At 41.8% G+C, this 116105-nt stretch overlaps 1 long non-coding RNA gene and 2 pseudogenes across 1 annotated transcript; 1 reads left to right on the top strand and 2 right to left on the bottom strand.

Annotated features, from left to right (window-relative positions):
• Positions 1 to 4897: 4897 nt before the first annotated feature.
• On the bottom strand, positions 4898 to 5653 carry Gm51474. The gene is made up of 2 exons (XR_003946732.1): positions 5566 to 5653; positions 4898 to 5119 (listed from the first exon to the last, which is right to left on the bottom strand). It is a non-coding gene; the product is annotated as a predicted gene, 51474 (long non-coding RNA).
• Cyp2b27-ps (cytochrome P450, family 2, subfamily b, polypeptide 27, pseudogene) lies at positions 32163 to 56452 on the top strand (annotated as a pseudogene).
• Positions 72605 to 110834, bottom strand: Cyp2b28-ps (cytochrome P450, family 2, subfamily b, polypeptide 28, pseudogene; annotated as a pseudogene).

Below are 116105 nucleotides of genomic sequence, written 5' to 3'. Positions count from 1 at the left end.
GTGTGTGTGTGTCTGTGTGTGTCTGTGTGTGTCTGTGTGTGTACTAGGCTCTTAGTACTGGAATTACACAGGCATACCACCTCATCTGGCACATTTCATTCATTAAACTACATGTTTGGAAGCCAGCTATTGATCTCCTCAACATAGTTGAAATCCACTATGTGACTATAGTTAATTTACTCAACCCCTCTGTATTTCTGTTTACCAATAGGGGAAGGCAACAGACCTCCCCAAAGTATGAACACTATGTTAGATACTGCATGGAACCCACTAGATATCTTGGGCCAAAATGATGACCCAAGTTCAAAGCCAGATAACCCAGGTTTGCAGGAGCAAAATCCTGGTGTCATTTAAGTCCTTGATGGCACTGTGTCAAGATCAGGAAAGTACTGGTAAGGTGACTGAAAATCACCGTGTCTTTCTTTTCTTCCTCCTTGGTAACCAGATTTTAATCCTGATGTTGAGGTTATGTCCTGGAAAAGACAGGCATTGGCTGAATTTTGCAAGAATGGTGCTGCCTCCACTTTTAGGCATAATGTTTTGTACACTTTATAAAGTTTAATGTTAGGTTATTCAAATGCTTGTTTCTCTGCCTTCATTTCTTGTTCTGATGTGGGCACAGCATTGTAATGTTTATACCAAGAATCTCCTGTCTCAAACTTGTGTAACCAAATTGTACCATTAATTCTCTGCCTTGTGAATAAATGCTGATTACCCAGTGGCTGAGCAGAATAGACAATAGGGTGAGCAGTGCTTTGCTCCCTGGAATGTCAACCATCTGACCCTACCTGCCTTTGGGGGTTAGAGATTAGATGGAACAGAATCAACAGTTCATACTCCAGGAGAAGGTGAGAAGGCCACAAAAGCCTCTTAAGAACTCCACTACAGCGGTTCCTCAGAAAATTGGACATAGTACTACCGGAGGATCCAGCAATACCTCTCCTGGGCATATATCCAGAAGATCCCCCAACTGGTAAGAAGGACACATGCTCCACTATGTTCATAGCAGCCTTATTTATAATAGCCAGAAGCTGGAAAGAACCCAGATGCCCCTCAACAGAGGAATGGATACAGAAAATGTGGTACATCTACACAATGGAGTACTACTCAGCTATTAAAAAGAATGAATTTATGAAATTCCTAGCCAAATGGATGGACCTGGAGGGCATCATCCTGAGTGAGGTAACACATTCACAAAGGAACTCACACAATATGTACTCACTGATAAGTGGATATTAGCCCAAAACCTAGGATACCCAAGATATAAGATACAATTTCCTGAACACATGAAACTCAAGAAAAATGAAGACTGAAGTGTGGACACCATGCCCCTCCTAGAAGTGGGAACAAAACACCCTTGGAAGGAGTTACAGAGACAAAGTTTGGAGCTGAGATGAAAGGATGGACCATGTAGAGACTGCCTTATCCAGGGATCCACCCCATAATCAGCATCCAAACGCTGACACCATTGCATACACTAGCAAGATTTTATGGAAAGGACCCAGATGTAGCTGTCTCTTGTGAGACTATGCTGGGGCCTAGCAAACACAGAAGTGGATGCCCACAGTCAGCTAATGGATGGATCACAGGGCTCCCAATGGAGGAGCTAGAGAAAGTACCCAAGGAGCTAAAGGGATCTGCAACCCTATAGGTGGAACAACATTATGAACTAACCAGTACCCCGGAGCTCTTGACTCTAGCTGCATATGTATCAAAAGATGGCCTAGTCGGCCATCACTGGAAAGAGAGGCCCATTGGACACGCAAGCTTTATATGCCCCAGTACAGGGGAACGCCAGGGCCAAAAAGGGGGAGTGGGTGGGTAGTGGAGTGGGGGGTGGGTGGGTATGGGGGACTTTTGGTATAGCATTGGAAATGTAAATGAGCTAAATACCTAATAAAAATGGAAAAAAAAAACCACAGCAGACATTTCTGAGGAATGACACTTGAGGCTGGCCTCTGTTCTGTTTCACACAGGTGTGCACCAGCACACATATGGACACTTACACATACACACTAAATTTTACAAACACATATTTTAACATCTTCCCTTTAAGGATAATTATTTGCAGCTCTTATTCACTGCAAAATCCCAAATGGTAACAGGCACCCTGAGTCTCAGACTGTGGTCTCTAAACACCATTTCCCAGTATAAAAGGTAGGGTGTGGGTATAGGGTAAGAAATATACAAGGCAAACTGGAAAACCTTAAGCCAGGAAGAAGGTGTGAAAGGCTGATGAGGCCTCACACACCCAATGGCCACCACCAGACATGTCTATTCAACAGGGTGAGAACGTTTTAGTAATGACAAATAATGGGATAGGGCTGAGCAGATGGCTCTGTCATGCAAGTTCAAGGACCTGAGATAGAGGGCCCTTAGACCGTACATAAAAATGTCAAGCATGGTGATGTGTGTTTGTGATCCCAGTGCTGGACAGGTGGATACATGTGGATCCTTGGGGGCCCACTGGGCAGCCAGCCTTTCGATTGGTGACCTCCAGGTAAAAGTGAAAAGTAAGCAAGATGGAGGATGAGTGAGGAAGACACAAAGGTGACATCTGACCTCCACACACATGTGCATGAGCACCCACACACACACATGCATGTCCTACCACCCCCCAGATGCCCTGTCTCAGAAATATTGATGTGCAATGAATCTCCCAAACCCACCATCGTCGGTGTGAGGTCAGATGTACCCACTCGTGGAGGAATGTTGCATGTGCAGTATTGACTGGGATGCATTCTTACCTGAAAGAGTTAGATCCAGAGTCTCATCAAGAGTCTAGACCAGTGGTTCTCAGCCTTCCTGATGCTGTGACCCTTTAATACAGTTCCTCATGTCGCCATGACCCACAACCATCAAATTATTTAAAAAAAAAAAAAAGAACTCCACTACAAGTTCACTCATTAACCCTTGGGAGGGTGAGGGCATGATTTATAACCTCCACCCACATCTCATTGGTCCCAAGTAGGCATCTCTTTCAAGTAGCAGTTCCCAATTAGCTGGCATTGTCTGAGTCACCAATCTTTGAACTCTTGATCCATCTTCAGTTAGGTCCTCATGCAGGAGTTGCCTCCAAGACTGCACAGCCTCCAATGTTTAGGTGTAAGCAGCCACCACCCTTCTTCCTATATTTCTACCCTTTTGTTTTCAGATTTTGGAAGCCTACTGGGAGCCAGAGTGCCATTGCCTCAACATTGTTGACCCATCTCAGAGGATTCCCAGTATACTGGACTGTACTTGTTTTTAGATGTTCTGTCTTCCAGGATGTTACCCTTCATTGACTACCAGCCCTCAAAGAGAAATTACTCCAGAGGCATGTCACACAAGCGGGAAATGAGGGACAGCCTACATGGTAGTCTCATGAATCTCTGAAATCCAGGCTTTGATCACTTCCTTGGGGTTTGTGGGGGCACAATCAAGAAGGTTGACTTATTTACAGAGTGCTACCTAGAAATATTCTGTGCAAGACACTTAGACAGAATAATTTTTAGTATAACAATTCCTCCCATCATAGGATAATTGGCTATCCATGAGGTGTCAAACAACCTCTTAATATTTTTCTATCTTTTACCAAGAACCCGGCATCCAGGGAGAGCACAAATTCCCTCATTACACTGAAGATGGCTATGTTCTCCATTACCAGCACAGAATAGTTAAGGAATTTGTCTGACTAGGTACCTTTAAGATATCGAGTCAACTGTTGTCATGCTTCAGTGACATTTTGTATGTAGAAAGGGTTTAGGCAGAGTTAGTGAAACCTCGGGTGTCAGGCCAATAAAGATATGTCTCTACCAAGGGTCAACTCTTCTGTCAGTAACTCAATCTGATGTTTTAAAATGTTGATTGATTGATAAAGATGTTGAGTTAGTATCTCCTGGGCCTGACTCAGAGATTACAGCCTTGACAGTCTCCACTCTTGTGGCTCTCTGAGTCAAGGCTACAGCAGCTGTTGTCACCCAGGCAATGCCTGAAAAGATGGCCACAATAATGGCAGCTATAATTCCAAAATCCCTCTTTTCTCCAATGTTTGGCTTTTAAGTGAGTCTGGGCCATCAGAGAGACAGCATAGAAGTGAGTGGTATTTACCACAGGCACCCATATGGTGGCTGATTTCCTTATCAAGATGGCCTTTGTAATATATCTTATCAGCACACCGTCAGGAGAAACTTTTTCAGTAAAGTAGTTAAGACTCTCCTGATAATGGAGGTATGGGTGACTAGACAGATAATTTGAGGTCAGACACATACTAGGGTGGCTTTCCAGCCAATGTGGCAGCCAATCACCAGGGTTTTCCCAGTCCACATTTTCATTGATCACTTTACATGTAAAAAAACAATCCCTTTAAGAAGACAGCCATATTTTATGAGTGAGTGGCTATAAATCAAGATCAGTACAGGGGTCATATAAATCCCAATTGCTCATGATGAGTCATATCAGAATCAAATTGGATCCATGTTAACATAGGGAGTAATGTTGGAAGGATCATGTGAGGTAAACCTCCACAAGCCAAGTGTAACTTTAGATAACAATATTGGGTAGTGCCTAGTGACTCTGAAACCTAGTAGAGGCTGGCAGTGTTTATTCCCAGGGATAGGAAGTTCCACAATTCTGGGCACATGAGAGACCCTTGTACAGTGAGGCAGGAGTGGATGTGATATGCTTGGGGGATCCCTCGGAAATTTGTAATCAGTAAGGTGGATGTGAATTTCCAAGCCTAACATGGTGGCATAGGTTGGATTTCCATGAAAGCCCCCTGTAGTCATATTGTGTGGTTGGATACAAGGGCCAACAGAGAACACATTGGTGATAAAGCAGAGACTTTCCTCCTTGTACCACATACCTTCGAGTCATCTTGCTAATGACTAAGTCGAAGAAGAGTAAACCAAAACTCTCATTGGAAAAGAAAAGAACAATGTAGGCTGGGGGTTAAATGACACAGGCAAAGGAAGGGAGCAGGGGTACCAAAACCCAGAGCTTATCGGCTGTCACAGGCTGAAGAAAAATAACCACAGAAAGTTCATTACATCTACAGGTCCTCTCTTGACTCATTCATCACCCACTCGTCCATAGCCAGATGAATATTTCTACAGGGCACTCATATTGGTGCAGTTGCATCCTGGGAGAAAACAAAAACATAACTTTACCCCCTTGTCAAAAGTGGAGAGGGCTGATACTATTGAGAATTTATTGGGTCCCACCATCTGACCAATAGGAGGAAAATGTCCCTCAGCAAAAATGCCCAATGATTGTAAACAGGGCTCAGATCTTTCTCATTGAAGGAGGGAGAATTCACATGAAACAGGACTTCCAACAATGGTAGGTATGGATCTCTTTAGGATTCCAGGGAACACACCAAAGGAGTGACTGATCCTCCATGTGTATAAGAAGGTCCTGAACTGCTGAAATAAGTAGGCAGGTTCATTGTCAGTCTTCAGTGCCCAGGGCACTCCCATTAATAGTATAGCTGATTACATGGCCTTGATAGTATGAGAGGCCTTTTCACCTTCCATGCCCACAGCATATAAAAAGGTCAAGCAAATATCTACCACAACATGTACATACCTAAGATTACCAAAGGCTAGGTAATGGGTGACATCCATTTGCCAGATTGCATTACGAAGCAGACCTGTAGGGTTAATTCCGGATCAGCCAAGAGGCCCCAATGGCAAAAGAGGTGCCCACATTGCACAAGAGCATGCAACATGTTTACATTGCAACACAGGCAGTTCAGCCAGGAACTTACGTAAATTTTGAGGGGAAAGGTGAAATTGTTGGTATAACATTCTGGCTTATTCTAGCAACTCCATATCTACAGCCATAATCAGGGCATCAGTTCTCTCATTACCTTCTGCTAATATGCCAGGCAGTTTAGATTATGATCTAATGTGTGAGATGAACCATTGATATGCCCTATTCTCAAGAGCCTTCTGAATAGATCACATGCATACATGCACAGGGCTATCTTGATTTTTAATATAGAAGGACAAGGTACAACAGCCTGTATTGCATATTGACTGACTGAAAAAATATTGACTGGCTCCTGTTGGCAACACTGAAAAGTTTTCAGGATACTAAATTATTAACCTAGTTGCACTGAGCCAGGATTCGGGAGAATGTGAGTTGTGTCTTCCCTCCACCCATGTCTTTAGATAATAACTCCATATGTGGCTATATTAACATCAGAAAGAACCATATTTAACTTGGGAATGGGGTGAGAGTTATGTATGCTATGGGGTTTAACTGTTATTGGCAGCTGAGAGAGAGCAGAAAGATGCTTGTCTGGTGGCAGGTGATTATCCAACGAGCTTGAGAACCCCACCAGTATTTGAAAACTGATGGAATCTTCCCCTAATGATTAAGAATATTGAAGGGTGAATAGTAGGATTATTTTGTTTGGTTCCCTATTATAAGTTCTTCATTCTAAGCCTCTCACCTTAAGGAAAAGGTAGAAGACAATCTCAAACATGAGGAGACCTTAAGTAAATCAGAGTGGGCCGGGTCAAGCACATGAGGGGCACATTCTGCCATACCACATTAAGACCCTCTCAAGGGACAAGAATTATAGGCTGGAGGGGTTTCTTTGGATCAGGCCTTTACAGAGCTGATAAAAAAGGAGTGCTATAACTTTGGTTGAGGGTTGCTAGCCTGAGATGTTAGTTTAACCATGGTGTCGAGGATGCTAGGCCCCTCCAAGGTAGAAAAGAGGTGCCTCATCTCCTGGTCTGGAAGAGACAGGAAAGGTTTGAGCCAGTTTAACAGCTGCACAAAATCCCTGTAACTTCATAAGGGAGTAGGATACATTTGTCAAGACGGAGAGAGCCAGAACCTAAATCCTTCTAGAAATAGAAAACCCCAGGAAGACATTTAGAGGGACTCTGAATATTTTCAGTAGAAATCTTCAAGCTGAGTTTTCTATGTTAAGTAACAATTGAGAGGACATCCTTTCAAGATCTGGCAGGCTAGAATGTGTATGCATATCATCCCTGTAACGGACTACAAGGACATCCCTGGAGACTACCTATATGACTCCAAACGCCTATAGCTGACAAATGGTCAGGTTATGCATGCTCTGAGGCAGGGCTATCCACAGATATCTTTTGGCTGGTTATTTATATTAGTTTCTCATACTGTGAGGGCAAAATGGCATCTATTCAGGGAACCAGAGGGATCTAGAAAAAAGCAATCCTATATCTCCAAATCATCACATGGTACTTGGGCGGGATAGCACTAGGAAGAGACATTTCCACTTGAGTGGTCTCTATTATTCCATATGTTCATGAATGGATCACAGGTCCTGTAGAATCCTATATTTCCCTGAATTCTTTTTAATGACAAAAGTAGGAGTATGATGTCTGCTGGTTGAGGGCTCCAAATAACCCAAAGCTAATTGTTCCAAGACCAGTTCCTTGAGAGCAGAATTCTTAGATTCCAAAATGGGCCCTGGTCCACACATATATTGGCTTCAGACAGCCAGGAAAATGATATGGAGTCAAGTACCTTGATGCCAAATGGTGCTGGGTATACAGTAGCCATAAGAATTTGGGGCAATCCTCAATTTCAGCACTTGTGAGGCCTAGTTGGTCATGTTTTTCAACATCATCAAAAAAAGGTGTGATTGTCCATAATGTCTTCTAATGTCTTCCCCAGAGGTTATGGGGAACATAAGACACAACAGATATAAAATATCCCTGACTGCTCTCCAAGGCCTGCCAACAGACAGGTCAAGTAGTCATTTTGGTGGTCTGTTAGCCTCCATTACTCATAATGGAAGGACAAGGCCAGAATCTCCAATAGGGGAACCTCTTTAATTCATCTTTGATATTATGGTGGCATATGCCCATGGCCACCAACCATTTAATGGGTATACTGTCTAAATGTACAATCATCATCAGGGAGTGAGAAAGCACAGGCAAGGTCCAAAAGACTCCTGTCCAATTAGGGCTTCCACTTACTAACAGGGCTGAGGATTGCCCCTTTTGGGGTTCAAATTGTCTTCCTGATTTTGAGAATGGCAATACCTACCCTAATGAAAACCTTTGTTACAAAAGTCCTTTGTTACAAAAGTCCTGGGCCTAGCTAAGTGGCAGTCCGATCTAAAGTGACCAGGTTTACCACAGCCCCAACAGGTGCTATCATGCTGCCCTTCAGGAGGAGAACACATCCTTTATATATACTCTATGACCAAGGCATTGATGGATTCTAGGAGGACTTCAATGGGGCCCAAACCAGGGTCAAAATCATGAGTGACAACAACCCATTTATGGATATCTTCATTCCTGTGGTTGTCACAACATCTCAAAAGAGGCCATTAAAGCCTTCCCATGTGAATTGCATGATTCACATGTCTCTGTGGTAGGGCAAGTATCAGCCTCTCTTTCCACTGCCTCAGTCAAACAGGACATGATGTCCATGAAGGACTCCTCAGGCTCTGAACAAGATTAAGAAAGTAAGAAGAGGGGTCTAGGGGGATACAGGCCTTAAGGGCCTTAAAGGCAAGGTCAGCCACTTGGTTAAAATCAGCATGCAATCTGATACTGGTCTGAATGACTGGGATAATGTATGCCTTGTGGCCAGTAAGCACGTCAAGACTAATGTTAAAATTAGATTCCAGGTTAATTCTATCTTGAATCTCAGACAAATTATGTCATGTGGACCTCCATTTAAGAAACAAGGTTGGGTTGATCACTGCCTTAAGGAAATTATACCAATCATAATTGATCTAGAGTTGCATGGCTCATTGCTTTAGTACTTGTTCAAAATCACGGGAATCTGGTCCAGAATCATTGGCAGATTTTGTGATTAGTTCCAAGTCTGTCAGATGAGTGGGAATACAGGGCCTATCTCTGTATCAAGGCCAAGTTTGATAGAGAAAGCCTCATGCTATACCTGAGGAGGATGAGGCCTGTTGGGGTGAGGAAATCCATCATGATGGTCAGGCATCACAGAAACGGCAGCTGAAAGGCAAAGTCCCCCTTGATCATGCAAGGGGTAAGCTGGGGGTACCGCCAATGGGACAGGAGTGAAAGGGCTAGCGAGCAAGCAGTCTGGGACAGCAGGTCCAGAGGATAGTTTGAAGCTTGACAACTTTGGGTGGGGGAGCTAGAGCAGAGGTGCCTTTGTCCTTATCACTGAGATCATCCTGTTTACCCTGAGAAAGGGAGACAGAGTCAATAATAGAAAGGTGTATATTAGCCTAATCTTTTTTAAGGCATTTATTATTAAATATTTTCTTCATTTACATTTCAAATGCTATCCCCTAATCCCCCTATACCCTCCCCTCACCCTGCACCCCAACATACCTAACCCTGCTTCCTAGGCCAGGCATTCCCCTGTACTGGGGCATATGATCTTTGCAATATCAAGGGCCTCTCCTCCCACTGATGGCTGACTAGGCCATCCTCTGCTACATATGCAAATAGAGACCCAGCTCTGGGGGTTACTACTTAGTTCATATTGTTGTTCCTCTTATACGGTTGCAGACCCCTTTAGTTCCTTGGGTACTTTCTCTAGCTCCTTCATTTAGGACCCTGTGTTCCATCCAAAGATGACCTTGAGCATCCACTTCTATATTTGCCAGGCACTGGCATAGCCTCATAAGCAAGAGTGTCAGGGTCCTGTCAGCAAAATCTTGATGGCATATGAAATAGTGTCTGCATTTGGTGGTTGTATATGGGATGGATCCCCGGGAGAGGCAGTCTCTGGATGGTCTTTCCTTCTCTCTCAGCTCTGAAATTTGTAACTCCTTCCATGGGTATTTTGTTCCCGATTCTAAGAAGAGGCGAAGAATCGACATTTTGGTCTTCCTTCTTCTTGAGTTTCATGTGTTTTTCAAATTCTATCTTCGATATTCTAAGTTTCTAGACTAATATCTGCTTATCAGTGAGGGCATATCATGTGTATTCTTCTGTGATTCGGTTACCTCACTCAGGATAGTATCCTACAGGTCCATCCATTTGCCTAAGAAGTTCATGAATTCATTGTTTTTAATTGATGAGTAGTACTCCATTGTGTAAATGTACCACATTTTCTGTATCCATTTCTCTGTTGAGGGACATCTGGGTTCTTTCCAGCTTCTGGCTATTATAAATAAGGCTGTTGGCCAGCGGAGTCACCCGACACCTGCAAGGGCCCACACAGGATTCCCCACGGGATCCTAAGACCTCTGGTGACTGGAACACAGCGCCTGCCCCAATCCAATCGCGCAGAACCTGAGACTGCTGTAAATAGGGAAGCAGACTACCCAGGCCTGACCTGGGGCACAAGCCCCTTCCGCTCCACTCGAGCACAGGGGTACCTTGCCAATGGAGTCGCCCGACACCCGCAAGGGCCCACACAGGATTCCACACGGGATCCTAAGACCTCTAGTGAGTGGAACACAAGTTCTGCCAGGAGGCCGGTTCGAACACCAGATATCTGGGTACCTTCCCTGCAAGAAGAGAGCTTGCCTGCGGAGAATACTCTGCCCACTGAAACTAAGGAGAGAGCTACCCTCCCAGGTCTGCTTATAGAGGCTAACAGAGTCACCTGAAGAACAAGCTCTTAACAGAGACAACTATAACAGCTAGCTTCAGAGATTACCAGATGGCAAAAGGCAAATGTAAGAATCCTACTAACAGAAATCAAGACCACTCACCATCATCAGAACTCAGCACTCCCAACCCACCTAGTCCTGGGCACCCCAACACAACCGAAAATTTAGACCCAGATTTAAAAACATTTCTCATGATGATGATAGAGGACATCAAGAAGGACTTTCATAAGTCACTTAAAAAATTACAGGAGAGCACTGCTAAAGAGTTACAGGCCCATAAAGAAAAGCAGGAAAACACAACCAAACAGGTAGAAGTCCTTAAAGAAAAACAGGAAAACATATCCAAACAGGTGATGGAAATGAACAAAACGATACTAGAACTAAAAAGGGAAGTAGACACAATAAAGAAAACCCAAAGCAAGGCAACGCTGGAGATAGAAACCCTAGGAAAGAGATCTGGAACCATAGATGCGAGCATCAGCAACAGAATACAAGAAATGGGAGAGAGAATCTCAGGTGCAGAAGATTCCATAGAGAACATCGAAACAACAGTCAAAGAAAATACAAAATGCAAAAGGATCATAACTCAAAACATCCAGGAAATCCAGGACACAATGAGAAGACCAAACCTACGGATAATAGGAATTGATGAGAATGAAGATTTTCAACTTAAAGGGCCAGCTAATATCTTCAACAAAATAATAGAAAAAAACTTCCCAAACATAAAGAAAGAGATGCCCATGATCATACAAGAAGCCTACAGAACTCCAAATAGACTGGACCAGAAAAGAAATTCCTCCAGACACATAATAATCAGAACAAAAAATGCACTAAATAAAGATAGAATATTAAGAGCAGTAAGGGAGAAAGGTCAAGTAACATATAAAGGAAGGCCTATCAGAATTACACCAGTCTTTTCACCAGAGACTATGAAAGCCAGAAGAGCCTGGACAGATGTTATACAGACACTAAGAGAACACAAATGCCAGCCCAGGCTACTATACCCAGCCAAACTCTCAATTACCATAGATGGAGAAACCAAAGTATTTCACGACAAAACCAAATTCACACAATATCTTTCCACAAATCCAGCCCTTCAAAGGATAATAACAGAAAAGAAGCAATACAAGGACGGAAATCACGCCCTAGAACAAGTAAGATAGTAATCCCTCAACAAACCAAAAAGAAGACAGCCACAAGAACAGAATGTCAACTCTAACAACAAAAATAAAAGGAAGCAACAATTACTTTTCCTTAATATCTCTTAATATCAATGGATTCAATTCCCCAATAAAAAGACATAGACTAACAGACTGGCTACACAAACAGGACCCAACATTCTGCTGCTTACAGAAAACCCATCTCAGGGAAAAAGACAGACACTACCTCAGAATGAAAGGCTGGAAAACAATTTTCCAAGCAAATGGTATGAAGAAACAAGCTGGAGTAGCCATTCTAATATCGGAAAAATCGACTTAAAACCCAAAGTTATCATAAAAGACAAGGAGGGACACTTCATACTCATCAAAGGTAAAATCCTCCAAGAGGAACTCTCAATTCTGAAAATCTACGCTCCGAATGCAAGGGCAGCCACATTCATTAAAGACACTTTAGTAAAGCTCAAAGCACACATTGCACCTCACACAATAATAGTGGGAGACTTCAACACACCACTTTCATCAATGGACAGATCGTGGAAACAGAAAATAAACAGGGACACACTGAAACTAACAGAAGTTATGAAACAAATGGACCTGACAGATATCTACAGAACATTTTATCCTAAAACAAAAGGATATACCTTCTTCTCAGCAATTCACGGGACCTTCTCCAAAATTGACCATATAATTGGTCACAAAACAGGCCTCAACAGATACAAAAATATTGAAATTGTCCCATGTATCCTATCAGACCACCATGGCCTAAGAATGATCTTCAATAACAACATAAATAATGGAAAGCCAACATTCAGGTGGAAACTGAACAACACTCTTCTCAATGATACCTTGGTCAAGGAAGGAATAAAGAAAGAAATTAAAGACTTTTTAGAGTTTAATGAAAATGAAGCCACAACGTACCCAAACCTATGGGACACAATGAAAGCATTTCTAAGAGGGAAACTCATAGCTCTGAGTGCCTCCAAGAAGAAACAGGAGAGAGCACATACTAGCAGCTTGACAACACATCTAAAAGCTCTAGAAAAAAAGGAAGCAAATTCACCCAAGAGGAGTAGACGGCAGGAAATAATCAAACTCAGGGGTGAAATCAACCAAGTGGAAACAAGAACTATTCAAAGAATTAACCAAACGAGGAGTTGGTTCTTTGAGAAAATCAACAAGATAGATAAACCCTTAGCTAGAATCACTAGAGGGCACATGGACAAAATCCTAATTAACAAAATCAGAAATGAAAAGGGAGACATAACAACAGATCCTGAAGAAATCCAAACACCATCAGATTTTTCTACAAAAGGCTATACTCAACAAAACTGGAAAACCTGGATGAAATGGACAAATTTCTGGACAGATACAAGGTACCAAAGTTGAATCAGGATCAAGTTGACCATCTAAACAGTCCCATATCCCCTAAAGAAATAGAAGCAGTTATTAATAGTCTCCCAGCCAAAAAAAGCCCAGGACCAGACAGGTTTAGTGCAGAGTTCTATCAGACCTTCAAAGAAGATCTAATTCCAGTTCTTCACAAACTATTTCACAAAATAGAAGTAGAAGGTACTCTACCCAACTCATTTTATGAAGCCACTATTACTCTGATACCTAAACCACAGAAAGATCCAACAAAGATAGAGAACTTCAGACCAATTTCTCTTATGAATATCGATGCAAAAATCCTCAATAAAATTCTCGCTAACGGAATCCAAAAACACATTAAAGCAATCATCCATCTTGACCAAGTAGGTTTTATTGCAGGGATGCAGGGATGGTTTAATATACAAAAATCCATCAATGTAATCCAGTATATAAACAAACTCAAAGACAAAAACCACATGATCATCTCGTTAGATGCAGAAAAAGCATTTGACAAGATCCAACACCCATTCATGATAAAAGTCTTGGAAAGATCAGGAATTCAAGGCCCATACCTAAACATGATAAAAGCAATCTACAGCAAACCAGTAGTCAACATCAAAGTAAATGGAGAGAAGCTGGAAGCAATCCCACTAAAATTAGGGACTAGACAAGGCTGCCCACTTTCTCCCTACATTTTCAACATAGTACTTGAAGTATTAGCCAGAGCAATTCGACAACAAAAGGAGATCAAGGGGATACAAATTGGAAAAGAGGAAGTCAAAATATCACTTTTTGCAGATGATATGATAGTATATATAAGTGACCCTAAAAATTCCACCAGAGAACTCCTAAACCTGATAAACAGCTTCGGTGAAGTAGCTGGATATAAAATAAACTCAAACAAGTCAATGGCCTTTCTCTACAGAAAGAATAAACAGGCTGAGAAAGAAATTAGGGAAACAACACCCTTCTCAATAGTCACAAATAGTATAAAATATCTCTGGAACAACAATATGAACTAACCAGTACCCCGGAGCTCTTGTCTCTAGCTGCATATGTATCAAAAGATGGCCTAATCAGCCATCACTGGAAAGAGAGGCCCTTTGGACTTACAAACTTTATATGCCCGAGTACAGGGGAACGCCAGGGCCAAAAAGGGGGAGTGGGAGGGTAGGGGATGGGGGGGGTGAGTATGGGGGACTTTTGGTATAGCATTGGAAATGTAAACGAGGAAATTACCTAATTAAAAAAAATAAATTAAAAAAAATAAATTCAGCCAGCTGGGAAGAAGTCACAGGAAAAAAAAAATCTCGGCGTGACTCTAACTAAGGAAGTGAAAGATCTGTATGATAAAAACTTCAAGTCTCTGAAGAAAGAAAATAAAGAAGATCTCAGAAGATGGAAAGATCTCCCATGCTCATGGATTGGCAGGATCAACATTGTAAAAATGGCTATCTTGTCAAAAGCAATCTACAGATTCAATGCAATCCCCATCAAAATTCCAACTCAATTCTTCAACGAATTAGAAAGGGCAATCGGCAGATTCATCTGGAATAACAAAAAACCTAGGATAGCAAAAACTCTTCTCAAGAATAAAAGAACCTCTGGTGGAATCACCATGCCTGACCTAAAGCTTTACTACAGAGCAATTGTGATAAAAACTGCATGGTACTGGTATAGAGACAGACAAGTAGACCAATGGAATAGAATTAAAGACCCAGAAATGAACCCACACACCTATGGTCACTTGATCTTCCACAAGGGAGCTAAAACCATCCAGTGGAAGAAAGACACCATTTTCAACAATTGGTGCTGGCACAACTGGTTGTTATCATGTAAAAGAATGCGAATTGATCCATACTTATCTCCTTGTACTAAGGTCAAATCTAAGTGGATCAAGGAACTTCACATAAAACCAGAGACACTGAAACTTATAGAGGAGAAAGTGGGGAAAAGCCTTGAAGATATGGGCACAGGGGAAAAATTCCTGAACAGAACAGCAATGGCTTGTGCTGTAAGATCGAGAATTGACAAATGGGACCTAATGAAACTCCAAAGTTTCTGCAAGGCAAAAGACACCGTCAATAAGACAAAAAGACCACCAACAGATTGGGAAAGGATCTTTACCTATCCTAAATCAGATAGGGGACTAATATCCAACATATATAAAGAACACAAGAAGGTGGACTTCAGAAAATCAAATAACCCCATTAAAAAATGGGGCTCAGAACTGAACAAAGAATTCTCACCTGAGGAATACCGAATGGCAGAGAAGCACCTGAAAAAATGTTCAACATCCTTAATCATCAGGGAAATGCAAATCAAAACAACCCTGAGATTCCACCTCACACCAGTCAGAATGGCTAAGATCAAAAATTCAGATGACAGTAGATGCTGGCATGGATGTGGAGAAAGAGGAACACTCCTCCATTGTTGGTGGGATTGCAGGCTTGTACAACCACTCTGGAAATCAGTCTGGCGGTTCCTCAGAAAATTGGACATAGTTCTACCGGAGGATCCAGCAATACCTCTCCTGGGCATATATCCAGAAGATGCCCCAACTGGTAGGAAGGACACATGCTCCACTATGTTCATAGCAGCCTTATTTATAATAGCCAGAAGCTGGAAAGAACCGAGATGCCCCTCAACAGAAGAATGGATACAGAAAATGTGGTACATCTACACAATGGAGTACTACTCAGCTATTAAAAAGAATGAGTTTATGAAATTCCTAGCCGAATGGATGGACCTGGAGGGCATCATCCTGAGTGAGGTAACACATTCACAAAGGAACTCACACAATATGTACTCACTGATAAGTGGATATTAGCCCAAAACCTAGGATACCCAAGATATAAGATACAATTTCCTGAACACATGAAACTCAAGAAAAATGAAGACTGAAGTGTGGACACTATGCCCCTCCTTAGAAGTGGGAACAAAACACCCTTGGAAGGAGTTACAGAGACAAAGTTTGGAGCTGAGATGAAAGGATGGACCATGTAGAGACTGCCATATCCAGGGATCCACCCCATAATCAGCATCCAAACGCTGACTCCATTGCATACACTAGCAAGATTTTATCGAAAGGACCCAGATGTAGCTGTCTCTTGTGAGACTATGCCAGGGCCTAGCAAACACAGAAGTGGATGCTCACAGTCAGCTAATGGATGGATCACAGGGCTCCCAATGGAGGAGCTAGAGAAAGTACCCAAGGAGCTAAAGGGATCTGCAACCCTATAGGTGGAACAACATTATGAACTAACCAGTACCCCGGAGCTCTTGACTCTAGCTGCATATGTATCAAAAGATGGCCTAGTCGGCCATCACTGGAAAGAGAGGCCCATTGGACCCGCAAACTTTATATGCCCCAGTACAGGGGAACTCCAGGGCCAAAAAGGGGGAGTGGGTGGGCAGGGGAGTGGGGGTGGGTGGCTATGGGGGACTTTTGGTATAGCATTGGAAATGTAAATTAGCTAAATACCTAATAAAAAATGGAAAATAAATAAATAAATAAATAAGGCTGTTATGAACAGAGTGGAGCATGTGTCCTTATTACAAGTTGGAACATCTTCTGAGAATATGCCCAGGAGAGGTATTGGTGGATCTTCTGGAAGTACTATGTCCAGTTTTCTGAGGAACCATCAGACTGGTTTCCAGAGTGGTTGTACCAGCTTGCAATCCCATCAACAATGGAGGAGTATCCCTCTTTCTCCACATCCTCACCAGCATCTTCTGTCACTTGAATTTTTGATCTTAGCCATTTTGATTGGTGTGAGGTGGAATCTCATTTTGTTTTGATTTGCATTACCCTGATGATTAAGGATGTTGAACATTTTTTCAGGTGCTTCTTAGCCATTCGGTATGCCTCAGTTGAGAATTCTTTGTTTAGCTCTGTACTCCATTTTTTAATAGGGTTACTTGATTTTTGGGAGTCCATCTTTTTGAGTTCTTTATATATATTGTATACTAGTCTCCTATCAGATTTTGGATTGGTAAAGATCCTTTCCAATATGTTGGTGGCCTCAGTATTTTTTTATAGGCAGCCACCACTTCACCTGGGGAAAACTTTTTAAGAATAGTGATGACTATAAGTAGGATGAGGACAAAGAATAAGGAAGGGGTAATCCTAGACTGTGCCCAGTGTTGGCAGGCAAGGAAGAGAACATGCATCTAGTGGTCAGAGTCCCCAAGATATTCTGAGGGCCAAATTAGCAGCCCCCCCCCTTATATTGGTCCATATCAAGAGATTTAACATTGAGACCTCATGTCACCAGAATGGTTTTCAGTGCACTACTCTGGCGTCCTTTGTTGGAGAAAAGAGAGATAACCACAAACAGAAGGAACAATGAACAGATAGATATAAGAGATGAGGTGTCAAAAGTCCCAATCTAAGCAGGGGATTCTCTCAGGTATTACTTCAAGGATGTACAGGCCATATGCCTGCATGATTCCTTGGGAAGTAAAAGGCATTAGGGAGCTGGTCCCCAGTACTCCTAACTGGTAGACTAGCACTTATTCGAGGAACCAGGACCAATCCAAACCAAAAGTGACAGTGAATGGCTCACAGAGACAAGTGGACAAAGACAAAGTTGACACTGAGCTCACCCTCTAACTGTAATAGAAAGTGAAAGTGTGTCCATTTCCAGGGCAAGCTGAGAAAGTCAAAGGAAGAAGAAAGTAAAGATGTCCCCTATTCACACTCTAACCAAAACTGAAAGTGAAAGTGAGAAGGTCACCAGGACTAACATACAAAAAAAGACAAAGAGGGCTGCATGCTCACCTTCATGGAACCCACAACATAAAAATACCAAGGGGGCAATGCACCAAAGAAGCAAATGATAGGAGCTTGACAGCAGTGCCTTGAGAAGAACAGATCAGGTCAAACCATGGGCACAGTCTTTGTGGCAACAGACAAACAAAAACAAAAACAAAAACAAAAACAAAAAAAAAAAACAAAAATGAACCCCCCAAAAGCAGGTTAGGAAGCAGCCACAAAGAACAAACAAGGAAGTAGTCAGTAGACCACATTGGGAAACAGATACTGCTTTGCCCCCTGGACCACCCACCGTCTGACCTACCTTCCTTTGAGGGTTGGAGATAAGGTGACTCATAATCAACTGCTCAGTCTCCAGGAGCAGGTAAGAAAGCCAGTGCTAGCTCATAAAAAGACAACCACAGGCTCATTGTATAATCCATGGGGGTGCCCTGTATACCAACTGTCTGAGTCCCATTGGTCCCAAGTAAGCATCTCTTCTAAGTAGCAGTTCCCAGTTGGCTGGCATTTACTGTATCACCAATCTTTAGGCTCTCAGGAAGTCTTTGATTAGGTCCTCATGCAGGAGTTGCCTCCACAGCTTTTCAGCCCCATCGTTTATGTAGAGACAGACAAAGCCATTCATCCTACAAGTGGCACACCCACAACAAAAGGAAGAAGACAAGAAGATGGAGAGGAGCCAGGATGATGAAGGGAATTTGAGCAATGAATAATGGGTCTGAAGAGCCAGATAAATAATAACATGTAAGTATCATGGGATAGGCCTGGGAGGTAGCCAGGTTAGCAAAGAAGTTTAAGGTACATCAATTAAATGCTCAGATATTGAGGTACAGTTTTAAATAAATCTTAGTTTCCTTGTAAAATTATTGGAGATTAACATAAGTTAAATAAATAAATACAGCTGCCAGATTAATTTACTAGTTACATTTATTTTTTTATTAGATATTTTCTTTAATTACATTTTAAATGCTATCCCCTTCCTTATTTTCCCCTCCAAAAACCCCCTATTGCATCCCTCCTCCCCCTGCTCACCAACCCACTACTCCTTCTAACTGGTCCTGGCATTCCTCTACAGTAGGACATTGGACCTTCACAGGACCAAGGGCTTCTCCAACCATTCAAGACTGACAAGGCCTTCCTCTGCTGCATATGCAGCTGGAGCCATGGGTCCCTTCATGTGTACTCTTTGGTTGGTGGTTTAGTCCTTGGGAGCTCCCTAGGGGAGGGGGTACTAGTTGGTTCCTATTGCTGTTCCTCCTATGGGACTGCAACCCCCTTCAGCTCCTTGGGTCCTTTCTCTAGCTCCTCTATTGAGGACCCCATGCTCAGTCCAATGTTCACTGAATCTTCCACCTATGTATTTGTCAGGCACTGATAGAACCTCTCAGGAGACAGCTATATCAGGCTCCTGTCAGCAAGCATTTGTTGGCATCCACAATATTTTCTGCATTTGGTGACTGTATATGGGAAGGATTCCCTGGTGGGACAGTCTCTAAATGGCCTTTCCTTCAGTCTCTGCTCCACACTTTATCTCTGTATCTCTTCCCATGGGTATTTTGTTCCCCATTCTAAAAAGGACAGAGGTATCCACACTTTGGTCTTCCTTCTTCTTGAGCTTCACATGGTCTGTGAATTGTATCTTGGGTATTCTGAGCATCTGGGCTAATATCCACTTATCAGTGAGTGCATCCCATGTGTGTTCTTTTGTGGTTGGGTTACCTCACACAGGAAAATATTTTCAAGTTCCATCCATTTGCCTAAAAATGTCATAAATTAATTGTTTTTAATAGCTGAGTAGTACTCCATTGTATAAGTGTGCCATATTTTTTGTATCCATTCCTCTGTTGAGGTATATCTGGTTTCTTTCCAGCTTCTGGCTATTATAAATAAGGCTGCTATGAACATAGTGGAGCAGGAGTCCTTATGACATGTTGGAGCATCTTCTTGGTATATGCCCAAGAAGTGGTATAACTGGATCCCCAGGTAGTACTATGTGCAATTTTCTGAGGAAGTACCAGACTGGTTTCCAGAGTGATTGTACCAGCTTGCCATCCTGCCAGCAATGTTCATCTTCTCCACATCCTTGCCAGCATCTGCTGTCACCTGAGATTTTTATCTTATCCATTCTGACTTGTGTGAGGTAGAATCTCAGAGTTGTTTTGATTTTCATTTCTCTGATGACTAAAGATGTTAAACGTTTTTTCAGGTACTTCTCAGCCATTCAGTATTCTTCAGATGAGAATTCTTTGTATAGCTATGTACCCCATTTTTAATAGGGCTATTTGGTTCTCTGGAGTCTAACTTCTTGAGTTTTTTGTATATATTGGATATGAGCCCTCTATCAGATGTAGGGTTGATAAAGAACTTTTCCCTATCTCTTGGTTACAATTTTGTCCTATGGACAATGTCCTTTGACTTACAGAAGCTTTGCAATTTTATGAGGTGCCATTCTGTTCAGGTTCTCCAGTGGTGGCTGTGTGACCGACCCAAAAGCTTGAACGCAGTTCTGAGGCAAAAAGTTTAGCAGAAACTTAGTCTCTTGGAGCCTTGGGACCCTGTAAAAACAAATGCTCCACACCTGTACTTGTGTTAGTCAGTGAATGGATCTGTGTACTCTCTTTCAATATTGTTTTATTATAAGTGCCTCTAAGGAATGATTTTTGACATATAGCTAAGTTAGATTAGCCTCCAGAAGTGTTTCAATATCCTAGGAAATCGTTGAGCCAAACTTGGGCTTTAGTTTTTGTAAGAATGTTACTCATTCAGATGAAAAGCCTCCAGTGTTGACAGAAAGAAAGTAAGAGAAATCAGGCATTACAATTTACCGGAGTAGAGCTACAAATCTCAGGGCTAGTATCCAAAGTACACTTAGAGCAATAGACACGTCACTACCATACACAGGAATTTACAATGGCCTAGGAAGAAGGAAGGTTGTGGTCTAAAAAGGAACTAGAGTAAATACTTAGAACAATTGCTGAGTTGCGCCCATACACAGAAATTTACAATGGCCTAAGGAGAAGGTGGATCATACAATAGACTAGAATTGGAACTATCACAAGGCCTTAAAGCCCTTGCCCCTGCCTTCTAAGAATAAGCTAACCTTAGGTGGGGCTGATTTTGATCCCAGTTGTTAACATTAATTTTTACCCAGTTAGTTCCTATTAGCTCTTATATATGCATTTCTCTGTTTTGTGTAAATCATTTTACATTGGGTAACTTAAATGTGCCTTGTTGGATGACCTTAATATATGGCTGATGCTTGCTTTGAGAAATTACATTCAGATACAGCACTCTCTGTGGTGACCCTGTCTGTCATCCCTCTGACTCCTTGCCTACCTGAATACAGGGACCCAGATTCCCCACGAGTTGAGGGACCCATGGAGTCCAGTCCGCAGCATTCAGGAAATATTCCCCATTGCACATGCCCTCGAGGCTCTTCCTCACACTATTACTTTCAGTGCATCTGGTTTTATGTCGAGGATCTTTATCCACTTGAACTTGAGCTTTGTAAAAGAAGATAAGAATGGATTGATTTTCATTCTCCTGCATGTTAACCTCCAGTTGAAACAGCCCCATTTGTTGAAAATGCTGTCTTTTTTTCCACTGGATGGTTTTAGCTTCTTTGTCAAAGATCAAGTGATCATAGGTTTGCAGGTTCACTTCTGGGTCTTCAATTGTATTCCATTGATCTACCTGCCTGTCACTGTACCAGTACCATGTAGGTTTTTATCACAATTACTCTGTAGTAGAGCTTGAGGTCAGGAAAGATGATTCCCCAGAAGTTCGTTGTTAAAAGTAGTTTTTGCTATCCTGGGTTTTTTGTTCTTCCAAATGAGTTTGGGAATTGCTTTTTCTTTTTTTTTTTTTTTTTTTCCTCTCTCTTTGTTTTAATTAGGTATTTTCCTCGTTTACATTTCCAATGCTATCCCAAAAGTCCCCCATACCCACCCCCCCAATCCCCTACCCACCCACTCCCCCTTTTTGGCCCTGGCGTTCCCCTGTACTGGAACATATAAAGTTTGCAAGTCCAAAGGGCCTCTCTTTGCAGTGATGGCCGACTAGGCCATCTTTTGAAACATATGCAGCTAGAGGCAAGAGCTCCAGGGTACTGGTTAGTTCATATTGTTCTTCCACTTATAAGGTTGCAGTTCCCTTTAGCTCCTAGGGTACTTTCTCTAGCTCCTCCATTGGGGGCCGTGTGACCCATCCAATAGCTGACTGTGAGCATCCACTTCTGTGTTTGCTAGGCCCTGGCATAGTCTCACAAGAGACAGCTATATCTGGGTCCTTTCGATAAAATCTTGCTAGTGTATGCAATGGTGTCAGCGTTTGGAAGCTGATTGTGGGATGGATCCCTGGATATGGCAATCACTAGATGGTCCATCCTTTCGTCACAGCTCCAAATTTTGTCTCTGTAACTCCTTCCATGGGTGCTTTGTTCCCACTTCTAAGAAGGGGCAAAGTATCCACACTTTGGTCTTCGTTCTTCTTGAGTTTCATGTGTTTTGCAAATTGTATCTTATATCTTGGGTATCCTAAGTTTCTGGGCTAATATCCACTTATCAGTGAGTACAAATTGTGCGAGTTCCTTTGTGATTGGATTACCTCACTCAGGATGATGCCCTCCAGGTCCATCCATTTGCTTAGGAATTTCATAAATTCATAGCCATTTTTCCTATACTAATCCTTCCACTCAATGAGCATGGGAGATCTTTCCATCTTCTGAGATCTTCTTTGATTTCTTTCTTCAGAGACTTGAAGTTTTTTCCATACAGAACTTTCATTTCCTTAGGTAGAGTCACCTTAAGGTATTTTATATTATTTGTAACTATTGTGAAGGGTGTTGTTCCCCTAATTTCTTTCTCAGCCAGTTTATCCTTTGAGTAGAGGAAGGCCACTGGTTTGTGTGAGTTAATTTTATAGCCAGCAATTTTCCTGAAGTTATCAGATTTGAGAGTTCTCTGGTGGAATTTTTAGAGTCACTTAAGTATGCTATTATATCTTCTGCAAATAGTGATAGTTTGACTTCTTCCTTTCCAGTTTGTCTCCCTTTGACGTCATTCTCTTGTCTAATTGCTGTAGCTAGGACACCAAGTACTATATGGAATAGGTAGAGAGAGAGAGTGGTCAGCCTTGTCTAGTCCCTGATTTTAGTAGGATTGCTTCAAGATTCTCTCCATTTACTTTGACTTTGGCTACTAGTTTGATGTACATTGCTTTTACTATGTTTAAACATAGTATGGCCCTTGTATTTCTGATCTTTCCAAGGCTTTTGCCATGGAAGGGTGTTCAATTTTGTCAAATATTTTCTCAGCATCTAATGAAATAATCATGTGGATATTTTTTCTTTCAGTTTGTGTATATAGTGGATTACATTGATGGATTTCTGTATATTGAACCATCCCTGCATCCCTGGAAAGAAGCCTACTTGATCATGATGGATGATTGTTTTGATGTGTTCTTGGATTCAGTTTGCAAGAGTTTAATTGACAATTTTTGTATCAATATTCATAAGGGAAATTGGTCTGAAGTTCTCTTTCTTTGTTGAGGCTTTGTGTGTTTTAGGTATCAAAATAATTGTGGCTTTATAGAATGAATTGTGTAGTGTTCCTTCTGTTTCTATTTTGTCGACTAGTTTGAAGAGTATTGGTAACAGGTCTTCTTTGAAGGTCTTATAGTACTCTGCACTAAACCTATCTGGTCCTGGGCATTTTTTGGTTGTGTGACTTTAATGACTGCTTCTATTACTTTAGGGAATATGGGACTGTTTGGGCCATTTATCTGATCCTGATTTAACTTTGGTATGTGGTGTATGCCTAGAAAATTTTTCATTTCATCCAGATTTTCCAGTATTGTTGAGTATAAGCTTTTGGAGTAGGGTCTGATAATGGATTTCCTTGGTTTCTGTTGTTGTCTCCCTTTTCATTTCTGATTTCGTTAATTTGCATATTTTCTCTGTGCCCTCTGCTCAGTCTGGCTAAGGGTTTATCTATATTGTTGATTTTCTCAAAGAACCAGCTCCTGGTTTTGTTGATTCTTTGAATAGTTCTTTTTGTGTGTATTTGGTTGAATTCAGCCCTGAATTTGATTATTTCCTGCAGTCTACTCCTCTTCTGTGTATATGCTTCTTTTTGTTCTAGAGCTCTCAGGTATGCTTTCACGCTGCTACTGTATTCCCTCGTCAGTTTATTTTTGGAGGAACTCAGAGCTATGAGTTTTCCACTTAGCAGTGCTTTCATTGTGTCCCATAAGTTTGGGTATTGTACTGACTAGTTTTGTGTCAACTTGACACAGCTGGAGTTATCACAGAGAAAGGAGCTTCAGTTGAGGAAATGCCTCCATGAGATATACCTGAAAGGAATTTTCTCAATTAGTGATCAAGGGGGAAAGGCCCCTTGTGGGTGGGACCATCTCTGGACTGTAATCTTCATTCTATAAGAGAGCAGGCTGAGCAAGCCAGGGGAAGCAAGCCAGTAAAGAACATTTCTCCATGGCTTCTGCATCAGCTCCTGCTTTCTGGCCTGCTTGAGTTCCAGTCCTGACTTCCTTGGTGATGAACAGCAGTATGGAAGTGTAAGCTGAATAAACCCCTTCCTCCCCAACTTGCTTCTTGGTCATGATGTTTGTGCAGGAATAGAAACCCTGACTAAGACAGGTATGTTGTGGCTTCATTTTCATTAAACTCTGAAAAGTCTTTAATTTCTTTATTTCTTCTTTGAACAAATTATCATTGAGTATAGTGTTTTCTAGCTTTCATATGTACGTGGGCTTTCTATTGTTTATGTTGTTACTGATGAGCAGCCTTAGACCATGGTGATCTGATAGGATGCATGGGATTATTTCATTCTTTTGTCTCTGTTGAGGCCTGTTTTGTGACTGATTATCTAGTCAGTTTTGGAGAAGGTATAGTGAGGTACTGAGGAAAAGGTGTATTTTGTTTTGTTTTAGGATAAAATGTTCTATAGATAGCTGTTGAATCCATTTGGCTCATCCTCTGTTAGTTTCACTGTGTCTCTGTTTAGTTTCTGTTTCTATGATCTGTCCATTGATGAGAGTGTGGTGTTGAAGTCTCCCACTATTATTGTGTAAAGTGGAACTTGTGTTTTGAGCTTTAGTAACTTTTTTTTAATGAATGTGGGTGTCCTTGCATTAGGAGCATAAATATTCGGAATTGAGCATTCTTCTTGGTAGATTTTTTTCTTTGATGAGTATGAAATGTCCTTCCTCATGGTTTTTGGTAACTTTAGATTGAAAGTCGATTTTATTCCATATTAAAATGGCTACTGAAGCTTGTTTCTTGAGACCATTTGCTTGGAAAATTGTTTTCCAGACTTTTACTCTTAGGTAGTGTCTGTCTTTGTCATTGATTGGTTTTCCTTTATATAGCAACATGGTGTGTCCTGTTTATGTATCCAATCTGTTAGTCTTTGTATTTTTATTGTGTAATTGAGTCCATTAATATAAGATATATAAAGGTAAAGTGAAATTGTTGTTTCCTGTTATTTTTGTTGTTAGGGGTGGAATTATGTTAATGTAGCTATTTTCTTTTTGGTTTGTTAAAAGAAGATTAATTTCTTGCTGTTTCTAGGGTGTATTTTTACTCCTGTGTTGGAGTTTTCTACTCATTATCCTTTGAAGGACTGAATTTGTGGAAAGATATCGTGGAATACATTGGTTTCTCCATCTGTGGTGATTGAGAGTTTTGCTGGGTATAGTAGCCTGGGCTGGCATTTGTGTTCCCTTATGGTCTGTATTACGTCTGCCCAGGATCTTCTGGCTTTCGTAGTTTCTGGGAAGAAGTCAGGTGTAATTCTGATAGGTGTAATTCTGTTATTCAGGTGTAATTTTGTAATTCTGCCTTTATATTTGACCTTTTCCCCTTACTGATTTTAATATTCTTTCTTTGTTTTGTGCATTTGGTATTTTGATTATCATGTGATAAGAGGAATTTCTTTTCTGGTCCAGTCCATTTGGAGTTCTCTAGACTTCTTGTATGTTTATGAGCATCTTTTTCTTTATGTTATAAAAGTGTTCTTCCATAATTATTTTGAAGATATATACTGACCATTTAAGTTAGGAATCTTCACTCTTTTGTATACCTATTATCCTTAGGTTTGGTCTTCTCATTATGTCCTGGATTTCATGGATGTTTTGGGGTTAGGAGCTTTTGCTTTTTACATTTTCTTTGACTGATGTGTGAATATTTTCTGTAGTATCTTCTGCATCTGAGATTCTCCCATTCTATCTCTTCTATTCAGTTGAAGATGCTTTCGTCTATGATTCCCGATCTCTTTCCTAGGTTTTCTATCTCCGGGATTCTCTCCCTTTGTGATTTCTTTATCTTTTTCTGTTTCCATTTTTAGATCCTGGAATATTTTATTTAATTCCTTAACCTCTTTGGTTGTGTTTTCCTGTAATTCTTTATGGGATTTTTCTGTTTCCTCTTTAACGGCTTCTACCTATTTACCTGTGTTCTCCTGTACTTTTTAGGGGAGTTATTTGTGTCCTTCTTAAAGTCTTCTATCATCATGAGATGTGATTTTAAATCTGAGTATTGCCTTTCTAGTGTGTTGGGGTATCAGGTCTTGCATTGGTGGCAGAACTGATTTCTGATGTTGCCAAGTAGCCTTGGTTTCTGTTGCTTATGTTCTTGCACTTGCCTCTTCCCATCTGGTTATCTCTGGTGATAGGTTGTCTTGCTGTCTCTGACTGTGGCTTGTCTCCGCTACAAGCATGTTTCTCAGTACTTCTGGGTGATCAGCTCTCTCCCAGTGGTATTTGGGTATGGAGTGCTGTGTCATGGAATCAACTCCTGAAACAGATGGAAGCTGGATGGATCTTATCCCAGGATGCTCCTCAGTTCTTTTGTCCTGACGACTCATGGCTGGTCCCTCTGAACAGAAGTGGTGGTCTTAAGTGAGCTCACAGGCATGTCAGCAATCCTGGGAGACCAGCTCTCTCCTGGTGGTATTTGGGTCTGGGGTGATGTAGCACAGGATCAGCTCTGGGTGCAGACAGACACCGGAATGGTATGTACAATTTTTTAAAGACTCTAACTATAACTTTTAAAACATGCTTATTTATGAGTATTATGTATGTATTTGTATATGTATGTATGCATATATGTGTGAATATATTTCAAATTGGGCACACACATCTGTTAATTAGGCAGAGGCCAGAGGAGGGCACAATGTGTCCTCTTCTATTAATCTCCCTAGTCCTTTGAAGCAGAGTGCCTCCCTGAATCTGGTTCAGGAAGTCAGCAACTCTGAGAAATCTTCCATATTAAACCTCCAATAATATAATCCAGCATCGGAGGCACATATGTACCACATGGCTTGTTATATTCGTGCTAAGATCCAAACTCCAGTCATGATTGTGCAACAAGTGCTCTTAACTGCTGATCCCCAACTATAATATCAAAAATTTTATATATATATATATATATATATATATATATATATATATAACCATTTATTTATAATTATCTAACATCTATCAACCATCTATTATCTATTTATCTAATTATCTCTATTTCTGTTTTTCTATCATCTATATATTTATTCATCCATTCATTAACATCTATTATTTATGCATGCATGTAACTATATATCTGTCAAGTATTTCAATTTATCTGTCTATTATCTATGTATGTATTCATCCATCTAGCTGTCATCTCTCCCCCTCCGCTCATATATCATCATAATTGTGTGTGTGTGTTTGTATATAAGTGCACAAATGCATCTTGGTTTCTGAAGAAGCCAAATGAGTACCTCAAATCCTATGAATCTGGCATTACAGGCAGTCACTAGCTGTGTGACATAGGAGGCAGTCTATGCTCAGGTGCCCTGCACAACCAGCAGTGCCCCCTAGCCACTGAGGCACCTCTTCAGCCCCAACTATAAGTTTTGAGGGAAGACATTGTTGAAGTGGATCACTACCCAAAAAAAGCACACTTCAGTGAATCTTCAGAAAGATCATAGGCTTATCATCCAGGTGCAGATAACTTGTCATCAAGACTGGTTCCTATCTCACAGCCTTGTAGTCAATACATTCCCTCCATTCCAACAAGTTCAACAAATGTCCCTGTATTTGAAAGTCACTTTAATGCAGCAGATGTAAACAAAACCTGCTTCCCTGTTAACATTTTGTCAGCGACTTTCTTTCGTAACATTGATCTGAACTGTTGATTTTTATACATTGTTGCATATAATTCGAAGGAGTAACCCATCTGAAACCATAAATACATCTAAATCCAACATGTGTATAGTTTTGTATTCTATAGAATTATTCCCTAAAGAACACAGTTGCTGTCCATCTCAATAGCATCTAATTTCTACTAGGTACACAGAAATCTAAACTGAGCTAAAGGTCTCAAGAGGATGATGGTGGATTATTTGTAAACATGCACCATTCTATTCAATGACTTTCAGCACTAGAAGATTTTGGTATTCCTAGGACCAATCCCCTGGAGATGCCCAGAGATGGTTGTACTGACAGGTAGTTTCCTAACAGTCTGTACTGTAGACATGACTGACAGTCAGGACCACCACCAGGAATCATCTGTTTCCCCTCCCAAGTAACCAAGTGGATGGGTCAGGTTCGTTTTGTGTACCTCTTGCCAGGGGTATTAATCAGGTGGAAGATGGTTCACAGGAAGAATCATCTTAGATAATATGCCAGGAACACCTGGCCAGATGGAAGGGCATATGCATTGGTGTGTGTGTGTGTGTGTGTGTGTGTGTGTGTGTGTGTGTGTAGGACCTTAGGCTTGCTCCCCTACACTACAATACTGGTGCACTTATTAGGACATCCTATCAATCAATATAAACTCATTGGTGAAATAACCCTTCTACTCTTAGATCCTCAGAAGGGGAAGGGTGGCCAGGGAAAGAGGTGGCTATTTACCAATCTGTTACTCAGTGTTTTCACAGTTCAATAATAATTTTGTGCTGGCTAATCACAGAAACATAATGGTTTGGTTTTGCTAGCAAGAGATTAGCCTGCATTGGTCCCTGAGAAAGGGTCAGAGAGGCAGGGCAGAAGTTGAGGTGAGTAGGTAGGTAGGTGGGTAGAGCTAATCAGTTATAAATACTATGCACCATCCAAGCAGCTGATCCTAGCGAAGTTTTTACCAGTCTTTACAAGTCGGATTCCATATGTCATTACCATGTGTTCATTAATATCATTGAGTATCTATGGCCCTACTTCCCATTGAAAAAGCTGTTAGAGTGGCAATAATCCCAGCTTCCTGCTATCCATTGGTTTGTAAAAGATCAGCTACCTGGATCAATGATGTATATTCAATATTTTAAAATTTGTTTTTGAGGCAACATCACCCGACTTTTCCCAGGTTAATAATCTACCTGTATTAACATCTTGTGTTTTAGAATGACAAATGTGTAGAACATATGGCCATAATAATTCACCTAACTTAATATCTCATGTCCTAGAATAACAGATGTGTGGTACTTCTGGCAATAATGTTTAAACATGTGCATATCCTGACAAAGGGGAGCAGGGTTAATACCAATATTTATCTGTTATCCCGAGCTTTTGTCCCCACCGGCAAGAACATGCTCAGGACAACTGGAATCTTCTGCGGCAAAGCTTTTATTGCTTACTTATCAGGAGGGAAGACCCCAAACCGGGAAAATGGCGCTGCTTATATAGCCCGCAGCATGACATTTCAGCACCTGATGTGGCGTGACAGCTCCTGATTCTTTGCTCGTCCATCACCCCATTACTACGCCGTGAGATGGGCAGTGACTAGGAGTGAGTTCACTCTTGCACTTGCGCATAAGGTTTGTTTACTAGTTAGGCACAGTGGAAGCCAGCGCCATCTTGTAATGGCGATTGCTCGTGGCATGGCTCTCCACATCCTGTCTGTTAAATGTCAGAGATATGGAGGATTGTGCTGAGTTTCAAGTCTTCCTGAAATTGCTTTCCTCTTCTGGTGACAGCTAGGATGCATGGCTCCTAAGGGTGTGACAATTGTTGTCTATTAAATAACACCTGCCTTGATCGACACATTCACTCAACCTCCAACTCACTGATTAGTTCTTTGTCTCCTGTGTCCTGGAGAACATTCGAAGTGTGGCATCTTAGAGGCTTAAACGGTCACCATGTCAATAAAACCTGGGCATGACAGACACATGCAAGCAGATAGGAAGGGCAGTGAATAAAATAAGCAGTATGCTACTTTAGAATATGGAGGGATTTGGGGACAGAGAATCTGAGAGATATAGCTGGTATTACTGGAGAGAGGCAGTGTTGCTGAAAGAACCTGAAGAGTAGCAAGGTCAGGGAGCAACATGGGGTTACTGTCAATGATGAACACTTGAGAAATGGAGCAGCAGGAAGACTGATATGGTCAGGTCAGGTAGGGCTGTGTGGACCATGGTAGAGATGTTGATCTTATTTTGAGCAAAATGGATACACTGTGGAGCTTGGAATCCTTAGGGTTCATGGAGGCTTGAATATGCATGGCTTGGGGAGTGGCATTATTAGGAGGTATGGCCTTGTTGTGGAAGGTGTGGACACATTGGAGTAAGTGTATCACTGTGGGCATGGGCTTAATAACCCTCCTCCTAGCTGCTTAGAAGATAGCATTCTGCTGGCTGCCTTTTTATCAAGATATATAATTTTAGGCTCCTCCTCCAGTACCATGTCACCTGGATGCTTAAATCCTTCCTGCCATGATAACAATGGACTGAAACATATCTCCCTTTAACTCTCCTAACTGGTAGTGCAGAAAACAGATGAGTATCTGAAACTAAGTAAGGTGGTAACTGATTGCAACTGCTGTACCAGATGTAATAGTGTGCTTACTTGAGAAAATTAATACATCTCCTGGTACCTGGTGTGCAGCTATTGATCTAGCCAATACCTTCTCAATACATCCCCACAAGGACCACCAGAAGCAATTTGCTTTCAGTTGGCAAAGCCAGGAGTACACATTTACAATTTTGCCTCAAGGATACATTAAATCTCTTGCTCTGTGCCATGACTTAATTAGAAGGATGTTGATCAATTCAGCCACTGAACCACCTCTCCAGCCCCAACTATAAGTTTTGAGGGAAAACATGGTCGAAGTGGGTCATCACCCAAAAAGGCACAGCTCAGTGTATCTTCAGAATGAGCACAGGATTATCTTCCAGGTGCTGATCAGCTATCATCAAGACTGGTTCCTGTCTTATACCCTTGTAGTCACTACCTTCCCACCATTCAGACAAGTGCAGTGAGTGTACCTGTGTTTGAAAGACATTGAGATGCAGCAGATGTAAACAAATCCTGCTTCCATGTTAACATTTAGTCAGAATGTTTCATCCATATTACTGATCTGACCTGAGGATTGTTTGCTCACAGTCACATGAGATTTGATTGTATGGCCACATCTGAAACCATAAAGGCATCTAAACCAAGCATATGTATAGTTTTGTCTGTCATTAAATTATTCCCTAAAGAACATAGGTTCTGACTATTTCCATAGCATCTAATTTCTATTAGTTGCATGGAAATCTAGAGTGAGCAAAAGGTCATGAGAGGTTGAAGGTGGGTTTTTTGCAAGCATGCACCATTCTATTCAAGGGATTTCAGCACTGGAAAGTTTGCATATTCCTGGGACCAAATCTCTGGAGATATCCAGAGATGGTTGTACTGCCAAGTAGTTTCCTAACGGTCTGTGCTGTAGACATAATTGACAGCCAGCACCATCACCAGGGATCATCCATTTCCCCTCCCAAGTAACCCAGTGGATGGGTCAGGTTCATTTTGTGTACATGTTGCCAAAGGTATTGACCAGGTTGAAGGTGTGTCACAGGAAAGATGGTTTCTAGATAAGATGCTATGAACTGAAGTCTAGACTGAAGGGCGTGGGTATGAATTTTTATGTGTATTTACTACACTTATATCTATATATATTTATATTTATATTTATACCTATATCTACCTATGTATCTATGTATCTGTCAATTTATATATTTTTTAGATAGGGTCACATGTATCCCAGGCTGTCCTTCAACTAGATGTGTAGCCAGGCATGATTACTGATTTTCTGGCCTCTACATCCACAGTGCCAGAATTATATGGATATGTTTCTCCCTTACTCTACAGTACTGGTGCACTTATTGCTACAACCTATACATCAAAAAGGGCCCAGTGGTAAAATAACCCATTATCTCTTAGGTCCTCAGATGGCTAAGGGTGGCTAGGGCAGGTGGTGGCTATTTATCAATCTCTTCCTAAGTGGTTTAACAGTTTAATGACAAATTTTGTGTTGGTTAATCAAAAACCCTCGTACCCTTATGCTTGGCAGCTTCAAGAAAAATGTGGAGGTGTGTTCACAGTACACCAGGGACTGATCACACTGTGTGGGACAGACACCATGAGGGATGCTCTGGTGAACCATGCTAAGGCTTTCTCTGGCTGGAGAACAATTGCTGTACTACAGCCCATTATGCAACACTATGGTGAAATATGGGACAAGTGTGCCCTAAAGGAAATGGGCCAGAAATGGGAGATTGAAAGGTGAGGCCCAAGCTCTGGGGAAGAGTCAGGATTCTCTGAAATTCCAATGTAACCTACCCACCTATGCTCCTCCTTCCATCTTAGGTGTGTTCTTTGTCAATGGGGAATGCTGGAAGACCCTTCATTAATTTATACTGGCCACCATGAGAGACTTTGGTATGAGAAATTGGAGTGTGGAGAAGATAAAGGAGGAGGTCCAATGTTTAGTGGAGGAACTGAAGAAATACCAGGGTGAGTACCTTAGAATGGGCATAAGGGAAGACATGAGTGCCCAGCCAAATGCAGAAAGACACACACTCTATGGTAGAAAAACACACACATGCATGCATACAAACACACACAAACACATACAAACATACACACACACACACACACACACACACACACACACACACACACACACAGTGTTGTGATGATGAGATAAGGATAGAGATGGAGACTGAGAAGAATTCCAGGGCAGGGAAAGAAACATGAGATCTACTGGGTTCAAAATAGACTCAAAGTATATCCTGACCATGGAGGTCACTTCTATTCAGGAACATCAATATTTGAATTAATTTTATTTGTCAAGAAGGCATGATTGGTACATACTTGTGAAGGCTGTGATTGTGCTGTTGAGCATCAGGGAGCACAGAGGCTGGTGGGAGCTGCAGTTTGATATAACTCTGAGGCACTACTGGGTCCTTCATGATTCATTATCACAAGGGCATCTCAGTGACTTGGACCTTGATTTGAAGCTCCATTTCTCCATAGCAGGCATTTGCTGTCTTTTATTGACATTTCTTGGGAGAGCTGAGATGATGTTGATGCAGAAGTGAGAGGGGAAGAAAGGTGCAGAGAGTGGGAAGAATGAAGAGAAGTCAGAGAGATCTAAGACCCAGAAGGAAGACAAGTTAAAAGTCTGAGGGAAACTGACTAGCCTCAGGGAAGACTCTACAGGGAATCAGAATCTATAGAAAAGCCATCCCCAAGAGGAGGGCAACAAGGGGTCAAATTGTTGACAGACAACAACCCTTCAATCACCATGGTCAATGACTGAACCTGGCATACTCAGACAGCAGGCTTCTGAAACACCACAGAACCTAGAAGTGTGAGAAAGGATGGAGGAAGACTGGCAGATGGAAAGTGTGTAAAAGTTGTAAATCCACACACACAATCCCTGAAATTTTCTCTTTCCTTTTCTGACACTGGAAGTTAACTATCAGCTCAGAGTCAGAATGGTGACCAGGGAGAAGGTGCAGAGTGGAGACTACCTATACTCTACTTCTGAGACCCAAAATCCTTGTCCCAGTGATGATTAGTTTAGTTACATTAGGGAAGTTAGCCTTCCTGCCTGTGTATATGAATAGCATCACATCTCCTGTACAGCATTGAGGGAAGTTAAATAAAATGGTACATGCATCACTGTGTGTAGGGGCTAGTGCATCATATTTGCCAATGGGGTTGCAGGTATATCTATTCTTTGAGTAGTCTTCCTGCTTCGAATAATCTAATGAAGAGACCCCATCACAAGAGTGTCTAGCATCTTGGGTGTTAGGTGATGCCAGATTCAGTCTAGGTAATACCCAAGAGATGCCCAGGCCCCTGACCTCCTTGATATTTTCTCATGTGGCCTCCTGATAGGTACCTACGGATAGTTCCAGGATGGCACTATGCTGCAAACACCATCACATTCATGACAGGTTAGTGAAAGGAACAACCTGCTGCCTTGTTCACCTTTCCTTTGTGAGATCCTGGGACTACAAGTGCCTGGTGCCATGTGCTTAAAGTAGTGTTAGAAAAAGAATAAACAACTCAGTAAAGGGCAACACCAGCCTAGAAAACTGTCTCTTGGAAGCCATTGGCTATCAGCAGATAGCTCTCAACACAGCTCTGAGAAACTAAATTTTCACCCACTTCACCAAGCTTGGAACCTAGAATCATATAAAAAAAAAAATAGGAAGGGTGGACTCCCAGTATAATCCCAACACTTAGGAGGCAGATTCTTAACATAGGAAAAGATAAATAGCTTAGACAGTGAATTCAGTGAGACCTTGCTGCAGTGAAGTAGAGCACCATCAAGAAAGACACCAAAATTTAACTTCAGCCCTACACACAAAGGTGAATGTGCATGTGCACGTCCACACAAGGTGAGCCCACATACGTTCATAAGTGTTTTAAAATATGTGCTTCCTACATGTTGAAATGTCAAGTTTACATCCTATTTAATTAATTACTTTTTATATTCTCTGAAAATCTAATTCCTTCCTTTCTCATTGTCATGTCTAACGTTTTCCTCTGAAGCCCCTTCCTACTTGGAAACAAGTATAGTTGCTTCAGTCAGTATGCATGTGAGGACTATTTATTAGATCATGAGCAACTTATGAGCAGATGTACCCCTGAAGAAACTGAAACTCTCACCAAGTACTCTAACTGCCCATAGACTCACAGTGAGGGATGACAATACTCTGTCATGATAGTATGACTTCTTGCATTTTTTTCCCTGTAGGGAGTTTGACAGTCTATGTTCAAACAGTACATTTTTCCATATTCTGGAGAGGATCCCTCTAATATATCACAACAATAAGAGAAAATGAAACTCTGTCACATGCAGAAGAGGCTAAATTGTAATACAGCTGTTGGGGTGACTGGATACAGCTGGTATGCCAGACCAGAGGAGGCAGTGCAAAGGATGGAATAGGAAGTCAACATTCCATGATTCCCTTTGGGTTATAGGACACTGCTATACATCAGACTGGAAGGGGAACAGTGTGGGTCTGGGAAAAATGATGTGTTTCCTGGTCTCCTTTCTAGGTACCAGGTGCCACCAGTGTACCACCTAGAGAGATAATCAGAAACATGACTTGTTATGTAGGTTCTGGGATCCAAAGTCTGGTCATCATAAGATGCTAAGCAAGGGCTGTACAGCAAGTCCTCTTAACTGCTGGTCCCCAACTATAATATTTAAAATGATGTGTAACATCGACCTATCATATATTTATCTATCTATCATCTTTTTATATATCATCTATCATTTATCTGTCCATATGTCAATATATGTCTATCATCTATCACCACTATTATCTATTAACAATCTCTATTTCTGTTTTTCTATCATCTATGTATTTATTCATCTATTCATCTGTCATTTATCTATCTATTTATGTTTGTATATAACTACATATCTGGTAAGTACTTCAATTTCCCTGACTATCACCTATATGTTTATCTATCCATCTATTGGCCATCTCTCTCTCACCTCCTTCTCTCATCTATCATCATAATTGTATGTGTAAGCATGTGTATTCATGTATAAGTGCACAAATGCATACCTGGTTTCTGAAGAAGCCAAAACAGAAACTCAATTCCAAGAATTTGGCAATTACACGCAGTCATTAGCTAAATGACATGGGAGGCAGACTAAGTTCAGGTGCCCAGCACAACCATCCATGCCCCAAGCCACTGAACCACCTCTGAAACCCCAATTAAAAGTTTTCAGGGAAGACACTGTTGAAGTGGGTCATCACCCAAAAAAGCATAGCACAGTGAATCCTCAAAAAAGAAGCACAGGCTTATCATCCAAGTGGAGATCAGTTATCATCAAGACTGCTTCCTGTCTTACATCCTTATACTCACTACCTTCTCCCCATTCTGACAAGTGCAGCAAATGTTTTAAAGTCATTTCAATGCAGCAGATGTAAAAAAAAGAACATCAAAACCTCCTTCCCATTAACATTTAGTCAGCAACATTTTTGTATATCATTTATCTGAGCAGTTGATTGTTAATGCATTTTTGCATAAGATTTAGTGGAGTGGCCCCTGTGAAACCATAAATACATCTAAATTCAATATGTATATAGATTTTTTTATAGAATTATTACCTAAAGAACATGGGTGCTGATCATTTTCATAGCATCTAATTTCTATTAGCTGCATGGAAATCTAGAATGAGCTAAAGGTTACAGGAAAATGAGGATGGGTTATTTGCAAACATGCATCATTCTATTCAAGGGTTTTCAACACGGAAGGTTTTGATATTCCTGGAACCAATTCCCTGTAAATGCCCAGAGATGGTTGTACCACAGGTAGTTTCCCAACAGTCTGTAGTGTAGACATGATTGACAGTCAGGACCACCACCAGAGATCATTCATTTCCCCTCCCAGGAAAACCAGTAGATGAATCAGGTTGGTTTTGTGTGCGTGTTGCCAGAAGCATTGATCAGATTGAAGATGGGTCAAATGAAGGATCTTCTTAGAAGAGATGCCTGGAACACCTGGCCGGATGGAAGAGCATAGACATGGGTGGGTGGGTGGGTGTGTGTGTGTGTGTGTGTGTGTGTGTGTGTGTGTGTGTGTGTGTGTGATAGACGTGGGTATTTGTGTGTGTGTGTGTGTGTGTGTGTGTGTGTGTGTGTGTGTGTGTTTGTGTGTGTGTAGATATAGATTTGGGTATGGGTATGGAGATGGAGATGGAGATAGAGATATAGGACCTTAGGTAACCCAGGCTTTCTCCCCTACTCTACAATACTGGTGTACTGATCCTAATCATGACATTCTATCAATCAGTACAGACCCAGTGGCGAAATAATCCTCCAACTCTTAGGTCCTCAGACAGGGAAAAGTGGACAGGGAAGGGAGTGGCTATTTACCAATCTGTTACTAAGTGTTTTAACGGGTTAATAATAAATTTTGTGCTGGCTAATCACAACAATATAAAGAGATTAGCTAATAAATCAAATGAGCCTGTGTTATTCCTGTCCAAAGGAGCAGAGAGGCAGGGCAGGAGGTGAGATGAATAGGAAGGCAGGTGGGTAGGGCTAATCAGTTATAAATACTATACAGGTACCATCCAAGCATCTGATCCTGGCAAAGTATTTCATTATCACTTGTTTATTAACAATCAATAGATATCCATGGCTCTACTTCCTATTGAGAAGCTGATATAGTGGCAATAATCCCAACTTCCTGCTATCTCTTGTTTTGTAAAAGATTAACTACCTGGATCAATGATCTGTTCAATTTTTAAAATTTGTTTTGAGACAGCATAATCCTACTTTTCACAGGTTAATGATCTACCTATCTTAACATCTTGTGTGTTAGAATGACAGATGTGTGGAACATGTGGCCATAATAAGTCACCTAACTTAATATCGCATGTTCTGGAGTAACAGATGTGTGGTACTTCTCGCAACAATATTTTAAACAAGTGCATATCCTGACAAAGGGTAGCAGGGTTAACACCAATATTTCTCCTTCCTTCAAATGTCAGAGTTATGTAAGATTGTGTTGCATTTCAAGTTTAACTGAAATTGCTTTCCTCTTCTGGTGACAGCTAGGATGCATGACTCCAAAGGGTGTGACAGTTGGTGCTTCTTTAATGATACCTGCCTTGATCCGCACAGTCACTCAATCTCCAACTCACTGATCAGTTCTCTGTCTCCTGTGTACTGGAGAGCATTTGAAGTGTGGCATCTTGGAAGTATGTAAGGTCACAATGCCAATGAAACATTAACCTGGCCATGAAAGACACATGCAATCAGATAGAAAGAGTTAGTGAATAAAATGAGCAATATGCTACTTTAGAAAGTGGAGGGAGTTGGGGACAGGACATCTTACTTTGTGTACAGGGACTCTGGGAGATACAGGTGGTGTTACCAGAGAGAGGCAGTGTTGCTGAAAGAACCTGAAGAGTAGCAGGGTCAGGGAACAACATGGGGTTCCTGTCAATGATGAATACTTGAGGAGTGAAGCTACTGGAGGACTGAAAGAGTCAGGTCAGGTAGGGTTGTGTGGACCATGGTGGAAGTGTTGATCTTATTTTTACCAGCATGGGTACACTGCAGATCTTGGGATCCTTAGGGGTCATGGAGGCTTGAATATGCTTGGCTCAGGGAGTGGCATTATTAGGTAGTATGACCTTGTTGTGGTAGGTGTGGACTCATTGGAGGAAGTGTGTCACTGTGGACATGAGCTTAATGATCTTCCTCCTAACAGCTTAGAAGATAGCCTTCTCCTAGCATCCTTTGGATCAAGATGTAGAACTCTTGGCTTCTTCTCCAGCACCATGTCTACCTGGATGCTACTATGCTTCCTGCTATGATAATAATGGACTAAAATATATCTCCCTTTAACTATCCTTACTGGTAGTGCAGAAGACATATGGATCATAGACAATGAGAGTTGACTATCAGAGAGTAAATCAGGTAGTAATTCTGATTGCACCTGCTTTACCAGATGTAGTAGTGTGCTTACTTGAGCAAATTAGCACATCTCCTGCTACCTGGTATGCAGCTATTGATCTAGCAAATCCTTTCTTTGCAGTACCTCTCTACCAGGACCACCAGAAGCAATCTGCTTTTAGTTGGCAAGATCAGCAGTATATCTTTACAGTTTTGCCTCAAGGATATATTAACTCTCATGCCCTGTGTCATAACTTAATTAGAAAGAATTGTGATCATCTCTTTCTTTCACAAAATATCACATTGCTGCATTATATTGATGACATCATGCTAACTGGACCAAGTGAGCAGCAGATAGCAACCACTTGGAACTCACTGTAAACATACATGCATATCAGAGGATGAGAAATAAATCCAACCAAAATTTAAGGACTGTTAACCTCAGTGAAATTCTTAGGAGTCCAATAGTGTCGAGCATGCAGAGATATTTTTTAAGGGGAAAGATATGTTATTGCACCTGGCCCCTACCCCCACAAAGAAAGAATCACAACATTTAATGGGTCTATTTGGATTCTGGAAACATCACATTCCTCACTTGGATGTCTTACTCATGCCCATATACCAAGAGACTCAGAAAGCAGCTAGCCTTTGGGGCCTGAAAAGGAGAAGGTTCTTCATCGGGTCCAGATCACTGTACAGACTGCTGTAGCACTTTGACTGAAAAACAGCTCTTGCCCTACTATTGGACCTTAGTGGAAACTGAAATTTTGACAACAGGACATCAAGTGGGATCTAAACTGCCCAACATGAGCTGGGTGTTATAGGTCTCAAAAAGTCACAAAGTACTATATACATGGCAGATGGAAGTGGAGTGTTCCTAACTTGTGAATCCCTGAACCTTTCTCTTCCCTTTCCTGCCACTGGGAGTTAACTATCTGCTCAAAGTCAGAATGGTGACCAGGGAGGAGGTGCAAAATGGAGACTAACTATACACACTCTAACTCTGAGTCGCAAAATCCTCATCCCAATCATGATTAGTTGAGTTCCATTAGTGAGCTGTGTATATGAATAGCATCATATCTTCTGTACAGCACTGAGGGAAGTTCAATGCAATGGTATGTGCATCACTGACTGGAGGGTCTAGTGCATCATATGTGCCAATGGGGCAGCAGGTGTTCCTATTCTTTGAGTAGTGAAAGGGGAACCCTACAGAGATAGAGATGATGACTAATATTCCCCAGTTCCTTGTCCTCATGTCTCCTATCCTGCTTCCTCATCCTCCAGGAGCCCCCTGGACCCCACCTTCCTCTTTCAGTGCATCACAGCCAACATCATCTGCTCCATTGTCTTTGTAGAGCACTATGACTACACAGACCATCAGTTCCTTCACCAGCTGGACTTGTTGTATAGGACCTTTTCACTCATAAGCTCTTTCTCTGGCCAGATGAGTGGATGAAAAGAGAACAGAGAAAGCAAGAAACCACTTTGGGGGTAAAGAAAAAGTTTCTTAGGACTGAAAGAAAGTCAGGGACACCATGGAGAGGCAAGGAAGTTAAGAACTGGAGGCACAGCAGAAGGGATGATGAGCAAGGTGGAGTGAACTGAATGTAGAAATACAGAGCCATACACATACATATGAAATGATGAAGTGGGTGATGTGGGTATAGCCAGAGGGTAGAAAACTTAGTTTTCATGCATGAGTCACAGCTCTTTATATCCTGGGTTAAGAGGTAAAGAACACTGGCAATTCCAGCACAATGAGATGAGAAAGTCAAAGTGATATTTGGAGAGTTGCAGGGAAGTCTGGCAGACATGAGACACTGTGTCCATAAACAAAAACCTCAGAAGTTCAAACAAATGAAGACAATTCACCAAAGTGGATTAGGAGAGAAAGCATAGGGAATGAAAAGGGAGATACAGAGAATGCAAGACAAACAAATGTGAGAGACACAGATTTAGAGCTACAGTTAAATCACATGCATGGGTATAGTGTACATATGTGTGTGTGTGTGTGTGTGTGTGTGTGTGTGTGTGTGTGTGTGTGTGTGCTTTCCTGTGTGTGCATCTCTCTGTGTGTCTTTTGTGTGTTTCATCATGAAATATGAGGACTTATATAAGGGAAGGTGGTCCATTAAAATCACGCACGACACAGCCAGACTCCAAGCTCTTGGCAGAAAGTAGACTTAGTACCCAAGAAAAGCAAGCAGTGGGATAAGTTGCAAATGCAGAAAGTAGTAGTAGCAGCAGCAACAGCAGCAGCCATAGCAGCAGCAGCAGCAGCAGAAACAACAACAAGAAGGAGGCATTACTGCAGGAATGAGGTTTTTAGGGGAAAAGAGGGAGTCTGTGATAGGGTGAATTGGTAAATCTTGACTGCACATGTTGTACAAATAATGAGTTTGATTGTTGGACCTTGATGTTTGTTTCAGGAATGAGTCAGTGGCCAAAGGAGGGAATGGACCTTGCGAAATGGCTTTAGAAATACAATCTAAAGGTTTAGCAAGAGGAGAAGGGTCAAAGGCAAAAGTTGCTGACGACATGTTTGCCATTTTATAATGTTTTCCATGCCCTGACTTGTCAGAGCCCTTTACTCCCATCTCTTGGTTTTATTATTGGGTCATTGGCAAAAGAGTATGCGGGTGGGTGTAATTCTCTCTGCATGTCTCCTGCTGACACCAGGGCAGCATTGTTAGGGAATTTAAAGAAGCTGGCATGGTGGTCAAGGTTGGGATGTGCAGGCTATTTTATTTGCTGTACATGTTTTGTGGGACCATCTGAGGTTAAGGACATGCAGTCTGTGAGGCTGAACCATCTGGAGGTGATGAAGGTGCTGAAGCAGTCTGGAGTTGATTTGCAATCTGTTGGGACAGATAGACCATAGACAGATGTAAAATTAAGGAGTTTAGGGAAATTTTATTTTTTATTTTTATTATTTTTATTTATTACCTTTGGTGTGTATTTGAAACATTTAGGTTTATAGTCCTGGTAGTTGGGGAAGAAGAGTCCTGAGACAAAGGAAATGGAGGGAGCTCCCACCCTCAGGAAAGACAGGTGTGTCCTTGTTGGAGGAAGTGTGTTGCTGGCATGTGCTTTGATGTTTTAGAAGTAAGTTCATGCAAGGCCCAGTGTGCCTCCTTGTTCTCCCTGCCAGCCTGTGTATTAGATGTAAGCCTACAGCCCTCTGTCTGCCTGCCTGCTTCTGTGCTTCCTACCATGATGTTAATGAAGTAAAATGAAACCATAGGTGAACTTCCAATTAAATCCTTTTGTAAGAGTTGCCTTGGTTGTGGGGTCTACAATCATAATAGAGCAGTGGCTAATGTAGGTCACTGTCCACTTCTTGGGACCTGAAAGCTTCAGGTGACCTTCTGGGACCTTCTTTCTAACAAGTGATTGAGCTCTCCTCTGGCTTCTTGAAGTACATTCCTGGTACCCACAGACAAATCTCCAAAAAACCTGTAGGAAATCCTTCACTACACTGATCGTAGTGTGGAGAAGCACAGTGCCAACTTGGACCCCAGTGATCCACAAGACTTCATCAATACCTACTGTCTGCACATGGAGAAGAGTAGTTCAGCATGGATGAGAGAGGGTGTGGGTGACAGGGAAGGATGGGGATGGTGTCAGAAGAAAAGATGGGAGGCGATAGAGGATGGTGAGGAAGAGGTAGAAACGGAGCAGAGGAGATGCAGAACCTCTGGAAAATAAAGAACAGATTAAGGAAGGGGAAATGACATCTGGTGGAGCTAAGGGACATTCCTGGGGAAGAAACACAAGGCAAAGGGCAAAGAGCAGAAAGACCACAGAAGAAGAAAGATCCTGGGAGACGAAACATGATAAACTACCCAAGAGCAAAGTAGAGAGAGAAGATGGAAGCCAAGGGACATTGTCTAAGGCCTAGTAATGTCCAGGGGTCTATTTAGTATGAGACTCAAAAACAGATGAACAGTGTTGAGAGATGACTGCTTATCATTGCAAAGGACCAGCCACTCCTGATCTATCCTTCTCTCTCCCATCTGGAACCAGGAGAAGTCGAAACATTACATGGAGTTCCATCAGAGGACCCTGTGACACTGAGTCCACAAGCACCGCTCTCTGCTATGACTTCCTGCTCAGGCTCAAGTAACCACATGTTAAAGGTGCACAATGTGGGGGTGGGGGGGTTCTAGTACCCTTTGTGTGCAGGGGTTTGTGTGGATGAATGAGACATAGGCTACATACACCTGGAGTTCTGACTATTTGCCTTGGTGTATGAATTAACACTCAGGTAACCACTTTTCTCCTGCTTTATTCTATCACTGAAAGACTGATCCAACCATCTCAGCATATATCCTTCCTTCCATTGTTCCTTCCTTCCTTCTTTTCTTTCATCCATCCATCCATCAAATTTTCTCTTCATTCTTTTCTACCTTCCTTTCTTGCAGCCTTCTTTCTTTACATCTATCCATGCACTCATCTTTCTGTCCTTTAATCTCATAATTCATTTACTAATTCTGTTTATTTACCCACCCATCCATAATCCACTATCCATCTATCCATTTTCTCATCAATCAATCTATAGGCCTATTCACCCACTAGTATCATCTGCTTATCTTTTATTTACCCTTAGATTAGTAATCCTTGATTCTAATATCCACTTCTAAGTGAGTACCAACTGTGCATGTGCTTTTGGGTCTGAGTTACCTCGCTCAGTATGATATTTTCTAGTTCCATTTGTTTGCCTGTTAAATCATGATGTCCTTATTTTTAATGGATAAATAGTATTCCATTATGTAAATCAACTTCGTTTTCTTTATCCATTCTTCAGCTGAGGAATATCTGGGTTGTTTCCAGTTTCTGGTTACTAGGAATAAGGCTGCTGTGAACATAGCTTAACAAGTGTTCTTGTGGGAGGTTGGAACATTTTTGGCTATATGTATAGCTAAGTCTTGAAGTGGAACTATTCCCAATCATCTGAGAAATAGTGAATTAATTTCCAGAGTTGTTGTACAGGCTTGCACTACTACCAGTAGTGGAGGAGTGTTCCCCTTGCTCTACCACCTTACCAGCATACACTGTCCTCTGAGGTTTTACTTTTAGCCTTTCTGTTGGGTGTAAAGGGGAATCTCAGAGTTGTCCTGACTTGCTTTAACCTGATAACTAAGGATGCTGAACATTTCTATAAGTGCTTCTTGACCATTGAAGATTCTTCTGTTAGGAATTCTCTGTTTAGCTCTGTACACCATTTTTGAATTGGTTTATTTGGCTGGTTGGTGTCTAACTTCTTGAGTTCTTTATATATTTTGGATATTAGCCCTCTGTCAGAAGTTGGATTGGTGAAGATCTTTTCCCATTCTGTAGGCTTTTGTTTTTCTATTATTCATTTCTTTTGAGTTTAAAAAGCTCATGAATCTCCATTCACGAGGGTGAAGAGATGGCTCATAAGTTAAGAGCACTGGCTTTCTCCCAGAAGTTCTGAGTTCAATTTCTACCAACTGTATGGTGGTTCATAACTATCTATAATGTGATCTGGTGATTTCTTTTGGTGCACAAAGTTATATGCAGACAGAAAACTGTAGACATAATAAAGAATACATATTTCATTATTTTTTGGTAATTCATGTTCAGGCATATCTGGAGGCAGAATATTGTGTATATACTAAATAACATATATTACATTAACTTATTTGGATTAATCAACTCATAAGTTTTATTCTTTGATCAGGGATAGCTGTGTAGGGAATTTGTCATTGATTCTTTTGTTCATCAAATACAAATATTTTTATTCTTTAATCTTTCCAACTGTCATTTCAATTCACCCTTTATGTGTCCATCCATCCCTCCATGTACCCATATAATAAGTCATTCATTTATCTGTGATTTATTTTTCACTCAACACACCTATCTATTAATGCCAGAACTTACTCACTTATTCTTTCATTAAATCTAGCATTCATTTGACTGCTGGTTAGGTCTGTTCATTTTTTTTGTGTGTGTGTATGAACTATTTCCTGATTCTAATTTGATCAACATAAGTAATAATGGAAAATGTATATCTAGTTTTACTTTTCTCATTTCCTTCACTTATCAATGTTTCCTTTTATTAACTGACTCATCTATTTCTGGGTTAACCTACATGCTCATGTTAAAAATTTTAAAAACAATTTGTAGTTGTTCTGAGTATGCCTGCCACAGCTCATGTGTAGAGATTAGAAGACAACTTTATGTATTCTGTTCTCTCCTTCCTACTAAAAATGGATCTGGCTGCCAAAGTCAGACTGTCAAGCTTGCAGGTCAAGTTTATTTATTGCTTGAGCTATTTCATCTGCAATTTATTCATATTTTCTATGCAGTTATGCATTATAGTCATTTCCTCTCCTTATTTCCTGTGGGCATCAGAACATATTACTAGCATACATTTAAAGTTTTATTTCAATTTAATGTGCATTTGGTGCTTTGGATGCGTATATGTCTGTGTGAAGGTATAGGATCTTCTGGACTTAGAGTTAACAGAGAATGTGAGTTGAAATGTGGAGGCTGGGAATTGAACCTGGGTCCCCTCAAAGAGCAGCCAGTGCTCCCTTAAAGACTGAGTAATCCCTCCAGCCTGCTTCCTGCAAAAGTGTGTGTGTGTGTGTGTGTGTGTGTGTGTGTGTGTGTGTGTAGACTTGTGTATGCAGGAATACAATGGGTAACATTCATTACATTCTTGCCATTTCCCCCTCCAGCCCTCATTCCAGACTAACAGTTGAAATGGCCCTTTGTTGGAGGTTTTCTTTTTAATTCTTACAAGCAAAGTGGTAGCTTGTTGAGAAGAGACTGTAACATGCATAAATGGAGACAGAGGTCCCTGAGAGAAGCACAGGTGTGAACACCCAAGAGGGCACTGTGTCTTTCTCGGCAGAGTCTCCTGGCTCTGAACTGTTCCTGGGTTGTTGAATACCAGAAAACAGGCTCACTGTGCATCACCCCAAGAAGGGGGCACTGTCTATTTTTTCTCTTTTCTGTACAGAGAAAGTCCAAAAGGAGATCAATCAGGTGATTGGCTCATACCAGGTCCCAACCCTCGATGACCACTCCAAAGTACCATACACTGTGACAGTCATCCATAAGATTCAGAGATTTTCTGAAGTTTCCCCAATGGGCTTGCCATGCAGAGTCACAAAAGAAACATTGTTCTGATGGTACATGCTCCCCAAGGTAAAGCCGGTTAGCTGTGATTCCTCATTGATACTCCATTAGCATACTCCACCCTCCTAATCACCAACCTCTGTCTGTGGTTTCCCCGCATTCTGTGCATTATTCTGTTTTCATATAGAATTTGGTATATGTTAACATCTTTATCTCATAACTTATTTTAGAACACAGAGGTGTACCCCATCCTGATTTCAGTTGCCCATGATCCACAGTACACTTGACACCTTTAATCCTGAGCACTTCCTGGATGCCAGTGGGGCACCGAAGAAAAATGAAGCTTTCATGCCCTTCTCCACAGGTGAGACAGTCTTGTGATTCCTTTTCCAGACACCAGAGGGTGGGCTCACCCTCTGGGACACAAACAGCAATAGGTTCCAGGTTACTGAGTCTGTCCCAGCTGCCTTGCCATTAACCCTGGCTATAGCCCCATGAGAAGAGCCTTGAAGCAAAGGGACATCCTGGTCAGGAGGAATTTGGGAAGCTCATGGTGTCTTTAAAGCCAATTCTATGGTTCCTCTGCAAAGTCCTAAAAACAATAGAAGTTAGCATCTTCACTTTAGGAACTGTAATGACCAAAATAACCCATTAATTCTTTTTAGTTGTATCAAAAACAATTGTGCTGCTTAGACTTATGTTCATTTTCCCCTATTATTCCAAATACAATATTTCCCCACACAATATATCCTGGTTGCAGTTTCCCCTCTCTCCATCTCTCCTAGTCACTCCCCACATCTTTTTCATCCATCTGCATACTGTCCATTTCTCTCTCTTATTAGAACAGGCCTCTAAGATGACAATATACCATGGATAGATAGATAGATAGATAGATAGATAGATAGATAGATAGATAGATAGATAGATAGATAGATAGATTATGTTAAGGCAAATCTGATCACACTGAAGTTGAACAGGGCAGCCAACAGAAGTAAAAGATCCAAAAGACAACTCAAGAATGAGGGACCCACACATCCACATATTTGGAAACCCCATAAAAGCACTAAACTGAAATCTGTATTATATATGAAGTGAACCTGGTACAGAACCCGTCCTTGCATCTGTAATTTTATGTGAGCTTTTATCATGTTGCTTTAGAGGCCTTCTCTTTGTGTCCTACCACTCCTACACTTTCAGCCCCCTCTTCCACAGAGTTCTCTAAAATCTGAGGGGAGGGATTTGATGGAGACATCCCTGTTAGCCATATGTGTTCCAAGGTTTCTCTCAGTGTGTAATGTCTGGGTATGGGTCTCTGTATTTGTTCCCCTCAGCTTCAGGAGGAATTCTCCTTTGTGATGACTAAATAGAGCAAAAGCCAATGAGTTTTCCAGCATATCCTCAAGATTCATTTTACTGTTGCTTTATTTCACCATTTCCATTTGTTTTTCTTCCCCATGGGCCTCTGGGCTCTCAAGTCCCTAGTTCAATATCAGGCATTCAAGCCCAGACATGACATGGTTACTCCCACAAGCTTTGTGCCACCATTGAGTGCAGGACAGCACTGTACTCTGTTCATGGCTGGCTGCATGTCTATGATTTCAGTTTCGGTAGCCTGTAGTGTTCCTTTCATATCAAAGATACTAGAGCATAGGGTAGAAATTTTTATGTAGTCACCAGCTTCACCCCTCCATGTTCAGTGGAGTTGTGTGTGTGTGTGTGTGTGTGTGTGTGTGTGTGTGTGTGTGTGTCTGTGTGTGTGTGTCTGTGTGTCTGTGTGTGTGCGTGTTATCTTCAGCATGGGCCCTTGCTGTCATTTGTGGAGAACAATCCATTGTCTTTGCAGCAACCTGGGTTGTTTGGAGATTTCTATGAGAGACCCCTTGGACTGCCAATTCAATTGGATGTTACTTAGTCCTAGTACTAAAAGCTTCATTTAGTAACAAGTGATGTTTATTTGGGACTACCTTTCCCTCATTATTTCGAGACTTCATTAGGATTGCCATCATTTATTTGAGGAAGTTTCCACTGCACTAGGTTTCTCTGCCACCCCCAACTTCCCCTCAATTCTACCTTCCCACATATTATCACACATACTCATTGTAAGCGTTTCTTCTTAGATGGAATGACATCCTGTAACTCAGAAACCAGGAAACACACAGCTTTGAAAGCAAAGTTATCTCAGTGCATTCTGAGACACAGGGGACCAGTGACCTCAGAGCTCTGAGGTAGGATACTTTCCAAATAGAAGGCATGTGAGGAAAAAAAAAAGACAAAAAGAAGTTAACAATCCAGGGGCAAGGACATTAAAACAGATCCCAACAAAGAGAGGCACAAGAGTTAGAGAAAAGATAGCTCCAACAGAAGACATTTTGTAAAAATCAGAAAGTAAACATGAGACAGATGAAAAGTGATGAACCAGAAAGTGGTGAACCAGAGGGGAAAAACAGAAAAGGAACTAGGAGAAGAACACAACTAGAAATAGAGGAGGAACACAGAAGGAATATATGACAAGTTTTTCTTAAACAAAGAAGTGGGGAAAGTTAGGATGGTATCTAGGGAATTTAGAAACACGCCAGTAGAGAGAATAGATCAAAAGAAAATAGAGGTGATTTGTACAGTCAAAGGTTTAGAAAGATAAGATGTGAAGAGAGGGAGGGAGAGGGAAGGAGAGAGAGAGACACACACAGGGAGAGTGAGACAGAAAGACAGAGAGACAGAGGCATAGAGAAACACACAAAAGGCACAGAGAGAAGGAAAAGAAAATGTTGGCGACAAAGAGCATTGAAAAGTGAACATATTATCAGCTTGAGAGATGAGGATATTGTATTAAGTGTGAGATAAGGCATTAAATTGTTCTGGAAAAATTTAAGCGCCAGTTCTAGGAGAACCATCTGAGACAGCTACTTCACAAGTATCTAAGGTAGTCATCTAAATTCTGGTACTTCACAAATTTGTAAAGTTATCCTCTAAATTCTGGAATGGAGAAGTGTTGCGTCCAACTTGACCAGCAAGAAAAAAAACGCAACCACCGGTTCTTCTTAATGCAGTTTACTCAGGCAGCTTCTCTCTTCAACTCCCCCAACCCTCAGGGTACAAGCGTTTTTATGCACTCAAGCCACAACCATGCTCAACCAATCACCACAGGTCACACCACCTCACCAGGCAGGCTTGCTCAGCCAATCAGGGATTAAGGGTGAGCCATCCACCAAATATGGGCTTGTTTACTGCCTGGCACAGATTTCTGTCCGGCTGGCCAGGGAGTCTGGAATGGCTTCCCACAATTCCCCCTTTTATATTCTTTTGAAGCAAGCTCCATGGGTGAAGATAGAGGTCTGATCCCCAGTGTGCAGAAATAGGGGCCATGTACAGGATTGGCTCTTAGGCTCACAGGTTTTTACCCAGAGCAACCCTGACCTGCTCCCGTGCCGTTTTTTCCTGGGGGAAGGACACTAGACACTCAACACTCATGCAATCAGACATACCTCCCAGAGATTGTCAAACAGATTCCAGACTAACCTCGGTGCAGTGCTTAGCTTTACAACCCTATGGAGCGATGACTTCATTGTTCATTCTTCATGGCAGCAAGCCAAATCTGAGGTGACTGCCCTGCTTTCACTGCAGCAAAAGCTTGCACCACCATGGTGGCAGTGCGGACCTGGGCATTCCGCAACTGACATGTACACCATACACACAACATGCATGCCAAAACAAGGGCCACAGCGAGGGCACCTATCCCAGCCCATTATTTCCCAATGCCAAGCCAGGATCCACTCGGGTAGAATTCACAGTGACAATTGCTGAGCGAAGCTCATTCATCTTGCCATCAAAATTTGCAGTCCAATTTCTTAAGAGGAATTTCTTAACAGGAAATATCATGACAAAGAGGCATCTGTCTGGGGAACACTGACAGTATCCACCATCTGGGTTCCGCACCCATCAGGGGCAGACACATGCTTATCACCAGCAAGATCAGCTTCTTCATTTTGACAGCGTCGCACTAGCCGCTTCAGAACCCACACTGGCTCTGCGCAATTCTGTGGAAACATGCAAACAGACCCTCTTGCCCAGGCCAGCATGGGGCCCTGACCATTCCATGATCCTGTAAGCACATCCTTCCATTTAGCATACTCCAGTTTACTGGGGCTGGCATTAGCATGTTGTTCAGCAGCAGAGCAACCTTCCTTATCCAATTGTAAAAAATTTAAGGTAAAAAGAGCTAAGGAGAGTCTTATCTTTGGGGTATGGCCATGGCCTATTTCCCCTTTTTGTTTTATTAATAATTCTTTTAAGGTTCTATGTGTTCGTTCAATGATTCCTTGGCCTTGAGGATTATATGGCAGGCCGTGTTTAACTTGTACTTCCATCTGTTGACAAAAAGACACCAGGGTTTCAGCAATATACAGGGCCATTATCTGTTTTAAGTTGTTGGGGTTTACCCCAAGCTGCCCAGGGCTCTAAACAATGCTGTATAACATGGGAGGCCTTTTGCTCTGACATGGGAGATACATAAACTATTCCTGAACATGTATCAATGGATACATGAACGTATTTCAATTTGCCAAGTTCTGAAAAATGTGTCACATCCATCTGCCACACCTATAGAGGGAGCAATCCTCTAGGATTCACTCCATAAGAAGGTGGATGTTGAAACTCTAGGCAACATCCACAGGTAGTGACTACATCCCGAGCTTGTGCTCTAGAGATTCCAAATTTTCTCTGCAGAGTTTTAGCATTAACATGAAATTTAGAATGAAATTGTGAGGCTAACTCCATAGGGGATGCTAAAAATATGAACTCTATACGAGTACAATTATCCACAATATCATTTCCCCTACTTAAGGGTCCTGGAAGCCCACTATGGGCATGGACATGTCCAATATATAATGGTTGGCATTTTTCCCACAGCAACTTCTGTAATTGTAAGGCCAAGGCTTGGATGGTACTACGAGCTTTTATTTGTCCAGCCACTTCTATGGATAAAACTAAATTAATTACATATTGTGAATCTGAAATTAGATTAAAAGGAAAATCACAATCCTTAATGACCTCAATAACTATTTGTAATACCACCATCTGCAGAGTACATGGATAATACTGCCTGACCACAGGATCTTTCCCCTCTACCATATGTACTCCACATCCTGTTTTTGATCCATCAGTAAACACGTTAACTGCATGTATCTTTAATGGGTGTTTTCCTCACCACTTGAGGAAAAATGACTGGATGCTCCTTAAAACAGGTCATTAAAGGATGTTTGGGATAATGATTATCAAATGGGCCCTCATTAATAGAGACTAAAATAGCCTACTCATCAATATTTGCTGTTAGGACCTTGTGCTGATACCCATCATAAGGGATTACAATAGAGCTGGGTTTTATACCAAAAAATTGTAAACAATGCTGAATTCCCCACAAGGCTAAAGAAGCCACTGTTGTAGGGTAATGATCTAATGTCCTCCCAGCGGATATTTTGGAATGGATCCATAACGATGGGCCTTCTTGCCACAATAATCCTGTGGGTTGCATCTCATTAGGTAATATTATCAAAATGATGGATAACCCTTCTCTACAACGCTGAAGCTGGGCTTTAATCAATTCTTCTTCCACTAGGGTAAGGGCCTTTCTAGCCTCAGGTGTTAATTCCCTTTTGGAACTTAACTCTGAGTCTTCTTCTAAAATTTAAAACAGAGGTTTTAATTTAACATATGGGATCTTCAAATAGGGCCGAATCCAATTGATATCGCCTAACAATTTCTGAAAATCATTTAAAGTATGCAAGGAATCAACCCTCTACTGTATCTTTGAGGCCAAACTGCCGTAGGGGCGATCCTTGCTCCTAAATAGGACACTATTTTATCTTGTTGCACAACTAATTCCTTAGCAGCTTGTAATTTTTCTGAGGATAATGGCCACTGAGGCACCCACACCACCTCCTCAGTTTTCCAGGTTATGGGAATGCATCCCCCAGCGGCCCCTAGGAAAAACCCATTCCTTCCCGAGGCTTTCTTTTAATTGAGAGAATCCGGGACTTCCTTCCTTGCAACCCTTTTCCCAGCCCGAAGGATGGGTGCCATCCCATGTCTTTCATCATCTTATGGAAGGCATCAGAATATTCATTAGTAAGTCTTAATTGTAGATTGTTCAACAAATCCCTACCCCATAAGGTAATGGGCAGCTCAAGCACATATGGTTGAAACATCCCATCATGCCCTTCCTTATCTTTCCAAGGGAGCATCCTGGCACTTATGTCTGGGCTCTTTGCATAGCCCAGGCCTTGGAATATTTGTTCTGATTCCTGAATCACCCATCCTTTTGGCCAGTCCTTCCTTGCAATTATGGACCTATCAGCTCCCATATCTAAAAGCCCCAAGATGGATTTTCCATCCACCTGTAACTCCAGTACCCGGTCACTGATCCATTTGTAATGACAGACAGGTAAGTTGGGTGCCTGAAGACCCAAATCCTTTTCCTCCCCTTTTTAGTGATGCAGCTGGGTATAAGCCATGAAGACTCGGGATGATTAAAAGTTGTGCTATTCTATCCCCTGGAGAAATAGCGACCAGACCTCATGGCAAGGAGACCATGACTTTGATAATTCCTTCATAATCTGGATCGATCACTCCTGGATGGACTATAAGACCTCGCAAGTCCGAGGAGGATCCCCCCAAGAGCAGTCCTACTGTATTCTTGGGTAAGGGTCCTCTAAAATCTGTGTCAATTAATTGGGTTCCCATCTGTGGAGTCAATACGACTCTGGTGGTTGAGGAGAATCCAATCCTGCTGAACCCTCAGTTGCTCTCCTCAGCTTCGAGGAGGATGAAGAAGAGGCCAGGTTGTTTCCCCCTGGCTCTCTACACTCACTGCCCCATATATTTGCAGGCCCTGAGGACAAGGGCCCCACTGGCCATTTTTGGCCGAGCTCCTGAATTAGAGGAGACAAGGGGCTGTCCATTGATGTCCTTTATAGATTGACATTCACTGGCCCAATGGTTTCCTTTCCTACATTTTATGCACAGTCCTGGCTGTCTAGCTCGAGGTCCTTGTGTTGCACTTCTTTCTGGACAATCCTTTTTAACATGTCCCATCCAGCCACAGCGGAAACATGCTTCCGCAGGAGTTCCTCTTTTTCTCCCCTGCAATTGCATCACCACTGCGGCCAGTCCAGCATTGCTCAAAGGCCCTCCAAGCTCTTGGCAAATCTTCATCCAGGCCTCAACTCCCCTATTCTTGTAGAGTGTAATGGCTGTTCTACACTCCTTAGTACACTGCTCAAATACCAGTTGTTTTATTAATGGCATGGCAGTGTCAGAATCTCCAAAGATCCTCCCAGTAGCCTCAACCATTCTAGCCACAAAATCAGCAAAAGGCTCAGTAGCTCCCTGTATAATCTTTGTTAGATTCCCATTCATTTCTCCTCTATTTGGTAAAGACTTCCAGGCTCTAATTCCTATCTGATTAATCTGCTCATAAACTTGCAGTGGGTATCCAGTGTGCTCTTGAGCAAAGCGACCTTGACCAAGTAACATATCTCTATCCCAGACTTGATTCCCCACAGCTGCATTAACAGTGGCCTGCTCATTAGCAAATTCAATCAGGAATGTTCTCCAATCCAGATATTGTCCAGGAGACAAACATGCCTTCACCAACCCTGCTCAATCGCTTGGTGTTAGGCAATAGCGCTGTAGCACTTCTAGCTGAACTGTGGTGAAGGCAGCAGAGACTCCATAGGCTCTGCAAGATTCTGCTAGATTTTTAATAACTTTAAAGTCCAATGGTTCATGGTAACTATTCCCTTGTTGATCTAGGAAAACAGGGAAGCAACCCAAAGAGGATCTAACCCCCTTCCAAGCATCAGGGCAAAACGAGTTGCCAGTAATGCCCAAAACTTGATAGGGCAGGGGAGCTGTAGGGGTCACTTCCTCCCTCCTCCTTTCTCGTTTGTAATCTTTAAGGTCTTCACTAGAGGTTTTGCCTCGATCCCTACTCCTCTGCTCCTCACTTGTCTCCTTCTTTAATCTTGTAAAATCAGGATACAAAGAGCTTCTTCCTAACTCCCATCTAGCTCCTCTATATCCTCCTCTGATCCACTTTCAGAGCTCAATGAGCTCAGCTTTTCAGACTTTAATGATCTCTCTTCCTTCAACTGTTCTAGTGCTTGCTTGCCTGTTTCCACTGCTTGACAACAGCGCTCATCTTCTAAACAGCTATTCACTAGTTTCCACACTGCTCTAGTACATTCTTTAAGGACACCCTGCTCCCAGGAGAAATCTAGGTCTTTTCACAACCTATCGGATCTAGCAGGAGTCAAATGGCCCAACACAGCAAACCAAGGAGCAACCTTGCCACACTCCTCGAGGAAGGCTTGAATGGTATGCTTTTTGAGTTTTGCACCCTTCGCTCTTAGCAGCTCATGGAGCTCTGAAAAAATTGGGTGTGACTGTGACGACCCCATACCTAGTCTTTCTTACTTTCACTTTCTCATCTCCAGAGCCGGAGAGCCTTATTGTCTCTTACTGAGAGCCATATTGTCTCTTACCAAGAGCCTTATTGTCTCTTTATCGGGAGCCTAATTGTCTCTTATCGAGAGCCTTATTGTCTCTTTACTGAGAGCCTAATTTTCTCTTATCCAGAGCCTAATTGTCTCTTTACCGAGAGCCTTATTATCTCTTATCAAGAGCCTTATTGTCTCTTACTGAGAGCCTAATTGTCTCTTTACTGAGAGCCTAATTGTCTCTTTACAAAGAGCCTAATTATCTCTTACCAAGAGCCTAGTTGTCTCTTACCGAGAGCCTAATTGTCTCTTTACTGAGAGCCTAATTGTCTCTTTACTGAGAGCCTAATTGTCTCTTACCAAGAGCCTAGTTGTCTCTTACCGAGAGCCTAATTGTATGTTACCGAGAGCCTGTTGTCTCTTTACCGAGACCCTTATTGTCTCTTACCGAGAGCCTTATAGTCTCTTACCGAGAGCTTTATTGTCTCTTACCAAGACCCTTATTGTCTCTTACAGAGAGCCATATTGTCTCTTACCGAGAGCCATATTGTCTCTTACCGAGAGCCTTATTGTCTCTTACTGAGAGCCTTATTGTCTCTTACTGAGAGCCTTATTGTCTCTTTACCGAAATCCTTATCCCAACCCCAGGATGATGAGTTACTTACTATACTCATCCTGTCGACAGACCCTGACTGCAGAAAGTTCTGAACCTCTTCGGTGGAGGAGTCGGGTCCCAGGTTTTGGCACCAGTTGTTGAGTCCAACACGACCAGCAAGGAAAAACACAACCACCAGTTCTTTTTAATGTAGTTTACTCAGGCAGCTTCTCTCTTCAACTCCCCCGAGCCTCAGGGTACAAGCATTTTTATGCACTCAAGCCACAACCATGCCTCAACCAATCACCACAGGTCACATCACCTCACCAGGCAGGCTTGCTCAGCCAATCAGGGATTAAGGGTGAGCCATCCACCAAATATGGGCTTGTTTATTGCCTGGCACAGATTTCTGTCCAGCTGGCCAGGGAGTCCGGAATGGCTTCCCACAGAGAAGCCCAGAGAGATAGGTTGTTTTTTCTAAATACACACAGACAACTCCAATTTTCCAACAACCTGGAGGGCACAGGCATTGCTGGAAAATCTCTGCTGAACGTGGACTTTCCAGGCATCCCTTGCAGATAAAGATCCACTGAAGGACAGGGCAGGTGGGAATGCCTGTGCAGAGGCTTTCAGGCTCACATTGCTCTATGGTTCTCCTTACCTGAGGTTACAAACCAGCAAGTTTCCTCATACATTTGAGAACCCAATCAGTGCCATAGACTCCTTATCACATATACCTATCAATTGTCTGCCAATTGTTTGAATAACAGTATTTGGTAACTCACCTTTTCAAGCTCATTAATCTCAAGGTGAAGAAAAAAAGGTCAGAGATAAGGAGAGAGGGGGATGAGAGACAGGGAGGACAGAGGAAGAGTAAGGACCCAAAGGTCTTGCCTTGTATTCCAGTATGTTCTGACTCCATCATCTTCTGTCAAGTTTTGGGTATACAGGCATGTGACTCCATGTCTAGCATATATAGGATTCTTCCTAAACATACCTTTACCCACAGGGGAACCCTATGAGATGAGTATCTCTTCATATGGGAAATGAGCGACACTAAAATTCTTGCATTATAAACGTGTACACAAACACACTTTGCACCTATTCTAAGTGGATTCTTACAGTTCTGGAGCAAGAATTTTGCTAATTAAACAAAAGCTACAAATCTGTCAAAAATAAACATGAGGCATCCTCCAATTGTCCATTTTTCATTTTCTGATTTATATATTTCATGTGTTTCCATGTACATATATGAGTGTTATGGTATGTGTGTATGGGTTTATGTTGAAAGACAGCTTGTGGAGTTGATTCTCTCCTTCAAGCATGTGAGCCCAGGGGATTGGACACAAATACCATACCAAGGCATCTCACTGGCCCTTGCATCAATTTTCTAAGGTATGGGAGTCTCTTAACATTCTCATTTGAATTGCAAGTTAAGGGTTAAATTAATTCTTACTCATTGAAATGGTCAGAGTTGTCTAAATGGGTTTAGGGATGGCAGTCCACATTTTGTATACTCTTTGGAGGCTCACATGGATCACTTTCTGTGCCCACAGGAAATCATATTTGTCTTGGTGAAGGCATTGCCCATAATGAATTATTCCTTTTCTTCACTACCATCCTCCAGAACTTCTCAGTGTCCAGCCCTGTGGCTCCCAAGGACATCGACATCACTCCCAAGGAGAGTGGCATAACCAAAATACCCACAGTTTACCAGATCTGCCTCTTATCAGACTGATTGGGTTGAGGCAGCCAGTGTCCCCACTTCTGTTAAGAATGACTTCATGTTTCTGACTCTGGGAGACCTGCTGGAAACCACCCCCAGTTGTGCAAAATATTAAAAAAGAATATCCACACTATCGCTGACATGGCTCCAGTGGACTGGCTGGCCAGGCACTGGCAGGCAATGGCTGGCCTGTTCTCATCTCATGGAGACTCTCTGACTCAGAGCTCCAAAATCTTTCCACCCAGCTCACTAAGTTCCCACTGGTGGGTCGCTACCACACCATCCCCATGCTTCAAAACTCCCATGGCCTTTTGTGGTGCACATGTGGCAAATCCACGCTTTGCTGCCGTACCTTTCTCTCTGGAACCCAGTCGAGCTGCCCCACGAAGGAAAACACACAAACTTAGTTCAGAAACTATTATAACTCAATCACTGGGTGCATCAAGTAGAATCCTAATATTTTAAGCCATATTAATCTAAATCCTATGGTGGCAAATCCTGGCACATTCACCCTAAAAACGAGGAGACACTAGTAGCTACATCTTGTTTGCTCATTATCCCCATCCAAAAAGCTCCTATCCTTCCACCTACTCTCTTCCCCTATCCAACTCTACTCTCCCAGTGATTGGTTCCTTTATCCATTAGGGGATGGTTCAGAAGAAGTCACCTGAGTACATGACAAATTCCTCATTCCAGACAACCCCTCCTGGGAAAGCAGAATTAACATCAAAATACAAATAGCACCAGGTCCAACCTCAACAACCTCCAGTAGATAGACATGGCCCCCAGTTGAGGCAGGGCTCACACATTCATCTTCAAAAATGTTAACCCAGAATTATTCCTGTCTGAAGGAAATTTAGGGAAAAAATGGAGCAGAGACTAAAAAAAAAGGTCATCCAGTGACCATCCCAACTTAGGAACTGCCCCATGCACAAACACCAAAATCTGACATATTTCTGGGGCCTTATGTGTGCTCAGACAGGAGTCTCTCATGGCTGTCCTCAGAGAGTCTCTACCAGCAAGTAACTGAGAGAAATGCAGGTACTTACAGCCAACCATTAAATTGAGGTCAGCAACCAACATGGAAGAGACAGAAAAAGGACAAAATGAGCTGAAGGGAATTGCAACCCCATAGGAAGAACAACAGGGTCAACTAACGTGGATGGCTCAGAGCACCCAGAGACTAAGCGAAGAAACAAGGAGAATACATGGGCTGGTTGTGGTCCTGGGAACATGTGTTTTAGAAGACTGACATGTATCACCTCAGTGGAAGAGGATGCACTTAAAATTGTGGAAACATGATGCCACAGGGAAGAGGGATGCTGGTGGGGGTGAGGTTGGGGGAGGGGAGGAGTACTTTCTCACATGTGGGGATAGAGGGGGATGGGATGAAAAACTAAGGAAGAGGAATGAGGGAAGGGGACAAATTTTGGAATGTACATAAATAAAGTAATAAGGATTATAAAAATATAAAAGCTAGATAAGAAAGTTACAACAAATTCTATAGCTAAATCAAAAACAAAACAAAACAAAACCCCAAAAGGGGCCAAAAACTGAGTATTTGGGCAAACTTTTATATATGATCAGAGGCCAAAACCAAAGGTATTTATAAATAATATTGAAATTGAAGGGATGGTTGACACTGGAGCAGATATCACCATTATTTCTCTACAATCTTGGCAACCAGGCTGGACACTTCAAGAGGTAAATATCCCATTTCAAGGAGTTAAGACTTTATCCCAGATAAAACAAAGGATCAGATGACTTAAATGTACAGGGTCTAAATGTCAGATAAAAAAAAATCAAGGCCAAATGTGGCTGATATAGCCATAAACTTATGGGAAAGAGATCTGTTACAACAGTAGAAAACACAAATTAACATCATTCCAATTTCAGAGACAAGTCACAAAACAACTGGTGCTTCTAATTTTTTAAAAAATGAAATTAATTAAAGAATGTTATCAAAAACATTTACAGACTGTTCTTGCTGTCTAGAAAAGAGGTACAGCAGAGGCTGACACTTCAACTTCTCGTCAGAAGCAAAGCTGATAAGGCACCAACAGTCTTACCACTAAGGTGGATTGAACAATGGTCTATGACAAAGGAAAATCTAAAGGTACTAGAACGGTTAGTCCAAGAGCAGCTTGAGGTTCAACGTATAGAAAAGTCCATGCTCCCTTGGAAATCTCTGGCGTCTGACATTTTAAAAAATCTGGAAAGTGGAGAATGTTGACAGATCTCAGAACAATTAAGGTTATTCAGCCAATGGGTTCTCTATAGCCTATAATCCCATTGCCTTCCTTGTTGCCTAAGGAAAGGCCTGTCATAGTGATTGACCTAGAAAATTGCTTTTTCACAATTGCTTTACATGAATATGATAAGGAAAGGTTTGCTTTCTCAGTACTTGCTTTTAATAGAATTTGTCCAATAAAAAGATATCATTGGAAAGTCCTACTAGGAATGTACAACAGCCACTGAAGATACCTCATTAAAAAATTCCTCAATCCATAATTTACCATTGTATAGATGATATGTTTTTTTCTGATAATATACAAAAACCCTTGGAAAGAATGTTTGATAAAATAAAGAAATCTTGCCTCACTGGGAATTATAAATTATCCCTGAAAAAAATACAAAGATATTAGGATGGCTACTCCAGGTTGTTTCTTCATACCATTTGCTTGGAAAATTGTTTTCCAGCCCTTCAAAGGATAATAACAGAAAAAAAAATACAAGAATGGGAACAACGCCCTAGAAAAAACAAGAAGGTAATCCCTCAACAAACCTAAAAGAAGACAGCCACAAGAACAAAATGCCAACTTTAAGAACAAAAATAACAGGAAGCAACAATTACTTTTCCTTAATATCTCTTAACATCAACGGTCTCAACTCCCCAATAAAAAGACATAGACTAACAAACTGGCTACACAAACAAGACCCAACATTTTGCTGCTTACAGGAAACTCATCTCAGAGAAAAAGATAGACACTACCTCAGAATGAAAGGCTGGAAAACAATTTTCCAAGCAAATGGTATGAAGAAACAAGCTGGAGTAGCCATCCTAATATCTGATAAGATTGACTTCCAACCCAAAGTCATCAAAAAAGACAAGAAGGGGCACTTCATTCTCATAAAAGGTAATATCCTCCAAGAGGAACTCTCAATTCTGAATATCTATGCTCCAAATACAAGGGCAGCCACATTCATTAAAGAAACTTTAGTAAAGCTCAAAGCACACATTGCACCTCACACAAGAATAGTGAGAGACTTCAACACACCACTTTCACCAATGGACAGATCATGGAAACAGAAACTAAACAGGGACACACTGAAACTGACAGAAGTGATGAAACAAATGGACCTGACAGATATCTACAGAACATTTTATCCTAAAACAAAAGGATATACCTTCTTCACAGCACCTCATGGTAGCTTCTCCAAAATTGACGACATAATAGGTCACAAAACAGGCCTCAACAGATTCAAAAATATTGAAATTTTCCCATGTATCCTATCAGATCACCATGCACTAAGGCTGATCTTCAATAACAAAATAAATAACAGAAAGCCAACATTCACGTGGAAACTGAACAACACTCTTCTCAATGATACCTTGGTCAAGGAAGGAATAAAGAAAGAAATTAAGGACTTCTTAGAGTTCAATGAAAATGATGCCACTTCATACCCAAACTTATGGGACACAATGAAAGCATTTCTAAGAGGAAAACTCATAGCTCTGGGTGCCTCCAAAAAGAAACTAGAGAGAGCATACCTTAGCAGCTTGACAACACACCTAAAAGCTCTAGAAGAAAGGGAAGCAAATTCACCCAAGAGGAGTAGACGGCAGGAAATAATCAAACTCAGGGGCGAAATCAACCAAGTGGAAACAAGAAGAACTATTCAGAGAATCAACCAATTGAGGAGCTGGTTCTTTGAGAAAATCAACAAGATAGACAAATCATTAACCAGACTCACTAGAGGGCACAAGGAAAGCATTCTAATTAACAAAATCAGAAATGAAAAGGGAGACATAACAACAGATCCTGAAGAAATCCAAAACACCATCAGATCCTTCTACAAAAGGCTATACGCAACAAAACTGGAGAACCTGGAAGAAATGGAGAAGTTTCTAGACAGATACCAGGTACCAAAGTTGAATCAAGATCAGGTTAATGATCTAAACAGCCCGATATCCCCCAAAGAAATAGAAGCAGTCATTAATAGTCTCCCAACCAAAAAAAGCCCAGGACCAGATGGGTTTAGTGCAGAGTTCTATCAGACCTTCAAAGGAGATCTAATCCCAGTTCTTCACAAACTATTCCACAAACTAGAAACAGAAGGTACTCTACCCAACTCATTCTATGAAGCCACAATTACTCTGATACCTAAACCACAAAAAGACCCCACAAAGATAGAGAACTTCAGACCAATATCCCTTATGAATATTGATGCAAAAATACTCAATAAAGTTCTTGCTAACCGAATCCAAGAACACATCAAAACAATCATCCATCCTGACCAAGTAGGTTTCATCCCAGGGATGCAGGGATGGTTCAATATACGGAAATCCATCAATGTAATCCAGTATATAAACAAACTCAAAGACAAAAACCACATGATCATCTCGTTAGATGCTGAGACAGCATTTGACAAAATCCAACACCCATTCATGATAAAAGTCTTGGAAAGATCAGGAATTCAAGGCCCATACCTAAACATGATAAAAAGCAATCTACAGCAAACCAGTAGCCAGCATCAAAGTAAATGGTGAGAAGCTTGAAGCAATCCCACTAAAATCAGGGAACAGACAAGGCTGTCCACTCTCTCCCTACCTATTCAACATTGTACTTGAAGTCCTAGCCAGAGCAATTAGACAACAAAAGGAGATCAAGGGGATACAAATTGGAAAGGAAGAAGTCATATTATCACTTTTTGCAGATGATATGATAGTATATATAAGTGATCCTAAAAATTCCACCAGAGAACTCCTAAGCCTGATAAACAGCTTCAGTGAAGTAGCTGGATATAAAATTAACTCAAACAAGTCAATGGCCTTTCTCTACACAAAGAATAAACAGGCTGAGAAAGAAATTAGGGAAACAACACCCTTCTCAATAGCCACAAATAATATAAAATACCTAGGCGTGACTCTAACTAGGGAAGTGAAAGATCTCTATGACAAGAACTTCAAGACTCTGAAGAAAGAAATTAAAGAAGATCTCAGAAGATGGAAAGATCTCCCATGCTCATGGATCGGCAGGATCAATATAGTAAAAATGGCTATCTTGACAAAAGCAATCTACAGATTCAATGCAATCCCCATCAAAATTCCAACTCAATTCTTCAACGAATTGGAAAGGGCAATCGGCAGATTCATCTGGAATAACAAAAATCTAGGATAGCAAAAACTCTTCAAGGATAAAAGAACCTCTGGTGGAATCACCATGCCCGACCTAAAGATGTACTACAGAGCAATTGTGATAAAAACTGCATGGTACTGTTATAATGACAGACAAGTAGACCAATGGAATAGAATTGAAGACCCAGATGAACACCTATGGTCACTTGATCTTTGACAAGGGAGCTAAAACCATCCAGTGGAAAAAAGACAGCATTTTCAACAAATGGTGCTGGCACAAATGGCAGTTATCATGTAGAAGATTTCGAATTGATCCAGTACTATCTCCTTGTACTAAGGTGAAAACTAAGTGGATTAAGGATCTCCACATGAAACCAAAGACACTGAAACTTATAGAGGAGAAAGTAGGGAAAAGCCTCGAAGATATGGGTACAGGGGAAAAATTCCTAAATAGAACAGCAATGGCTTGTGCTGTAAGATCGAGAATTGACAAATGGGACCTCATAAAATTGCAACACTTCTGCAAGGCAAAAGACACCATCAATAAGACAAAAAGACCACCAACAGATTGGGAAAGGATCTTTACCTATCCCAAATCTGACAGGGGACTAATATCCAATATATATAAAGAACTCAAGAAGGTAGACTTCATAAAATCAAATAACCCCATTAAAAAATGGGGCTCAGAACTGAACAAAGATTTCTCACCCGAGGAATACGGAATGGCAGAGAAGCACCTGAAAAAATGTTCAACATCTTTAATCATCAGGGAAATGCAAATCAAAACAACCCTGAGATTCCACCTCACACCAGTCAGAAGGGCTAAGATGAAAAATTCAGGTGACAGCAGATGCTGGCGAGGATGTGGAGAAAGAGGAACACTCCTCCATTTTTGGTGGGATTGCAAGCTTGTACAACCACTCTGGAAATCAGTCTGGTGGTTCCTCAGAAAAGTGGACATAGTATTACCAGAAGATCCGGCAATACCTCTTCTGGGCATATACCCAGAAGATGCCCCAACCGATAAGAAGGACACATGCTCCTCTATGTTCATTGCAGCCTTATTTATAATAGCCAGAAGCTGGAAAGAACCCAGATGCCCCTCAACAGAGGAATGGATAAAGAAAATGTGGTACATTTACACAATGGAGTACTACTCAGCTATTAAAAAGAATGAATTTATGAAATTCCTAGCCAAATGGATGGACCTGGAGGGCATCATCCTCAGTGAGGTAACCCAATCACAAAGGAACTCTCACAATATGTACTCACTGATAAGTGGATATTAGCCCAGAAACGTAGGATACCCAAGATATAAGATATGATTTGCTAAAAACATTAAACTCAAGAGAACGAAGACCAAAGTGTGGACACTTTGCCCCTTCTTAGAATAGGAAACAAAACACCCATGGAAGGAGTTACAGAGACAAAATCTGGAAGTGTGACGAAAGGATGGACCATCTAGTGATTGCCATATCCAGAGATCCATCCCATGATCAGCTTCCAAACGCTGACACCATTGTATACACTAGCAAGATTTTGCTGAAAGGACCCAGATATAGCTGTCTCTTGTGAGACTATGCCAGGGCCTAGCAAACACAGAAGTGGATGCTCACAGTCAGCTATTGAATGGACCACAGGGCCCCCAATGGAGGAACTAGAGAAAGCACCCAAGGAACTAAAGGGAACTGCAACCCTATAGGTGGAACAACAATATGAACTAAGCAGTACCCCGGAGCTCTTGTCTCTAGCTGCATATGTATCAAAAGATGGCCTAGTCAGCCATCACTGCAAAGAGAGGCCCATTGGACTTGCAAACTTTATATGCCCCAGTACAGAGGAATGCCAGGGCCAAAAAGGGGGAGTGGGTGGGTAGGGGAGTGGGGGGGTGTATGGAGGACTATTGGTATAGCATTGGAAATGTAAATGAGCTAAATACCTAATAAAAATGGGGAAAAAAGAATCAACAACTGAGCAATGCGATCTCTAGGAGAAATGGCCACAATACAGAACACGTTGCAGAACAAATAATCTTAACTTGTTCCTCATAATCTGAGTCTATAACTCTGGGATGTATTACCAATCCTTTATCCTTTGGTAAGGGACCTCTAAAATCTGAGGGAATAGGTTGGCACCCCATTTGTGGTGTAAGAATTACTCTGGAGTTGGCACAGATGTCCAATCGTGCTGGACCCGGAGTGGCTCTCCTCGGTCTTTGGGTGACCTCATGGACACTGTGGTCTGGAATGCCCCATACATTTGAGTTTTTTGGCTGTTGCAATTTAAACTGAGGTATTGGCCTTCCTGTTACAACTCTGGTTGATCTGCATTTATTTACCCAATATCTTCCTTTTCCACATTTTGAGCAAATGCCTGGTAAATTCTTTTTAAACCTATTCTTTTCATCCTTTGTACACTGCTTATGTACATGACCTGTTTTCTTGTTGTTTAGAATTACTCCAACCCAAGTTCCCAATTTTAAGCTAACTTTCTGTTACAAGCAAAAGGCTGCCTGCCCCTTAAAGAGCTCCATTTGCAATCGGCCCTCAGCAGGGCTTTTTTCGGCTGTAGCTGACTCCCAGCCACAGTGCTTATCTCACTTCCTGCTATGTAAAGGATGGACAGCCAGCAGATAAAGTTTTATTTTTCAACATGAAACACAGAACAACAATCATTCATACAACAAAACAAAACAAACATGAATTGACAGGTATATGGACAATTTGGTGCACCAAAAACAATAATAGACAGACAAAGAATATAATTTGGTGTCTCAAAGGGACACAGATATCTTAACCAGAGCCAAGAATATCTCCATAGGAGCTAGAAAGGAAGCAGGACGTCTCCATTTTCCTTCTGTCTCTAGGAGAGCTCTGAAATAGCCATTGTGAAAGTATACTTCCCTGGTGCTCCTTCCTCACTGGAGCTTGAAACAGACACACTCTAAGCAGCTCAGGGCAGGAGCCGCCTGAGAAGAGGAAACTTCAGAACAGAGAAGGGAGTGCAGCTCTCACAGCTGGTTGCACCTGCACTTATCTTAAAGTGAAAGCAGTTAACAGGATGCAAGGGGAAGGGGAATGAGAAGCAGCCAGGGAAGCTGCAATGAAGGCTCCTGGGAGAGGCAAACAGGGGAGCACAAGGGAAGTACAGACAAGCACCCATGCACAGACTCTGAGAGGAGCCAAATGAGGCACGGCGGCTGTAGACGGCCCCTCCCCCACAGTGGCAGGCATTGTGGCTGCTCTAGGAAGCCAGACAGGCACTTCCCTGCTGCAGTCTCTGCAGCTACAGATCCCTCCCATCGGTCCTGTCTTAGAGGCCACCCGCAGCCGCCCCCACTCCTGCTTCTGAACAATTAAGCCCAAAGCCTCTAACTCCTTTACTGGATAAAGGCTTTTCTTTTGGGGGGCTTTCTCCTTCTTTTCCTTTTTCTCTCCTAGGGGCGTCCTTTCCCCAATTCTCTCACTTCCTCCGATCCAAGGTCGTTGGAAGGACCTTATTTCTTAATTATTTTCTCTGAGCTCTTAGTCTTTTACCCAGCTCTGTTACTGACATGCTGTACATGTCTCTCAGAGCTTACCGTTCCTGCTACAGTTCTGGTCCCCTGCGCGGAGCAGAGGGTCTCCCTTGGCGCTGGGCAATGGTGTGGCATTTTTCACGGGTTCTCAGCGCAATTTGTTCCGTGCTATTGTTCTCGCCCGCAGGAATGCACACGGGACACAAGGATCCTTCTGCAGCCAATCTTTATTACATATTGATGAGGAAGACAAAGAGCCTCAGAAAAGGGGCTACTTATATACCTCCTGGTGTGGCGTGTTCACGCCTGAATTGTTGCTTACCCACGATCTCATATACATGCCCCTGGGGTGGGCTAGTGACTTGGCGTGCTTTTACTCCTTGCACATGCGCACACAGCTTGATCTTTGTTTAGGTGGCATAAGACACTGCAGAGGCGGCGCCATATAATGATGGTAAATGTTATTGTGGCTCTCCACACATAGTGGAGCATGTGTCCTTCTTACCGGTTGGGACATCTTCTGGATATATGCTAAGGAGAGGAATTGCGGGATCCTCCAGTAGTACTATGTCCAATTTTATGAGGAACTGCCAGACTGATTTCCAGAGTGGTTATACAAGCTTTCAATCCCACCAACATGAAGGAGTGTTCCTCTTTCTCCACATCCTCGCCAGCATCTTCTATCACCTGAATTTTTGATCTTAGCCATTCTGACTGGTGTGAGATGGAATCTCAGGGTTGTTTTGATTTGCATTTCTCTGATGATTAAGGATGCTGAACATTTTTTCAGGTGCTTCTCAGCCATTCGTTATTCCTCAGGTGAGAATTCTTTGTTCAGTTCTGAGCCCCAATTTAATGGGGTTATTTGATTTTCTGGAGTCCACCTTTTGAGTTCTTTATATATATTGGATATTAGTCCCCTATCTGATTTAGGATAGGTAAAGATCCTTTCCCAATCTGTTGGTGGCCTTTTTGTCTTATTGATGGTGTCTTTTGCCTTGCAGAAGCTTTGCAGTTTCATGAGCTCCCATTTGTCAATTCTCAATCTTACAGCACAAGCCATTGCTGTTGTATTCAGGAATTTTTTCCCCTGTGCCCATATCTTCAAGGCTTTTCCCCACTTTCTCCTCTGTAAGTTTCAGTGTCTCTGGTTTTATGTGGAGTTCCTTGATCCAGTTAGATTAGACCTTAGTACAAGGAGATAGGAATGGATCAATTCACATTCTTCTACATGATAACCACCATTTGTGCCAGCACCATTTGTAAAAATGCTGTCTTTCTTCCACTGGATGGTTTTAGCTCCCTTGTCAAAGATCAAGTGACCATAGGTGTATGGGTTCATTTCTGGGTCTTCAATTCTATTCCATTGGTCTACTTGTCTGTCTATATGAGTACCATGCAGTTTTTATCACAATTGCTCTGTAGTACAGCTTTAGGTCAGGCATGGTGATTCCACCAGAGGTTCTTTTATCCTTGAGAAGAGTTTTTGATATCCTAGGTTTTTTGTTATTCCAGATGAATTTGCAGATTGCTTTTTCTAATTCGTTGAAGAATTGAGTTGGAATTTTGATGGGGATTGCATTGAATCTGTAGATTGCTTTTGGCAAGATAGCCATTTTTATAATGTTGATCCTGCCAATCCATGAGCATGGGAGATCTTTCCATCTTCTGAGATCTTCTTTAATTTCTTTCTTCCTAGACTTGAAGTCCTTATCATACAGATCTTTCACTTACAGTTAGAGTCATGGCAAGGTATTTTATATAATTTGTGCCTATTGAGAACAGTGTTGTTTCCCTAATTTCTTTCTCAGCCTGTTTATTCTTTGTGTAGAGAAAGGCCATTGACTTGTTTGAGTTAATTATATATCCAGCTACTTCACCGAAGCTGTTTATCAGGTTTAAGAGTTCTCTGGTGGAATTTTTAGGATCACTTATATATACTATCATATCATCTGCAAATAGTGATATTTTGACGTTTTCTTTTCCAATTTGTATCCCCTTGATCTCCTTTTGTTGTCAAATTGCTCTGGCTAGGACTTCAAGTACTACGTTGAATAGGTAGGGAGAAAGTGGGCAGCCATGTCTAGTCCCTGATTTTAGTGGGATTGTTTCCAGCTTCTCACCATTTACTTTGATGTTGGCTACTAGTTTGCTGTAGATTGCTTTTATCATGTTTAGGTATGGGCCTTGAATTCCTGATCTTTCCAAGACTTTTATCATGAATGGGTGTTGGATCTTGTCGAATGCTTTTTCCGCATCTCACGAGATGATCAAGTGGTTTTTGTCTTTCAGTTTGTTTATATAATGGGTTACGTTGATCGATTTCCGCATATTAAACCATCCCTGCATCCCTGCAATAAAACCTACTTGGTCAGGATGGATGATTGCTTTAATGTGTTCTTGTATTCAGTTTGTGAGAATTTTATTGAGTATTTTCGCATCGATATTCATAAGGGAAATTGGTCTGAAGTTCTCTATCTTTGTTGGATCTTTCTGTGGTTTAGGTATCAGAGTAATTGTGGCTTCATAGAATGAGTTGGGTAGAGTACCTTCTACTTCTATTCTGTGGAATAGTTTGTGCCGAACTGGAATTAGATCTTCTTTGAAGGTCTGATATAACTCTGCACTAAACCCTTCTGGTCCTGGGCTTTTTTGGCTGAGAGACTAATAATGACTGCTTCTATTTCTTTAGGGGATATTGGGTTGTTTAGATCATTAACTTGATCCTGATTTAACTTTGGTACCTGGTATCTGTCTAGAAATTTGTCCATTTCGTCCATGTTTTCCAGTTTTGCTCAGTATTGCCATTTGTAGAAGGATCTGATGGTGTTTTGGATTTCTTCAGGATCTGTTGTTATGTTTCCCTTTTCATTTCTGATTTTGTTAATTAGGATGCTGTCCCTGTGCCCTCTAGTGATTCTGGTTAAGGGTTTATCTATCTTGTTGATTTTCTCAAAGAACCAACTCCTCATTTGGTTAATTCTTTGAATAGTTCTTCTTGTTTCCACTTGGTTGATTTCGCCCCTGAGTTTGATTATTTCCTGCTGTCTACTCCTCTTGGGTGAATTTTCCTCCTTTTTTTCTAGAGCTTTTACATGTGTTGTCAAGCTGGTAGAGTGTTAGGAGCAGGTGTGGCAGCAGTCCCAAAGGCTCCAGGGACTGTAGCTAAGTCGTATGACTTGCAACTGACTTCCTCATATAAGCCACAAACATCTTGAGAGCTCCGCAGGTGTACCAGGATACTGGTGAATCCAGTTTGATGGAGATATGTCCCTGCTGCCCTGATTAGCTGAAGCTGCGTGCCTGGTGAGGTGGCGTGGCCTGCTGTGCGTGGATGAGAGTATAAAAGGAGTGAGAGGCCCAGGGTTCGGGGGAGATATAAACAAGAAGAATCAGGACTGAATAAACTGCTGTTAGAAGGACTGGTGGTCGTGTCATTCTTGCTGGTCGAGAGCGGACAGTAGAGTGTGCTCTCTCTAGTTTCTTTTTGGAGGCACTCAGATCTATGAGTTTCCCTCTTAGAAATGCTTTCATTGTGTCCCATAGGTTTCGGTATGTTGTGGCTTCATTTTCATTAAACTCTAAAAAGTCTTTAATTTCTTTCTTTATTCCTTCCTTGACCAAGGTATCATTGAGAAGAGTGTTGTTCAGTTTCCACGTGAATGTTGGCTTTCCGTTATTTATATTGTTATTGAAGATCAGCCTTATTCGATGGTGGTCTGATAGGATGCATGGGACAATTTCAATATTTTTGTATCCGTTGAGGCTTGTTTTGTGACCAATTATATATTCAATTTTGGAGAAGTTCCCGTGAGGTGCTGAGAAGAAGGTATATCCTTTTGTTTTAGGATAAAATGTTCTGTAGATATCTGTTAAATCTATTTGTTTCATAACTTCTTTTAGTTTCACTGTGTCCCTGTTTAGTTTCTCTTTCCCCGATCTGTCCATTGATGAAAGCAGTGTGTTGAAGTCTCCCACTATTATTGTGTGAGGTGCAATGTGTGCTTTGAGCTTTACTAAAGTGTCTTTAATGAATGTGGCTGCCCTTGCATTTGGAGCATAGATATTCAGAATTGAGAGTTCCTCTTGGAGGATTTTACCTTTGATGAGTATGAAGTGTCCCTCCTTGTCTTTTTTGATAACTTTGGGTTGGAAGTCAATTTTATTCGATATTAGAATGGCTACTCCAGCTTGTTTCTTCAGACCATTTGCTTGGAAAATTGCTTTCCAGCCTTTCACTCTGAGGTAGTGTCTGTCTTTTTCCCTGAGATGGGTTTCCTGTAAACAGCAGAATGTTGGGTCCTGTTTGTGTAGCCAGTCTGTTAGTCTATGTCTTTTTATTGGGGAATTGAGTCCATTGATATTAAGAGATATTAAGGAAAAGTAATTGTTGCTTCCTTTTATTTTTGTTGTTAGAGTTGGTATTCAGTTCTTGTGGCTGTCTTCTTTTTGGTTTGTTGAGGGATTACTTTCTTGCTTTTTCTACGGCGTGACTTCTGTCCTTTTATTGGTTTTTTTGTTATTATCCTTTGAAGGGCTGGATTCGTGGAAAGATAATGTGTGAATTTGGTTTTGTCATGGAATACTTTGGTTTCTCCTTCTATGGTAATTGAGAGTTTGGCCGGGTAGAGTAGCCTGGGCTGGCATTTGTGTTCTCTTAGTGTCTGTATAACATCTGTCCAGGCTTTTCTGGCTTTCATAGTCTCTGGTGAAAAGTCTGGTGTAATTCTGATAGGCCTTCCTTTATATGTTACTTGACCTTTCTCCCTTACTGCTCTTAATATTCTATCTTTATTTAGTGCATTTTTTGTTCTGATTATTATGTGTCGAGAGGAATTTCTTTTCTGGTCCAGTCTATTTGGAGTTCTGTAGGCTTCTTGTATGTTCATGGGCATCTCTTTCTTTAGATTTGGGAAGTTTTCTTCTATAATTTTGTTGAATATATTTGCTGGCCCTTTAAGTTGAAAATCTTCATTCTCATCAACTCCTATTATCCGTAGGTTTGGTCTTCTCACTGTTTTCTGGATTTCCTGGATATTTTGAGTTAGGATCTTTTTGCATTTTGCATTTTCTTTGACTGTTGTCCAGATGTTCTCTATGGAATCTTCTGCACCTGAGATTCTCTCTTCCATCTCTTGTATTCTGTTGCTGACTCTCACATCTATGGTTCCAGATTTCTTTCCTAGGGTTTCTATCTCCAGTGTTGCCTCACTTTGGGTTTTCTTTATTGTGTCTACTTCCCTTTTTATGTCTTGGATGGTTTTATTCAATTCCATCACCTGTTTGGTCATATTTTCCTGCAATTCTTTAAGGAACTTTTGTGTTTCCTCTTTAAGGTCTTCAACCTGTTTAGCTGTGTTCTCCTGTATTTTTTAAGTGAGTTATTAAAATCCGTCTTGATGTCCTCTACCATCATCATGAGATATGCTTTTAAATCTGAGTCTTGCTTTTCGGGTGTGTTGGGGTGCCCAGGACTAGGTGGGATGGGAGTGCTGAGTTCTGATGATGGTGAGTGCTCTTGATTTCTGTTAGTAGGATTCTTATGTTTGCCTTTCGCCATCTGGTAATCTCTGAAGCTACTGTTATAGTTGTCTCTGGTTAGAGTTTGTTCCTCAGGTGACTCTGTTAGCCTCTATCAGCAGACCTGGGAGACTAGCTCTCTCCCTAGTTACAGCGGTCAGAGTATTCTCTACAGGCAAGCTCTCTTCTTGCAGGGAACGTGCCCAGATATCTGGTGTTCAAACCTGCCTCCTGGCAGAAGTTGTGTTCCACTCACCAGAGGTCTTAAGATCCCACGGAGGGTCCTGTGAAGACCTTGGGGGTGTCCGGAAACTCTGCACACAAGGAACCCCGGTGCTGGAGTGGACTCAATGGGGGTGCTGGTGAGATGGCTCAATGGGTAAGAGCACTGACTCCTCTTCTAAAGGTCCTGAGTTAAAATCCCAGCAACCATATGGTAGTTCTCAACCACACGTAATGAGATCTGATGCCCTCTTCTGGTGTATCTGAAGTCAGCTACAGGGTACTCATGTATAATAGCAAACAAAGAAGAGCAAGTAGGGACTGAGCGAGCACAAGTTGACCAGTGCAAGCAGGGCAAACTATAACAAACACAGATCCTAAAATTCATTTCCCAACAACCACATGGAGGTTCACAACCATCTGTACAGCTACAGTGTACTCACATATGTAAAATAAATCTTTAAAAAAAAAAAAAAGAAAGAAAGAAAACATACTCAGATTCACCTCTTATGGGTCAAATGGACTCCACCTGGATAAATACCTGTCAATCAATAGCCTAACTTCCCCACCTGTTGCCTATTCCAGAGGGTGGGATCCACCCCCTCCCCTGGAAATCAGTGAAACATCCAACTTTCCCAGAACTTGTCCAGCATCCCAATTTTCCTTGGGTCCCCAAACAGACATTTACCCCAAAGTTAGCAGGAAGTAGTTTAAAGAACAGGACAACTACCCTCCTGCTCCACCACAACCCCTTCCTAGTTCCTCATTTTTATTTAAACAAGAAGGGAGAAATGTTGGGTTACAGACAATTCCACTAGACTTCTCCCAGGGACCTAGCAACAGCTTGCATCATCATCATCTGCCACCACTGCCTGCCAGGTGCAAGCCAGATGCAGCATCAACAGAATATAAAAATGACTGCTCTCTACCCCCCTTCCCCTCTCTCTCCCTCTACTCTATTGCCCCATATCTCTCTCTCTCTCTCTCTCTCTCTCTCTCTCTCTCTCTCTCTCTCTCCCTCCCTCCCTCCCTCCCTCCCTCCCTCCCTCTCTCTCTCTCTCTCTCTCTCTCTCTCTGTCTCTCTCTCTCTCATACACACACACACACACACACACACACACACACACACACATATCGTGTTCCTGGCCAGCTTCTCTTTCTGTCCTTCTTTCTGCCCAACTCTGTCCCCCTTATCTAAGTTTTCACTCTCCTTTCTTCCACAAATAAACATTATAACAGACCTGTCACATGATGTGGTTTAGCAGGGGGAATCATGCCTGCCATGAATGAACACTTACCCCACCTGACATTGCATTAAATTTCTTAGCATTACCTTTAAACACTTCCAAAAATGCCTCCTGACCTGGATGCTCCTTTAGTTCAGGACTCTCCTCAGGGGGCTCTTGTCAGGTTAAATGGGATTGTTCAGGCAAGGCAGCTGGGATACACTCAGTAAACAGGGACCTATTGCTGTTTGTGTCTCAAAGGTTGGGCCTGCCCTCTAGTGTCTGGGAGAGAAATCACAGGTCTGTCTCACCTGTGGAGAAGGGCAGAAAAGCTTCACATTTCTTCAGTGCTCCATTGGCATCCAGAAAGTGCTCAGGATTGAAGCTGTCTGGTTGTTCAAAATACTGTGGGTCATGGAGAACTGAACTCAGGATGGGGTACACCTCAGTGTTCTAGGAGACATTACAAGATACAAAGATATTATTCTACCCTGACTCTCATATGAAAAACTGTCAGTACCTAAGTAAAACAGAATGCAGGGAAAACACAGGGTGAGGTTTGTGATTAGCAGAGTGGAGGACACTCAGGGAGTATCGATGAGGAATCAAAGCTGGTCTCACCTTGGGGAGCAGGTACCCTCGGAACATGGTATCTTTGGTCACTCTGTGTGGTGCTCCAGTAGGGACAATATCTGAAAATCTCTGAATTTCGTGAATGACTGCATCAGTGTATGGCATTTTGGTGCGATCATCAAGGGTTGGTAGCCGGTGTGAGCCGATCACCTGATCAATCTCCTTTTGGACTTTCTCTGCACAGAAAAGGGGGGAAGCAGACCTGTGTTACCGGCTTTGTAGCAATGATATTATATTCTAATTGCCAATAAGCCAGGAAAAGTGCGCAGTAAGGAGAACCTGCTGAGAACCTGAGAGTTTTCGAGGGTACAAACAACTGTCTCATTCTTAAGTGCCTGCCTCTCTGTGCCCATGTTTAAAACTATATTAAATCTCTCCTCCAGGAGCTTCAACCTCATTTCAGCAGGGTTTTACTAAAAAAAGAAAAATAGACAGAAAAGGACTACTGCACAAGGAGACTTCAGAGCAGTCATGCTGAAGCAAGAGTGGGCTTAGGGGGAGAGAAGCAGGAGAAATTATCGCCTAAGCAATGAATTGACTATACACATGCGCACATGCACACACACACACACACACACCCCACAACTTGACATGGAACTTTATATTAAGAACTTGAAGCTATGTCCTCATAAATGTAACAGATAAATTGGTAGATTAGTAAATTAACCAATCAATAGACACATGTAGAAATGAATATATAAGAAAATCAATGGATAAATGAGTATTTGGACAGATTCCTGAGTTAATGAACACACTAAGCACTGGATTATGTATTCAACTTGTAAGTCAACAGATGATTCAATTAGTGGATAAGTGAGGGAATGGATAGACAAACAGAAGGGGAAATCAAAGGCCACTTAGTGAAAGGATTAGGAAATGGAACCTGTTGATAGAAGGAGAGATGAGTGTATGAATGAATCGATTGTGAATATTTTATTCTACTCTGCTGATCAAAGGAAAACACTTAAGTTGACTCATTGAAATAAATAAATGAAATGCCTACTTTGGTGAATAAAAAATCAATAAGCACACAAATCATTAATCAGTTGATTTAGAAATGGATGGTTGACTGGGAGGATTCAAGGGGTGAGTGTGTGTGTGTGTGTGTGTGTGTGTGTGTGTGTGTGTGTGCGTGCACACATGGGCACACGCACGCCAGTGCATTCATACATCTGTACATGCATGTGAGTATTTGTGAATAAATGTTTGGCAAGAAAATAAAAGAATGAATGAGTAAATAGGCCTTTAGATAGGTTGGTGCTTAGTTGTATGAGAATGACTGAAGAGAGAGGCCAATGACAGGTTCAATGATGGGTGTACAAATAGGTGGGTGAATGAACAGAATAAGTAGATGGATGGAGAAGTGGATGTATAGAAAGATGAATAATAGATGAATGTAAAGATTGAAGGAAGGTGGAAGGAAAAGATAGAGGGAGGAAAGGAAGGATACATTGATGGATGGATGGATGGGTGGATGGATGGATGGATGGATGGATGGATGGTTGGCATACAGGTGCCTGGGGGATGTATGGATAAATAGATTAATAGATGGACAGAAAAAATGGATAAATGGATGAGTGGGTGGATGGATGGATAGACAATTGGATAAAACTTTTAGTGATAGAAGAAAATAACAGAAAACTGGTCAGCTGAGTGTTCATTCACACACCACCCACCACTCACTGCCTTAGTATAGATGTAGAGCAAAGCCTTCAGAGTTCCAGATGTAAGTGGTCCGTGACTCATTCATCCACACAAATCCCTGCAGGCAAAAGGGAGCTACAAAATCCCCCAAGAGTCCACATGTGGCACACCTGCAACATGGGGGTACTTGAGCATGAGCAGGAAGCCAGAGCGGAGGGTGGTGCTGGTAGTCTCGGGTCCAGCAAAGAAGAGATCGAGCACAGACATAATGAGGTTCTGGTGATGAAACTCCGTGTTGTGGTTTGACTTCTCCTAGTTCCAGATGGGAAAGAGAAGAGATCGTCAAGGTTGACTTGCAAGAAGATGAACACAGTTATGAACACTGTCTTTCTGTTTGTGAGTCTCACACTATTTGTACCTCTTGGTATTTCTCATCTTTAACACTCTCCGTTGGTTTCTTCTGTCTTCTCTTTCTCTCTACTTTGCTTATTTGTGATTTATTGTCTTTTATCTCCCAGGCTCATTCTTCTGTGGTCTTTCTGTTCCTTGCCCTTTGTCTTGTGCTTCTTTCACAGACATGTCATTCTCCTCCCTATGTCATTTACCCTCCTTTTCTCTGTTCTTTATTTTCCAGATATTCTGCATCTCCTCCACTCTGTTTCTTCCTCTCCTCACCATCCTCTGTCCCCTCCCATCTTTTTCTCTGACCACATCCCCATTCTTCACTCTCACCCATCCCCTCTCTCATCAATGCAGGATTAACCTTCTCCATCCTCAGAAGGTAAGTATCGATGAAGTCTCGTGGAGCACTGGGTTCCAAGGTGGCCCTGTGCTTTTCCACATGATGGGCAATGAAGTCGATGATTTCCTGCTGGCTTTTGGCAATTTGTCTGTGTACACCAGGAAAGTACTTCAAGAAACCAGAGAAGAGCTCAAACATCTGCAAGAAAGAAGGGCCCAGAGTTCACCTGGAGCTATCATGTCCCAAAAAGTGGACAGTGCTCTATCTTAGTCACCGATTTAATATATTGGGACACACCATGACCAAGGCAACTCTTACAAAAGAGAGATTTAATTGAGAGTTTACCTGTGGTTTCAGGTTATTTCAGTAACATTATAGTAGGAAGCACCCATGTAGACATGGAGCTTAAGGCTTACACCCTGATACACAGGCAGGCAGGAAGAACAAAGGGGAACACTGGGCCTTACATGGGCTCTGAAACCTCAAAGAACACCCCAGCAACACACTTCCTCCAACAAGGACACACCTGTCTATTCCTCAGAGTAAAATCTCCTCTCCCTTTTTCCTTAATTCAGGACTCCCATTTCTTAAGTACAGGACGTAAAAGACTTAAAAGATTCAAATACACATCCAAGATATTTTTTCTTAATCCCAAACCTCCTCAACTTTACTTCTATTCCTAATCTAGCTGTCCCAACAACTTGAAAACCATTCACAGACCGATCCAGGATTTTCCTTGGAATCTACTTCCTGGTCCAGCCTCACAGACAGTACTTCCATAACCCCAGATATTCTAGCAGAACCATAAAAACAAATAAACAGACTGTTCTTCCTAATATTGACCAACATTCTCTTTTCTTTGGGTCCCAAAAATGATGAACCAGTGTCAGCAGGAAGCACCCAGAGAAAATGACATTCACTTACCTAACATGCATAGGAATTTGAATGTCTGAGAAGCAATTAAAGAAATGTTCAAAGTGCTTAGTCATCAGGAAAATGCAAATAAAAACAACCCTGAGATTCCATCTCACACCTATCAGAATGACTAACATAAAAACTCAAGTGATAGCACATGCTGGGGAGGATGTGGAGCCAATACTACTTCATTGCTGATGGGAATGTAAAGTTGTACAACCACTTTGGAAAACAATTTTGGTGATTTCTTAGAACACTGGGAATAATTCTACCTCAAGAACCAGCTATTCCACTCCTGGGTATATACCAAAAAGATATATAAACATCCCACAAAGACACTTGCTCAACCATGTTCATAGAAGCTTTATTCATAATAGCCAGAAACTGAAAACAACCTAGATGTCCTCAACTGAAGAATGGATAAAGAAAATGCAGGACATCTACACAATGGAATACTTATCCAGCTATGAAAAATCAAGACATCATGGATTTTGCAGGCAAGTGGGTGGAACCTCAGAATATCATCATGGGTGAGGTAACACAGTCTCAAAAGAACATGGGTGATATGTACTCTTGTATAAGTAGATATTAGTCATAAAATACAGGTACCCCAGGTATTACAGTCCACAGACCCAAAGAAGCTAAATAGGAGGAAGGCCCAAGTGAGGAAGCTAGAATCTCACTTAAAAGGGAGAATAAAAATAGTCATAAGAGGCAGATGGAAGGGGGGACTGGGAGGGAAGGAGGGAGGATGGAGAAGGGAGTGATAGATTCAGGATCAGGTGTGGAAAAGGACAGGAGATGGCTAGATGGCCATGAAAATGAATGGAAATCTAAATGATGGAAGTGAGGAGGGGGGGCAGAATCTTCAGGATGAGACCTGAGATAAGGGAGGCACCCAAGAATCAATGGGGGTGAACTTAGCTGTTACTCCCTACACTGGAGATATGGAACCTGAAGGACCCAACCCCTGTAGCCAGACAGAAACCCCAGTGGAACAATAGATACAACAACCCACCCACAAAACTTTAGACCCAAAATTTATCCTGTCTCCAAGTAATGCAAACACACATTGGGGATGGAGGAGAGTGAAAGGGAATGGCCAACCAATAACCAGCCCAAATTGAGACCCACCCAGTGGGCAATCACCAGTCCCTAACACTATTAATGATATTCTGTTATGCTTGCAGACAGATTGCCCTTTGAAAGGTTCCATCCAGCAGCTGACTCAGACAAATACAGACACCCATGACCAAACAGTGGATGGAGCTTGAGGATTTTATGGAACAACAGAAGGAGGGATTGCAGGGCCCAAAGGGTCTAGGAATGCCACAGGAAGCCTCACCTCCTACTTGTTTCTCCAGGGGGATAAATCTCATTTGTGCCAAGAGCTTGGGGTCTGAGTGTGTCCTGTATTAACTCCAAGAAACCACCATCCCTAACACTAGGCCAACAAATTTGATGAAAAAAACCACACAAAGCATGCTCTCTCTCTCTCTCTCTCTCTCTCTCTCTCTCTCTCTCTCTCTCTCTCTCTCTCTCTCTCATATATATATGTACATTATACACATGTATGCTTTTGAACTTCTGAATCTAACTCTAACCTTTGTCTTTCATTCTCTATATCTCCCATTTCCATTCCTCTGCTCTCTCTCACATTCTGCTTTGCTTAGTTGTCTTTGTTCTAATTTCTGGGTTTTTGGTTTATGTGCACAGGGTCTCATGCAAGCAAGACTTGCCAAGGATCACTCTGAATTTCTAATCTCCCTACCTCCATGTGCTGGAATTGCCCATGTCGTATACTACCTTACCCAGGATATAAAGAGGCAGGACTCATGCATGAAAACCAAGTCTTCCACTGTCTCACTATACCCACATCACCCACTTTATCACTGCATATGTATGTGTATGGCTCTGTATTTCCACATTCATGTCTCTCCATCTTGCTCACCATCACTCCCGCCCTGCTTCAGGTTGCAGCCTCCTTGTTGGTCTATGATGTCTATGCCTTTGTTCCAGCCCTAAAACACTCCCTCTTTCACCCACAAATCAGCTTCTTTGTGACAATGCCATGGATGTGCCTCTCTTTCCAAGCACTGACCTGGCAGGAGAATGAGCTTAAAAGTGAATAGATCTAACACATCAGATTCAGCAGATGCAGGAACTGGTCGTCTGTGTAGTCAAAGTGCTCTCCAAAGACAATGGAGCAGATAATGTTGGCTGTGATGCACTGGAACAAAAAGGTGGGATCCAGGGGGGCTCCTAGAGGATGAGGAGGCAGAATAGGAGACATGGGGTCAAAGACATGGAGAAGATTTGGCATCAGCCTCACCTCTGTGAGGCTGTCCGTTTCACTACTCAAAGAATAGAAACACTTGCTATCACATTGGCACAAATCATGGGCAAGCCCCTATGCTCAGTGATGCATGTACCATTTTATTTAATTTCCCTTAGTGGTATAAAAAAGATGTGATGATATTCATACACACAGGCAGGGAGGCTAACTTCAATAGTGGAATTAAACTAATCACAACTGGGACTCAGAGGTAGAATGTGTGTAGATAATCTCCATACTGCACCTTCTCCCTGGTCACCATTCTGAGTCTGAGCTGGTATTTAACTCCTAGTGTCAGGAAAGGACAGAGAAAGGTTCAGGGATTGCCTGTGTGGATTCACAAGCCCTGCACAGTCCACTCCTATCTGCCAATCTTCCTCCATCACTTCTCAGACTTCTAGGCTCTGGTGTTCCAGAAGCCATCAGGACCTGCTGCTGGCTGCCTTTGTACTCCAGATAGAGTAATAGACCCTGATAATTAGAGGGATGTCATTGGTCAAACAGAATTGGACCCTTGCTCTGAGACTCACCCTGGTATTTCTTCAGTTCCTCTACCAAACATTGGGCCTCCTCCTTTATCCTCTCCTCCACACTCCGCTTTCCCATTCCAAACTCTTTCATGGTGGCCAGAGAGAATCGCCGAAGGGTCTTCCAGCGTTCCCCACTGGAAAAAAAATATACCTAAGAAGGAAGGAGGAGCATAGGTGGGTAGGTTACATTGGAAGTTCAGAGAATCCTCAGTCATTCCCCAGAGCTTGGGCCTCACCTTTCAAGCTCACTTTCCTGGGTCACATTGTCCACTCTACCCTCTCCAATATCTCACCATAGTCCTGCATAACTAGCTGAGCTGCAGCAATGGTCCCCCAGAAAAAGCCTCAGCATGGTCCACCAGAGCCTCCCTTATCGTCTGTGTCCCACACAACACAACCACAGGCCTCGGTCCCAAGTGCACTGTGAACACATCTCCATGTTTTTCTTGAAGCTGTCAAGCATAAGTGTAACAGAGTTGTAATTAACCTGCACAAAAGTTCTTGTTAAACTGTTAAAAACACTTAGTAACAGATTGGTAAATAGCCCCTCCTCCCCTGGCCACCCTTACCCATCTGAGGACCTAAGATTTGAAGGGTTATTGCATCACTGACTGTAATGATTGATAAGATGTCCTAATTAGTGTACCAGTGCTGTAGAGTAGGGGAGCAAGGGCAACACATGCTTATAATCCTGACACTGGGGGTGGAGAGGCCAGAGAACCAGTAAACATCCTTGGCAACATATCCAGTTGGAGGTGAGCCTGGCTACCTAAGGCCCTCTCTCTCAACACACAACACACACACACACACACGTGTGTGTGTGTGTGTGTGTGTGTGTGTGTGTGTATATATATATATATATATATATATATATATATATATATATATATATATCATCCATGCCAATGTCCTTCAATCTGGCCAGATGTCCCTGGCACCTCATCTAAGAACCATCCTTCCTGTGACCCACCTTCAACCTGATCAAAGCCTCTGACAATATGTAGGCAAAACAAACGACCCATTCACTGGGTAATTGGAACGGGAAATGGATGACCTCTGGGTGTGGTTCTGACTGTCATTCACATCTGTAGTACAGACCATTGAGAAACTTCCTGGCAGTACAACCATTTCTGGGCATATCCAGGGAATTGGTCCCTGGAATATCAAAACCTTCCAGTGATGAAAGCCTTTGGTTAGAGTGGTGCATGTTTATCCTCTTGTGACCTTTAGCTTACTCTAGATTTCCATGCAGCTAAGAGAAATTACATGCTATGGAAATGGTCAGTATCCCATGTTCTTTAAGGAATAATGCTATGAAAAAAACTATACACATGTTGGATTTAGATATATTTATGGTTTTATATGGGTCACTCCATTCAATCTTATGCAATGAATGAATGAATGAATGATATGAATGAAACTTGCTGACTATTTATTAACACAGAAGCAGGTTTGTTTACATCTGCTGCATGTCACTGATGTTCATACACAGATACGGTCACTGCACTTGTTGGACTGGTGAGAAGGTAGTGACTACAAGGGAGTAAGACAGAACTGGTCTTGATGATAACTGATCTGTACCTGGATGATAAGCTTGTGTTCATTCTGAAGATTCACTGAGATGTGCTTTTTTAGGTGATGACCCACTGCAACAATGTCTTCCCACAAAAATTATAGTTGGAGATGGAGAGATGGCTCAGTGGCTAGGGGTACTTCTGGCATTGCAGGATACTGAACTTAGTCTGCCTCCTATGTAACATAGCAAATGACTGCCTGTAATGCCAACTTTATGAGATTTAAGGTTCTCTTTTGGCTTCTTCAGAAACCAGGTGTGCATTTGTGCACTTATACACAAACACACAAACATACACACACAATTATGATAAGATATGAGAGAAGGGGGCAAGAGGGAGATATGATAGATAGATAGATGAATGGATAAATACGTAGATGATAGGCAGAGAAATTAAAATACTTGACAGAGATATAGATATATACATAAATAGATAGATAAATGACAGATGAATGGATGGATAAATACATAGATAACAGGAAAATAGATAATAAATAGATGATAGAAGGTAAATAGATGATGGATATATAATTGACACAGGCAGATTAGCAGTACATGGTAGATAGCTAGATAGATGATAGAGAGAGAGAGAGAGAGAGAGAGAGAGAGAGAGAGAGAGAGAGAATAGAGAGATAGATAGACAGATAGATAGAACAGATTATTTTAAAAATTATAGTTGGGGATGGCAGTTATGAGCACTTGCTGCACAGTCATGATGACCAGATTTTGGATCTCAGCACCTATGTAACAAGTCATAGGGTTCATATGTGCCTCTGACCCCAGATATAGTATTGGAGGGTGAAGATAGAAGATTTATGAGACTTGCTGACTTCCTGATCCAGATTCAGGGAGGGACCCTGCTTCCAAGGACTAGGCAAAGAGACAGAAGAGAACACATGGGGCCCTCCTCTGTCCTTTGTCTCATTAACAAGGTGTGCACACAACTTGAAATATGTTCACACATATATGCACACATACATATCACATATATACACAATACTCATAAATAATCATGTTTTAAAAGTTATAGTTAAGGTTACCTTAAAATGGTATACACCTTCCTCTGCAAGCTCCTTGTTGTTTTACCTACTTCATTTCTAACATCTGTAAGAACAGTTTTACCATGACCCAAGTCAGAGCATTCACTGGAACCCATATTACTCAGTACTGCTAACCTTCCCTAAGCTCTGCTGTGTATGCTTGTTTACAAAACTAAGATCAAAGACCACCTTTTCTGCACAGCACTACCTGACCTGACCTGACATGACCCCATCAGTCTTCCTGCCACTCCATTTCTCACTTGTTCCTTATTTGTACAAGCCCCATGTTGCTCCCAGTTCCTATTCTTCTTCACGACTGTCAGCAACCTTGCTACTTAGCATCCTGAAAATTCTGTCTGGACCAGATGCCCTTTCTTCTTGCCTGGTCTATGTACTATGCCTTCAACATGGTGTCCTCCATGGATTCACATGACAGAAGCTTGGTCCACAAATGGTTGCATTGAGAGGTGGTCCAGCTCTCAAGTACTAGAGCCTAATGAGAGGCATTGATTCCCCCAAGGCAGATCCACAGAATAGCTTAATATGGGTCAAGCAGAGAAGGCTGGATTCTTGGAAACTTTATAATTATAAATGAAAGTCATCAAACATGGTGAGCTGCAGGACATGGGGGACCATGCCTCCAGACAGGCATAAGAATTGTAAGGCTGAGGGAGCTCAAATCCCAGGAATCTCAGAGTTCTGAGGAAACCAGGAGTAAAGCTGCTTCCTACTTGTCTCTGTACCTTCTCTGGAAAAGGTAACCAGGACACACACCCAAAAGGACCAAAGGCACTCAGTCCTGTAACATAAAATCTGGAGTTCTTCTCCATGCTAAGAAGGGATCTAGATAGCCTCAAATCCAGCCAATACTTGAAGCCAATACCTCTTGGGTATTGTCATGTGATTCCCCCAAGAGATATATAAATTCCCATTTCATCCCAGTAGAGTGTATGTATTCACATTCTGCCCCCAATAAAGCAATATCAACAAGCAAAGATCATCTCAGACAGCTGCTTCATTAAAGATTGCCTAAAAGAGCTATGACTAAGACTACTGAAGAAGGACTTTCTCTTTTCCCAGCCCTCTGTTACTCAGCAATCATTCCCAACTGGACCACACCCTGTTCAGCCTAGTCTCAGATTCCCCTTTCCTGGCTGGCATGCAGATGCACCAAGGATAGACATAGACCATGGACCCCTGTTCCTGATTTCCTCTCCAGACAGTACACTGGTGGTACCTGGATACCCAGAGAGGAGGACCAGGAAGCACAGCATTTGTCTCAGAGCCCACTGTTCACCATCTGGTCTGGTGTTTTGAGGTGTCCTACAACCCAAAGAGAAACAGACAGTAAACTCCCTGTTCCATCCTTTGCTATGTCTCCTCTGGGCCGGCATGCCAGCTGCATCCAGACATCCCAACAGAGGTACAACAGTTAGCCTCTTTTGCATGGGAAATATTTTCATTTTCTCTGATGTTTTCTGACATATTGGAGGGGTCCTCACCAGAATCTGGAAAAAATGTACTGTTTGAACTTAGAATGCCAAACTCCCTACAGGGAAAAGACACAACAAGTCACAATGTAGTGACAGAGATTTATCAGCCCTCACTGTGAGTCTTGTGCACAGTTAGATTACTTGGGGAGGAATCAACTTTCTTCAGTGGTGCAGCTGCTCATAGGTTGCTCATGTTCCAATAAATAGTCCTCATATTCATACTGATTGAAGCAACCATAATTGTTTCCAAGTAGGAAGGGCTTCAGAGAGAAACATGAGAAAGAGAAATGAAGAAATTCGATTTTCAGAGAATATTTTAAAAAATAACAAATTAAATAGGATGTCAACTTGACATTCCCAACATGTGGGAAGCACATTTTTTTTAAAACACTAATGGCCAAATGTACCACACGTACTGTTGTTCCAGCACATGATATATTTTGTCAGGTGGATTCTTAGCCTAGGTATAGATAGGGTGACATTTTCCCAAAACCTAATTTTAAAAACAAAGAAGTGAATACAGCATTGATACAGGTGGAAATAATACAAACCAGTGGAAAACATAAAACTAAATGGAGAGAAACTTGAAGCAATACCGCTAAAATCATGGGCTAGACAAGGCTGTCCACTTTCTCCCTTCCTATTCAATAAAGTACTTGAAGTCCTAGCCAGAGCAATTAGACAACAAAAGGAGATCAAGGAGATACAAATTGGAAAGGAAGAAGTCAAAATATCACTATTTGCAGATGATATGATAGCATATATAAATGACCCTAAAATTTCCACCAGGGATCTCCTAAACCTCATTGATAAACAGCTTCAGTGAAGTAGCTGGATATAAAATTAACTCAAACACAGCTGGGCGTGGTGGCGCACACCTTTAATCCCAGCACTCGGGAAGCAGAGGCAGACGGATTTCTGAGTTGGAGGCCAGCCTGGTCTACAAAGTGAGTTCCAGGACAGACAGAGCTATACAGAGAAACCCTGTTTCAAAAAACAAAAAAATAAAACAAAACAAAAATTAACTCAAACAAATCAGTGACCTTTCTTTACACAAAGGATGAACAGGCTGAAAAATAAATTAGGGAAACAACACCCTTCACAATAATCACAAATAATATAAAATATCTTGGGGTGACTCTATCCAAAGAAGTGAAAGATCTGTATTTTAAGAACTTCAAGTCCCTGAAGAAAGAAATCTAAGAAGATCTCAGAAGATGGAAAGATCTCCTATGCTCATGGATTGGCAGAATTAACACAGTTAAACTGCTGAAAGCAATCTACATATTCAATGCAATCCCCATCAAAATCCCAACTCAATTATTAAACGAGTTAGAAAGGGCAATTTGCAAATGCATCTGAAATAACAGAAAACCTAGAATAGCAAAAACTATTCTCAACAATAAAAGAACTTCTGCTGGAATCACCATGCCTGACCTCAAGCTGTACTACAGAGCAATTGTGATAAAAAAAAAAAAAAAAAAAAAAAAAAACCTGCATGGTACTAGTACACTGACAGGCAAGTAGATCAATGGAATAGAATTGAAGACACAGAAATGAACCCACATACCTTTGGTCACTTGATCATTGACAGGGGAGCTAAAACCATCCAGTGGAAAAATGACAGCATTTTTTTTTCAACAAATGGTGCTGGCACAACTGGCGGTTATCATGTAGAAGAATGCGAATTGATCCATTCTTATCACGTTGTACAAAGCTCAAGTCTAAGTGGATCAAAGAATTCCAAATAAAACCAGAGACACTGGAATTTATAGAGGAGAAAGTGGGGGAAAGCCTCAAGGATATGGGCACAGGGGGAAAATTCCTAAACAGAACAGCAATGTCAGATCGAGAATTGACAAATGGGACCTCATAAAATTTCAAAGCTTCTGTAAGGCAAAAGGACACGAACAGATTGGGAAAGGATCTTTATGAATTCTAAATCAGATAGGGGACTAATATCCAACATATATAAAGAACTCAAGAATATAGGCTCCAGAAAATCAAATAACACTATTTTTAAAAAGGGGTACAGAGCTAAACAAAGAATTCTCAACTGAGGAATACCGAATGCCTGAGAAGCACCTGAAAAAAATGTTCAACATCCTTAATCATCAGGGAAATGCAAATCAAAACAACCCTGAGATTCCACCTCAACCAGTCAGAATGGCTAAGATCAAAAATTCAGGTGACAGCAGATGCTGGTGAGGATGTGGAGAAAGAGGAACACTTCTCCTTTGCTGGTGGGATTGCAAGCTGGTACAACCACTTTAGAAATCAGATTGGCGGTTCCTTAGAAAATTGGACATAGTACTACTAGAAGATCCAGCAATACCTCTCCTGGGCATATACCCAGAAGATGTTCCAACTTGTAATAAGGACATATGCTCCACTATGTTCATAGCAGCCTTATTTATAATAGCCAGAAGCTGGAAAGAACCCAAATGTCCCCCAACAGAGAAATGGATACAGAAAATGTGGTACATTTACACAATGGAGTACTACTCAGCAATTGAAAACAATGAATTTATGAAATTCTTAGGCAAATGGATGGATCTGGAGAATATTGTCCTGAGTTAAGTAACCCAATCACAAAAGAACACACATAATATGCACTCACTGATAAGTGGATATTAGCCCAGAAACTTAGACTATCCAAAATACAATTTGCAAAACACATGAAACTCAAGAAGAAGGAAGACCAAAGTGTGGATACTTTGTTCCTTCTTAGAATGGGGAACAAAATCCCCATGAAAGGAGTTACAGAGACAAAGTTTGGACCTGAGATGGAAGAAAGGACCATCCAGACACTGCCCCACCCAGGGATTTATCCCATATACTACAACCAAACCCAGACACTATTACATATGCCAGAAAGATTTTTCTGACAGGACCCTGATATAGCTATCTCTTGTGAGGCTATGCCAGTGCCTGGCAAATATAGAAGTGGATGCTCATGGTCATCTGTTGAATGGAACACAGGGCCCCTAAAGAAGGAGCTAGAGAAAGTACCCAAGGAACTAAAGGGGTCAGCATCCCTATAGGAGGATCAACAATATGAACTAACCAGTACCCCCACAGAACTGTGTCGCTAGTTGCATATGTAGCAGAGGATGGCCTAGTCTGTCATCAATGAGAGGAGAGGCCCTTGGTCTTTCGAAGATATTATGCCCCAATACAGGGGATTGCCAGGGCAATGAAGCAGGAGTGGGCGGGTAGGGGAGCAGGGCTGAGGGAGGGTATAGAGGAATTTTGGGATAGCATTTGAAATGTAAATGAAGAAAATATCTAATAAAAATGAAAAAAAAAAAGAAATCAATGTATCAGTCAAAGAAAATATAATACTAAAAAACTTCATGGCACAAAACATCCAGTAAACTTGGGATACTATGAAAAGACCAAACCTGACAAGAATAGGAATAGAAGAAGGAGAAAATACACAGATGAAAGGTCCAGTTCCTTGCCAGCAGAGTCTTGCCCAACACCCGCAAGGGCCCACACGGGACTCCCCACGGGATCCTAAGACCTCTGGTGAGTGGAACACAGCGCCTGCCCCAATCCAATCGCGCGGAACTTGAGACTGCAGTACATAGGGAAGCAGGCTACCCGGGCCTGATCTGGGGCACAAGTCCCTTCCGCTCGACTCGAGCCCCGGGCTTCATTGCCAGCAGAGTCTTGCCCAACACCCGCAAGGGCCCACACGGGACTCCCCATGGGACCCTAAGACCTCTAGTGAGTGGAACACAGCGCCTGCCCCAATCCAATCGCGCGGAACCTAAGACTGCGGTACATAGGGAAGCAGGCTACCCGGGCCTGATCTGGGACACAAGTCCCTTCCGCTCGACTCGAGACTCGAGCCCCAGGCTACCTTGCCAGCAGAGTCTTGCCCAACACCCGCAAGGGCCCACACGGGACTCCCCATGGGACCCTAAGACCTCTGGTGAGTGGAACACAGCGCCTGCCCCAATCCAATCGCGCAGAACTTGAGACTGCAGTACATAGGGAAGCAGGCTACCCGGGCCTGATCTGGGGCACAAGTCCCTTCCGCTCGACTCGAGACTCGAGCCCCGGGCTACCTTGCCAGCAGAGTCTTGCCCAACACCCGCAAGGGCCCACACGGGACTCCCCACGGGACCCTGAGACCTCTGGTGAGTGGAACACAGCGCCTGCCCCAATCCAATCGCGCGGAACTTGAGACTGCAGTACATAGGGAAGCAGGCTACCCGGGCTTGATCTGGGGCACAAACCCCTTCCACTCCACTCGAGCCCCGGGCTACCTTGCCAGCTGAGTCGCCTGACACCCGCAAGGGCCCACACAGGATTCCACACGTGATCCTAAGACCTCTAGTGAGTGGAACACAACTTCTGCCAGGAGTCTGGTTCGAACACCAGATATCTGGGTACCTGCCTTGCAAGAAGAGAGCTTACCTGCAGAGAATACACTGCCCACTGAAACTAAGGAGAGTGCTACCCTCCAGGTCTGCTCTTAGAGGCTAACAGAGTCACCTGAAGAACAAGCTCTTAACAGTGACAACTAAAACAGCTAGCTTCAGAGATTACCAGATGGCGAATGGCAAACGTAAGAATCCTACTAACAGAAATCAAGACCACTCACCATCATCAGAACACAGCACTCCCACCCCACCTAGTCCTGGGCACCCCAACACAACCGAAAATCTAGACACAGATTTAAAAACATTTCTCATGAAGATGATGGAGGACATCAAAAAGGATTTCATAAGTCACTTAAAGAATTACAGGAGAGCACTGCTAAAGAGTTACAGGCCCTTAAAGAAAAGCAGGAAAACACAGCCAAACAGGTAGAAATCATTAAAGAAAAACAGGAAAACACATCCAAACAGGTGATGGAAATGAACAAAACCATACTAGAACTAAAAGGGGAAGTAGACACAATAAAGAAAACCCAAAGCGAGGCAACGCTGGAGATAGAAACCCTAGGAAAGAGATCTGGAACCATAGATGTGAGCATCAGCAACAGAATACAAGAAATGGAAGAGAGAATCTCAGGTGCAGAAGATTCCATAGAGAACATCGACACAACAGTCAAAGAAAATACAAAATGCAAAAGGATCCTAACTCAAAACATCCAGGTAATCCAGGACACAATGAGAAGACCAAACCTACGGATAATAGGAATTGATGAGAATGAAGATATTCAACTTAAAGGGCCAGCTAATATCTTCAACAAAATAATAGAAGAAAACTTCCCAAACATAAAAAAAGAGATGCCCATGATCATACAAGAAGTAACAGAACTCCAAATAGACTGGACCAGAAAAGAAATTCCTCCCGACACATAATAATCAGAACAACAAATGCACTAAATAAAGATAGAATATTAAAAGCAGTAAGGGAGAAAGGTCAAGTAACATATAAAGGAAGGCCTATCAGAATTACACCAGACTTTTCACCAGAGACTATGAAAGCCAGAAGAGCCTGGACAGATGTTATACAGACACAAAGAGAACACAAATGCCAGCCCAGGCTACTATACCCGGCCAAACTCTCAATTACCATAGATGGAGAAACCAAAGTATTCCACGACAAAACCAAATTCACACAATATCTTTCCACAAATCCAGCCCTTCAAAGGATAATAACAGAAAAGAAGCAATACAAGGACGGAAATCACGCCCTAGAACAACTAAGAAAGTAATCATTCAACAAACCAAAAAGAAGACAGCCACAAGAACAGAATGCCAACTCTAACAACAAAAATAAAAGGAAGCAACAATTACTTTTCCTTAATATCTCTTAATATCAATGGACTCAATTCCCCAATAAAAAGACATAGACTAACAGACTGGCTACACAAACAGGACCCAACATTCTGCTGCTTACAGGAAACCCATCTCAGGGAAAAAGACAGACACTACCTCAGAGTGAAAGGCTGGAAAACAATTTTCCAAGCAAATGGTATGAAGAAACAAGCTGGAGTAGCCATTTTAATATCGGATAAAATCGACTTCCAACCCAAAGTTATCAAAAAAGACAAGGAGGGACACTTCATACTCATCAAAGGTAAAATCCTCCAAGAGGAACTCTAAATTCTGAATATCTACGCACCAAATGCAAGGGCAGCCACATTCATTAGAGACACTTTAGTAAAGCTCAAAGCATACATTGCACCTCACACAATAATAGTGGGAGACTTCAACACACCACTTTCTTCAAAGGACAGATCGTGGAAACAGAAACTAAACAGGGACACAGTGAAACTAACAGAAATTATGAAACAAATGGACCTGACAGATATCTACAGAACATTTTATCCTAAAACAAAAGGATATACCTTCTTCTCAGCACCTCACGGGACCTTCTCCAAAATTGACCATATAATTGGTCACAAAACAGGCCTCAATAGATACAAAAATATTGAAATTGTCCCATGTATCCTATCAGACCACCATGGCCTAAGACTGATCTTCAATAACAACATAAATAATGGAAAGCCAACATTCACGTGGAAACTGAATAACACTCTTCTCAATGATACCTTGGTCAAGGAAGGAATAAAGAAAGAAATTAAAGACTTTTTAGAGTTTAATGAAAATGAAGCCACAACGTACCCAAACCTATGGGACACAATGAAAGCATTTCTAAGAGGGAAACTCATAGCTCTGAGTGCCTCCAAGAAGAAATGGGAGACAGCACATACTAGCAGCTTGACAACACATCTAAAAGCCCTAGAAAAAAAGGAAGCAAATTCACCCAAGAGGAGTAGACGGCAGGAAATAATCAAACTCAGGGGTGAAATCAACCAAGTGGAAACAAGAAGAACTATTCAAAGAATTAACCAAACGAGGAGTTGGTTCTTTGAGAAAATCAACAAGATAGATAAACCCTTAGCTAGACTCACTAAAGGGCACAGGGACAAAATCCTAATTAACAAAATCAGAAATGAAAAGGGAGACATAACAACAGATCCTGAAGAAATCCAAAACACCATCAGATCCTTCTACAAAAGGCTATACTCAACAAAACTGGAAAACCTGGATGAAATGGACAAATTTCTGGACAGATACCAGGTACCAAAGTTGAATCAGGATCAAGTTGACCATCTAAACAGTCCCATATCACCTAAAGAAATAGAAGCAGTTATTAATAGTCTCCCAACCAAAAATAGCCCAGGACCAGATGGGTTTAGTGCAGAGTTCTATCAGACCTTCAAAGAAGATCTAATTCCAATTCTGCACAAACTATTTCACAAAATAGAAGTAGAAGGTACTCTACCCAACTCATTTTATGAAGCCACTATTACTCTGATACCTAAACCACAGAAAGATCCAACAAAGATAGAGAACTTCAGACCAATTTCTCTTATGAATATCGATGCAAAAATCCTCAATAAAATTCTCGCTAACCGAATCCAAGAACACATTAAAGCAATCATCCATCCTGACCAAGTAGGTTTTATTCCAGGGATGCAGGGATGGTTTAATATACGAAAATCCATCAATGTAATCCATTATATAAACAAACTCAAAGACAAAAACCACATGATCATCTCGTTAGATGCTGAGACAGCATTTGACAAGATCCAACATCCATTCATGATAAAAGTTTTGGAAAGATCAGGAATTCAAGGCCCATACCTAAACATGATAAAAGCAATCTACAGCAAACCAGTAGCCAACATCAAAGTAAATGGAGAGAAGCTGGAAGCAATCCCACTAAAATCAGGGACTAGACAAGGCTGCCCACTTTCTCCCTACCTTTTCAACATAGTACTTGAAGTATTAGCCAGAGCAATTCGACAACAAAAGGAGATCAAGGGGATACAAATTGGAAAAGAGGAAGTCAAAATATCACTTTTTGCAGATGATATGATAGTATATATAAGTGACCCTAAAAATTCTACCAGAGAACTCCTAAACCTGATAAACAGCTTCGGTGAAGTAGCTGGATATAAAATAAACTCAAACAAGTCAATGGCCTTTCTCTATACAAAGAATAAACAGGCTGAGAAAGAAATTAGGGAAACAACACCCTTCTCAATAGTCACAAATAATATAAAATATCTTGGCGTGACTCTAACTAAGGAAGTGAAAGATCTGTATGATAAAAACTTCAAATCTCTGAAGAAAGAAATTAAGGAAGATCTCAGAAGATGGAAAGATCTCCCATGCTCATGGATTGGCAGGATCAACATTGTAAAAATGGCTATCTTGCCAAAAGCAATCTACAGATTCAATGCAATCCCCATCAAAATTCCAACTCAATTCTTCAACGAATTGGAAGGAGCAATTTGCAAATTTGTCTGGAATAACAAAAAACCTAGGATAGCAAAAAGTCTTCTCAAGGATAAAAGAACTTCTGGCGGAATCACCATGCCAGACCTAAAGCTTTACTACAGAGCAATTGTGATAAAAACTGCATGGTACTGGTATAGAGAAAGACAAGTAGACCAATGGAATAGAATTGAAGACCCAGAAATGAACCCACACACCTATGGTTACTTGATCTTCGACAAGGGAGCTAAAACCATCCAGTGGAAGAAAGACCACATTTTCAACAATTGGTGCTGGCACAACTGGTTGTTATCGTGTAGAAGAATGCGAATCGATCCATACTTATCTCCTTGTACTAAGGTCAAATCTAAGTGGATCAAGGAACTTCACATAAAACCAGAGACACTGAAACTTATAGAGGAGAAAGTGGGGAAAAGCCTTGAAGATATGGGCACAGGGGAAAAATTCCTGAACAGAACAGCAATGGCTTGTGCTGTAAGATCGAGAATTGACAAATGGGACCTAATGAAACTCCAAAGTTTCTGCAAGGCAAAAGACACCGTCAATAAGACAAAAAGACCACCAACAGATTGGGAAAGGATCTTTACCTATCCTAAATCAGATAGGGGACTAATATCCAACATATATAAAGAACACAAGAAGGTGGACTTCAGAAAATCAAATAACCCCATTAAAAAATGGGGCTCAGAACTGAACAAAGAATTCTCACCTGAGGAATACCGAATGGCAGAGAAGCACTTGAAAAAATGTTCAACATCCTTAATCATCAGGGAAATGCAAATCAAAACAACCCTGAGATTCCACCTCACACCAGTCAGAATGGCTAAGATCAAAAATTCAGGTGACAGCAGATGCTGGCGTGGATGTGGAGAAAGAGGAACACTCCTCCATTGTTGGTGGGAGTGCAGGCTTGTACAACCACTCTGGAAATCAGTCTGGCGGTTCCTCAGAAAACTGGACATAGTACTACCGGAGGATCCAGCAATACCTCTCCTGGGCATATATCCAGAAAATGCCCCAACAGGTAAGAAGGACACATGCTCCACTATGTTCATAGCAGCCTTATTTATAATAGCCAGAAGCTGGAAAGAACCTAGATGCCCCTCAACAGAGGAATGGATACAGAAAATGTGGTACATCTACACAATGGAGTACTACTCAGCTATTAAAAAGAATGAATTTATGAAGTTCCTAGCCAAATGGATGGACCTGGAAGGCATCATCCTGAGTGAGGTAACACATTCACAAAGAAACTCACACAATATGTATTCACTGATAAGTGGATATTAGCCCCAAACCTAGGATACCCAAGATATAAGATATAATTTGTTAAACACATGAAACTCAAGAAGAATGAAGACTGAAGTGTGGACACTATGCCCCTCCTTAGATTTGGGAACGAAACACCCATGGAAGGAGTTACAGAGCCAAAGTTTGGAGCTGAGATGAAAGGATGGACCATGTAGAGACTGCCATATCCAGGGATCCACCCCATAATCAGCATCCAAACGCTGACACCATTGCATACACTAGCAAGATTTTATTGAAAGGACCCAGATGTAGCTGTCTCTTTTGAGACTATGCCGGGGCCTAGCAAACACAGAAGTGGATGCTCACAGTCAGCTAATGGATGGATCATAGGGCTCCCAATGGAGGAGCTAGAGAAAGTAGCCAAGGAGCTAAAGGGATCTGCAACCCTATAGGTGGAACAACATTATGAACTAACCAGTACCCCGGAGCTCTTGACTCTAGCTGCATATATATCAAAAGATGGCCTAGTCGGCCATCACTGGAAAGAGAGGCCCATTGGACTTGCAAACTTTATATGCCCCAGTACAGGGGAACACCAGGGCCAAAAAGGGGGAGTGGGTGGGCAGGGGAGTGGGGGTGGGTGGATATGGGGGACTTTTGGTATAGCATTGGAAATGTAAATGAGTTAAATACCTAATAAAAAATGGAAAAAAAAAAAAGGTCCAACAGACATTTTCAGCAAAACCATAGAAGAAAATTTCCCTAACCTAAAGAAAGACATGCCTATTCTCACACATGCTATTGTCTCGCCAGCAAGAACGCACACGTGAGAAACCAGATCCTTCTGCAGCAACTTTATTACACTAGTTTCAACATGAAGAGGAAGACCTCAAGCACCAAAAAGGCGCTGCTTATATACACCTTAGTGTGGCATGTCTACACCTGATTGGCTGCTCTCCCAGAGCCTCATCACCACACCCCTGGATGGGCAGTGACTTGGCATGAATTTACTCTTGCACCTGCGCACATTACTTGTTTACCAGTTAGGCACAGTGGAGGCTCATGATGGCAATTGCTCACGGCTCTCCACATCTCCCCCTTTTTATTTTATTAAAACGCAAGCCACTCTTTAATGGATGAAGATAGAGGTCGAATCCCTAGTGTGCAGAAATAGGGGCCATGTACAGGATTGGCTCTTAGGCTCACAGGCTTTTACCCAGAGCAACCCTGACCTGCTCCCGTGCCGTTTTTCCTAGGGGAGGGACACTTGGACACTCAACCCTCATGCAAATCGACTGGTCTTCTAGGAGTGCCCAAACCTCTGAGCAACTCCTATGCAGTGCTTAGCCCAACAATCGATAAGAGTCAACGACCTACTCACTCGCCCCTGTGCAATGAGTCTAGCCTCTAGGGGTGCAAGAGCTGAGTATGGCCTAGGGCGAGCTTTAATTGTTGAGTCTCTCTCATTTTCCGCAGAACCGAGGAGCGCAAGAGCAGAGAACTCAGATGCCAATTAAGTCTTAAGCATGGATAGCCAAATTTCAGGGGAGGCCCCTTGTTCAATGGCTGCAAGTGCTTGAGCAATAACGACCTTGTAACGGTTTTGTTGAGATCTGAGTTTGCAAACCAACCATAGCATAAACACTATCCCAAAACATAAGGCTGCGCCAAACAATATAGCCCCCACCCACTCCTTAAAATAATAAAATACAGAGACAAGCCAAGAGGTAAAATCTCCAAGGGTCACTGGTTCCACTCTGATCCCATTAAAGTTCAGGATCTGTATCTGCAGCCGTGTCTGCAACCTTTCCAGCTCCTGCAACCAGTTCCCCTTCAGGTGATTCGATAGGTCTGTACTCTTAATAAAAGAACCATTAATATACCTAACGGGAGTAATGCTGCCCAATTAAAGATAATCTACTCATACACCCGTGGCTGTTGAGGAGTTTGTCATGCATAAGGCACATCCAAAAATATTCCTTTGCAAAAAACAAAGGCAAGGTAAAAGAATTGGAATGTACCGGTAAAGGTACTGGCCATGATCTTACTATGGCCCACAGAGGTATACTTATCCTGGTCTCAATCATCAGGAGCAAGAGGATCATCTTGGGGTTCATCTTGCTCTTTCACGGTCCTTGTCAGTCACGTCGGGACCTGCAGCTGTTGTCGATGATCCTAAGGAAACACAAACAGACCCTCTCCTCCAAACCAATTGAGAGTGCTCCTCTCTCACCTGATTCAGCGCCTCATTACCTCTCTGGAGTTCTGCACCACATCTTTCTCTATCTTCTATGCAATTTCTCACTAACTTCCAGACCAACAAAACCCCTTTTAGTAAAACCCTCTGTTCCTCTGCAAAACTCAAGTCCCCATGGTGCTTGGTGCAACTTGTCCCAAAACCGTGAACCTTAACTTGTCCCAAAGCCAGGAACCTTAACTTGTCCCATTTACCTGAGAACCTTATCGTCTCAATCCTTTCTTTCCTTTCTTTCTTTCTTTCTTTCTTTCTTTCTTTCTTTCTTTTCTTTCTCTCCTCCCTTTCCTTCCTTCCTTTCCTTCTTCCTTCCTTTCCTTCTTCCTTCCTTTCCTTTTTCCATTTTCCTTTCCTTTCCTTTTTCCTTTATCTTTCCTCCTCTTTCTCTCTCCCTTCTCCTTTTTTCTCTCCCATGGAATCCTTTCCCTTTTCTCTCTCTTCCTCAGATCCAGAATCCTTGGAAGGGCTTTGTTTCTTAGGTATACATTTTTTTCTTTGAGCTCCCAATCTTTTGCCCCGCTCTGTTTCTGACATGCTGTCTTGAACCTCCTCCAGCACTCCCTGTCCTGCTTTCACTATAAGGAAAAGGATAAGTGCTGCAAAAACAATTACAAAGGCTTCCATTGCCCCTTCTTATTGTAGAGAGAGACCAGAACCAAACATGCCTCTCAGAACCTTAAAAAACCAACCTGACTGCAATTCTGAATCCGCCCCGCGAATGGAGGGTCTCCTTGGCGCCAGCGATGGTAAGGCAGTTCCCGGGTTTTGGCACAAATTCTCACATGCGCTATTGTCTCGCCAGCAAGAACACACGCGTGAGAAACCAGATCCTTCTGCAGCAACTTTATTACACCAGTTTCAACATGAAGAGGAAGACCCCAAGCACCAAAAGGGCACTGCTTATATACACCTTAGTGTGGCATGTCCACACCTGATTGGCTTCTCTCCCAGAGCCTCATCACCACACCCCGGGATGGGCAGTGACTTGGCATGAATTTACTCTTGCACCTGCGCACATTACTTGTTTACCAGTTAGGCACAGTGGAGGCTCATGATGGCAATTGCTCACGGCTCTCCACAGCCTATAAATATAAAAGAAGCTACAGAACACCACGTATATTGGACCAGAAAAGAAGAATTTCCTGCCACACAAATATCAAAACACTAAATATACAGAAAAAGAATATTAAAAGCAGTAAGGGAAAATGACAAATAAAATATGAAGACATACTGATCATAATTATACCTGATTTCTCAACTGAGACTCTAAAAGATAGAAGGGCCTGGCGATATGTCTTGCAGGCCCTAAGAGAATAAAGATATCAGCCCAGACTACTATACTCAGCAAAACTTTCTATCACCATAGATGAAGATGAAGGTGCAACATATTCAAACTTATGGGACACAATGAAAGCAATGCTAGGAGGAAAACTCATAGCCCTGAGTGCCTCAATAAAGAAATTGGAGAGATCATACACTAGCAGTTTAACAGCATATCTAAAAGCTCTAGAACAAGAAGAAGCAAATACACCCAAGAGGAGTAGATGGCAGAAAATAATCAAACTGAGGGCTGAAATCAACCAAGTAGAAATAAAGAGAACTATACAAAGAATCAACAAAACTATATAGCATGAAATATTTAAAAAGTAATCCATGCTATCACAAGCAAGGCACTAGCCTGTTCTCATATTGTGGAGACTCTCTAACCTGGAGTTCTGAAATTTCTTCACCTTGCTTGCTAAGTTCCCATTGGCAGGTCAGTTTGCTGCCAGGCCAGCTCTGCACTTCTAAATTTCTGTGGCTGGTTAGGGTGCCCTGCCACCATACCTTTTCTCTCTGGAACCCAGTTGAGTTGCTGCTTGAAGGAAAACACCACACAAACTTAGTTCAGAATCAACAGAGAACTTACTCTCAGGGTGCAACAACTAGCATCCTAATATTGTAAGCCACATTAAATATAAATTCTCCAGTGGCTAATCCTGGCAGATTTGCCATCTAAACCAGTGCTACGCTCTCCAGTTGAGTCAGCTGGACAAGCCAAAAGGCTTAAAAGTCACTCATGAAGCAAAAGAGTTTCAAGGAACTTCTCCTCCTGGAGTCTAGCATTCTCTACGCATACATTAATTTTTCATTCCCGTGTTCCATTACCGCGTTAGTCTAGTGTATGGATCCACGTGCTCTCTTTCAGTATTTTCCTATTATAAGTGCTTTTTTAAATTGAATTCTGACATGGCTAAAACCTTCCACCAGTGTTCCAACAGTCCTAGAACATCCTTGACCAAGATCAAGGGCCTAGAATTCAGTAAGATTGTAAAAGCTAAGTCACTCCCTTACACAGGAATTTACCATCACTAAGGAAGAAGGAAGTTTCAGACCAAAGGAGAAACCAGAATAGATACTTAGAACTATAGCAGAGTTACACCCATACACACGTATTTACAATGGCCTAAGGGGAAGGTGGACTGACTATACAAGAGACTAAAATAGGAACTATGGCAAGGGCGCGAAGCCCTTGACCCTGGCTTCTAAGATTAGTGAATCTTAGGTGGAGCCCTTGTTGATCCCAGCTGTTATCAATGTATTCTATCCCATGTGGTTCCCGTTAGACCTTTTGTGTTTGCATTCCTCTGTTTTATGTAAGATTCTGGTTACCTCAATTGTACCTTGCAAATATGTCACCCAACTTCCTTATTGTCCTCTGTATAAAAAGTCTGATGCTTGATTCGAAAATGACATTCAGATTCCACTCGAACTCTCCTGTGTGCGTCTGTCACTCATCCTACGTTTTGTCCGCCCGAGACTAGAGACCCGTTCCACACAGACAAAGGGGCCCAGAGGTCTTCGGCAAACCAGGAGCCACTTGTTAGCTGCATATTGTCCTCCAAGCTGTCCCTGTTCAAAAAAGGCTGTATCTCTCTCCTGCCCCCTCCCCCTTCCTCTCCCTGACCCAGAAGTACCGCCTACTCCTTGGCCAGTGATTGGTCCCCTGAAATCTTTGTTCATAACAGGAAGGTTCTGCCACAAAACTAGGTCCTGGTTCTTTGAGAAAATGAACAAGATTGAACACTTAGCCAAACTAACTAGAGGGAACAGAGACAGTATCCAAATAAACAAAATCAGAAACTGAGACAATTATTTAACATAAACAATTATTATGTTTATTAATCCAAATAAACATAACAGAAAATGAGAAAAATTCAAAACATAATCAGATCCTACTACAAAGGTCTATATTCAACAAAATGGGAGAATCTAGATGAGACTGATAATTTTCTAGACAGATATCAGGTGCCAAAGTTAAATCAGGATCAGATAAACCATCAGAAGTCATCAGAAGTCTCCCAACCAGGCAGTGGTGGTGCACTCCTTTAATCCCAGCACTTGGGAGGCAGAGGCAGGTGAATATCTGAGTTTGAGGCCAGCCTGGTCTACAGAGTGAGTTTCAGGACAGCCAGGGCTACACAGAGAAATCCTGTCTCAAAAAAAAAAAACCTAGATAGATAGATAGAGAGAGAGAGAGAGAGAGAGAGAGAGAGAGAGAGAGATGATAAATAATAAAAAAACTAAGTCTCCCAACCAAAAAAGGTCAGGGCCAGATGGTTTTAGTGTAGATAGAATTCTATCAGACCTTCAAAGAAGACCTAATACCAATACTTCTCAAACTATTCCATAAAATAGAAACAGAAGGAACACTATCAAGATATCACTATTTGCAGATGATATGATAGTATACATGAGCAAGCCCAAATATTCTACCAGAAGGCTCCTACACCTGATAAACAACTTTAGCAAAGTGGCTGGGTATAAAATTAACTCTAACAAATCAGTATCCTTCCTCTACTGAAATGATAGATGGGCAGAGAAAGAAATTAGGGAAGTGAAACCCTTCACAATAGTCACAAATAATATAAAATACCTTGGTGTGACTCTAAGCAAGCAAGTGAAAGATCTGTACAACAAAAACTTCAAGTCTCTGAAGAAAGAAAGCGAAAATCTCAGAAGATGGAATATTCTCCCATGCTCGTGGATTGGCAGGATTACTATAATAAAAATGGCCATCTTGCCAAAATCCACTCCTGAGCATATACCCAGAAGATGCTTCAATATGTAATGAAAAAACATGCTCCACTATGTTCATAGTAGCCTTATTTATAACAGCCAGAGGCTGGAAACAACCCATATGTCCCTAAACAGAAGAATGAATGCAGAAAATGTGGTCCATTTATACAATGGAGTACTACTCAACTATTAAAAAACAATGAAATTCGCAGGCAAATGGATGGAACTTGAAAATATCATCCTGAGTGAGGTAACCCAGTCATAAAAGAATACTCATTGATAAGTCGATATTAGCCAAAAAATTCAGAATACCCAAGATTCAATTGACAGATCATATGAAGCCTAAAAACAAGGAAGACCAAAGTTTGGATGCTTCAGAGATTCCTCCTCCTCCTCCTCCTCCTCCTCCTCCTCCTCCTCCTCCTCCTCCTCCTCTTCTTCTTCTTCTTCTTCTTCTTCTTCTTCTTCTTCTTCTTCTTCTTCTCCTTCTCCTTCTCCTTCTCCTTCTCCTTCTCCTTCTCCTTCTCCTTCTCCTTCTCCTTCTCCTTCTCCTTCTCCTTCTCCTTCTCCTTCTCCTTCTCCTTCTCCTCCTCCTCCTCCTCCTCCTCCTCCTCCTCCTCCTCCTCTTCTTCTTCTTCTTCTTCTTCTTCTTCTTCTTCTTCTTCTTCTTCTTCTTCTTCTCCTTCTCCTTCTCCTTCTCCTTCTCCTTCTCCTTCTCCTTCTCCTTCTCCTTCTCCTTCTCCTTCTCCTTCTCCTTCTCCTTCTCCTCCTCCTCCTCCTCCTCCTCCTCCTCCTCCTTCTTCTTCTTCTTCTTCTTCTTCTTCTTTACTGTGCATGGATTTTATTTTGTAGAACTTGACTGAAAAGATGAGGATCCACATGGAACAGTCACTAAAGCCTGTGCATGACTTCAGCCCTGATTCTAACTCTCATGACATGGTGTACCCTCCTGGCCCTGACTGTTGCTCAACAAACATTACAAGTAAAGTTGTAATAGTGGAAAGGCATACTGTTCAATAAACAATTGACATTCCAGATGCTGTTTTGTTTCCTTCTGCAGTCTATGCTACAAAGTCATCTTCAGCCGATTCCCTTTGACTCTCCATGTGCTTACACGGCACCTGTTCTTTGGTGAATGGAAATGGGCATTATGCACCCGAGTAGCAGACATGTATATGATATTCCCTTGAATTCTAAAAGAAGGGGCTCATAATCTTTGATTCGTTTCTTTATATCCCCTGGTTTATTCCCTTACATGCAAATTGGCAAGTCTGAATTTATAAAAAGTATAGAGGAGTATAAATAATCCATAAAACCTATGCCATCTGTTGACATACAGATGCTTTGTGTATGGTTCCCATAATGAATGCTGTAGTCAGAAACCATCAAATTATAACACAGAATACCCACTTTCGTCAAATGCAAGGAGAACTACAATAATTTAAATCAAGATGTAGACATCTACATGAAATAGGAGTGGATAGGAAAGTGCTGCAGTACTATTCCTGGTAGTATGGACTTGCTTCTTTTAGACATAAACTGTTTTTTTTTCCCCACTATATAGTCAATTTCCTAGTTTTGGGTAGAAAGATTACATTTTCATCGTCTGGCTGATTGTCCACAGGTTATCAATATAACCAAAATATCCCATATTTCCTCTTGTGGTATTGGTAGCCATGTATGCTCTATTTCTGAATCCCTCATTTTTCATTCGCAGTGATTTCACATCCTTTAAGCCTAAGAATTAATGTATTTGCAGAAAATTTTCTTGTAGTTTAGAAGGCATAACTTTCCATCAGTAAGTATAATTTGTGCTCCTCTACAGGGTGTGTTGAATCTGTGCACACTCCACAATCTTATAGTCACTGGAACATCTCCTGCAGCTAAGTCAAAATTCAGAAGTCACAGGGAATCAACAATCAAAGTCTCTGCATCTGAAGGTGTCAGGACATCCTCCACACAGAACCCTAGGCCAGCATCCTTAGTTAATTGGTTTCCCATGTTCCCTAAGAGCTTATGTTGTGGGAAAAAGACTTAAAAGGATAGCAGTGAAACCAAAGGGAAAAAAAGGGAATATCCATATACTCTTCTCCCATTCTGGCTATAGTTCTGTTTTTTAAATTAGCTATTTTCTTTATTTGTATTTCAAATGCCATCCCCAAAGTTCCCTATACCCTCCCTCTGCCCTGCTCCCCTACCCACCCACTCCCACTTCTTGGCTCTGGCATTCCCCTGTACTGGGACATAAAAAGTTTGCAAGACCAAGGGGCCTCTCTTCCCAATGATGGCCGACTAGGTTCTGCTACAAATGCAGCTAGAGACACGAGCTCTGGGGGTACTGGTTAGTTCATATTGTTGTTCCACTTATAGGGTTGCAGACCCCTTCAGCTTCAGAGCTTCTTAGAAGGGGAACAAAATACTCACAAGAGGAAATATGAAGATAAAGAATGGAGCAGAGACTGAAGGAAAGATCATCTAGAGACTGCCCCCACATGGGGAATCCATCCCATATTCAATCACCAAACCTGAAGGCTATTGCAGATGCCAGGAAGTGTTGCTGACAGGAGCCTGATATGGCTGTCTCCTGGGAGGATTTGCCAGAGCCTGACAAATACAGAGGAATATGCTCACAACCAACCATTGGACTGAGCATGGGGTCCCAGATGAAGGAGTTGAAGAAGGGACAGGAGCTGAGGGGGGTTGCAGTCTTATGGGGGTAGCAACAGTGTCAACAGGCCAGATCACCTGGAGCTCCTGGGGACTGGACCACCAACCAAGGAGTTGTTCCAGCTGCATGGGTGGTAGAGGATGGCCTTCTTGGACATCACTGGGAGGAGAGGCCCTTGGGCTTGAGGGAGTTTGATGCCCCAGTCTAGAGGAATGACAAGGCAAGAAGGCAGGAGTGCATGGATGAGTAGGGGAGTACCCTCATAGAGGCAGGGAGAGGGGGAATGGGATAGGAGGTTCCAGCAGAGAGACCTGGAAAGGGGATAATCTTTTAAATGTAAATTTTAAAAATATCACATAAAAAACAATAAATTAGATAATGTTATATGATTATTACACTGTAAAATAGAATATGTGCACATATTCATAGAAGCTGGCAGTACTAATGATGTTACTTTATAGACATCTTGGGAAAAAAGCTAATTATTGAAAAACTACCCATCAAAAACTCAACCCATGCTGGACAGTGGTGGCACACGCCCTTAAACCCAGCACTTGGGAGACAGAGGCAGGCAGATTTCTAAATTTGAGGCCAGCCTGGTCTACAGAATGAGTTCCAGGACAGCCAGAGCTACACAGAGAAACCCTGTCTCAAAAAAAATAAAAAAAAAACAAAAACAAAAACAAAAAACAAACAAACAAACAAACAAACAAAAAAAACTGCACCCAGAAAAGTCTGCTATCCTTGGTTCAAAAAACGTAAATGCAGTTGATCTCATATTGTTGAGGTGTGGCAGTGCATATAAGATCATCAGAGGCAGTAAGCTAGGAGCAGTAGGAAAGAGAAAAGCTGCTGTTTCAACTTGAACCTGGGCTCATAGAGCTGAAAGCAGACAAGATAGCACAGGAACAAACAAACCCTAACCTTTTCAAACTCATTGGGCAAATTTTCCGTGTTTACATTCAAACTTTGTTAAACACGTATTTTAGAGCAGAGTCAGAAACAGCCCTACTCCAGTTGTTAGGGGACCCACATGAAGACCAAGTGTCACACCTGCTACAAATGTGTTATAGTCTGAGGTCCAGCCCATGCATACTCTTTAGTTGGTGATTCAGTCTCTGTGAGCCTCCTTGAGCTTAATTGACTCTGTAGGTCTTCTTGTGACGTCCTTGACCTCTCCAGCACCCTCAATCCCATCCACTAACTCTTCCACAAGACTCTCTGAACATGTCCTAGTGTTTGGCTGTGGTTCTTTGCATTTGTTTCCATCAAAGGCTAGATGAAGCCTATCGGGATTCAGTTATGCCAGGCTCCTGTCTTCAAGCATAGCAGAGAATCATTAATAGTGTCCAGGATTGGTTCTTGCTTATGGAAAGGGCTTCAAGTTCATTGGCCATTCTCTCAGTCTCTGTTACATCTTAGTCCCTGTATATCTTATAGTGGAACCCCTTCTCCTAGCTGCAATCCCTTGTTGCACGTTAATGATAAAGGATGTGCTTGATGTGCCTGGATGGGTTGGTACCCAAGGAGGACTTCCCCTTCTCTAAGGAGAAGGGGAGGAGGTAATGAGAGGAGGGTCCCGTAAGAGTGGGACCAGGGGAGAAGAAGAGGGGTGCTGCCATCAAAAGGTAAAGTGAATACATAAATTGATTAATTAAAAAAAAAAAGAAAACAGTACTAAGAAGGAAGTTCTTAGGACAAAGTGACCTTAGAAAGAGATTGAAGAGTTCTCATGCTAATGAATTTAAAGCACACCTGAGGCTCTAGAAAAAGAAGAAGAAGAAGAAGAAGAAGAAGAAGAAGAAGAAGAAGAAGAAGAAGAAGAAGAAGAAGAAGAAAACAAAACCAGAAGCTAAAGCCAATCAATTAGAAACAAAGAGACAATACAAAGACTCAAGGATACCAAAAACTGTTTCTTTGAGAAAAGATGACATCGTTGAAAGAAGATGGGAAAACCCTTACCCAAACTAACTAAAAGGCAGAAAGACAGTACCCAAATTTTAAAAATCAGAAATGAAATGGAAGACATAACAACAGCACTAAGGAAATCCAAACAATCATTAGGTCATACTTCAAAAGCACAAAATTGAAAAATCTGAATTAAATGGATGATTTTCTAGACAGATAACAATTGACAAACCTGAATCAAGATCAAGTAAACTATCTGAATACTTCTATAATCCCTAAGGAAATAGAAGCAACCATTAAAAGCATCTCAACAAAAAAACAAGCCCTGGACCAGATGGAGTTTGCACAGAATTCTAGCAGACATTCAAAGAATAGCTAATGCCAATACTCATCAAACTATTCCACAAAATAGAAATAAAGGAAACATTGCTCATTCTATGAGGCCACTGTCACCCAGACACCTACACCACACAAAGACTCAACAAAGAGAATTTCAGACCAATTACTCTTATGAGTATAGATGCAAAAATACTCAATATAATACTTGGAAACTCCAGCACTTTGGAGGCAGAGGCAGGTGGATTTGTGAGTTCAAGGCTAGCATGTTCTACAGAGTGAGTGCCAGGACACAGAGAAACCCTGTCTCAAAAAAAAAACAAAACAAAACAAAACAAAACAAAAATAAAAACAAAAACAAAAAAACACCAAAGACATCATCTACTATGATCAAGTAGGCTTCATACCAGGGATACACGGGTAGTTCAGTATATAAACATTCATCAATGTAATTCACCATATAAACAAACTAAAGGAAAAAAAACAATTGATCATCTCATTAGATGCTTAAAAAGCCTTTGACAAAACCCAATGCCCATTCACTTTTAAGGTCTCAGAAATTTCATGGATACAAGGTATATACCTAAACACAATAAAGGCAATATAAAACAATCAAATACCCAATATCAAATTGAATGGAGAGACACTTAAAGCAATTCTACTAAAATAGAGGACAAGAAAAGGCTGTTCTCTTCTCTTCTCTCTCTCTCTCTCTCTCTCTCTCTCTCTCTCTCTCTCTCTTAATATAGTACTTACAGTTGTAGTTAGGGCAATAAGACAACTAAAGGAGACCAGGAGGACAAGAATTGGAAAAGAAGTCAAAGTATCATACCCCGAAAACTCTACAAGAGAACTCACACAGTTGGTAAACATATTCAGCAAAGTGAATGGTTACAAAAGTAACTCAGTAACTCAAAGATATCAGTAATCCTGCTTTATATGAGTGATAAACAGGTTGAGAAAGAAGTTAAGGAGACAATGCTATTCACAGTATCCACAAATAACATAAACTACCTTAGTGTAACTTTGACCAAGCAGAAGAAAGACCTGTATAACAAGAACTTCTTTGAAGAAAGAAATTCAGAGAGATAATCTAAAGGATTAACATAGTGAAAATGGCTATCTTACTAAAAGCAATCTACTGATTTAATGCAATTCCTATCAAAATTCCAACACAATTCTATCCAGATCTTGAAAGAAAAATTCTCACCTTCATATGGAAAAACAAAAAGCCCAGGATAGTTAAAACAATCCTGAAGAGTATCTCTACCCATAATTTCAAGCTCTACTACAGAGCAATAGTAATATAAACTGGATATTATTGGTATATAAAAGAGACAAGTTGATCAATGGGAGGGAACCTAAGACCCAGAAAGAAACCCACATAATGAAAGACATTTGATTGTTGACAAAGAAGACAAAATTATACAATGGAAAAGGAAGAATGTCTTCAAAAAATGGTGCTGGTCTAACTGGATGTTTGCATATAGAATAATGAAAATAGATCATGTAGAATAAGAACTTCAAGTCTCTGAAGAAAGAAATTAAAGAAGATCTCAGAAGATGGAAAGATCTCCCATGCTCATGAATTGGCAGGATCAGTATAGTAAAAATGGCTATCTTGCCAAAAGCAATCTACAGATTCAATGCAATCCCCATCAAAATTCCAACTCAATTCTTCAAAATTAGAAAGGGCAATCTGCAAATTCATCTGGAATAAAAAAAAAAGCCTAGGATAGCAAAAACTCTTCTCAATGATAAAAGAACCTCTGGGGGAATCACCATGCCTGACCTAAAGCTGTACTACAGAGCAATTATGATAAAAACTGCATGTTACTGGTATAGTGGCAGACAAGTAGACCAATGGAATAGAATTGAAGACCCAGAAATGAACCCACACACCTATGGTCACTTGCTCTTTGACAAGGGAGCTAAAACCATCCAGTGGGAAAAAGACAGCATTTTCAACAAATGGTGCTGGCACAACTGGCGGTTATCATGTAGAAGAATGCGAATTGATCCATTTCTATCTCCTTGTACTAAGGTCAAATCTAAGTGGATCAAGGAACTCCATATAAAACCAGAGACAGTGAAACTTATAGAGGAGAAAGTGGGGAAAAGCCTCGAAGATTTGTGCACAGGGGAAAAATTCCTGAATAGAACAGCAATGGCTTGTGCTGTAAGCTCAAGAATTGGAAAATGGGACCTCATAAAATTGCACAGCTTCTGTAAGGCAAAGGACACTGTCAATAAGACAAAAAGGCCACCAACAGATTGGTAAAGGATCTTTACCTATCCTAAATCAGATAGGAGACTAATATCCAATATATATAAAGAACGCAAGAAGGTAGACTCCAGAAAATCAAATAAACCCATTAAAAAATGGGGCTCAGAGCTAAACAAAGAATTCTCTCCTGAGGAATACCGAAGGGCTGAGAAGCACCTGAAAAATTGTTCAGCATCCTTAATCATCAGGGAAATGCAAATCAAAGCAACCCTGAGATTCCACCTCACAACTGTCAGAATGGCTAAGATCAAAAATTCAAGTGACAACAGATGCTGGCGAGGATGTGGAGAAAGAGGAACACTCCTCCATTGTTGGTGGGATTGTAAGTTTGTACAACCACTCTGGAAATCAGTCTGGTGGTTCCTCAGAAAATTGGACATAATACTACTGGATGATCCAGCAATACCTCTCCTGGGCATATATCCAGAAGAAGTTCCAACTACTAATAAGGACACATGCTCCACTATGTTCATAGCAGCCTTATTTATAATAGCCAGAAGCTGGAAAAAACCCAGATGTCCCTCAACAGAGGAATGGATACAGAAAATGTAGTACAATTACACAATGGAGTACTTACTACTCAGCTATTAAAAAGAATGAATTTATGAAATTCCTAGGCAAATGGATGGACCTGGAGGGCTTCATCCTGAGTGAGGTAAACCAATCACAAAAGAACTCACATGATATGTACTCACTGATAAGTAGATATTAGCCCAGAAACTTAGAATACCCAAGATACAAGATACAATTTGCAAAACACATGGAACTCAAGAAGATTGTAGACCAAAGGGTGGGCACTTTGCCCCTTCTTAGAATTGGAAACAAAATACCCATGGAAGGAGTTACAGAGACAAAGTTTGGAGCTGAGACGAAAGGATGGACCATCTAGAGACTGCCATACCTGGGGATCCATCCCATAATCAGCCTCCAAACACTGACACCATTGCATACACTAGCAAGATTATGCTAAAAGAACCCAGATATAGCTGTCTCTTGTGAGTCTATGCCGGGGCCTAGCAAACACAGAAGTGGATGCTCACAGTCAGCTATTGGATGAATCACCAGGGCCCCCAATGGAGGAGCTAGAGAAAGTACCCAAGGAGCTAAAGGGGTCTGCAACCCTATAGGTGGAACAACAATATGAACTAACCAGTACTCCCCCGCCCCCCACAGAGCTCGTGTTTCTAGCTGCATATGTATCAGAAGATGGCCTAGTCGGCCATCAGTGGAAAGAGAGGCCCATTGGTGTGCAAACTTTATATGCCTCAGTACAGGGGAACGCCAGGGCCCAGAAGTGGGAGTGGGTGAGTAGGGGAGTGGGGGGAAGGGTATGGGGGACTTTGGGGATAGAATTGGAAATGTAAATGAAGAAAACACCTAATTTAAAATGTTAAAAAAAAATACAGAAAAAATGTTTAAAAAACGAAACAAACAAACAGAACAAGAAAGAAAGAAAGAAAGAAAGAAAGAAAGAAAGAAAGAAAGAAAGAAAGAAAGAAAGAAAGAAAGAAAGAAAGAAAGAAAGAAAGGAAGGAAGGAAGGAAGGAAGGAAGGAAGGAAGGAAGAAAGAAAGAAAGAAAGAAAGAAAGAAAGAAAGAAAGAAAGAAAAAAGAAAGAAGAAAGAAAGAAAGAAAGAAAGAAAGAAAGAAAGAAAGAAAATAGATCCATATTCGTCACCCTACCAAAATTCAATTCCAAATGATCAACATCCTCAAAACCAGATACACTAAATTTAATAAAACAGAAAGTGAGGAATAGGCCTGAACTCATCAGTGCAGGAGACAACTTCCTGTACAGAACACCAATGGCTCAGGCACTAAAGTCAACAGTTACTACATGGGATCTCATGAAACTGAGCAGCTCTGGAAGTCAAAGGATATCATCATTAGGACAAAAATAACAGTCTACCTATTGGGAAAAGATTATAGCCAACCCCATATCTGACAGAGGACTAATATCCAAAGTATAAAAAGAATTCAAGGGGGGAGGGGATAAGGGATTTTTGGAGAGGAAAATAGGAAAGGAGATAACATTTGAAATGTAAATAAAGAAAACATCTAATGAAAAGATAATAACCTAATTAAAACATGGGGTGCACAGCTAAACAGAGAATGCTCATCACAGGAATCTCGAATGGGCGAGAAGTAACTAAAGAAATGTTCAACATCCTTAGTCATCAGGGAAATAGAAATCAAAGCAAACCTAAGCCTCTACCTTACACCCGTCAGAATGGCTAAGGTGAAAAAGCCAAGATAGGGCACATGCTGGAGAGGTTGTGAAGCAAGGGGAACTCTTCCACTTCTGGTGGGAGCACAAATTTCAACAACCATTCTGGAAATCAATTTGACAGTTTCTTGGAAAACTGGGAATGGTTCAACTTCAAGACACAGCTATACCACTCCTGAATATATACACAGAAGATGTCCCACCACTCCACAAGGACACTTGCTCAATTATGTTCATAGCAGCCTTATTCACAAGATACAGAAACAGGAAACAACCCAGATGTCCCTCAACTAAAGAATGAATAAAGAAAATATGGTTTGTTTACACAAGGGAATACTACTCAGCCATTAAAAACAAGAACACCATGAATTTCTAAGGCAAATGCAGTAACTCAAACCAAAAATGACATGCATTATACACACGTATAAGTGGATATTGTCCATAACATACATGATAAGAACACTATAATCAACAAACCCAAAGAAGCCAAAAAACAAGGAGGGCCCAGAGAGGATGCTTGAATTTTTCTCAGAGAAGGGGAAACAAAATAAATATCAGAGGCTGATGGAAGGACTGATCTGGGTGGCTGAGGAGATTGGGGGAAAATAGAGTGAGGGGACCAGATGTAGGAAGAGCCTGAGAGAGAATAGGAAAATTGGCAGTGGGAGGCAACAATCTCTGAGACTTGCCAGATACCTGGTATAGGGGTGTCCCCACAGGGTTTATGAAGACAACTCTAGTTGACATTCCTAGCAGTGGGGAATATGAATCCAGAACTCACCACTTCCTTTAGACAGGAAGGACTCCCAGTGGAGGGTTAAGGACAACAACCTGCCCACAAAACCTTTGACCCAAAAAATGTGTCCTGCCTACAAGATGTGCAGGGACAAAGATACAGCAGAGATAGAAGAAATGACTGCTGCAAATTGAGACTTATCCCATAAATAAGAACCAATCCCCAACACTATTAATAATACTCTGTTATGCTTGCAGACAAAAACCTAGCATAACCTACTCCTGAGAGGCTCTACCAAAGGAAACAGATGCAGAGACCCACAGCCAAACATTAGATAGAGATTCAGGAGTCTTATCAAAGAGTTAGGAGAATGATTTAGGGACCAGAAGAGGACAGGTAGTCCACAGGAAGACCAACACATTCAACTAAACTGGACCCTTGGGAGCTCCCAGTGACTGAATCACCAACCTGTGCTGGAATTAAACAGGCAAGTATGGGCTGGACTTAGGCCCCCTGGCACATACTTACCAAATGAGCAGTTTGGTCCCCAACAACAAGAGCAGGGGATCACCCTGAGTTTTTTCCTGCCTGTAGATCCTAGTCCCCTAACTGAGATGCCTTTTCTGCTCTTACTTGGAGAAGATATGCCTAGTGCTGCAGTGACGAAATGTGTAAGGGGTGGCTACAGGAGGTAGGTGGTACTTAGAGGAGGATCCCTCTTCTCAAAGGGAAAGAGAAGGGGGTGTGGGGGAGGGTTTATGTGAGGGGATACTGAGAGTAGACTGGGACTGATGTTGGAATGCAAAATGAATAAACAAATAAAAAGGGGAAAATAAAGAGAAGTAGTAAAAAGGAGATAAAACACAAGTTGGGATCATTGACACTATATCGGCTATATTAATGGAAACTAGAGCCATGAATATTAATTGATTATTGATGAACAAGTGGCAAATAAATATGGAATCCCACTTGTAAAGACTGGTAAAGATGGTGCCAGGATCAAATGCTAGGATATTGCATGATGTTTATAACTGATTAGCCTTAACCACCTATCTAACTACCCACCTTACCTACTGCCCTGACTCTACTCCACTTAGTTCTGGAACACCTCAGGCTGATCTCTTTTGTTAGCAAAAGCAAACCTTAATGATGATGCCTCTGATTCTTTCTCTGCAATAAACAAGCCCCAAGGAATGAAATTCTATACGCTTACACCTCTACACATCTACATCTCAATACTTCTATACCTCTGAGAAAAGTACCCCACAGAATTCCAATAAAACAAGACTCACCTGTCAACTTGAAGAGGAGTCTGCATCCATCACCAGTCAGTATCTCACCCTCCCTTTAGCAATCTTCCCACCTAAACTTACAGCTCCTCCCAATGAGTAACCTTCAAAACAGGGGGAAGCCCATACTAAGACTCCATATAGGTCTCACCTGAATGAAATACTTAAGAAGACCGCCTCTGTCCATCTGCAAGAGGTTCCCCAAGAGGGGTAGGGGACGGGGTCCTGGTGGAAGATGACCATGGACCTTTGCATGGCCCCTGACCAGGAGTAGAAATAAGCTCAGGAGGACAGCAAGGAGGAGTAGAACACTGGGCTCCATGGTCCTGGTCTAACAAGAGTCTGCTTCAGTACACAGTCCAGCAGGACTTTTGATGCTTAAGCCACCTCCCCACTAGGTTATACAACTCCAGATGTTCCCACCTCCTGTCTCACACTGTCCAGGAATCTGAGCACCATAGTTCCTACCTGGGCTGCTGGTGACCTGCTCATTCACTATTCCATTACAACCACCCTAGACTTTGGCAAGGACACCATGAACCAGATACATGAGACAATAGGGTATTTTGAGAAATGCCTGCTGATATCTGGGAGGTGGGGGTGCACTTTTCAGCTCAATTTTACCTATTTATTTACTGAAGCATGGATCTGTGTGTGTATGCTGCTTTTGTGACGGACATTTCTTACATGAATATGATTGTGTGTTCTTCTGTGTTCTGCTAGATGTAGGTGTGTGTGAGTGTGTGTGTGTGTGTGTGTGTGTGTGTGTGTGTGTGTGTGTGTGTGTGTGTTTATGTGTCTGTACTGGAATTACACAGGCATACCACCGCATCTGGCACATTTCATGCATTTAACTACATGTTTGGTAGCCAGCTACTGTTTTCCACAACATAGTTCAAATCTTCTTTGTGACTGTAGTTAATTTTCTCAACCACTCTGTATTTCTGTATACCAATGGGAGAAGGCAACAGACCTCCCCAAAATATGAACACTATGCCAGGTACCCCACAGAACCCACCAGAAATACTGGACCAAAATAATGACCTAAGTTTAAAGCCAGATTACCCAGCTCTGCAGGAGCAAGATCCTGGTGTCAGTTAAGCCCTTAATGGCACTGTGTCAAGATCAGGAAAGTACTGGTAAGGTGGCTGAAAATCACCATGTCTTTCTTTCCTTCCTCCTTGGTAACCAGATTATAATCCTGATGTTGAGGTTATGTCCTAGATAAGACAGGCATTGGCTGAATTTTGAAAGAAGGGTGCTACATCCACTTTTAGGTATAATGTTTTGTACACTTTATAAAGTTTATGTTAGGTTATTCAAATGCTGGTTTCTCTGCCTTCATGTCTTGTTCCGATGTGGACACAGCATTGTAATGTTTATACCAAGAATCTCCTATTTCAAGCTTGTGTAACCAGTTTGTACCATAAATTCTCTGCCTTGTGAATAAATGCTGATTGCCCAGTGGATGAGCAGAATAGACAATAGGGTGGGCAGTACTTTGCTCCCTGGAATGTCCACCATCTGACCCTACCTGCCCTTGGGGGTTAGAGATGAGATGGAACAGAATCAACAGCTCAGACTCCAAGAGAAGGTGAGAAAGCCACAAAAAACTCTTACGAACTCCACTACAAGTTCATTCAATAATCCTCGGGAGGGTGGGGGGCATGATTTATAACCTCGACCCATGTCCCATTGGTCCCAAGTAGGCATCTCTTCCAAGTAGCAGTTCCCAATTGGCTGGCATTGTCTGAGTTACCAATCTTTAAGCTCTTGATCGATCTTCAATTAGGTCCTCATGCAGGAGTTGCCTCCAGGCTGCACAGCCTCCGATGTTTAGGTGTAAGCAGCCACTGCCCTTCCTCCTACATTTCTACCCTTTTGTTTTCAAATTTTGACAGACTACTGGGAGCCAGGGTGCCATTGCCTCGACATCGTTGACCCACCTCAGAGGATTCCCAGTATACTGGACTGTACTTGTTTTAGGTTGTTCTGTCTTCCAGGATCTTACCCTTCGTTGACTACCAGCCCTCAAAGAGACATTACTCCAGAGGCAAGCCACACAAGCGGTAGATGAGGGACAGCCTACATGGTAGTCTCATGGATCTCTGCCATCCAGGCTTTGATCACTTCCTTGGCGGTGTTGGGGGGGGGGGGGGCACAATCAGGATTTTCAAGAGCTATCAGCACCTGGAAGGTTGCCTTATTTATGGAGTGCTACCTAGGAATATTATGTGCAAGACACTTAGACAGAATAATTTTCAGTATAACAATTCCTCCCCTCATAGAATAAGTGGCTATCCATGAGGTGTCAAACAACCTCTTAATATTTTTCTACCTTTTCCCAAGAACCCGGCATCCAGGGAGAGCACAGATTCCCTTGTCACACTGAGGATGGCTATGTTCTCCCTCGCCATCACAGAATAGTTCAGGAATTTGTCTGACTGGGTACCTTTAAGATATTGAGTCAACTGTTGTCATGCTCAGTGGCATTTTGTACCTGGTAAAGGTTTAAGCAGAGTTAGTGAAACCTCGGGTGTCAGGCCAATAAAGATATGTCTCTACCAAGGGTCAACTCTTCTGCCAGTAAGTCAATCTGCTGTTGTAAAATGTAGATGGCTTGATAAAGATGTTGATGTAGTACCTCCTGGGCCTGAGGCACCTCGACTGACTCAGTGTGGACACTATGCCCCTCCTTGGAATTGGGAACAAAACACCCATGGAAGGAGTTACAGAGACAAAGTTTGGAGCTGAGACGAAAGGATGAACCATCTAGAGACTGCCATATCCAGGGATCCACCCCATAATCAGCTTCCAAACGCTGACACCATTGCATACATTAGCAAGATTTTATCGAAAGGACCCAGATGTAGCTGTCTCTTGTGAGACTATGCCTGGGCCTAGCAAACACAGAAGTGGATGCTCACAGTCAGCTATTGGATGGATCACAGGGCTCCCAATGGAGGAGCTAGAGAAAGTACCCAAGGAGCTAAAGGGATCTGCAACCCTATAGGTGGAACAACATTATGAACTAACCAGTAACCCGGAGCTCTTGACTCTAGCTGCATATCCCATACCCTCCCCCACACTTCCCTACCCACCCATTCCCATTTTTTGGCCCTGGCGTTCCCCTGTACTGGGGCATATACAGTTTGCGTGTCCAGTGGGCCTCTCTTTCCAGTGAAGCATTGGAAATGTAATTGAGGAAAATATTTTTATATTTTAATAAAAAATATATAAAAATATATATATATTATATATTTATATATAATAAAAAATATTAAAAAGAGAGAGAGAGATTACAGCCTTGACAGTCTCCACCATCGTGGCTGTCTGGGTCAAGGCTACATCAGCTGTTGTCACCCAGGCAATGTCTGCAAAGAAGGCCACAACAGTGGTAGCCATAATACCAAAATCCCTCTTTTCTCCAGTGTGGGCTTGTAAGTGAGTCTGGGCCATCAGAGAGACATCGTGGAAGTGAGTGGTATTTACACAGACATCAAAATGGGGCTGATTCCCTCATCAGGATGGCCATTGTTGAATACCCCAACTAGTATGCAGTCATGAGAAGCCACTTTTCATTGAAGCAGTTAAGACTGTCTCTGATAATGGAGCTATTGGTTACCAGACAGAAAAAGGGAAGTCAGATACAGACTGGGGTGGTTTTCCAGCCAATCTGGCTGTCAATGTTCAAATTTACAGGGGCTGTCAGCACACATTTTAACTGATCACTTTATATGGAAATATGTCCCATTAAAGAGACTGCTACCTTTTAGGAGAGTGAGAGGGTATAAATCAAGACAAGTAGAGGGGCACATAAATCCAATTGCTCATGATGGGTTATATCAGAATCAAATGGGATTCCTGTTAACATAGGGAGTAATATCGAAAGCATCAATAAAATACAAACAATAAAGCTTGTGGTAATCCTCCACAAGCCAAGTGTGAGGTTAGATGACAATAGTGGGTAGTCCCTGGAGAATCTTACACCCAGTGCAAGCTGGCAGTACCTATTCCCAGGGATCAGAAGTCCCACAAAAGTGGGCATTTGAGAGACCCTAGGACAGTGAGAAAGGGGTGGACATGATATGCTTGGGGGATTTTTTTGGTGATTTGTAATCGGTAAAGGGAATGTGAAGTTCCATGCTTAACATGGTGCCAAGTCCCCTGCTGTCATATTGTGTAGTTGGATACAAGGGCCAGTGGAGGAGACATTGGTGGTAAAGCAGAGAATTCCCTTCATTGGTCACATGCCTTCTTATCATTGTATAGTAGTGACTAAGTCCATGAAGGGCAAACCCAAACTCTCAGTGGAAAAAAAAATGGTAGGCTGGAGAGTAACTGCCACAGACAAAAGAATGGAGGACATGGGCACCAAAGTCCAGAGTTTATTGGCCCTCCTAGGCCAAAGAAAGATTAATAAACACAGTGTGTTCATTAAATCTCCCTGCCTTCGTCCTCTCCTGACTCCTCCATTGCCCTCTGGTTCATGGCTGGGTGAACATCACTCAAGGGTATCCATATTGAAGTGGTTGCATCCTGAGTTGAAACACAAACAAAACCTCATCCTCTTATCAGAAGCAGAGATATGGTTTCGATTGAAAATCTATTCAGTTTTTCCATCTGATCAATGGGAGGAGAGTATCTCTCAGCAAAAATGCCCAATGTTTATGAGCAGGACCCAGCCCTTTCTCATCAAATGAGAGAAAGCTGACCTGAAATATGACTTACAACAATGCTAGGTGTTGATCTCTTTTGGAATCCAGGGAGCATCCCAAAGGAGTGACTGATCCTGAGTGGGAATAAGAAGATTCTGAACTGCTGAGATGAGTAAGCAAGTCCACTGTCAGTCTTGAGTGCCCAAGGCACTCCCATTACCACCATTGCTGATTTCATGGCCTTAGTAGCATCAGAGGTCTTTTCACCTGCCATGGGCACTGAGTATACAAAGGCTGAGCAAATATCTACCACAACATATTCATACCTAGATTACCAAAGGCTGGGTGAACATTCATTTGCCAGATTCCATTGAATAGCAGACCTCTAGGGTTAATTCATGATCTGCCAAGGGGCCCCAATGGCGAAAGAGGTTTGCACATTGCACAAGAGCTTGCAAGATGTTTACATTGCAATATAGGTAATCCAGGCAGGAACATATGTAAATTCTGAGGGGAAAGGTGATATTGCTGGTGTAACATTCTGGCTTGCTCTAGCAATTCCATGTCTACATAAACAAGGCATCAGTTTTCTCATTTCCTAATATGCCAGGCAACTTAGAATATGATCTTATTGTAAAATGAACCAGATATGTTCCTTATTCTCAAGAGCCTTCTGAATAGATCACATGCATACATGTACAGGGCTATTTTACTTTTTATTATAGGAGAAAGACAGGGTATGGACAGCCAGTACTGCATATTGACTTACTTAGAAAATATTCACTGGCCCCTGTTGACAACACTCATAAGTTTTCAGGACTCCAAATAATTCACCTAGTTGCACTGAGCCAGGATGAGGGAGAAGATTAATTGTGTCCTTTTCCCCATGTCTTTGGATAAGAGACCTATATCTGGATATATTAACATCAGAAAAGGTCATAGTTGCCTTGGGAATAGGGTGA

Source organism: Mus musculus, chromosome 7 (assembly GCF_000001635.26).
Source record: "Mus musculus strain C57BL/6J chromosome 7, GRCm38.p6 C57BL/6J".
NCBI classification, from domain to species: domain Eukaryota; kingdom Metazoa; phylum Chordata; class Mammalia; order Rodentia; family Muridae; genus Mus; species Mus musculus.
Note: the sequence above shows the minus strand (reverse complement) of the source record. Positions and strands in the feature narration are given on the sequence as shown.